The following is a 144,179-nucleotide window of genomic DNA, read 5'->3' as shown; positions in this document are numbered from 1 at the left end:
TTGAGGTCAATCAGACATGATTTGATAGGTTTCGGCATCAAACGTGGAAGTTCGATGTTCTAAAGTTCATTTAGCTCGAATTGGGGGTGCGATTCATGATTTTGATGTTGTTTGATGTGAGTGGAGGCCTCGAGCAAGTTTGTGTTATATTATGGGACTAGTTTGTGTGATTGGACGGGGTCCCGGGGGCCTCGGGTATGTTTCGGGGTGGTTTTAGACCAAATTGGAATGATTTGCTGCAGCTGTTGCTGCTATCTGGTTTCCTTCTTCCCGAAGGCGAAGGGACTCATGCGTTCGCAAAGGAGACTTTTGGGGGCTGATGGATTTTCCCATCGTGAACGCGATTGGAGAGACGCGAACGCGGTGAAGAGCTTGAGGGACCTACATGAACGCGATTGGGCAGTCGCGAACGCGTAGAAGGAAGTGAGGAGCTAGGCCTGAGGCCGTTTGGCCTACACGAACGCGAGGCCGGGTTTGCGAACGCGAAGGTGGTTTTCTGGGCCTAGGCTTGCTGAGCTTCGCGAACATGAGGGGCTTACCGCGTTCGCGAATGAGGGTCGCCTGGGCAGTGTATAAGTTGTAAGAATACGGGTTTTGGCCATTTTATCTCATTTCCTCCATTGGAGCCGACCTAGGAGCGGATTTGGAGCATCATTTTCACCGTCAATCATAAGTTTTGAAGCGATGGGCATCGGTTTGAGTTGTTGGAAATGCTTTGCAGTCGGTTATGGAATTTCAGAGCGAGGTAAGTCTCTTTTCTAACCTTGTAAAAGGGAATTAACCCCATAGGTGAATCAAATTATTATGTTCTTATATTTGTGGGGGCTACATACGCACGAGGTGACGAGAGTCCATGCGTAGCTACTATTATGTCTATGTCCGGTTAGTGTAGGACCCAAATCATATTATACTTGTGATGTTTGCACTCTAATTATTAATTTAATTGCTTAAATCATATTGAAACTTGATAAAGGAATTTTAAATGGATAAACTTCATTTTCTTGATCGTTGATGAAAATTGGCATTTCCTTGAATAATTGCCCTTGATAACTCTTGAATTGGTTGTTTTAAATGTATTTTCTCTTTTGTGGAGTGGGCCGAACGCCTCGGTAGCAGATAGATGCATCTATGGTTCGTGACGTTCGACCCTCGGTAGTGCACAATTTAAATATTATGTTGGATCGGGCCGTATGACCTCAGCATAATTTGCGCATGATAATTCTTTGGAACAAATTATAATTGATATTACTTCTTTGGCTTGAGATATAAATTGCTAAATGACGAGAATAATTTGGAAAAACATTTCCTATTAATAAAAAAATAATTCACTTACTTCATGTTATTGAGTTTACAGCCGTTCTATACAATCCATGCTTAATTATAATATCAGTATTTTATTGTTAGCCCTTAGTAAGTGTCGGAGTCGACCTCTCGTCACTACTTCTTCGAGGTTAGACTGGATACTTACTGGGTACGCGTTGATTTACGTACTCATACTACACTTGCTGCACATTTTTGTGCAGGTGCATATATGTCTAGTGTCCTTGTGGGCGCAGAGGCGTGGATATTGCGTGTATTAAGTGAGTTGCATTCCACGTTACGAGTTCGTAGTACACACAGAGTCTCCATCAGAGTTATCTACTCTCTCCTGTCTAATTGTATTTCCAGACAGATGTTGTATTTTTAATATAGTCGATACTCATGTACTTGTGACACCGGATTTTGGGGGTGATTATGGGCTGTTTAGTATTGTAGTTGTGAAAATACTATCACGTACTTTGTAAGTTCTATCTTTTACTATTTAATTGAAGGAAATTACGATTTGAAAATACTAAAATGAGTAATTGAGTTAATTAATTATCGTTGGCTTGCCTGACATCGGTGTTAGGTGCCATCACAGCCTTTAAAGGATTTTGAGTCGTGACAAATCAAGGGATAAACAAAGTTGTAACCCGCAATGTTTATTAATCTTTATAGTTGTTTATGACTGCAGTTTATTTTTTCTGCACAACTTTATTGTATACAATTTGGTACGCCGAGTGGGACCAGTTCTGCCCTTCATCTCTTCCTCCTACAAATAAAAAACTATAAGTTTCAAAATTTTCTGTTGCGATAATTGAGTACTTCAAGTCTCGTCTTCAAGTTTCGGCAAGCCTATACCCCGACAAACCTTGAGTATGGGGCATTTGTAGATATCGAAATTTTAACGGATCAGCCTAAATCCTAACTTGGAGGCCACTCTACCTCAACCCTAGGTCACTCCTATAAAAAGGGTTACATATTCCCTTAAAGAATATCTCGAAAATGGAGATCATCTCAACAATTCCATAAACTCTCGGAATATGCATAAAGAGATCAAATATATGGTCTCTGAAATTTCATAAAACTCTTGGAATATTCATTAAGAGATCAAAGACATGTCAAATATGTCTTACTCAAAATTCTAGCAACATTCAATATCCAAATAGAGTGTTATTACATGCTTCTTGATCACCAAATATATCAAGAAGATGCATATCATTATACGTTCGAGAAATACGCCGCTAAGGCCCTCGAATTACGGATAACAAATCAGAGGGAAGAATCAAGGGATAAATAGAGTTGTAACCCGCCATGTTTATCAATAAAATCCTTTTTTCTTTATAGTTGTTTGTGATTGCAGATTTATTTTATCTGCACAAATTTATTGCAAACATGCACATTAGATTACGGTAGGATATATTCTTCTCACTCGATATTAGAAAAGGAATCCAAATACTACTGATATCAAAATTCTTTACTTTCCAAATAAAAAATTTTAGTTAGAAAATATTATTACAGTGGCTGAACTTTATTTTTTAAATAAAGAATTCTTATTTCAATTTAATTTCAATAAATGGGATTCCATATATAGTTTTTAAGTGATATTTCCTTATTTGACAATCTCCAACAAACTCTCCTTAAGATTGCTAAGTGACTTTATAGTAGCTTGACACTTGACTTAATCACAATGCAAACTTTATTCTTTTAATATATAAATATATATATAGATATAAACTTTTATCTATGTATAACGAGTCGGATCGGATCGGGTTGCGTCATTCCTGTTTTAATACTGAAAATAAAAAATGAAAAATGTGAAATAAGAAAATACTACTAAAAGTTATACTTTCCGATTATATGATTTTTTTCTGAGTTATTGAAAGTTTTATGGTTTTTTGTGAAAAAATGCCGTTATATAACTGGTGAAAAAAAATCATAATTATATGACCATTTGTGAAATTTACCCGCTATATATTTGATATGGCCGTTATCGATGGAGGTGCAATTTCTCCTCTTTCTCTCATCAGTTCTCCTGAAAACCATGGTATTTAGTTAATGGCTATTTTGGGAGCGAAATAGACCAATAAACTTTCACATCTAACTCTTATAAGGAAACTAGTGAGGGATACCCGTGTTGTGCACGGACCCAAAATCAAATGAAAAAACTAATATAATTCCAGTTAATTAATAATTTTATTAGGAAATAAATATGGTTTTCAGTCACACATTTTCAGTATTGAAGTCAAGTTCATATACCAACATAATGCATAATCTTTTTTCCATTTCAATTTCAAATACTTTTTTTAAATCTTAATCGAATATTATTGAACGCTTACAAAAAATTGAATTTAAACCCTACAAGATTATACATAAACTAACTTGTGTTAGACACTTTTTTCAAGGAAAAAATAATGTATAATAAAATGTGACTAAAACCTATATTAAGCTATAACTATATTATTCTCGTTGTCTTTATAAGAACGACAATGGCATGGTATAATGATCAAAATATCTAATTTTTATTTTATATTTTCAGTATGGTAATAATTCCCTTTCATTCATATCATAATTCAATTCTATTCCCATAATTATAGATAGTTACCTAAGTAGTATTTCGTCATTTTATCTTTTTACCCTCTGGATCCCAATTAAATCCTTCTTTGTCTATTTTATTTTTCTGTAAAAATTCAGTAAGTCCTTGCTCCTTTTTTATAATATTAGCATAATGTATATGATCTTCTTCTACTTTATTAGAGAGTCTATCTTTAATATCATTGTAAAGTAGCTAATACTTCCAACAATATTACAGTAAATTGCGTAAGGTATAATTATGTAGCCTGATAATACTTGTATTTAAACTGTTGAACTTTGCTTGCTTATTGTTTATTTCAGAATTTAATCTTCATATCACTATATGTGCCTAATTCATTTTACTTTTATTACAAATTGTTGAACAAAAAATATTTGCTTCTTTGGAAATGAATATCTTGTATTACTTCTACAATATTAGGTTTGTAGGATGTTATATTTTTGATAGTAATCTATTATTAAGAAAAGTAATTTTCTTTACTACAGTAAATATTTTGTATTATCTCCACTTTATTAGGTTCGAATACTGTTATTTTCTTTACTCCAACAAAATTGATCTTAAATTGGAATGAATAATAACTTTGAAATTTAAAAGTTAACAAGGTGATCCTTTTTACGTGAGAAATAGGTTTGGATAGTAAAAAATTTAAAAGGTTAAATTCAAAAAAAAATAAAAAATGAAGGCATTATTATGAAGAGCTTTTCAAGGAACATAGAAATGAATTTGGATTGTGAGACTTAACAATACATTATTTATAACTACAAATAATATAAATATTTTTACAAAAAATGATACATGTTATAAAATAAATACTATAAGTAGATAAACTGAAGACAAGTATAGAGAGAAACTGATATATTATTCAACTTCAAATTCATGTATAGAAGAAAGGAAGCAACTGCGAGGCTTTTCAGGAACCAACTGCGAGGCTTTTGAGCTGGCTTTTCTTTAGCTGCTTGTAAGCTGTCTGCATGAGCTGCTTGCAACCTGCCTGTTTAATAAGAAGTTGCTGCAAATCATTTCATTGAGCTGCTTGCAACCTGCCTGCATCAGCTGCTTGTAGATAAACTTCAACAGAGTACTAAATGGATAATCTTCTTCAGGAAGATTATCTATAGCAGAGTAATAAATGAACATCCACAATATAATTCATAACACTCCCCCTTAGATGTTTATTAAAAGATAATGTGCCTCATTAAAACCTTACTAGAAAAAAACCCCGTGGAAAAAAATTCTAGTGAAGGAAAAAGAGTACACATATTTAGTAATACGCATTGCTAGCTGCCTCATTAAAAACCTTATAAGGAAAACCCCATGGGAAAAAACCTTAGTAAGGGAAAAAGAGTACATCGCGTATTTTACTCCCCTTGATGAAAACCTTGTTTCAAATATTTAAGTTTTTGCATTCCAATCTTGTATACCATCTTCTCAAAAGTTGAAGTTGGTAAATATTTAGTGAATAAATCTGTCGGATTGTCACTTGAACGGATTTGTTGCATATCAATGTCACCATTTTTCTGAAGATCGTGTGTGTAGAATAATTTTGGTAAAATTTGTTTCGTTCTATTTCCTTTTATAAATCCTCTATTTAATTGGGATATGCATGCATCATTGTCATCGTATAAAATTGTGGGTCTTTTATCACATTTCAAACCACATTTTTCTCGAATGAAATGAATCACTGATCTCAACCATACACATTCCCTACTTGCTTCATGAATAGCTATTATCTCAGCATGATTTAAATAAGTAGTAACAACAATTGACTGCTTTGTGGAGCGTCATGATATGACAGTACCTCCACATGTAAACACGTACCCGATTTGAGATCGAGCTTTATGGGGATCAGATAAATAACCTGCATCTGCATAACCAACAAGATCTGCACTACCTTTGTTAGCATAAAACAAACTCATATCAAGAGTTCCCTTTAAATATCGCAATATATGCTTAATCCCATTCCAATGTCTCCGAGTAAGAGAAGAGCTATATCTTGCTAATAAATTAACAGAAAATGCTATGTCAGGCCTTGTAGCATTAGTAAGATACATAAGTGCACCAATTGCACTGAGATAGGGTATTTCAGGACTAAGAAATTACTCATCCTCTTCTGGAGGTCGTAACGGGTCCTTATTCACTTCAAGTGATCGAACAATCATTGGTGTACTCAATGGGTGCGCTTTGTCCATGTAAAAGCATTTTAAGACCCTTTATGTATAGGCAAATTGATGGATAAAGATCTTGTCTGCTAAATGTTGAATTTGCAGACCAAGACAAAGTTTTGTCTTTCCAAGATCTTTCATCTCAAATTCTTTCTTAATATATTCAATTGCCTTTTGGAGCTCTTCTGGAGTTCCAACAAGATCTATGTCACCAATATAAACAGCAAATATAACAAATTTTGATGCCATTTTCTTTATAAAAATATATGGACAAATAACATCATTTATGTAACCTTCTTTCAACAAATATTCACTAAGACGATTATATCACATGCACCCAGATTGCTTTAAACCGTACAAAGATCTTTGTAATCTGATTGAATACATTTCGCGAAATTTTGAATTTACTTGCATTTTAAATCCTTCAGGGATATTCATATATAATTAATCAAATGAGTCATATTTAAATGGCATGACATCTTCAGGTGTTTGGACTATAGGTCCGATCCTCACAATCTTTTACAATATTGTGCGCTATATTGTATCAAATATATCGTCGACGATCATTTCGTATCAGTTCACAAACGACATAACTTGTTGAGATCTCATCACTTTCTTTATTTTCAGGTACCTGAACTTCTTCCGGAGTTACATGAAATGTTATGTCGTGGAATCTTCCAGAGCTTATTTCCTCCTTATTATGATCATTTTGATCATTTGCTCCTATTCTTTTCCAGGATTGTTACCTTTGGAACCGATTGGTCTACCACGCTTCATGCGTATAGTAAACTCTATCCTTCAGGGACTTTAATTTTAATAGGAATATTTACAGCTGAAATATGATATTTAATTTTGGATCAGCAAATGCTTCTGGTATTTGACTTGAATTATCTTCTAAGCGAGGATCATATTAATGATAATTCGATCCATATAGCATATTTTTCAACTGTTTTATTCCATCCCCCAAATGTTAGAAAAACTAACATATATCCCAAATCTTCTTTGGAAAACATATCTTGTGCATTGTGGTAGAGAAATTAATCATATACCACACATCAAAAGTTATTAGATAGTAAAAATATTTGGTTTCTGATCCTAAACCAATTGTGAGGGGATGACTTATCATATTTTGTTGGTCTGATGCATACAAGTGCTGCTGTATGCAATTTAGAAAATCTTAGACCAACACATGAGGCTTTGTTCTCATAATTAATATTTTAGCCATTAATCGGAGGTATTCAATGCTAAACTTGCTTGGATATAAACCAGCATCATCAAGATGAATTATCTTGATTTCATAATCTGAAAATTATGCTCTTAATTGAGAAAGACAATTTCAAATGTCAAACTGCAGGTTGACAATAAACATACATGTAACCATCTTATATATACATCTATAAATGGTTCACATGATAGGTGAATGGGCTCATATTCACCTTTTATATATTTCAGAATTCGGGAATTTTAGTCCTAACTTTAGTTGGTATAATCAAGTTATTATGAGAACAAGCAACACAAGAGAATTCTTGAAGAATCTTCTAGTTCTTCAGTATATGCTTATCTGAATTCTCAAATAGCTCATTTAAAAATGGCAAATGAAAACTTAAAGTTTATCATGGCATGTGCTATCTCTAAGTAAACTTCTGGTTTACTATGGCATAAACTTTTGCATCAGTAAACTTCTGATTTACTGCGGCTACTTTTGTATCAGTAAATTTTTGATTTACTGTGGCTGCTTTTGTATTATTAAACTTTTGGTATACTGTGATACATGATGTAGTATAAATTTGAAGAATAAGGCGGGTAACTTCTTACATACATATTTACCCCATATGATTGTGGAAACATAAAGATTTTCAATCTTTCAATCATTTGTAGTCTCAATATGATAGCCATTTGTATCAGTAAACTTCGGGTTTACTACATCATATGTTTTGACCATAATCATATAATAAGAATGACATATTTTTATATAAGCTCTCCGAAAGCCTTCGTTTATTATCCACAATCTAATATTTATTGGACATTATTGGTGTCATGTATCTTCTAGACAAACATCTAGCTCTTTAGGAGTTGTTGATACATTTTGTACTATCAAATATTGCTCAGACACTTCTGGTATCATGAGAGAAAATCATAATCAAATAAACAATATAAAGACAATTCTAAATTTATAAATGTAAGAAATCAAGAATTTCAATATTTTTACCACCAACTTTGTGTCTCCTTCAGGGAGAAACGCCATTAACATATGAATATTTTATATCAAAGCGGCAACCACATAGTCATTACATCCTTCGGGAAAATATACATGAGTTGTTATTTTCTTCGGGGTAGTTAATAACAACTAACCATAATATATCAATGTGGTTGTAGTAGAAAGTATTCTATAAGAATGATTTTGCCTTAGAATGATACTTAATAAAATTATCCAAGATGTTTTACGTACAACAGGTACGTGCGACAATGATCTTTATGCCACAAAAATAATATTTATATCATCTGTTATTCTAGCTCTTCCGGAGGTGAGTTATGGTATTTTTTCATTCACTATAGGGAATGAAAATGTGCTTCAAAAATAACTTTGAATAGCTCATTATTTTATTTACGCACAGAAAGACACAGTTTCATAATATTTTCCTGCTTCGGGAGAAAATTTTAATTGTGTTACTTCTTCAGGAGCAAATTGAAATACGAAAATTGAGTATATATTCTCTCAATCATATTACCTCTTCTGGAGGTGAATTGTAATATATTTACATCAAGAGCACGTTCATATTTACGACTTTATTAATATTATCACATTCACTTCAGGGAATGGATTAATATTTATCAGAAATTCTCATCCTTCAGGAAATCGAATATAATTATCTGAACGCGCATTAATCACATCAATTGTGATGCTTCAACCTCTTTTAAAATATTTACTACTTCAGGAGCAAATCGATGTGTGCATGTAATATAGAGAATATTTCTCTAGCTTTCTTTAATTGTAACCATAGAAAGCCTAAATTATCACTTCTGGTGGTTATAGGCATATACCACTTCTGGTGGTTAACAAAATTTAGTTACAATGAGATATACGAAACATAACAACTTCTGGTGGTTGTATAGTTATTGCAAACTTTGCTGGAGTTTAAGTGGATCTAACAATGTTATCCACTTTGTAATCCTTTATTAAGATAATTAGGATGAAAACAAATACCAAAATAGGTACTATATACGTAACATATAACCAAGCAAGCGATGATAATGATATTAAAATATAAGCAAAAGGCTCAAATTAAATTATGCAAATTTAGCCACACCAGATGTAAGTGATATCTATATCACTACTGCCAAGAAGAAAAACTCACCACCTCAAGGATATAATCTGCCTTATGATGCTCGTTATGAACAAGATCTAACCACGGACATAAGAGTGTCGCCTTACATCGGAGACGAACACTGAAATAGAAATTAAATTTGAAGTAAGTGCTCAAAATGGCAGAGTCTCGTGCTGATAACGTGTTATAAAATAAAGACTATAAAAGAAATAAACTGAAGACAAGTATAGAGAGAAACTGATATATTATTCAACTTCAAATTCATGTACATAATGAACTGAAAACTCCTCTATTTATATAAGAAAGGAAGCAGCTGCGAGGCTTTTCAGGAAGCAGTTGCAAGGCTTTTCTTTAGCTGCTTGTAAGCTGTCTGCATGAGCTGCTTGCAACCTGTCTGTTTAATAAGAAGCTGCTGCAAATCATTTCATTGAGCTGCTTGCAACCTGCCTGCATCAGCCGCTTGTAGATAAACTTCAACAGAGTACTAACTGGATAATTTTTTTTAAAAAGATTATTTATAACGGAGTAATAAATAAATATCCACAATATAATTATTTTCATAATGAAATTGTTTTGGTAGCCGGGAGAATACAAGAAAAAAGAGGGTTGGGTATAGGCAGTAAACGTGGCTGCCAAAAAAGATCATAAAAGAGTTGCTATGTACTGTTGAGGGACCCACGTTATTAGGAAATGACCATTTCAAAAAAGCTGGGAAATTCATGTGGGCCCTAAAAATTTATCAGCGTGTACATGTGATAAAGCTAACATGTACAATACCTATAAAGCAGATAAAGTATGAAATTTTGAAAATACCCTTGTAGCGAAACAGATATGTTGACGGGAGCTGCTAAACTCTCACTTATAGAATAAAGAGAATAAAGGGACGTAGAAAGATGATAATAATTCGGTTTTTTTACACATCTTTTAAGAATATATTAATAAGAAGAGTAATTGGCTAATCTAACCTTATTATTTCGTTAATCTTTGACCAGATTAATCTATTTTTAATTAATAACTTAACTCTATGTACGTCTCTCCTTTTAAGTCAGATTTTATGAAAGACTCATGATGCATAATAATAATAATAATAATAATAATAATAATAATAAAAATAAAGTAGTTCTTGCATAGTAAATTCAAATTTAGACCAAGCATTTTTACAAAATGTATATTTCATGATAATTAATCATTTTTTAACTTTCTTGAATAACTAATGCTAAGGATAAAGTTCAAAAAAAATAATTTGTTCTTGATTTTCTATAATTAAGACAAATATTTTTGAATAACTATTTTTATTAAACATTATAACCAAACGAGGACAGAGGGAGTACTAATGTGTGATTAGAAGAATAATAGAAATAATTAAGGGAAACGTGCACCAAACCATATGCTTTTAAGCTAATAAGGTGTGGAAGTCAAAATGGAAGTGGGAGTAATCTTGTCCCTCTCAGCCTTGTCTTGAAAATTAAACAAACTTCTTGAGTTCCGGGGAGGGTTCAGCATTTTCTAACTATTTTTAAGAATATATTTACGGAGTAATTTGGTTTAATATTAATTAACCCGATTGTAACGACCCGACCGGTCGTTTTGAGTTCTAGCACATCATTCGGCGGTTTGAGGTCATGAGTAGCTTCACTTCGGATATTATGACTTGTACGTGTGGTCGGAATTGAAATTCGGGAAGTTCTGAGTTGATTTGGAGAGAAAATTATAAATTCAGAAGCTTTAAGTTGGAGGAATTGACTAAGGGTTGATTTTGAATAAACGACCTCAGAATCGGGATTTGAAGGTTTCAATAGGTTTGTATGATGGTTTTGGACTTGGGCGTATGTCCGGATGACCCTGAAGTATTTCGGCGCTTATTACAGAAGGTTGGCATTTGGAAGAATTTCATAAATTTGGGTTGAAATGCATTTCAATGTTATCGATGTCCGTTTGGAATTTCGAGTTTTGGAATAGCTCCGTATGATGATTCTGGCCTTAGGAGCACGTCCGGAAGTGGATTTAGAGGTGCATAGTTCATTTTAGGGTCATTTGGCGAAAGTTGAAAATTTGGATAATTTTGAGAAGTTTGACCAGGAGTGACTTTTTGATATCGGGGTCGGATTCCGATTTCGGAAGTTGGAGTAGGTCCGTAATGTCAATTATGACTTATATGCAAAATTTGAGGTCAATCGGACGTGATTTGATAGGTTTCGACATCGATTGTAGAAGTTTAAAGTTTTAAAGTTCATTAAGCTTGAATTGGAGGGTGATTCGTGTTTTAGCATTGTTAGATGTGATTTAAATGCTCCACGAAGTTCGTAAGACGTTTTAGGACTTGTTGGTATGTTTGGTTGGGGTCCCGGGACCTCGGGTGAGTTTCGGATGCTTAATGGATCGATTTTTGAACTAAGGGAATGCTGGGATTTTCTGGTTGCTGGTGGAATCGCACCTGCGGAAAAAGGGCCACAGGTGCGACGCCACCAAAAGCGGCAAGGCAAGCGCAGAAGCAGAGGTTGGCCAAAAGGCCTGGGGCCATAGAAGAGGGCACAAACGCGCAAGTGCGCGAGCGGAGATGCGCATGAGGATCGCGGAAGCGGAATGCAACACATCTGCGGGGACTATTGGGCCGAGCTTGAACCGCACCTGCGATGGAATTTCCGCAGGTGCGAAGCCACTAGAGCGGCTATTGGACCGCAGAAGCTGAAATCGTGGCTGGGCAGTGAGGTTTCTTAATAAAACTGGGTTTGGCCATTTTCATTTCATTTCCTCCATGAGAGCCGACCTTGGGTGCGATTTTGAAATGCCATTTTATCATCCTTCAAAGAGGTAAGTGATTCCCGTATATTTTGAGTTAAATACTTGGATTATACATAGATTGTAACATGAAAATTCTTGAAAATTTATAGAAATTTGGGGTTTTGGTGAAAAACCTAGAAATTGGTATTTTTGGATTTTGACCACGAATTTGGGCATGAAATTGATAATAATCTATATATTTGAGTTCATGAGGCTATGGGTAATGTTTATCTTCGAAAATGAATTCAGGCACGTAGGCCCGAGGGTGATTTTTATTGACTTTTCGAGCGGAGTTGGAAATTGTTGTAAATTAAATTATAATGAGCATTAGAGTATATATTTATGGATTTGCACATTTATTGACTAGTTTTGGAGAGATGGTCATCTGTTTGAGTTGTTGGAAAGGCTTTGGAGTTGGTTATGGAATTTCGGAATGAGGTAAGTCTCTTTTCTAACCTTGTAAGAGGGAATTAACCCCATAGGTGAATTGAATTAAAATGTGCTTCTATTTGTGGGGGCTACGTACGCATGAGGTGACGAGAGTTCGTACGTAGCTACTAATTATGCTATTATCCGGGTAGTATAGGACCCATATCATGCTATACTTACAATGTTTGTACCCTACTTGTTAACTTAATTGCTTAAGTCTTTTGAAACCTGATAGAAGAATTAAATTTCACTTACTTGAAGTTGTGAATGGAACACTTGAGTGTTATTGAGAATTTGTGTTTTCCTTAAAATATTTTCTATTTGTGGAGCGGGCCGAACGCCTCGGTAGCAGATAGATGCATCTATAATTCGTGCCGTTCGACCCTCGGCAGTGCACAATTTAAATATTATGTTGGATCGGGTCGTACGACCTCGACATAATTTGCGCATGATAAATCTTTGGAACCAATTATAATTGATATTGCTTCTTTGGTTTGAGATATAAATTGTTAAATGATGAGAATAAATTTGGAAAAAAAATTTCTATTAATAAAAGAATTGTCCACTCACTTCTTGTTATTGAGTTTACAACTGTTTCATACAATTCATGCTTAAGTATAATATCAGTATTTATTGTTAGCCCATAGTAAGTGTCGGAGTTGACCCCTCGTCACTACTTCTTCGAGGTTAGACTAGATACTTACTGGGTACGCATTAATTTACATACTCATACTACACTTGCTGCACATTTTTGTGCATGTACATATATGTCTAGTGACCTTGTGGGCGCAGAGGCGCGATTATTGCAGCGACTTAGGTGAGCTGCATTCTATAATACGATCCGCAGCCAGCAGAGTCTCCTTCAGAGTTATTTATATCTTTCTTGTCTAATTTGTATTTCGGACATATGCTGTATTTTATTTTACTCCCTAGTTAATTCTCATGCACTTATGACACCGGGTTTTGGGAGTGGTTATGGGTTGTTCAGTATTTTAGTTGCGGAAATATTATCATTTACTCCGTAAGTCCTATCTTTTACTATTTAATTGAAGGAAATTATGATTTAAAAATACTAAAATGAATAATTAAGTTAATTAATTATTGTTGGCTTGCTTGACAACGGTGTTAGGTGCCATCACGACCTTGAAAGGATTTTGGGTCGTGAAACTGATTTTCAGGGACCATGCCCTGATGTCTTTCTTCCTCCCTACTAGTGCCAATAAATCGAAAAGATATGAAAGAAGTGTGATGTGAGATGATTGACTGAAAAGGTAACGTCTTGGGTGAGACGGCCTAGCCGATCGGGCCGTGATCGGACGTCATGTCGCACACATGGTGGTGACTGTGCTGAAAATGATAATTGAAATTATGGTTATGGTTGATGTCTCATATGAGACGACCTAGCCGATCGGGTCGTGATCGGACTCTGTATAAGAATACGGTGGTATTGTGAATTGTGGAATATCGGCACTAAAGATCACCTGACCTAATAACATGGAAATTGACTTGAATACTTATGTGATCTTAAACTTGATGTTTTAATGTTATTTGAAGCTCGTATTGAATTCTTGACTATTTCCCTTGTATTATTATTCATTCTATTAAGATGGTGTTTAGCTATACATACTAGTGCTATTCGACAGTACTAACGTCCCTTTTGCTGGGGGCACTGCATCTTTAAATGGATGCAGGTGGTTACACAACAGGCAGTGTTGATCAGCGTTAGTGGCACATCCTCTTCCCAGCAAACTTGGTGAGCCCCATCTCATTCCGGGGTCATGTATTGTACCTTTTATTTATATTGTGGTCACCTTTTTGAGGTATAGCCGGGGCCTTGTTGCCGGCACTATCATAACACTCTTTTGTATCTTTTAGAGGCTCCGTAGACACTATGTGGGTTGTACATGGGTGCTAGAAAAGTCAAACAAGTTATGTTGTATTTTGATCACTTGTTACACTCAAATAATGAAACGGGTTAATGTTATATGTATGAACTTCCTACTATTTAATTAATGAAATCATGTCTTTTCTTGATCATGGGTGAGTTGGGTAGAAAGTATCTAACAAGCTTACTCGACCGGGTTCACTCGGTTGAGCGCTGGTCGCGCTTCTCGAGGTTGGGGCGTGACACTCTAACGCGTCACTCATCGATTTGAGGCCTTGAGTAGCTTCACTTCATGTTTTATGACTTGTACATGTGGTCGGAATTGAATTTTAGGAAGTTCAAGATTGATTTGGAAAGAAAATTCTAATTTCGGAAGCTTTAAGTTGGAAGAATTGACTAAGGTTTGACTTTTAAGTAAACGACCTCAGAATCAGGATTTGAAGGTTCCAATATATTCGTATGATAATTTCGGACTTGGGCGTATATTCGGATTGAGTATTGGATCACCCGGGAGATTTTTGACATTTATTATGGAAAGTTAACATTTTGAAAGTTTAAGAATTTTCTAAGTTTGGTTTGGAGTGGGCTTTGGTGTTATCGATGTCCGTTTTGGATTCTGAGCCTTGGAATAGGTTCGTATCGTGATATATGACATGTGCGTAAGTTTGGCGTCATTCCAAAATGTTTTGATATGAATCGGATGCGTTCATCGAAGTTTGAATGTTTGAAAGTTAAAGAAGGATTTCAATCATCGATTCGTAGTTTTGATGTTTTTTTGCGTGATTTGAGGCCTCGACTAAGTTCATATTGTATTTAGGGATGTGTTGGTATGTTTGGACGGGGTCTCGGGGGGCCTCGGGTGCGAATCAGATTGAAAACGGATAGAGTTTGGGCTTGGGGGAAATGCCGAAGCAGCTGGTATCTGGTGCAATCACACCTGCGTGGAAAGGGCCACATGTGCGAGCCTGCAGAAGTGGCGTCGTGGTCGGAGAAGCGACATTTGGACTGAGTTGGGATGGCCGCAGATGCGAGGTTATTTCCGCATCTACGAGCCCGCAGATGCGGCGAATGCTTCGCATAAGCGAAAGAGGCCAGCTGAGCGAAGGGCCGCAGAAGCGGAGTTTGGGAGCGCAGATGCGCATCCGCAGAAGCGGAGAAGGCACCGCATAAGCGGGGCTGGGCCATTGGTGCTGGACCGCAGGAGCAGTCAGGGCTCCGCACAAGCGAGACCGCTTGAGCGAATTTTGTCCACAGAAGCGGACTTGGCTGGGTTTAGTGGAAATCGCACATGTGATGGGAATATCCGCAGGTGCGGAGCCACAAAATCGGCTAAGGGACTGCAGGTGCGAAAGGTCGTTAGACAATGTGTTCTTTTAAAATGGGATTTTGGCTCAATTCCACTTTATTTTGTCCATGGGAACCGATTTTGGAGAACATTTGGAGTGCCATCTTCATCAACTATTATGGGGTAAGTGATTTCTTCACATTGTGAGTTAAATACATGGTCTATATATGGATTTAAGCATGGGAATTTGTAGAAATTGGGATTTTGGTAGAAAACCTAGAAAATTGGTATTTCTGATTTTGACCACGAAATTGGACATGGAATTAGGAATAAATTATATATTTGAGTTCGTGGTGTTATGGGTAAGGTTTATCTTCAAAAAACTTCAAAATCCGGGCACGTGGGCCTGGGGGTTGTCTTTGTTGGCTTTTTTAGCAGAGTTGGGAATCATTGTAAATTGTTAGATTATATGTATTGGGGTATATTTTGATTGGTTTGCACGTTGTTTGACTAGTTTTGAAGAGACGGGCATCGGGTTGAGGTGTTTGAGTGGTGTTGGAGCCGGTTATGGAAATTCGGAGCGAGGTAAGTCTCGTGCCTAACCTTGAGGGGGAAACTACCCCTAGGTGATATATATTATTATGTGCAACTAGTTGTGGGTGCTATGTACGCATGAGGTGACGAGAGTCCATACGTAGCTATAGCATATTTATGTCCGGGTAGACTTAGGATTTTATCATGTAATAGTTGAATTATTTAAACTCATTCTGCTGGCTTAATTAATTAAAATTGATTTAGAAATAAATATATGTATACTAGGCCAAGCCTTAACACTTTGAGTTGTGGGCGAGTTACTTGAGAAATGGTAAGGATTATATTCATTTTATGCTCATGTGTTGTATTGTAAACACATTTCTCATAATTCAGTAACTTTCTTCCTTTTCTTGTGGAACGGGCTGAACGCCTCGGCAGTATATAGATGCATCTATGGTTCGTGCCGCACGACCCTCGACAGTGTACACATTATTCTGGATCGAGCCGAACAACCTCGGCAGAATCGTGCATTATATTGCTAGTAGTTCGAATATTTACGAGCTAATCTTTCTACTGATCCCCGATATTTTATATGGTATTTCTTATTTATTTGATATCGACCCTTGGCATTTTCTGAGCTATTGAGGTAGAATACGAGATCGAGAAATTCATGCTTTAAAAGAAATAATTGGAAGATTATGTAACTTACAGATTTACCCCATCATTTCTGTATGCCTCATATCTGCTTATGTTTTATTATATTTCTTTATTGGACCTTTAGTAAATGTCTATATGGACCCCTCGTCACTACTTCTCCGGGGTTAGGCTAGATACTTACTGGGTACGCGTTGATTTACATACTCATGATGGACTTCTGCACTAATGTGCAGGATCTGACAGGTTCATTTGATGATCACCTTGGCGCGTAGGCGCACCTGTTGAGGAAACTTTATGTGAGCTGCATTCCAGGCTACGCATCATAGTCCACTGAGTTTCCATTGTACTATTTATTTTATTCTGTCTTATTACATTCGGGATAAATATTGTATTATTATTGTACTCTTTAGAAAATGCTCATGCACTTGCGATACTAGGTTTTGGGGGTTCCTATGGTTGTTCGTTATTGTAGTTGTGTAAATATTATCATTTACTCTGTAAATTATATTTCATACAATTTAATTAAGGAAAATTATAATTTCAAAATACTAAAATGTGTAATTAAGTTGATCAATCACTGTTGACTTGCCTGACGGCAGTGTTAGGTGCCATCACAACCTTTAGTCGATTTTGGGTCGTGACAAGCACTTTTATGACCATGTGCTAATCCAAATTCATGAATATTTACAATATCAACTCCTTCTATATTGTTAGAAGTGGCACCACCTCAATATTCATATAAGTGGAAATAGACTTTATGTCCATGTTACTACAGACATTTGCTAATTCCATTAAGAATTAATTCACCCTAGATTCAGATTAGGCAAAATACATAGTTTACACATCCACCTTGTACCCAAATCCCTGTTACACACCAGTTGACCGCGGGTTTAACGTTACACACTAAACCTTTCAAAAGTGTGTCAATGACACACCACTTTTGACCCATGACAGCCGCGTGTTTTACACCGAAAACAGGCGAGTGAATAATAAAAAAATGTATCTGAAGCCTCATTTTAGCGCCACATATCTAGTTTTTTTTTTCTTCATTTTTTTCTATCATCATCTTCATTGTCATGAACATAAAGAAACAAGTAACAACAATGGTTAAGAAATCACCTGAAAAGAAACCAAAAAAAAAAAACAGAGAAGAAATCGAAGAAAACCCAGCAATGGTTAAAAAACCCATTATCTCGATTTCTTGACTCGCAAATCCAAATCATCCTGAATCGGGTTGGTGAAAATTGATTCAAAATCAACCTAACAAAATCACAGATTCTAGGTGAAACAATAGTTATTTTGGTAATTTTCAACCTGGTTTTCTCAAGCGTCGGAGGAGTTCTCATCTCTGGGATTAAAAGAAGTTAGAGTCGAAATCCATCATCAAAGCTTGTTTGAATGATTGTTTTTGTTTTTTTTTCAGTGCAATTTTGGGTTTAATTGTGTCTTTTTCAGTTTTTTTCTGATCAATCTTTGGTCAAGCTTTCACTGTTCTTGTCCCTTCTCTAGCGATGGAAATAAGTTTTATGGCCACCGGTGGATCTAAATATTATTGGGAAGATAATAGGGATGGAGGGTGGGTTGGAGGAAGTCGGCGTGCAAGTGATACTAGAGGAGGAGCCAGCGTGGAGATAGGATTGGGGAAGATGATATACCCAGGGGGTGGGGGTGTTGAGGAAGACACATAGCTACTTTATATTATTTTTTTAAAGCTTGTAAATTGGGGTTTATTTTAAGCTTGGGCCGAGTTGTCCATTTTAAATTAAAGAATCGTTTATTTTTAATTCAAATAGGCATGTGTATACACATCATTGAGTATTAACTAGGCTGGTCAAAAGTGGTGTGTCATTGATACACTTTTGAAAGGTTTGGTGTGTAACGTTAAACACGTGGTCAACAGGTGTGTAATAGGGATTTGGGTGCAAGGTGGATGGGTAAACTATGTATTTTGCCTTCTTATAACAGTATGCACTTGAAAGTTTGTCATTATGCCCCTGTTATTATAGACATTTTACAACTCCTAAACTCCTCACATAGCAGTAAACAATACATAGGAATCTAGGCTCTAATTGAGAAGATTCGTGCTTAATCAACACAAGAAACTTGTTATTACCCATTGAACTTATATTGTTAGATTGTATACAGACTCAAAGTTGGGTTCCCATCACTTGTATTTAAGAGTTTTAGCCCCATTCCTTCACTAGTTTGTTGTACTGCATCTCTATTTAATGCCTTTGTAAGTGGATCTGCCAAATTCTTATTTGATCTTACATACACTATAGCTATAGTTCCATTTGTAACTCATTCTCTTATATAAGTATCACGATCCAAAATCCAACTAGTCGTGATGGTACTTTACCCAATCCGTCAGGTAAGCCAATTAACAACTATCCAATTTAATGAGATTTATTAAGAAAAGAAATGATAATACAACTACTTTTATACAAGAATTTCTCAAGGACTGGTAGTACAAATCATGAACTTCTAAGATATAGAGTTTACAAAGCCGGTTTAAAATAAAATACACCATCTGTCTGAAATATACATGAAGAGATGTGAAATACTAAAGCTACCAAGATCAAGAGGCAATTATGACTGGAACGCAGGTACATCTTCAGATCCAGCTCCCGTCGTACGCAGCTACATCAGCATCCCACATCTGTTCGCAAGGTGCAGAAATTTAGTATGAGTACAACCGACCCCATGTACTCAATAAGTAACAAACCTAACCTTAGGTTGAAAGTAGTGACGAGCTTGGACAGGGGTCAGAGTCCAACACCAATAGCCAACAATAGCTCATAACAATATAATAAAAGTAGTACAGGAAATAACTCAGAGATATAATATTTAGCTCGTTCACAGTTTCGAAAAATAGGCATGCTTTGCAAGTATAACAGTGAAATCCCAAATCTTTTACCGAAAGCACCAAAATATGAGTAATTTTGTAAAATCGTAATTTTCTTTCCAAAACTTTTCAATAGGTAAATGTTTCATTATCAGATGGCATGAGAAAAAGTACATATCTATGCCTACATGTCAATGTGTTTGAGAAATCATGAATGATGTGATACCGTACAGCATGAGGAAAAATGCATCTCTATGCCTGTATGTTAAGTGTGCCATGTCGAATGTAGTACAACATAGTGAATAACCATATGCATACTTTCAGAGTATCAATCCACTCAGTCCTCCCAGTCACGCAGTCCTCCAAGTCACTAAGTCCTCCCAATCACTCGGCACTCCCACTCGGCTCTCGCACTCACTAGGTATATGCGCTCACTGTGGGTGTGCAGACTCCGGAGGGGCTCATTCAACCCAAGCGCTATAAGGATCCAATCATGGCATGAATCAGCACAGACAACTCACGTGCCATAGTATCAATATCTGAATTTGCACGGACAACTCACATGCTGCACGAATAACTCACGTGCCATAGTATCAATATCTGGATCCACATGGATAACTCACGTGCTACACGTGCAACTCACGTGCTATAGTATCAATAACCTCACAATCAGGTCCTCGACCTTACTTAGTCATCAATCTCTCCAGTCTGTCGGACTCATAATGTCATGAAACTAGCCCAAAATAATGATATGATGTATCAGTAAATAACAACAGAGACTGAGATATGATATGCAATGAATGTATATGACAGAGTACGAAATTACAATTTAAATATATAATTTGACAACAAAAATGACCTCAGTGGGTCCCAATAATACCAACATTTGCGTAAGCATGATTTCTAACAAGAGTCACAGCTCAGTTTCTCTAACACATAAAAATACATGGAAAAATACAAGTTAATTGACTATACAGCTCTACGGAATTGAATGAGTCTCAATTTCTACGGTGCACGCCCATACGCCCGTCACCTAGCATGTGCGTCACCTCCAAACAATTAGGGTTCATACCCTCAGCTCCAAGTTTAGAAGTGTTACTTACCTCGAATAAGTCGAATCCAATACCGAGCAAGACAAACAATACTCCAAAAAATCCATCTCGTGCGTACGGGTCTCCGAACGGCTCGAAACTAGCCAAAAGCAAATCAAATACATCAAATAATACAAAAGGAACAAACCCAATCGATAAAGGTCAAATCTTTAATCAAAAGCTCAAAATCAACCCAAAAGTCAAACCTGAGCCCTTACCTCGGAACCCAACAAACTTATAAAATTCGACATCACATTCAATTACGAGTCCAACCATACTAGTTTCATCCAAATCTGACACCGAATCGATGTTCAAAACTCGAAAATTCACTCTATAAAATTTTAGACAAAAATCCCCAATTTTTCTCTTGAAATCCTCAATCAAATTCCCAAAACGAAGATAGATTCATGAAATATAATTAAAAATGAGTGGAGAACACTTACCCCAATCCATATGGTGAAAATCGCTTCAAAAGTCGTCTCAATCCGAGCTCCATAGCTCCAAATATACAAAAATGTCCAAAACCTTCAAAATAGAGTGCTTTATACACAATGTTCCAGGGGTACCCTTCGCGATCGCGGTCATAAACCTCACGATCGCGATTACAAAATTTTGCAGGACAATGTTTACCCTATGCGATCACGGCCATTTCCTCGCGATCGCGATGAACAAACTTCCATTTAACCCTTCCCAATGCTTCTCAGATAGCCTGTAGTTTATTAGCCATAACCTTTTGTACAAAATTTTAAATGCCAAACGGTTTGATTTTCTGAAAACTAGATACAAAGGCCTATAACTTTCATTTTTAGATCATCTCCAAATTCCTTAACGATTGCAAGTTATAAGCTTTCACAGTTGGGTCAGTGCAACAGAGATTTTCTTCTATGCAATCGCGTGAAGGCTTCCGGGATCGCGACACAACTCCATTTTTCCTATTTTTCTCTTAGCTATCGTGACCAAATCCACCCTATCGCAATGTACATCCCTGTAGCCAAAAACCAGCAACTAAAAATGGCCTAGAAATGGTCAGAACTACCCCGAAACGAGCCCCTCGAAACTCCATCCAAACATACCAGCAGGTTATAACAGGGACCTAGTCGAGGCCTCAAATCACACATAACAACATCGAAACGACGAATCTCACCTCAAATCGAACTTAATAAACTTTGAACTTTTCAACTTCCAAATCTTGTGCCGAAATATATCAAATCAACTCAGAATAAACCCAAATTTTGCACACAAGTCCTGAATGACATAACGAAGCTATTCCAATCCTCGGAACCACAATTTGAATACGATATCATTAAAGTCAACTCTCGGTCAAACTTATGAACTTTCCAAACCTTCAATTTTTTAATTTTCGCCAATTAGTGTCGAATCCTTCTAGAAGTATCCAAATGTAAACCCGGGCATATGCCCAAGTCCAAAATCTCCATATGGGCCTAACGATGCCCTCAAAACTTCGTTTTGGGGTCAAATTTACAAAAGATAAACTTGGTCAACTCTTCCAACTTAAAGCTTCTTAGTTGAGAGTCATTCTTTCAAACTAATTCTGAATCACCCGAAAATCGAAAACGACGATACACACAAGTCATACTACATTATACGGAGCTACTCATGCCCTCAAACTACCGAGCGGAGTGTAAATGCTCAAAACGACCAATTGGGTCGTTACATCCTCCCCCACTTAAGAATACGTTCCTCCTAGAACGTGCCAAGAGTCATTCCAAAGCCGTCAAATTACTGTGTAATCTTACCATGAACGTACCCAGGGGTAATCCCACGTCACCCTAATCCACATAAGCCTGCCGACACAACCTAACTGAAGATCCTTAATTCTATCTTAGCCCATAGACCATAGAATCCAATTTTCCAACATCCAAAATTTTCTATAAGACCCAAATCTTGCATCTATACACTGTATAAGTCTGAACAAGCTACATCAAGCCATAATCGTAACCTAAGACACAATCACATGATATACCACATAACTCAAATACTCATAGCAATAATTTCTAATCGCCGTAGCTGCTTAATATAACTCGGTACTGGTAATAAACCTCATATCAAACAAAACCTCGTTCTAAAACCTTTGTACATTGCAAATGATGAAAGAAACAAACAAAAACTCATAACTATTCGTCAAATCAACCAGGCATGGAGCTTTCTCTCATTCGACAAGAACTATAGCTAATTTCTTTTTTGTAAGCCGATCTGCTACATTAGCCTTCCAAATATACCGCAATCAAATCTGATAGCACCCATTATAGGTTCAATGACCTTACCTTATCCAGCACAACTATTCTATTGACACGCCACACCAATACAACTTATAGAATAACGATTCTAATGGTTTCAAGAATTTAGGTGCAGTGCCTAAGGATTTCGGGTCCGTTGTGTGGTTAAGGATCGAGTTCGTACAGTAGATTATGAAAGGTTCTTGGAGTGTTCTATGTTATCATCGGGTATGCGGTGCAGTATTTGAAAAAAAGAAGAAATAGCTTCGGATTCGAGGAGGGTCTTGCAGAACAGGCATACCAGTTGGAGATGCTATTATGCGCTTGAGGAGGGTGTGAGATAGTTCACGAGAATTGAGGTGATGTAGTCTCGTGATTTGGGTCACTCGGGATGAGTGCAGATTGAGTTTGTTATGTTTTAGAATGTAGCTATTATTATTTTTAAGGCAAATCAAGAGTAAATTGGAAGAAATGGGTTCGGTTAGTAATGGTTGAATCAGCATGATTGTGGCAATGATCAGTTCCTTCGACGTGTAAAGTTATACATGTGGTTTGTGGTTGTACGTGCGGGCTTGACAGCTACCATAACTTGATTTATTGGGGAGGTATTTAAGTCAAATGGACTTGTTGTTTAAATGGATTCCGGAAGAGTTACGATGGTCAAGATCATAACTTGGGATTGTATTTTTGCAGTTTGGGAATTCAGTTGTGTGTTGCAATGATCCTTCTGAAGTAAGTTAAGTGAAAGGAATCTAACCAATAAAGTATTTATTCTATTAGTAGTTCAGGGGTTATGATGAATTCTTGTACTCTAGTGTAGCGGCATGATAGGTGCAGTGAGCGGCATGGGAATTAGAAGTTGAGGATCAAGGTTACGGTTCGATGTTGATAAGAATGTTACGAGCTCGGATGAGCAGAGAAGAATTCAGATATTTAGAGTAAGTTGGCGTTATCTTAGTGTCACCTGAGAATGGTGTTCTTTGGAAGAGGCATTGTGTATTGATTTGCGGATTGTGATTTGCCTTACAGAATTAGTACGCTTGGTGGTATGGAGGTGCATATTTTGCTACCTGGTGCGGAAGGTCACGGGAGCATGCCCCACGAGAAGATTGTATAAGTGTGGCATGTTAGTCATTTGATTGTGAAATATTAAAACCAAGTATGGAGATTATAGTAATATCGGAATGTGATAGTTTATGCCTGAGAGGCATTCTATTCCTTGGGTTGTGGACTGTGTGAGTTTGTTCCGAATTTGACGGTTGTTCTTATGTGTCATGGAAAAGGTTATTGTGGATCCTTGAAAGGTTATTAGCCCAGTATGGTATGATTAGAATCAGATTGAGGTTCGTTGATGGGTCTAATGTCAATGTGTGTTGTACATCAGTCCGGATGTGTTCATTCAGCATAGCGTTGCTTATGGAAGAGCCTTCGGGCATTGGATGTTATTCCCGTCGTCAGTTATTCCATGTAATACTCTATTGTGCCATGTGGGTTGTGAGACGGCTTGATTATCTGCACATGTGTTGTGGTCCCGTGTAGCTTGTGGTGTTATATGAGCAGGATGGATCTCGAGATGCAGGTCATTTATCGCACCTTAGTTGTGCTTGGGTCTTGTAGCGTATGGCGCTATCCGTCTCCCCAGGGTTGTATTTTCGCACTTGGCGTGCTTATGGTCGTTATTCGGGTATTTCATTGGTATAAGCATCATGGCTTGATGGGTACTTCCTTATTTATTGTTATGTGTGGATCGGGTGGTACGCCACCACGGATATGTTGTTTGGATCAGGTTGTACGCCGCAACGGTATCATGTTTGGATCGGGTTGCACGCCGCAATAGTGAGATGTTGTGTACGGTTCCATATATCTCTTCTTGTGTATTTTGTTTCTCATTCTCTTCATAGCGTCTGTTCGACCGTCTTATTTATTACGCGAGCTGGATAGTTCCTTTCCAGAGTTCATTTTTTCTTATGTATCACATTCGAGTTTGTAGCTTGTCGGCGCATTGATGGCGTCAAATGAGATTATTGGTAGTGATTGAGATGGCTTACTGCCTGAGCATCTTATACTGGGTGAGACGAGGTTATTATACCTGAGATCAGTGCGATCAGAGTTATGAAAGGTATATTAAATAGCAAATATCGTTATTCAGTTCAGAATGAGGTAATGGTCCCTGTCAGGAGAAGAGACTCCATGATTTATTGATTTGGTTAGGTGGTTATGAGATTCTACACATCTCTTCCATCGTGGCAGTATCGCGAGAGTTGGAACAGGGCTTATATGCATTATGAGATATACTACGGGCTTCGGGTCAGTGAAATTTTAGTTGTTGTGCTTGGAGGAGGTTGCCTTGGGCAAATAAGTTATACGGCGCGTTGTGTGATGTCAGCATGGGTGCATGATCATGTTTTGGTACAGTATGTAGTGACTGATAAGGTGTTTGTATGTTAGAATCAGGTCTTGTAGAGAAATTCAGAGGTTGGAATTTGGTTCTAAGGCTTATTGACTAAATAAAAAGGGAGGATCTTTAGTATGGCTCGAGCTAATGTGCTCAACTGGGTTGTGGTGGCACGGGCATGTGCACGAGGTGTTAAATAGTGATTTTGGACAACTCCGGAGTAGTTCTCGGCATGTTCGAGGACGAACGCATGTTTAAGTGGGGAAGTGTAACGACCCGACCGGTTGTTTTGCTCTTTAGAACCCCGTCCCCTAAATAAGACTCCCTGTATAAGCTTTTACTGTTTTATGACTTGCGGGGATGGTTAGTTCGAGATTTGGAAGGGTTCGGGTTGAAATCGGAACATTGGTTCCTTAAGTTGGCCTTAAAAGTCTAAGTTTGACTTCGGTCAACATTTTGAGTAAACAACCTCGGAATCGGGATTTGACGGTTCCAATAGGTTTGTATGATGATTTCGGACTTGGGCGTATATTCGGATCGGGTTTTGGATGATCCGGGAGCGTCTTGGTGCCTAATAGTGAAAGTTGGTCCTTTGAAGGTTTTAGAAGTTCTTTAAATTTAGTTTGGAGTGGGTTTTGGTGATATCAAGGTCCAAATGGAATTCCGAGACCAGGAATAGTTCTTTAATGTCATTTAAGACTTGCACGCAAAATTTGGTGTCATTCCGAGAAGTTTAAGTACGTTTTGGTGCATTGGGAGTAAATTGAAGAACTTGAAGTTCATAAGTTTGATTCAATTTATTTTGGGGTGTGATTCTTAGTTTTAAAGTTGTTTCGGGCGTTCCGAGAGTTCGAGCGAGTCCGTTTTATGATTCCAAACTTGTTGGTATGTTCGGGCGAGGCCCCGGGGGCCCCGAGTGTCAATCGGACGAGGCTCAGACCAAGTTGGAAATTGGGAGCAATAGCTGAAGCTCCCAAATGCTGCCATAATCGCACATGCGCTTGGCCAGCCGCAGGTGCGAGCTCGCAGAAGCGAGCCAGAGCTCGCAAAAGCGGTCAAGGAAGGGTAGCCTAGGATCTGCAGGTGCGCCCCAACCTCCGCAGAAGCGGGACCGCTGGAGCGGAACCCCGTCCGTAGAAGCAGAGCCAGCCTGCGTGCCTGGGCACTTCCGCAGAAACGGACTTTTGTCCGCAGAAGCGACAATGCAGGTGCGAGATCGCTGGAGGCAGTGAGTTCTCTTTTAAAACGAGACTTAGTTATTTTGGCTCATTTATTTCTATTGTTGGGCGATATTTGGAGCTCTTAGAGAGGGGATTTCACCTAGCACTTGGAGGTAAGTAATTTCTATATAATGCGTGTTAAATACATAGTTTATGAGTAGATTATAACATGTAAATTAGTAAAAATTATGGGTTTAGGTGAAAACCTAGGTTTTTGATAAAAATAAGATTTAATCATGAAATTTGTTATGGAATCTAATAAAAATCTTATATTTGAGTTCATGAGGTTATGGGTAACAACTTTCTTCAAAACATTTTGGAATCCGGGCAAGTGGGCCCGGGGTGCATTTAAGGAATTTTGCAAATAGGCTTGGGAAATCACTTTGATAGTTGGGATATGAACTTTTAAGCGTGTATTAATTATTTTAAATAATATTTGACTAGTTGCGAGTTGTTTCGCGCCAAATTGAGGGGTTGGGCACAATCTTGGACCGGAAAGTAGGCCTTGAGACGAGATAAGTCTCGCGCCAAATTGAGGGGTTGGGCACAATCTTGGACCGGAAAGTAGGCCTTGAGACGAGATAAGTCTCTTTTCTAACCTTGTAAGAGGGAATTAACCCCATATGTGAACTTAATCATTATGTACTTCTATTTGTGGGGGGTTACGTACGTACGAAGTGACAAGAGTCCGTGTGTAGCTACTATTCATGCTTATGTCCGGGTAGATTTAGGCTTACACCATGTTTTTGTTGATACTGTTGCTTGTTTATGCTTACTAATTGTTTGGATTAAAGGGGAGGTTGAGGATTTCAATATTTTAAAGGTTCAAAGCTGAATTTCTTACCTTGAAAGAGAATTGAGAAATATTATGATAACTTGAGAAAATCTATATTCAACCGCTTCGCAAGTACATTCCGCGAGAGGGGTAAATTTTCACTACTCCCATGGGAGTGGGTCATTCGCCTCGGTAGGTTGATTGATGTATCTAAGGTTCGGGTCGTTCGACCCTCGGCAGTGCACAATATATTTTTATGTATATTTGGATCGGGCCGTACGTCCTCGGCATAATTCGTGCGTAAAGATATTGGAACCCCTTATATTTAATATTGTTCCATGGACTTGAAAGGTGAAAATATTAGACGAGAGAAATGACTTGGTTCTCAATTGAAATGAAAGGACTGTTTACTTACTTTCCTGCTTTGAGTTCTATTATTATTTTATATATCATGTTTAATTACAACTTCATACTATTATATTTTTGGCCCATAGTAAGTGTCGAAGTCGACCCCTCGTCACTACTTCTTTGAGGTTAGGCTAGATACTTATTGGGTACATGTTGTTTATGTACTCACGCAACACTTCTGCACTTGATGTGCAGGATCTGAGGCAGGTGCATCTGGTTATCAGTCCGGCGCGCACGCTTGACTTCTGGCCCGAGACCACACGGTGAGCAGCCCTTCCGAGCCATTCAGCAGCAGCCAGAATCTCTCTTTTGATTTATTTTCTGTCTATTCTATTTCAGACACTCGAGTAGAGATCTTTTGTATATTCTACTAGTAGCTCACACAGTTGTGATACCGGATCATGGCACACGCTAGTAGACTTATGATTTTGGATTTATTTTTATGATTATGATTTGCACTGAGTTGCTTTCATTTAATTATTTTACATCTGTAAATTTCTAAATCTTTTAGCAATGAGGAATGTTATTCACTTAGCAAACTTATTAAAAATGGGAAAAAACTAGATTGATTAGTGTTGGCTTGCCTAACAACGGTATTGGGCGACATCACGACCTATGATAGAATTGGGTCGTGATAGGAAGAATGTAACGACCCGACCAGTCGTTTTGAGCTCTAGCTCGTCGTTCGGCGATTTGAGATCTTGGATAGCTTCACTTCAGGTATTATGACTTGTACGTGTAGTCGGAATTGAATTTCGGGAAGTTCGGAGTTTATTTGAAAAGAAAATTCTAATTCCGGAAGCTTTAAGTTGGAAGAATTGACTAAGGTTTGACTTTTGAGTAAACGATCTCGGAATCAGGATTTGATGGTTCCAATAGGTTCATAAGCATTTCGGCGCTTATTATGGAAAGTTAACATTTTGAAAGTTCAAGAATTTCGTAAGTTTGATTTGAAGTGGACTTTGGTGTTATCGATGTCCGGTTGAGGTTTCGAGCCTTGGAATAGGTTCGTATCGTGATTTGTGACTTGTACGCAAAAGTTTGGCATCATTTCGGAATGTTTTGATATGGTTCGGATGCGTTCCTCGATGTTTAAAAGTTTAAAGAAAGGTTTCGGTCGTCGATTTGCAATTTTGATGTTGTTTTGTCACGCCCCGAACCTGATGGCGAGACCGGCACCCAGTGCCTTGCTTAACATAGCTTACCAACTTGCAACTGAGGGACTCTGAACATACAATGTCATACTTTGGCCACGGGGCCACATTGCAGGATAATTTGCGAAGCAAAATATAAAATAGAAAGGAAACTAGCTTTGACTAAACATCAATATAAAGTTGGGACGACAAGGCCGTCATAACTACTACAACCGACAAACCAACAAAATATACATACAAAGCCTACAAGCCCAACATGTTGCACTAACTGACAGGATATGTCTACACGCTTTACTGGTAGATGTACTGTGATCGGAACAGGGCCCCGACCTACCCATAATATATATACATATATACACAATATGTACATAAAACCCTAGATCCGGCAACTCCGAAAGAAGTGTAGCTTACCGATCAAGCTGAACTCGGGCAACACCTACTGAGGATGTCTACCCGTCTGTCTCTCTGAACCTGCACGCATAAAATGCAGCATCCCTAGAAAAGGGACGTCAGTATGAAATAATATGCCGAGTATGTAAGACAATAGACTAACTTAAAGCTGAAACTGAACTGATAACATAATAACTGAAAGTAACTAGGATTCAAAGATGATCTGGAGATATACTTACCTGCTGATACTGACTCAACTCTCTCAATATAGTAAGTAAAATAAATGTCCGACCCTATAAGGATCGGTACGTGTAACTGCTCGGTCATAGTAGGCCCACTCATAAGTGCTCGGCCATAATAGGCTAGGTATCTCGGCCATTCTGGGCTCGCTCATAGGCGTTCGGCCACAATAGGCTTGGTATATAACTTACCATCTGATCAGAGGTTGCCCAATATGGGCCTGTCCATCGATTATAGCTCGATGGTGGTGAAAGTACTGTAATACTGTGTATATATATATATAGACCCTATGCTCGCTTGACTGAAAGAAAACAATACTTCCCGAAAAGGGAGAATACTGTAACTTATGAGACTAGAATAATGTACATAAGTTTAGGAATACAAACTTCTCTTTATGCCTCGTTATTAAACTCATGTAGTTACGGGATCATGCTAAAATGAAGAAAGGTTTAGCCTTAACATACCTTATCACAATCTTTACATTCACCAAGTTGAACTCGCCTCTTTTCACCTTAATCTACAACAACGTTAATAATACTATCATTAAGTTACGAAAGGTACAACTATCACACAACGAACGACAAGCTTATTTTGTATTAAAACGGGCAGCATCTCCCATATAATCCTTACTTCCTCCAAATTCAAGATAACACTAACAACACAAGAAAACAACAATATCAACATATATACATTATTTTCCAACCTTATATACACCACAAAATACTACAAAACAGCCCAACATACCCCAATCTCTTCATAAACAAAACGACCACCGTAGTAGTGTCAAACAGCCCGAAAATGTTACGACGAACGACCAGCCCACCACCCTGCATTTATGTTGTGTTTATACACACCCTTACTCCTCCAAAACTCCATAAAACAATTGTAAAACACGCAATCCAACAGCAACACAAAATAATCCGCTACAAGTGAATAACTCGAAATCACGGCTTCCTATCACCGTCCCGTGAGTTCTTACAATTATAGAACGACTTTCCATACATCTCGAGCTGACAAAATGAATAAAAGAGAGCAGTAAACTTACCTTATTTGTTGAGTAACTCAGCTCCTATCTTGGTTCTTCAAACTCTAGGTTTTACCTCTAACTAGAACTTCAAAAGGAGAGAAATTCAATTAGGGTTTGTGTGTAATTTTTGGGAGGATGTTTGAAGGGGTTTAGTTATGGTTATTTTGTCCTCTTATCAGTGTATTATATGAATGAAATAGGCCTTTAAAATGTCTCTTGGACGACCCAAGCTGGCCTATTTTTGGACTCTCATTTAAGCAAGTAGGTGACACACCTACTTGTTACCTAGCAGCTTGCGCAGTCTCGCAAAAATGCATATTCTCTCTACTCCAATGTCGTATTGACAAACAGTTTAATGTGTTAGAAAATAAACTCATAGATATTCAATTAAATAGGTGGAACACCCTGTAATTCTAAGTATATTGGGAGAAAATCGCAGTTACATTTGACCCAAATTTCAGTAAAATTTATGAACGTAACTTGTGATGACTTTCATCGACTTTTGTTCCACAACTCGCTTGACTTCAAAACAAAACACACGAATATCATACAACTAACTTAACTCATAACATAACCTCCTTATCATGTTAAGTACCCTAGTCTCACCCCAAAAGTACATGTTATAACATTCACAACTTGTCGATTTTTGACGAAACATTATTTTCTTCAATTCCTTTAGCTTCTAAACCTTCCAACCCTCTTTGTACTTGTTGTTCATGATCTTCAATATTTTTAACCTCCTAGGTAACATGATTAACTTACTATATATACTTTCATATATGATCTCATTTTTGGTCCTACATTAATTTGCTTACGACACAATTTTACGTACAAAAATATAGGGTGTAACATCACGAATGTTTACTCTTAGAGACTTTTGGAAAATTTTGCCAGAGTCTCATCCATACACTAGACTAAAACCAACCTACATGCAGCTAGAAAATATACTATATATGCCATACATGGACAATGTCTATAAATAGAAACACTTGGCCTCACACGGCCGTCAATCATAAATACTGAAAGTCAAAAATAAGAGCATACCTGATGACCTATTGGCCTGAATAGAGTTGTGCTTATGTATCCCATCTCGAGCCATATCTTCAGTTTGAAATAGGTGGGGGTATTTAGACTTCATTTCTTCCTCTGTTTCCCACATCATCTCTTCCACATTCTTGCTTCTCCATAAAACCTTTACGGAGGCTACCTCCTTATTTCGTAATTTGCGGATTTGTCGGTCTAGGATGGAACCTGGAACTTTCTCGTATGACAAGTTATCCATAATCTGTACATTATCAGTAGGCACACTACTAAAAAATCAGGTTTTAGCGACTGACCAATTCTGTAGCTAAAGAGAAAAATTCGTCGCTAATCTCATTTAGCGACGGATTAGCAATGGATTATCAAGAAATTCTACTAGCTACGAATATTTTAGCGACAGATTAGCGACGACGTTCGTAGCTAATTCCAGTTTCTTTTGTAGTGGCACAACTCGGGTAGGATCGCCAATGCACTTCCGTAGCATAGATACGTGAAAAAAATGGATGGACAGACTCCAATTCCGAGGGAAATTCTAACTCATACGCTACTTGGTCCACTCTCCGAATAATCCTATAAGGCCCAATATACTGTGGGCTAAGCTTTCCTTTTTTTCCAAACCTCATCACGCCCTTCATAGGCAACACCTTTAAGAATACCCAATCATCAACCCCGAACTCTAAGTCTCGTCGTCGTACGTCGGAATATGACTTCTGATGACTCTGGGCTGTCAACAGTCGCTCCTGGATAAGCTTTACCTTCTCTACGGCCTACTGAATCAAGTATGGCCCATGTAACCCAGATTCTCCAATATCAAACCACCCTATAGGAGATCTGCACTTACGCCCATACAAAGCCTCGTACGGAGCCATCTGGATACTGGAGTGGTAACTGTTATTATATGCAAACTCGATAAGAGGTAGATGTTCATCCCAACTTATTTTAAAATCCAACACACATACTCGTAACATATCCTCGAGCATTTAAATTGTGCGCTCGGCTTGTCCATCAGTCTGTGGATGAAAAGTTGTGCTGAGATTCACCTGAGTCCCTAGACCTCTCTCAAATGACCTCCAAAAATGTGTTGTAAACTGGGCCCCACAGTCAGATATAATAGATACTGGTACTCCGTGTAGCCGCACTATCTCCTTAATATATAACTTCGCATAATCTTCGATTGTATATATAGATCTGACTGGTAGAAAATGGGCTGATTTCGTGAGCCTATCGACTATCACCCATATAGAATTGAACTTACGATGAGAACGAGGCAAACCTGCGATGAAGTCCATGTTTATCGCCTCCCATTTCCACGTCGGGATTTCTATAGTCTGCATTAGCCCTCCGGGCTTCTGGTGATTTACCTTCACCTGCTGGCAACTAGGACACTAGGCAACAAACTCAACAATGTTCTTCTGCATATCGTTCAACTAGTACACATCCTTAATGTCACGATACAACTTCGTCGATCCAGGATGAATGGAGTACCACGAATAATGTGCCTCTGATATAATCCTGTCTCGTAGCCCTACTACATCTGGAACACATAGACGACCCCTATATCTGAGAACCACATCTCCCTTGAGCTTTAACAATGGCTTCTTTTACTACGGAACTCGCTCTCTCAACTCGACCAACTCCGGGTCCTCGTACTACCTTTCCTTGACTTCAACTATGAGAGATGATTTTGTAGTGTTTTGGAGTACAACTCCACCATCATCAGAATCTACTAACTGAACCCCCAAACAAGCCAATTGATGAATCTCTCTAGCTAATTGTCATTTTTCAGCCTTTACATGTGCTAAGCTACCAATAGATCAGCGACGGCATCTGCTACAATATTAGCTTTCCCTGGATGGTAGAGAATGTTAACATCATAATCTTTCAATAACTCTAGCCATCGCCTATGTCGCAAATTCAACTCTTTTTACTTGAAGATATATTGTAGGCTTTTACGATCTGTCAATATATTAACATGAACACCATATAAATAATGCCGCCATATCTTAAGTGCATGGACAACCGCAGCTAACTCGAGGTCGTGGGTTGGATAATTCCTCTCGTGCTTCCTCAACTGCCTTGAAGCATATGCAATTACCTTCCCATGTTGCATCAGGACACATCCTAACCCGACACCTGATGCATCACAATACACGGCATAACCCTCTAGACCCTCTGGAAGTGTTAGAACTGGAGCTGAGGTCAACCTGTTCTTAAGCTCTTGGAAACTCCGCTCGCAAGCCTCTGTCCATTGAAACTTAGTTTCTTTCTGTGTCAACTTCGTCAATGGTGCCGAAAGGGAAGAAAAACCCTCTACGAACCTCCGATAGTAACCTTTTAAGACTAGAAAGCTACGAACCTCTGTCGGAGTGGTAGGTCTAGGCCAAGATTTCACGGCCTCAATCTTCTGAGTGTCTACCTTTATACCTTCATCGGATACAATATGCCTCAATAATGCTACAGACTTTAACCAGAATTCACATTTAGAAAACTTAGCATACAACTTACGATCACATAGGGTTTGGAGTACCGCTCGTAGGTGGTCTGCATGGTCCTCCTTTAAACATGAATAAACCAGAATATCATCAACAAATACTATCACGAACAGATCAAAAAATGGCCGGAATACGCTATTTATCAAGTCCATAAATATGGCGGGTGCATTCGTCAACCTGAAGGACATGACAAGGAACTTAAAGTGGCCATATCGGGTCCTAAAGGATGTCTTCAGAATATATTTCTACCGAACTCTGACCTGCTGGTACCCCGACCACAAATCTATCTTTGAAAAGCATCTAGCCCCCTGCAACTGATCAAACAAGTCATCGATCCTTGGAAGTGAATACTTATTCTTAATGGTTACCTTGTTCAACTGCCTATAATCGATACACATCCTCAGCGAGCCGTCTTTCTTCCGCACAAACAGTACTAGTGCACCCCAAGGTGAGGTACTGGTTTGATGAAACCTTTCTCCAGCAAATCTTTTAACTGCTCCTTTAACTCCTTCAATTCGGCATGTGTCATTCTATACAGAGGTATGGATATTGGTTGAGTCCCCGGAAGCAAATCGATGCTAAAATCAATCTCTCGCTCTGGAGGAAGACCTGGAAGCTCATCTAAAAACACATCTGCGTACTCTTTGACTACTGGAATAGACTGAAGTGTAGGTATCTCAGCATCTGCATCTCTAACTCGCACAATATGATAAATGCACCCTTTTGCGATCATTTTCCTCGCCTTCAGATAGAAAATAAACCTACCTCTGGGTGTCACTGTATTACCTACCCATTCAAGGACTGGCTCATCCGGAAAATGAAATCTTGCTGCCTTTGCTTGGCAATCAATTGTGGCATAGCAAGCTGCCAACCAGTCCATGCCCATGATAGCATCAAAATCCATCATCTCTCGCTCAACTAAGTCGGCTAAGGTTCGAAGACAAGAAACTATCACCGTACAACCTCGGTAAACCCGTCTAGCAATAATCGATTCTCTAACCAGTGTAGATACCATAAAAGGATCACTTAGTATTTTAGGAACTTGACCAAACATCCCCGCGACAAATGGGGTAATATACAATAAAGTAGATCCTGGGTCTATCAGGGCATAAGCACCGTGAGAGCAAATGGTCAATATACCTGTCACAACGTCTGGTGAAGACTCCTGGTCCTGTCGACCCGCTAAAGCATAGATATGGTTCTAGTTACCACCTGAATTGGAACCTCTACCTCTGCCTCGACCTCTACCAGCCGAAGACTGAGACTCGCGCCCCGAAGGATGCACGAACATAGATGATCCTGTTGCTGAACTCGATGGTTGTGCCATACCCCCAGAATCTCTATTTGGGCCGCATCATATGCCCCGGACGTCCACAAGTATAACAAGCATCAGAACCTGCTCGGCATTGGCCTAAGTGTCCTCTACCACAGATATAACACCACGGCGGAAATGACCATGTCTACCCTGAACCTCGTTGTCGCTGCAAACCCGACGCCCGTGAGCTCTCACCTGGTCCTGACTGAGTATATCGGTCATACCTGTAACCTTGTAACTGAGGTGGCGGAGGCCTAGGTCACCGTCCGAAATACTGGGGCCTATAACTACCTTGAGACTGCTCCTGAGACCTGGCAAATCTCATCATCTTATGTTGCCCTTGCTCAGTCCTCTATGTACCCTGCTGCTGACGCCTACCCCTTTCTATATTCTGGGCGAATGCCTGAATTTGGGAGATATCCATACTATCCTGCAATGCAGTGGTGGTATATGCCTTGGTCAACTCTAGGCCAACCCTGCTATAAACCTGTGGATCCTGTCTCGCATAGTAGCAACTATGGATGGTACATATCTGGCCAATGAGTCAAAACGGAGACTATACTCTCGGACACTCATATTGCCCTGCTTGAGGGCTAGAAATTGATCGACTCGAGCCTGTCGGATGTCCCGCGGTAAGTACTAGTCAAGGAAGGCATCTGAAAAATTCTCCCAAACAGCTAGAGGTGCATCACGTCCCCTGGACCTCTCCCATCCCTCATACGAAAGGATGGCTATATCTCGGAGTCGAAAAGTTGCTAGCTCAACTGGCACTCCTCAACTCAGTGGAGGGGGAATTGGAGGTGCGATATCCCTAGGGATCTCCTCAGGTGGTGGAGGATCCGGTAATGGATGAGTAGGGGTCTCGTCCTGGGCCTCAAACTGGGACCTATCTACTTGGGGTACCCTGCTGGTCCCCTCACCCTTTGCTATGTCTCTCTTCTATTATTGTTGAGAGGAGGATTGTACCACGTATTTATACTTGTTATTTTATTTATTTATTCTGCCTCATATCTGTTTACTTCTTACTGTACATAATTTATTGGACCACTAGTAAGTGTCAATGTCGGCCCCTCGTCACTACCTCTCCGGGGTTAGGCTAGATACTTACTGGGTACACATTGATTTACGTACTCATGCTGCACTTGCTGCACTTATTGTGCATGTACATATATGTCTGGTGGTCTTTTGGGCGCAAAGGCGCGGCTATTGCGGGGACTTTGTCGTGAGCTGCATTTCATGTTACGATCCGCAGCCTGCAGAGCCTCCATCAGAGTTATTTATATTCCCCTGTCTAATTTGTATTCCACACAAATGTTGTATTTAATTATATTTCCTAATTGATGCCCATGCACTAGTGACACCGGGTTTTGGGGGTTCCTACTTGTTGTTAATTATTGTAGTTCATGTAAATATTTTTATTTTACCCTATAAATTCTATTTTATACTATTTAATTAATGGAAATTATGATTTCAAACTAATAAAATGAGTAAACAAGTTGATCAATCACTGTTGGCTTGCCTGACGGCGGTATTAGGCACCATCACGACCTTTAGTGGATTTCGGGTCGTGACAGGCATGGCGTCATTCCCCTCATTGTGGGTGTCACTGATTGAGTCCTCGAAATGAGGTTGATCCCCTCGAACCTCGGGATTGTGCGTGTTGTTAACACCGTTATCTACCATTTTTTATGATTTTTTCTAAGACAAAATAATCAAAACACGTTAGTAAAAAAGGCAATGATCAACTTAATTGCACGACTGTCTAGGCCCCACGGTGGGCGCCAAATTATTTACCCGGAAAACTGTACAGTTGAATTTATACGTGGTTTTTAGACAAGTGAATTAATTTGATCCTAAAATAACAAGATAATTGAAGAAATATATAGCACTTAGCCTTGATAGGAAGACGAAATAACATAAACAAAGACTCTGGTAATGAAGCCTCTGAGGCGCAACAATAATAAGAACAAGAACATAAAATAAAAAGGTAAAATTGTGTAATGACCCAATCGGTCATTTTAACTTTTAGAAACTTGTTCCCTAAAATAAAACTCCCCGAATACGCTTTTATTAATTTATGACTTGCGGGGATGGTTGGTTCGGGATTTGGAAGCGTTTGGGTTGAAATCGAAACACTTGGTTCCTCAAGTTAGCTTTAAATGGACAAGTTTGACTTCGGTCAACATTTTGAGAAAACTACCCCGAAATCGGGATTTGACGGTTCCAATAGGTTCGTATGATGAATTTTGACTTGGGCGTATGTTCGAATCGGGTTTTTGATAACCCGGGAGCGTTTTGACGCTTAATAGTAAAACAAAATCAACTATTTGAAGGTATAAACTTCTTTAAATTTGGTTTGGAGTAGGATTTTGAGTAATTGAAGTCCGTTTGGAATTTCGATTTGGGAATAGTTCCGTATAGTGATTTAAGACTTGCACGCAAATTTTCTTGTCATTCCGAATAGTTTAAGTATATTTCGGCGCATTGGAAGTAAATTGAAGAACTTGAAATTCTTAAGTTTGAATCAATTTGGTTTATGATATGATTCTTAGATTTGATATTGTTTTAGGCGTTCCGATAGTTCGAGTGAGTCCGTTTTATGATTTCAAACCTGTTGGTATGTTCGGGCGGGGTCTCGGGAACCCTGAGTGTCAATCGGACGAGGCTCAGACCAAGTTGGAAGTTGGGAGCCAAAACTGAAGCTCCCAACTACTGTCAGAATCGCACCTGCGCTTGGCCAGTCGCAGGTGCGACATTCGCAGATGTGACAGAAGCTCGCAGGCGCGGCACTCGCATATGCGAGATTTCTTCGCAAAAGCGGAAAAGGGAAGGGGGCAATCGACCGCAGATGCGGAGAAATTGCGCACCTGCGAACGTGTAGGTGCGAAGAAGGATGCGCAGAAGCGACCTTGGCCTAGGCGAGTGAAACTCGCACCTACGAGGATTTTCCGCAGGTGCAAAAGCCGCAGATGCGAATACCTTCCGCAGATGCGAAAAATCTGTCCGGACAGAACCTTAAAGTAGATGAAGCTCAGTCCATTTTTGTTCATTTTTCCTCCATGTTTGCGCGATTTCAGAGCTCTTTGTGAGGAGTTTTCAACTAACAACTTGGAGGTAAGTTAATTCTACACCCTTTGAGTTAAATACATAGATTATGGGTGGATTATAACTAGTAAATCTTAGAAATCAAGGGTTTAGGTGAAAACCCTAGATTTTTATAAAAATGAGATTTTAACCACGAAAATGGTTATGGAATTGGATAGAAATTATATATTTGAGTTCTTGAGATTATGGGTAACGTTTTCATCTGAAAATTTTTGGAATCCAGGCACTTGGGTCCGGGGTAAATTTTAGAAATTTTACCATTTTAGATAGGGTAATTTATTTAATAGATAAATTTTGAATTATTGAACATATATTAATTATTTTATATAACTTTTGGATAGTTTTGGATTTTTCGGCATTGAATCGAGAATTTTACGCGACGCGGTAATCGAAAAGTGGACTTTGAGACGAGGTAAGTCTCTTGTCTAATCTTGTGAGGGGGAAATTACCCCATAGGGATTAAATTAAATAATTGTTGCTAATTGCGGGGGCTACGTACGCACGAGGTGACGAGAGTCCGTGCGTAGCTACTATAAATGCTAAAGTCTGGGTAGTTTAGGACTCAAAGCATGAATTACTTGTGTAAATTGTATTCCCTGATTAATTAATATTAAATTGATATATATGAATATATTGTGAATTGTTAGATAAAGATATTAAAGGATGGAAATCTCATATGCTTGATTTTCTGTTTAAATCAATTAATTGTTAAAAGAAATTGTTCTTCCTCCCGAATTTATCTTATAATAAATATACTCTCCTTCCGGAGGTACATAAAAATGTCCTCCTATCTTGTGGAGCGGGCCGAACGCCTCGACAGGATAGATGCATCTATGGATCGCGTCGCACGTCCCTCGGCAGTGTATACGACACTCTGGATCGGGTCGTACGTCCTCGGCAGAAATCATGCTTAATAATAATAATAATTACACGATACTTTAATAGCTTATTTAAGCTTGCGAAGCTAATTGATAAATTGAAAAATCCTTGAAATTTAATGAATTATTATTATTGCTTGTTAAAGAATTAATTGTTATTCCTGTAAGTGATATTTAATTGATAAATTAGAAATTATTTGAATTGAAAAAATTTAATTAATATATTGAGAATTGTTGCATTTGAAGGAATTTGATTATTTCCGCTGATTAAATAAATTATTTTAAATTCTGTGAATCATGCTGATTTAAATATCCTAGTTGTATTTCAATTATTATTATTGACCCATAATGAGTGTCAAAGTCGGCCATCTCGTCTCTACCACTTCGAGATTAGGCTTGATACTTACTAGGTACACGTTGTTTACGTACTCATACTACACTTGCTGCACTTTTTGTGCAGGAACTGAGGCAAGTACTAGTGGATGACTATCGTCTTACACCCACGTTATCCAGGGGCATAATGGTGAGCTGTTTCTCTGATCCGTTCTGCAGCTACTAGTGTCTCTCTTTGTATTTTTCTTTTTATTATTCTGTCTATTTTTATTTCAGACAGTATTTGAGGTTTTGTATAATCTACTAGATGCTCATACACTTGTGACACCAGGTCTTGGCACATACATTGGTAGAGTTTGGGTTTTATTAATTCTCTTGGTTTTAAATTTTGTCAATGAATGCTTAATTTATTGAGTTGGCTTGCCTAGCCGTAGTGTTGGGCGCCATCACGACCTATAGGTAAAATTGGGTCTTGACAAATTGATTAGAGCTTTGAGTAGATTGTAGTATTAGTTTGCCAGAAAATTTGTGTCCTTACAATGATAACAAAGCTCACTATTTATAGCTACATCTAGGAAATAAGTTCCTAGGATTGTACCCTTCTTTAATGTCAATTATGAGGGCCATTGATGAAGATGTAACGGTGAGCATAAATGCCAAATTCCTTGTAACGGGCAACATACTTAATATTGTGGAATATTCTCTATTAAATGCTACCGGCGAAGAGTATTTATTGCATCCTTATGAGCATTATTCTTTCTGGTGACAGATGGGACCGTTGCCTTCGGTTTTGGCTATCCCCCATCTTAGGTTCCACGTGTCCCTCTTTTGGGCGGCCACGTAGCATAGTATATTTTACCATATACAACAATATCATTATATAAAAACCATTCACTATAAAAATTAAGTTTTTCTTAGAATTATGTTGTATTTTACCTCTCTATAATAGCTTTTTACCTATGATAGTAACATAATCTTTATAGCAACTAATCTTAGGAAACGCGCGATGCGCGTGAATCATGTCTCAATGAGTATAAATTTATTTAAATATAGTATTGAGTTATATAATAAAAGTGTAAGTTTCTAAAGATGGTCATAAATACTGGTTGTGTATAACTAACTTAATAATTGAAGGAATTATCTTGGAAGTCCTCGATCATCAATAACTCAACCTAACATTTGTTCAAGGTTTGTAATTTCATAATTTCAGTTTCACGGCGTGCCTTGAAAATCTAAATAATCTTGAAGGATACAACTTAGAACATATAAGCAGCCAACTAATAATCTACGAACTTTAAATAAATACAAAATAAAAGTACAATAATAAATAAAAAAGACATTAAAAAAATATAGCAAGCTAGTAAGAGAATCTACAATTGAAAGCTAGCTAATGAACCCACACATATTTAGCTAAACGTATCACGGATTAATGACACGACCCCAAATTCCCTCCGTAGGATGTCGTGATGGCACCTAGTCTCTAAGACTAGGTAAGCCTATCAATGCGGAATAATAATAAATATCTGAAATAAATAAACTACAATTCAAACAATTTCAACTCCCAAAACCCGGTAGAAATAAGTCACAAGCTTCTAAGAATTTATTCTCTATGTCTCTATACATCAGAGTCTAAAGCAAATAAGGAAGACAACATAGTAAGATAGAAGGGGACTCCGGAGTCTACGGACGCTGACAGATATACCTTGAAGTCTCCTCGTACAGCTAGTTTACTGATGCGTGGTCTGATAAGATGTACCTGGATCTGCACAAAAAGATGTGCAGAAGCATAGTATGAGTACACCACAGCGGTACCCAGTAAGTGCCAAGCCTAACCTTGGTAGAGTAGTGACGAGGTCAGGTCAGGCCCTACTGGAGAATAAATAATGGCATGGTAAAATGTTTAAACAATATTATAAGATAAAATGACAATAGAAATGAATCAAGTAGTATGTCACATTTAATTACATCAAATAATGGCAAATAAATACCTCGTGGAAACAAAATAAAATTCTTTTCAACTTGAAGAAAATCACAACAATAATCAAAGGCAACTGCAGCCATAAATCAATATCAACAAGGGCACTCCCGAGGTACCGCCTCGTAGTCCCAAATCATAAACAAATTCACAATATCTCATTTCCTTATACCACCGCGGGAGCCTTCACAATTTATTTAAAGAAAGTATTTTTTCCCCCCGAAATAGCATCACGCGTTTTAGTCACCCTTATCACACGGCATGACTTTTAGTAGTCACCCCTACTAGCCATGCCTATCAAGCCACCCTTATCTTACCGCATGCGTTTCAACACCCAGACCTTATACCACCGCATGCATATCAATATCACAATATATCATAATTTGCACCTCAAGTGCCCAATATTTCAATTTTTCACAAAAAAATCAACAACAATATTTTTCAATAATAAAGAGCTCACGGCTCATGCCAGAATAATCCAAAAAAAAAAAACTTACGAAAATATTCAATAATAAATAACTCAGAAAAATAATATTTCAAAATTTTAATACGTTGCTTCAATATCAAATTTAAAAATATCAAATACTTCATATTAATAATAATTCATATTAATAATATTTAATTTAAAGAAAATCAACCTTCAATTAATGCACAGTATAAAAGAAACCAAGTTTCAATTAAACAGGTAAAACAATTAGCAGGAAAAAGGTAAACAAATCTAAAATATATATCACAGATCAATGATGAAGAATATAACAAGATAAAATAATTTAATAATTGCGCAACAATGATCTACACAATTTAAAAATATAATCTTTCATATTTAGCCCGTGTACACACTCGTCACCTCGTGTACACGACTTTCAACACATTTCAATAATCACATTAATATCAATTCTAGGGAAAATTTCCCCCCACACAAGGTTAGACAAGTCACTTACCTCGACTTGCTCCAATTTAATCAAGTATTATGCTCTTTCCTCAATTTTTCAACTCCGATCGACTCGTATCTAGTCATAATTAATTCGATACAATCAGCAAAAATTATAGAATTAATTCTAGACGAAAATACTACATTTGTTTTCAATAAAAATCCGAAATTAACTCAAAAATGGCCCGTGGGGCCCATGTCTCGAAATCCGGCGAAAGTTACGAAATATGAACGCCCATTCAACCACGAGTCTAATCATACCAAAATGACTAAATTCCAATAACGATTCGACCCTTAAGTCCACAAATCTATCCAAGAGGGTTTTCAAATTTTTTCAACTTAAATCACCAATTAAATGTTAAAAATAGTGATGGATTCGGGTAATCTAACCAAGATTGAGTTAAGAACACTTACCCCAATATTTTTCCTTGAAGATATATCAAAAATCGCCTCTGCTCAAGCTCCAAGTTGTTAAAAATGGCGAATGAGACGAACCCCCCCTGTTTTTATAACTTACGGATCTGTCCAGGCTGACCTCGATCGTGGAATCCGATCCTGGACCTCGATCATGAGAGTCCGATCCTGGACCTCGATCATGGCCCTCGACCCTAGGGCTCGATCACAGTCGTCGATCCTGGCTATCGATCATGGCTTCGATCCTTACGGCCTTCAATCACTGGCCTTGGTCATAACCCTCAATCCTGGGCCTTCGATCAGTGGCCTTCGATCATGGATCTCGAGCCTGCCTTCGATCCTCGGCTCGATTTCTGGGGCTCGATTGCACAACAGAAGAGAATTTGCAGCAGCTGTTTAAGTCCCATTTTTGATCCGTTAACCATCCGAAACTCACCCGAGGCCCTTGGGACCTCAACCCAATACACCAACAAGTCCTAAAATATCATACGAACTTATTCGAAACCTCAAATCACAACAAACAACGCTAAAATCACGAGTCACACATAGATTCAAGCCTAATGAACTTTGAAACTTTCAATTTCTACAAACAACACTGGAACCTATCAAATCAAGTCCGATTGACTTCAAATTTTGCACGTAAGTTATAAATGACATAACAGAGCTATGAAAAATTTCAGAATCGGATTTCGACCCCGATATCAAAAAGTCAACCCCTCGGTCAAACTTCCCAAAAATTCAACTTTCGGCATTTCAAGCCTAATTCCACTACGGACTTCCAAATAAAATTTTGATCATGCTCCTAAGTCCAAAATTACCATACGGAGCTGTTGGAATTATCAAAATTCTATTCTGGGGTCATTTGCACATAATTCGATATCCGGTCACTATTTGAACTTAAACTTTAAATTTTTCGTCAAAATTTCATATCTCGGACTAGGGACCTCGGAATTTGATTCTGGGCATACGCCCAAGTCCCAATTTCTGATACGGACCTACCGGAACTGTCAAAATACTGATCCGAGTTCGTTTGCTCAAAATATTGACCAAAGTCAACTCAGTTATGTTTTAAGCATCTAATTCACATTTTAATCCATTTTTCACCTGAAAACTTTTCGAAAATTTTTTTATGGACTGCACACGCAAGTCGAGTAATGGTAAATAGTGCTTAGATCACAAAATTAATTATTAAATTTAAAAATAATATTTTGGATCATCACAATTAAAAATCAAAAGATCTCATAAATTACCTTGTTATTTTTGTGCATATTATTGATTTCTGCTCAACATTCCGCATAATTGTAATTGTGCATTTAAAACTTTTAAAATTTAAAAGTATAATATTGAATAATTTTATTGATGCAGTAGTCTTGTATATTTTTAAAAAGTGAACTATCTATGTTATTGTTCAAGAACATGTACCTTTTCTTTCTTAAATCTTTTTATTTTTTCTTCATCTATCTTTTTATAATTTAAGTGTAAGACTTATACAAAATGAAATTTAATAAGAAAACAAATTAATAAGTAAAACTTTAATTAATTTTAAGCTCCTAAATATTAAAAAATAATTAAATACTATTAAATGAAGTGTTTCTTAAAATTTAACATAAAATTTGAGGGACTTCAAAATATAATTTTTTTTTATGATAAAGATCAAATTTGGAATGAAAAGAAAAAGGTTAGTTTTAAATTCTAGTCTTTCAACCTAGGTAAATATTATTTCATTAATGGTATTCTATTGGATGGTAATGCTCACATTTTTTTACTTAATTAATATGTTGTAATGACTAAAGGCTAAAGATTAGGAGTCCTTACTTAGTTTAATAAGAAAATAATTAATAATCAAAATTTTAGGTGATTTAAATGTCCTAAATATTAGGAAAGTAACTTAAATTACAATTGTGTCCAATATAAAATCTATTTTTAGAGGGTAAAAAAGGCGAACGGCATTTCGTTAAAGGCATTCGTGCTTTTAATATAGTATAGATATACTCTTTGTAAAATTACCCTTATATGATATCTATGTAGAATCTCTAAGATTACGAATAATAAGTCTAAAGATAAAGAATATTATGTTACTTGCATAATTAAAAATTTCACTCATTTCCATTAAAAGATATGTTTGTTTATTTTCATTCAATTGCACAAAAGTTTTTATCATGCAAAACGATTAATATTTGAAATATCTACATACATCTTTCCACTGGATAAAGTTTTTAATGAATTTATTAATAATATATTAGTTTTCTTTAATATGTATATCTTTTGAGATTTTAAATTTAAATAATTTTCTTATCTTTTATCTATAATATTAATTTTGTTTTATTAGTAATTTTCGTCTATAACAGCCAAATAATATCTAAACATCAAATGATATTATATGTGTATAACAATCATTCAGTATAAAGGCCAAAAAAAAAATCAAAAAAAGCGACGCGGTTATAAAAAAGGTTTGACTATATATTTTTATTATTTAGGTGCAATATTTTGATCCCGATAAAATTTCTCCAACACTTCCTTATTGATCTTATATTATTCACTAGTCTGCTATTTACTTGATTACCACTATCTCAAAAGACATTGGCAAAAGAACAACAGAAGTACAAGAAATAACTCAGGGCGCTAGAAATTTAGGAAGTCATATGTCTATTATATTACCCGTAGCTAGGAAACAATCTTATTTTCTCTCAATAACTTAATAAAATTCCAATAAGAGCGTAATTTTAAGTTGCAGAGAAAAGTTAAGGGGTAAATTGAGATACTTTTCTTGAAAAAATTGAACATATGGAAGGGCGGATCCACCCTTTAGCACGATTATAGTATGACACAAGCTAAGTTAGTATAATTATCATATATTTATGTAAAAAAATTCTTAAACTGGGTTAAATATTTGATCCTGTCCCCCCCCCCCCCCAAGTCGCAAACTAGACAGAGGTGCCATGACTGATAGACCTTTTTGAATTTTGAAAGCTTTTCTCGGTCGTATGTAAAATTCAAGTTCAAATTCATTTTGAACCTTATCTAACTTTCTTTTTAGTAATGCTTTTTATGTCCTTTGTCTCACTCATTTCCTTTTTAGCTACCTCCCAATTTTCTATTTGTCATTTATTATTTTTTATATTTTTTTTTCTTCTATTCATATATTTTATCTGTGATCTTTAACAAGAACGCTAAAAAAAGAGCCTCCAAAATTTAAAAATTCCTTAAAATAAGCTTTTCTCTTAATCTCAAAACTTTTATTTTCTTTCTTTCAAAATAAAAAAACATGATTTTGGATTACCTATTTCAAAATAAAATAGTATATGAATTTTGGATTGAGATCAAATTTAATTTTTATAATTTTTTATTATAATATAAAAATTTGTGATATTTTATGATTGTTAAATACAATTTAAATCTCCTTATTATTAAATTATGATGAATATTTCGCAAGCATTGCTTAGGAAAATATGAGATTTATGATTTTAATTTATGGGATCTTGTAGTTTACCTAATTCTGCATTCACTTATGGGGTATAATTTATCTATTGAAGATATATTTTTTATTTTTCTTATTCTAATTGTGGAATCCCCTTATTGGAGATGTTATTTTACTTGTACAAATTTATTTTTAGCATACAAAAAAGATGTAGCCCCCTAGTGAAAATATTGATTTTATTTATATTGTTAATAATAAAGGTTTGATTCCTTCTTTAAAATGATAATTTGCAACTTGATGTCTCATACAATAACAACAACAATATACCCGGTGAAAATCTACAAGTAGAATTCGGGAAGGAGATATAATTTTCATATTTACAAATAAAAAATACTTTTTAAATTGCCTGAATAAACCAAAACAATAAATCGAACAAACGTTTCAAATAAACTATATATTAGTTATTATAAGGTATACGTTAAAGGAAATTGTATCATCCCCACCTTCAAATCCTAGATTGCTCTAGTATGTAGTCCACCCAATTTTACGTAATGAAAAGTATGAGAGAGTTTATTTGTATATTGTATAAGGGTATAAATGGACAAAAAATATATTTTGAATAAACCTTTATTAAAATTAAAAAGAAAAAAAAAACACATGTTTCATGCAAGATTTCGTTTACTGCAAAAGGTACAATTTTGCCCTCAACTTCATGGCTTGGTCCCGGTTCCAGCAGTAAGAAAAAGATTGTAAAAATCTTCTACTGTATTACGTTAGATTTCGCATTGAATGCTTCAATGTCAAATCCTTAAACCCACAATTTTCAATTCCAAGTTGCAGGGTAAACAAGTACTTGAGATTTACGTTTCGGGTTACCAGTCCTCAAATCCAATTTCAACCTCCACAGCTGAATTTTGCAGTTCTCACTGCACTTGGAAGAATCGAACATATCCACAGAGGCAAGATTCTTCTTTTCATTCTCCCATTTCGTTTCTATGCAAATCTTTGATTTTTTTTATTTATTTTTTTTTTTTTGATTTTGACTTTTGAGGAAATAGTTTGTTTGGGTACTGACTGTTGAATTAATATGTGCTATCACTTTTTGACCTAAACCTTCTATTCATCTTAATTTGGCACGTCAAATGAGAGTCTTCATATAGGCTTTGCTGTTGTCTGAGAAGAAGAGTAACTTCGATTTCTCATCTTTCTTTTCCTATGCGGGATTCGAGCTTGCAAATCTAGAGCCCTGATTTTCATGATTGCCCCGACGGGTTTAATGGGTTTATGAGTTTACTTGTTCGAGAGATTATTGATAGGGTACTGTTTTGTGACACTGAATTCACTTATATTTATGTGCTGATAAGGTTCAATTCGCTCCTCCACGATAAAATTTCCTGAAGAAAGGTGCTACACTATATATACCATGTTGCCAGCTTATATATGAATGGATCAGTCGATTGAATTGAACTCCGCTGATAATTTCAGTTATTTTCCCTACTATTGCCTATCATGATTTTAGGAGCTGGTATAGTATGGTATCAATGGCACTCGCTTCAATTCCAATACTCTATATGAATCACCTGCTGGATTCAGCTATATGACTCCTCTATATCCATCTGCTTTTATTCCAATACTAATTGACTTGTCTTTCAAGGCCAATTAGGATTCTTTAGAAATAGTGCAGTATAGATTTTTTTGATAAAGTAATAATTTTTACTAATGATGTTGGGCAAAAGATACTCATATACAAGAAGTATTCCAAAAATTAGAAAACCAAACAATAGAGTTGTTTTCTACCAATAAAAGTAGAAAAAGTAAAAAACACTAGCTGATTTCTTCCTATATTCCCAAAGCCTTGGTAAGCGAGTTACCGGGTACCTGTGTTGGTGGGAGGTAGCAGGTACCCAATGGAATAGCCAAGGTGCACGCAAGTTGGTCTAGACACCACCATCATAAAAAAAAAGTGCAGTATAGTTAGCTGTCATTATTTTCGAGATCGTGCATCCGAAAATCCTCAACCCCTGCAGGTTCCCTTGTATTTCTACCTTTTTGCATGTATTGGAATTAAGGCTGCTATTCCTACTTGGTACTGTTCTAATCAATTATTGATGCTATTGCGGTTATGTGCAGGCTATAGCATCTGCAGGCTGTCTGTGCAGAAGTTCTCATGGCTGACTCTGGAGAGAATAGTGCCTTATTCCCCATTTTTATATTGTCAGTAATTGCCCTACCCTTAGTACCCTATACAATACTTAAATTACTTCGTGCTGCTTCAAAGAGGGATAAGAGTATTCACTGTGAGTGTTCAGTTTGCTCTCGATCTGGAAAACATCACAAATCCATTTTTCGAAGGGTGAGCTATCAACCAAACATCTATATTTAATTTTATGTTGGATGTGTGCATGGAGATTATTATTGGTATTACAACCCAATATCCTGTTTTCTAATCTCTGAATTTCCTCGTGCAGATCTCTAGTTTTTTAACGTGTAGCAACCTGACTGTGCTGCTGCTCTGGGTCATTGTGGCCTTCCTTGTTTATTCCATCAAGCAAAGTAGTCGTGAGGTGAAAGTCAATCACGTTACAGTTACTTCTCCTAATGAGATTAATAGGTCATCCTAGATTTTTCTCCTTGCATATCAATGTTAGGAAAAGCTGCTATCGCGACTCCCCTCCCCCCCCCCCCCCCCAAAAAGAATTGAAAAAAGAGAAAAAGAGCCGAGAGTTGTTGCATGTAAAGTTTAAAATGTTTTTGTCGTGGATCTGGCTGACATAGTAGCCTTTTCTTTTTAATCAGATTGAAGCTTTTGATCCATTCAGTATTCTTGGGCTAGAACCAGGAGTTTCGGAATCTGTAATAAAGAAGGCTTATAGGAGACTTTCAATACAATACCATCCAGACAAAAACCCCGATCCAGGTGAGAGGTGTTACGGGGATGCAGTTAATTGTCTACCTCTTATTGATGAAGATCCGTCTCAGAAACAAAAAGAGTATAGAAAGGAAAAGAATAGAAAGGAACTAAAATTGATAAAGAATCGGGTATTCTTATTATGATCTCTGCTTACCAGTTATTAATCAATTTTCTTCTCCATTTTCAGCTGCTAATAAGTATTTCGTGGAGTATATTTCCAAAGCTTACCAGGCGCTGACAGATCCAGTCTCAAGGGAGAATTTTGAGAAATATGGACATCCAGATGGCAGACAGGTGTTGCGTTTTATCCAGTAACAAAATTATACTAGTACTGTTATCTATGTGGAATGGGAGAAATATGTTCAGTGCCTTGAAATCCTTACATAAGTATTAACTATATTACATCCTGCTGTAGGGTTTTCAAATGGGAATTGCACTTCCTCAGTTTCTGCTTGATTTCAATGGCGCATCTGGTGGGATATTATTAATTTGGATTCTTGGAGGTTTTATACTGCTGCCCATGGCATTTGGCGTTGTTTATCTATCAAGAGCATCAAAATATGGGGGAAATTTTGTCAGGCGTGAAACTCTAGCCACTTATTTTGATCTAGTGAAACCCTCCTTGGCTCCAAGGTAAAAACATTTTTGCCAAACATATGCACGGTAATTGTTTAATACATAAAATACATTAGACACATTGCATGGTGAAACCGCATGTAAAATATGATGGTGCATTAAGTGAAGTAGTAATAGTAGCTCGTTTGAATGTCTTCTTACCTGAACAAATTAACTCCCTTGGAATTTATCTTTAAAAAGAAGGGGAAAAAAAAAACTTCTTATGTAAATTTATATGTCCTCAGAAAAGAAAGAAAAAAAGTAGTTATCTTTGTCGGAGAAAACTCATTCAACCTTTGGTCTATATCTTTAACTAACTGACGCAGTGCACAGATTTTGTCCGTATTAGTTAAATCTCTGTTTCTTTGCTGCCCTCTATGATACATATGCTTAACCAATGTAGATCAGCTATTTTTTAATTGATATTTAGCTTCCATTGTTCTTCTAGATAGATTATGTTCACATCCAGTCAGAGCTATAATTATTTCTTTTATCAATTCTGAGCTAAATTGATATATAGCTGCTTGATTGATTGAGTTTATATACCAAAAGAATCAATTCCAGATGCACATGCCTTGCATATTGTCACCTCTAACATCTTACATGAATGTGCTTGAGGACAATACCCTTACCTCTGCATGCTCGCTATCCTGCTTATTAGGACATTCACTAACCTTATGAAACTTTGAGCCCGTTTGGACATAACAAATTTTTCCCCTTTTTCCAAAAAAATTTCACTTTTTTTCGAAATCAGCGTTTGTTCAAGTGAAAATTTTCGATTTTCACTTGAAGATGCATTTTGGAAATTTTCGAAAATTTGAAAAACTCCAAAAAGCTGTTTTTCAAAATTTTCACTCAAATAATTCACAAAACTTCAAAAACAACCCAAAATTACATTCATGTCCAAATACAACTTTAAATTTCAAATACCATTTTCACTTGAAACTTTTTTTCCCCCTATTTTGGAATTTTACAATTTTTATGTCCAAACGCCCACTTTATTAGAAATTTTACGTTCTTGAGGAAAAAAGTTCCTTTTGCCCTCATGCCCTGAATCCTCAATCTCTGAACATTAAGCCTCTTGCCTTAGTTGATATTAAGTGTACTCAGCTTGTGATATTCCTGCTATAACTTAACAACCAAAAAGCTCTGCGTCGAACTTCAGCCCCTTCGAGTTGGTTTTTAATGTTTTTTAAACTGCTTGTGACACTTGAAATGACAGCAAAGTTCTGGATGTCTTCATTAAGGCAGCTGAATTCATGGATATTCCAGTTCGAAGAGCCGATGAAGAACCTCTTCAGGAACTCTTCAAACTTGTGAAAAGTGAATTGAACCTGGATGGTAAGAATGCCAGGCAGGAACAAGCAAAATTTTGGAAACAACATCCTGCTCTTGTTAAGGTGAAGCTAATAGGAGATATAACAATGATAATTGAAGCATTTTATATTTGCCATGAATCTCTTGTAGCTAAGTTTAATTCCCTTCCTTTTTTCAGGCAGAGATGTTGATTCAAGCCCATTTACTTCGTAAGGCAGACACTTTCTCTAGTAACTTGCAGCAAGATTACAAAAATGTGCTGCAGCTTGCGCCTCGTCTTCTCGAAGGGCTGATCAAGGTAAATTTTTGCGTTACCTCTTAAAGCAAGGTGCATTACTCTTGCAGGGCACTTCTAGCATCATGCAGTGTTTCACTCCCAGAGTTAAGTTTCATGCTATTATTGCCTGTCAGATGACATGTCTTATTCTAGTTTCAAGTTATTCTTTTGCTAGTATGTCGACCCTCAGTACTTTGAGTTGAATTTGATATATTGAGTTTGTTATGGATGTACTGGGATACTGATGGAAACCTCCTAGGCTGTCCAAAGTGGAAGTAATTTGTCTTGTCTTTTCTGCTAGAGAACATACTGCCTTTTATTTTCCAAGCAGAAACAACCACAACAGGCACTCCAAAGTAAATAAAAGGCTAAAACACTAAATGAAAATACAAGATTGCTATGAAAATAGAGTAAGACATGAAATGGCAAAGCTCAAACCTGTAACATTCTCGGGAAACTGACTTGGCTTTGACAACCATGAACAAGTCCAGGTTGACATGCTTTTTAGCAAGTTTTCAAGAATTGTCTGAACCATTTTCCCATTCCTTAGCTTCTCTTTTTTGTTCTTCAACAATCCAGACTCCTTGTCGACATTCTTGTTTGCAACATCATAGTGAAATGTAAATTATGAGGACAAAATGAAGAAACTAGAACAGTATTTCACATTCCTTGACATATTTATGGCGGTTAGATTGTAACGTTGAGAGAGAAAATTTGCATCAGTATTGTGTATTCTACATAGTTGCTTAGACTTAGTTCATTACTTATAGATGTAATTTTTTTTTTTTTGGGCGTGAATATTATTTGCTGCTAGTATGTGTTGGCTAGTATAAATTTGGCTTTGCACTTTACTCTTTGTTTCTCGTCTACCCTCTATTTTCAATTGTGACTTGGAGTTAGTACTCTTGTTTATTGTTGCATGCAGATGGCAACAGTACCACGCACTGCTAAGGGACATGGTTGGCTAAGGCCTGCAATCGGAGTCATCGAGCTCTCCCAGTGCATAATTCAGGTCTTTGATTTACTGCCGTTTAAGCAATCCTGCTCTGATTGTCTCTTTTGGAAAAAATTGCTGGATAAATTCAACCAAATATTGAAACTTGCTAGTGACCTCCTTGTTGTCATAAAACAGGCTGAAGATTTCGCTGAACACCCCCTGCAATTAACTTAAACCTCCATTGTAAGGCAAGCGTATATGACATCCGACAACCACACACTAGATGAACCTCAATACTTTTAAGTTCTAAAATGCCTTTGTTTAATAAATGTGTCAGACATGTCCCGAGTACTTCCTTTTAAAACATCCTTTAAGAGACTTTTTTCTCATAAATTATGCCTTCTTTTTCTGTTTTTGGAATTAATCCATGCACATATTGTTAGTGAGAAAGAAGGTTAATTGTAAGGAATTAGGAAATAGGAGATTTGAAGTCTCATAGGTTAAGTAATGCATACATAGGATTGCCTTCAGACTTGTGCTGAAGAGGGGTGGCTTTGGTGGTTGTTACTGCCTTACTGGTTATTTATATTAACTTGGTTCTGCTACCAAATGAAGAAGATTGGGAATGGAAGCTGAGACGAAGGAGTGAGGAGAATTGGGTTGCTAGTGGCGCTGAGACCGGGTTGTTCTGGTAGCTCTTTTGAGGCTGATAGCATTCTTTATTGCTGCCATCTGGTTTTTGAATAACGTTTACTCTTAAGGAGACAGATCTGATTTACATTTCTGTGGCCTTCCATATTAGAAATAGTACGCAATAGACCAGAACAAGCTAATACTCATTGAACCTTTGGTATATGAGTTTTTAATCCAGATTAGGCGGTCCATGATCCTGCAGTTGCTCACTGCCAAACAGATTAGTCGATTTGATTACATGCCTTGTCAATCCAATATGTAAACATGAAGAAAGAGAGATTTTCTTGACATTACTAAAGGTACTACTTGTCACAGGAAAAATCGAGTTCTAAATTGCCTGAGAGAGAGAGACTTCTCTGCTAGCAAGTTCATGATAGAATAATTATGTTAATAGCCCGACATAGAGTAATGAATTCTGAAATTCTTTGAAAAACAGATATTTGTCACCCAACTGGTAAAGTTGATCTTAGGTTGAATTAGCAGAAAGGGAGTATTTAGAAAAGTTCTTTACACCCCGAGGAGATACTTTGATTATGTTTGATCTTAAGGGAGGTAATGTACAAGTTCCACCTTACACGTCAGAAAATTAGATTTTCCTCAAATGTCAACTAGACCTGGTAACTTGGACAGGTTGGCATAGGAAACTGGCCAAACCGGCCCAGAAAACGAGGTCCATGGTCGTTCCAGATGAAAAGGCAAGGCTGTATCGGTCCCAAATGTAGCCCAAATTCGGCACAGACCCGGGCTTGGCTATAGGAATGACCAGGACCGGATTGGCTCGTAATCGAGAAAAAGTAACTTACATTTTAGTAATACGTGAGGTTTCAATTTGAAGAATTCTTTGAAACAATCATCAAGTTTTCTTTGAAATCTTCCATTAACAATGAGGTTTCAATCTGAGATTTCTAAGTGTTCCATTTGGAATTCATCTCAAAGTTAATAATATGTGAGATATTTCTCTTCAATATTATTAGTTTTCAGTTTTTAATAATATTTTACATTTTACACTGTTATGCTTCACATCCTTCAATATTATGATTATATAATAAGTTACAAAAAAAACGGGCGTCCCCTAGTAAAAGCTAGTACAACTGGTTTGGGGGCCAGAGCCGGTCCCACCCCCCTGGAAATTTTAACTGGCCCAGTTGGTAGCTCAATGTCAAACTCAAGCTTTCTTTCATTATTTTAAAAGCCGTGTGACCTTACTGCGTTAAAAGAAAAGCTTCTTCAGCTTTTCAGAAAATTGAGTAGTCTGTTGTGGATGCAGGCCGTTCCTCTTAGTGCTAGAAAGGCAGGTTCAGGATCCTCTGATGGTGTTGCTTCACTTTTGCAGCTTCCACATTTCAGTGATGCGGTCATCACAAAGATAGGGAAGAAGGTAAGCGTTCTTTTCCTATCCAGACATATTAGAGATGCTCCATAAGAAGATAGCTCTAGACAGTTATTAAGAAGCATAGTTTATTTTGTTATTGTTTTAGTCATCTACTTTATTTTCCTTCTAAATGGATTCAAGATTTTGGTTGAGCTTTTCAAACCATTTGGTCCAAGCGAATGCAATGAAACGGAAAGTTATTTTCTGACATTTCTTGGATACCATTCAATTTCATTTCAATTGTTAGCCTTTTTTTTTTCTAAATAAATTTACTAATAATGACCATTTCTCTTTTTCGCACTTAGATAAACCATCATTTGGATAATGCTAAAAGGTTTCTAGCTCCTGGAAGCTTTAAGTTCTTTCTTATTCAGTTGACGGGTACCCGTAGGTTCTAAGTTTTAGGCATGCTATTAGCATCATTAAATGGTATGGTACAGGCAACATTCTTTCTTCTGTCCTATTTACTAGGCTCCAATTGTTGTTTCATTATTATTCCTGACATGGTTCTTGTCATAGTCATAACGTTTACTTTTTGTTGTCCATGGAAGGTGCGTACGCTACAGGACCTCCAGGACATGACCTTTCAAGAACGTGCCGAACTGCTTTCTGGTGTTGCTGGCCTATCTGCTTCTGTATTACAAGACGTGGAGAAGGTACTGGAATTGATGCCTCGTGCAACAATAGAAGTTACTTGCGAGACTGAGGGGGAGGAAGGCATACAAGAGGGGGACATTGTCACAGTGCAGGCATGGGTGACACTCAGACGTGCTAATGGTTTGATCTCAGCCCTTCCACACGCTCCATACTATCCATTCTCCAAGGGAGAGAATTTCTGGTTTTTACTTGCACATACCAATTCAAATGATGTCTGGTTTTCTGAAAGTGTCAACTTTATGGATGAAGCAGCAGCCATAACAACTGCTTCAACAATAACTGAAGCGAAACTGGAAGCATCGGGGGCAAGTATGGAGGAGATTACTGCTGCTGTTAAAGATGCTGTCACGAAAGTTAAGAGCGGGTGTCGACTGGTGTTGGGCAAGATCCAAGCTCCACAGGCCGGAAATTACAATTTAAACTGTCATTTGATGTGTGACACATGGATTGGGTGCGACACGAAGACAAACTTAAAACTAAAAATATTGAAAAGGAGCAGAGCTGGAAGTCGAGGTGGTCTTGTGGCTGAGGGAGTGCAGGGGGAGAATGGCCTTGAAGATGAAGATGACATTGAAGAAGATGAAGAGGGCGATCAAAGTGAGTATAGTGAGGATGAGGATGAAGATGAAGAGGAAGATGAGGCTGAGGTTGAGAAAAAGAATAATAACAGAAAGGGCTTTGCTAATGGCTCCGCTCGAAGAAAGGGTAGAAAATAAGGTCAAGGCGCATGAGAGACGAAATAGCCTGTCTTTTGATGTATTCTGGAATAGTGCTACATATTTTTTAGAATTGGCTTCTTGGTACTGAATGAACCACAATTTGAGAAAATTAATTTATAACAGTTTCACATAAAATTCTACATGGTTTGGACCAATTTCTACCTTCATTCACATTTCTGATTTCTCCCTCTACACGTGCACCAAATTATTCCCCCCCCCCCCCCCCAATTCCCCTTGGAAAATTTGGTTCCTATAGTTGTTCTCAACCTTCGCCCTTATACAAACTCGTATGCTCTTCCTCTTGGCATACGCATGAGGTTATGGATTCAAAGTGAATTACCTCAGATTAGTGGTGGCAAAATGAATAAAAGAAAATAGTTATCCACTCATATTATCCATTAGAAAATGAGCTGGATAATGAACTTTTTAAAAAGGGAAAATGGCCAAATATATCCCTCTACTTTCGAATATTGTCTATATTTAATCTCCGTTATACTATCCGATCAAATTTACCCCTACCATTATACTATCTGGTTAAATTTACCCCTATCATCAGCAAACATTTAAAAATTATCCCTTGATCTATTAAGTAATCCAAAATCTCTCAAATTCCTTTTATTTAAATCACTTGTTGTTTTTCCTACTCCACTATTTTTAAAAATTACTATTGATGCGAATTCTAAAGTTATTAGACTATACAAAGTATTCATGAATATTTTTAATTACCAATGCACCCACTTCTCTTCTTGTAATAATGGGTTTGGAATTGGTTTAAAATTTTATTATTTTCAACCATATACACACCGTATAATTCAGTGGGTCTATTTATTGTGTATTATATGCAGTTGATCATCATGTATGTGCATGCATATTCAAATATATTTTGTCATTGTCTGGTTAGTATAGAGTTCGATCAACTAACTTAAGAGTGCACAATATGTAGGCATTTGATTAAAGCAAAGTTTAATTCGACAATGTAAAGTCTCCGAGGAACTTCAACTTCAATCACTAATGCGTCCAAAGTCTCCATACATTTGGTGCAACGAATTCATTAAAATTGGGATCTTGTAAATACTTTTAGAATTTAGACAAGCTACCTGATTTAGATTCTTCAATTTATTATACTTTGTTTATTAACGGTTGTATCATTTAATATTTTTCTCTTATTTTTTTTCTCCAATTCAGAAAGTAGGTAAATGCCAATTATTTCAAAAATAGTAGACCAAGAAGAAGAATCAGTGACTTAATTAAAATGATTTGGGAGATTCTGGGTCACCTGACGGACTGAGGGGTAATTTTTAAAAGTTTGCTGATTGTAGGGGTAAATTTCGCCGGATAGTATAACATAGGTTAAATGTAGACAATATCTGAAAGTAGAGGGGTATATTTGGCCATTTTTCCTTTTAAAAACGGATCAAATATGGATAAGAACCATATTATCCACTTAGAAAATGGATAACTAATGAGTTTAACTTTTATATTTGTAAAGAGTCAAATTGGGAGTTCCTCGAGTCTAAAAATTCTCCTAAAGTGATCATACTCAAAAAGCCATGGATAATATGGATATCTGGTTAACCCATTTTTTATCCGTACTAAATATGGTCCGGATCGAACAATTTATCCGTTTTTGCATTGCCCGTTTTCAACCCGTCCCATATCCGAACCGACCCGCGCGTTTGCCACCCCTACCTCAGATTAACTTAAATTACACCTATGGTTTTGGTGTTGTTGCTGGTTCATTTGATGATGAGCAGTTAAGTTCATCTCACACGAGAGGCAATGCAGTAATGAATGTCAAAACAATGAGATCTTTGATAGTATACAAAGCATTAAGTTGACATAGAAGATTCCCTTGATTCGCTAGGTACAGTTGATATTTCACCGGGTTCATACTCGTCAACTTCTTTAAGTTGCTCTACAGAATCTTCATCAACTTCATCTGCTTGATCTTTTGTTTGGTCTCCTAACTCAGACTCATCTACTTCTTCAGACTTACTTACAACATCACTATTATTAGAGTTATAAAGATCTTTTGTTCTTATTTTGACCCTCTTTCCTTTTATGTATCGATATTCCCACTTTGGGGGTGGGTATTTCTTGTTCAATTTCTGGTACTTGTCCAACTTTCCAAGTTTCTGAAAAACATTTCCCACCATTGTGACAATCGGCACAGTGGGCCTAATCCCAAGTTCTTCCATGTCTGCGAATATCTGCAGAAGAACACAAATCCAGATATTCAGCAATAGAACAAGACAGATACATTAATTCAATTAAAGAATACAATACATTGATGGCTCATGTAGAAAAAAAGCTTCCTTCCAAAAATAGTGTTATTCCAATGCAATCTATACCTTCTCATACCAAAAGAGGTTAAGCAAAAGTAGCTATGCTAAAGTCCGTAAATTCGGAGAGAGATTCCCCTGTTACCCGGCTTAGTGACAAAGGTGAGGAACAAGTCACATGTAGCATATAACGTTCATACAGTACCACAATAAGTCTATTCAAACTTAGTATCCCACCAAAATTAACCTTCAAGCTTTCTTTTTGAGTAACTTCAAAATCGTGTTCATTTTTTAAAGAGAATTGCTACATTTTGTATGTTAACAGAAGGTTCACTCGTCTCCGTTTACTCTTCTCAACACAAATTATTATCCTTTTATTCCTGAAAGCCTAACCAAAGGCAACAACTTTCACCAGTAACCTGGCTTGAGGGACAAGTTACATGTACCATATAAGGTTCATAAGAATTTGGAAACCCCGACAAGTTAGACGTACCATATAAGTCCAATCAAAATTGACAGTCAACCTTTCCTTTCCTTTATGCGTTAAAATACCTTTTCCTTCCTGAAAGCCTAGCTAATGGCACAAAAGGTACTCCTCAATTTAGAATCACTAAGGTTAAAAAGTTTCTGCTTCTTAATGCTCATGTCAAGTAAAAAGTGAAAACTCACAAATGGCTTAGTAGTTTAGCAACTAGAAAGGCTGCCTTTTTTGTCAGAATTAGGAGAAAGGCATTACCCATGGTGTAGGCATGTAGCTGGGAGATTTCCACAGGTTAACTTAGCCAATCTAGCTTTAACCTAACAATTGAGATAATGTAATACTTTAACTTACAATTTCAACTTTAAATTTCAGACTATATATATATTATCTTCTTTTTTAGAATGGTAATATTTTCATCTCTCTATCAGTACAAAGGTTGTACTGAGAAAACAAATTACATCCCCAGATTGGCAAAATAAAAGGGATCCCTCTAGACAAAAACTTACAGGGACTGTGATTTCGAGTATTGATTCACAATCATTTACAAGGTTGCTCTTACACCAAAATAAAAACAGTAATATACAATTCAATTTTATTCTCTGGATGGGATTTCTTTTATCCTCAAAACACCTGGAATTTCTTTCATTCCACACTGTTCGCCAAATACACACTGGAATCTTTCTCCACCATATTCTTCTCATTTAAACCCCCAGTTACACCACACCAGCATCTTAGGAGATTACTAGTTAGCTTTGGCACAACCCAACTCATTCAACCATACTTTGGAACATTTGCCACAATTGAGAGGTAACAACACCATGTAAGAACAAGTGGGAATTACCCTCAACCTCCTTTTCACATAGGTAGCATCTGGAACTTAGTATATAACCCCCTCTTCTTTAAATATATTATATCTTCTCTTATAAAACATTTCCACCAGTGTTAATAGGTGTATAATTAGGTCTTCTTTGACTTTGTCAAAACAACAACATCTATGCCTCAGTTCCGAACAAGTTGTCGGCTATATGAATTCCGTCAAAAGCTTAAACTATTTTTCCTATAGAAGCTCTACTGAGATCATCCACTAATCCACATTTATTATACGTGTTATTACTCTCTTCTGGGCTAATTCCAATTTTCATTTATGTACTTTTCTGCTTAAATCCAGAGGCCTAAGGGATCATGGGTAGTGAAAGAAAAGGCACTATTCCATGGAAATAAAAGAGCAAGTACCAAGATATAATTGGGAGAGAAACCAATAAATTGAAGGAAGAGAAAGAGGAAAAAATAAACAAATGCGGGATACCTCAAACATCTTGTCATTCATCTCCTTGTGATAGTATATGGAGATTATTTTCTGAAAGAAAATACGAGGCATGCTTTCCAGATTCTCAGAGAATAGTTTCAGCCAAAGCTCTTCAGCTTCCTCAAGTCTTCCATCCTCAGCCAAGGCGTTTAGCAACGTGAAATAGCTTCCCATTGTTCTCCCTTGACCCTTACTTAACATCCACTTTGTCACCTATAATTACATATGCTTTATTGATATAATTATACTAGGACCTGACAAGTCTGTCAAAGTGAAAAGTTAGAGCACCACATAAGATGCTACCTGAATTATCCTTTTCCACTCCTTTTCATTCTCAAGGATCTTTAACGCTTTCTTCACTGTAATCAAAGGGAACTCCAGTTCCCATGCAATAAAAGAATCAAGAGCTCCATAAACTTCTTCCTTGACATTTGATAACCCCTTTATCTACAAAAAGGAAATTCAAAAGCAAACTAAATTCTCTTAAATATTTTATTATTCAGGATCCATGTGCCTTATTCAGGAGAGGTGCCTGACATGCCACGTGGAAGAGACTGAGGCAAATCTCATGAACGTTGAGACCTTTTGCTTTCAAATCAGAGAGAAAAATTAGAAAAGAGAAAAGCTTACACACTCAACAAGCTTCAGTGACTTAGAAATGGTCCCAAATTTCCTTTTAGTTTTCCACACTCGAGGATACCTTGGTCGTGGACCTTTAGCTTCGCAAACCTGAGAAACATCAAATTATGACGAAAGGGGACTTCAAGGTCAATAAGAGAAGGAAAAAGAAAAGAGCAGTGTGTAGCTAAAAGAGAAAAAGGAAGACAAGGGCAAAAATAATGAATCACAGAAATCCAGATTGAGCATATTTCCATTAGACATCCATGTAGGCAAACAATGATTCCTCCTAGAGGGAAATTGATGTTCTTTACAGTTGCCATAAAGTTCGTCTGATCTTGCACAATTTTTTTCTTTTCCTCAATAGCTTCTCTGAACAGTGAAGGTACTAATTAAATCAAAGGTATAACAAAAATCTTTAAAAAACTACATGAACAGATACCCTTTCTCTAATTACTTTCAAACAAATTGAAATTAACGCTGCAGTTTAGTAGCCTAGCATAGAGCTAATAACATAGCAGTGGGGAACGACGAATTTGCTAGACTTTACAAAAACTGCAGAATCTTACCACAATGTTACGATTATAGTTCTTCTTGGGGAGTTCAATTGTTTCCAGTCGTCTAGTAGTAAAATCTACCGGAGAATACCTCAAACAAAGCATTCTCAGCGGGGAAGATAAAGCATCAGTTGAAACTCCTGCACCATACAAGATAAAATGTTACTCAATTTGGGTTAAAAAAAAAGTCCACAGTCCACACCAAAGAGAAAATTCTTTTTTCTTTTTCTTTGGGTCAACAACTGCAACATGAGTGAGAGCAGAATTGGAAGAGAGAAAGATTTACCAGACAATGTTCACAACTAATTGAGAGTCGAAAGTGAGAGACTGCGGTTTAGTAGCTTCCCTTTTCCCGCATATGAATAACTAAAGATATTTTCTCAGTTAGAGGGTTACAACTCCTAAACCAAAATATCAAATGACTGCCAAGGGTACTATTGTAATTTCATAAGGTTAGTTTGGAAGGTGGACTCGGTTGTGGGGACGGTATGGGAGAGAGAAAGCACAGAATCTTTTATCGCATAATGTAATGAGCAAAGAAGAAGACACAAAGCGAAGAGCTTTCAAAAGGATAATAAGAGAACCACACGGCCCAATCACGAAGAGAGATGGACGAAAAAGATCATTGAAAACCCAGCACTTTTTGCTTCTATTTCACTGATCTCTCTCCCTAATTCAATTCCGAAAATGCTGATGGTAGAACCCGCCGTCGCCGCCGTCCGTTTCTCCGCCGGTAACTTCAACTCCACCTACCGCCGGTTTTCTCACTCCGCCAGCTTCTCCATCCCTCGGTACTACTACTACTTCTCCTATTACTACTAATTACAGCTAATTATCTTCTAATAACAGAAAAAGCACAGCTCAAATAAGAAGTTTGCTTGTGGGAATAAATTTAGGAGATTAGCGACGGAGCATGGCGGTGGAAGAATAAGAAAGGGTAAGGGAAAATGTGGAATTAAAGCAAGTACGAAAGATCAGTCAAATGCGGGTACTGGACCAGTGAAACAGAATGCGAAGCCGTCCAGGTATCATCCGTTTGAAGACATTTCGGATTCAGAAATTGGGGAGAATGAGGAAGCTCAACTTACGCCTGCTGAAACTTCTAAAACAATCATTGAGGTAATGATCGTACCCTTTCCTTTTATTTTGCGAAAAAATTGATGGATTCATCTTTGCTTCGAATTACTTATAAAAAGAATATCTTTGTTCGGAATGGCATATTGGAAGAATTTAGTGTTTTTAATGCTAATGTAAAGAGATTCTTAGTGATTAGCTGTTGGAAAATTATAAATAAAGAACAGAAAGTTTGGAATCACCTAAGACTTTGTTTCCTTGCTGAACTGTGGCTTCTCAATGCCCTTGGATATCAACTTCTAAATTTAAACAACTTTACTGGCAGTTGAATTTAGTGCTGATTTTGCACAATGCTATAATGCTTTTACAAACTTTCGGTGGCTCGGTGCCAGGACATTACTCCCAGGCTCTCAATATCTTATTGCTTTCCCTTCACCCCCGTCACGAGCAAATATGATATTTCTTATACTACTTGATCTTTAACACTCATGTTTTCAGGTTTTTCTGGCCAGATGTGCGTTACATAACTGATGAACTCGGAAAGCTACTTATCATTGTAGCTAGTTGTGTGGTAAAGCTAATATTGCTTTTACCACTTGATCTATAGGTAAACAGCAAAGCAACACTCATGTTTTCAGGTGTGGTCAACAATGAAGTGCATGAGAACATTTTCTGGCCAGACTTGCCTTACATAACTGATGAACTTGGAAGTAAGCTGTTCAATTCTTATTATTTAGCATGTTTTCCTGCTGCTAGTACCTTTTGGTCATGGTTAGTGGCATATTCTCACTCCTTTATGAAGGTTTATGTGCTTTGCCTTTTTGTCAGACATCTACTTTCAAGTAAAGAATGATGAAGACATCCTGCAAACTTTGACAGCTGAAGAAAATGTTGTGGTAAGGACATTGAAGTTAAAAAGTTCTGTTATTCCTGTTTACATAATGGTTAATTGCTACATTTTCTTTTTCACATTTTTGGTGATTGTTGACTCACACAGAGCATACTGCCGTCTCCGAGTATTTCCAATGACTTTGCTATGCTTGATATATGTTTCTTGATTAGTCAACTATCGTCCAGTGTGATACTTACCTTTTTGCAAAATCATGTCATAATGTATAATGATGAAAGTTGTGATATGCTAGTTTATGTATCATACTGGATAAGTTTGTTTGAGTAAAGCAACTTCTTGGTAGCTGTTTCTATAATTATTTTCCCGTGGAAAGACTGTTCTATCACATAATTACTCGCCTGTTTTCAGGTATCAAATGTTTATTGACAACTTCAGAGATAAACTGGAGTTTGCCTTTACACATTCTTGTCTGTTCCAACTATCTTGGAGCTCTTTTAGCCTTCCAGAAAAGGAAAAAGGAAAGGCTTTTGAATAGTGAGAGGCAGCTATGTGCATGCATAATACTAATAACTACGATGAAGCTCACACAAGTCTGCTTTTTTGTTATCTTCCTAGGTAGTTACTAACAAAAAGTTGATAAGAAAAGAGTTCTGAATGCTTGCTTAAATTTCGAATACGATGCAGCAAGTAATTATTGGCCTAGATACCGCTGAAATGCTAAGTGAGCTAGAGTCATTTGGTCAATCTGAAGTTGATTATGGCATAGATGAATTTGACGATGAGGACAGTGATATTGATGACGAAGATGACCTCGATGAAGATGACGACGACGATGGTGATGAAGATGACAATGACTATGACAAGGTATTTACTTATTTCAACTTTTTACTTTTTAGAATGTGAGTAACTGCACTTTCCATTTATAAACATCAGTTAAAATGCTTGTTCACAGGATTGGGTTGCCATTCTTGATGATGAAGATCAGGATGGGGATTCTGATGGGTCATTGGGAGACTGGGCTAAATTAGAAACCATGCGCTCTTCTCATCCAATGTATTTTGCCAAAAAGATTGCCGAGGTGATTTTCCACATCATTGATTTCATGCCATGAAAAGTCAAAGTTAAATTTAAGAGAGTCATCAAATTGGCTTCCTATTAAGTGAAATTAGCACATCATTACATTCAATTTTCGGCACATGCACATGCCGTGCTGACATTATATCTTTTGACTCTGCCCTAGGGAAGGGGTAAGGTCTGCGTACATACTACCCTCCCCAGACCCCACTAGTGGGATTATACTGGGTTGTTGTTGTTGTTGTTGTACTCTGCTATTTAATTGGTAATTTAACCCATTTCTTTTGTGGTCTACTTTGCTGCTCAGGTTGTGACAGATGATCCTATAGATTTTATGGACCAGCCTCCTGCAGGTCTTGCTATACAAGGCGTTCTAAGGCCGTCCTTCCTTGAAGAGCACACTACTATTCAAAAGCAGATATCTGAACATAGGCTGAGTGATGCTGACTTAAACCAGATGGAAAAAGATGAAGACCACAAAGAAAAGGGCGGTATTCAAATAAATGGCCACAAACATGAGAGTGGATCATCACAAGATAGCCCAAGCTGGGCAGAATTGGAGAAGGATGAGAACCTAGGAAATGGAACTTCATTTTACAAGCTAGAGATGATCAAAATTCAGTTAATTTCTTCCAACGGGAATCAGGTAATGTGTGTAGGTTTTATGAGGCTCAACCTTGAACGCTGTTGGTTAACATTCCATTCTTCACTCTGCGCGTATCTCAGTTTATATAGTGCTAGTTCTGTGTCCACAATAATTATTTTGGTCATCTTGAAACTCATTGTAGACAAGATCCATGGAATATTATTTTATTATTTATCTGAATTCTTTGACCATTTTGTGCTTGTGGGATTCCGGTTAACATATTTATCATTATTCAGGGATTACCAAGTTTATGTTTTCTATTTTGGTGCTCACAGATCTTTGTTGAGTTAGATGATTTTAGGAGAGCTAGGCCTGATGCAATAGCACATTCAGCTGCCAAAATAATATCTCGGCTTAAAGCTGCTGGAGAGAAGACTACACAGGCTCTTAGATCTCTCTGTTGGAGATGCAAGGGAATTCAGGTGGAGGTATGGCCCTTCACCTGTAATAAGAGATTCCAAGATTTCCCTGAGATCAGTAGATTTACTTGTTTTTCTGTCCTCAGAATTCATTGCTATACAACCCACGAACCCAGGGATTGGTTTACCTGTTTCATTCTAGATAATAGAACAAACCATGCAACTCAACCTCCCTTTCTCCTGCGCTGGAGAAAATTTTGATAAGATAAGATAAAAACAGAAACATGAACATGTTACTGGAAGATAAAACGTCCTCAGATAATCCTTTTCTCCTGATAACAATGTCTAATATTGTAGTCAGCATTTGGAATTGAAACAGACGAATTTCAGTTCTGTTATGTATTCACATTTTGGAAATACGAGTGCTCAGCACTTGGCTGAGATTATGATGGGAAAGGTGTCTTATACATCGAACCTAGTTCTTCCATTTCGTATGACGCTCACTGGGGAATTCATCTCGAGTTTCTTGTTGTGATTTGTGGCAGGAGGTGTCTCTGATTGGTGTGGACAGCCTTGGTTTTGACTTGAGAGTTTGCTCTGGGACACAAGTCCAAACACTGCGGTTTTCATTTAGAAAGCGGGTAAGACATTTTGGTACTTTTGCTTCTTAAGATTTTCAGGACCCCATCTTTAATTTCTAGTCTTGTTACATGCCAACTGTTTTGTAAATGAATTCCTTGGTGGATCAAAGTCTTTGACATGAACCTGACAAACAGGCTCTGTATAGTGGGTGCCAGAAATTAGTCGCCATAAAAGTTTTGGCTTAGGCTGTTAAAGAGGCACACTTATGTCTTAACGGTGTACCCTCACGAGCATGCCTGATACTTTATTATTGGCCAAACACGTACGATTTTCTTTTCAGCGAAGGGTGGCGGTGAGAAACATGGTCAGTGAGAATTGGTATAGCCGATCTCAACTTGTTTGCGACTGAAGCGTAGTAATTGTTGTTGTTGAAAGTGGTGGTGAGACTTGGATGTAAGACTTCTGCATTGCTCTAATACGAATGTGAATTGTGAAGTATGCCACCACTTTATTTTAAAACCTTAAATTATTAGAGAAAGCACATTTTTGTTTACTTAACTATGTCTTCAACATCTAAACTATCAACTATCGTGGTTTTAGCTTTTAGGGAATCATATGTTCTACTACCAAAGGTAGTCCTTTTTTGTTCTTAGTTCTTCAGCAAGAGAAAAGTTAGAAACCTTGAAGACAAACTGTATTCTTTAGTGCCAGCATTTCTTCTTTACCCGATATCCGAGAAAAGGTAATAGAATGTTGTATTTGCAGGCCTCGTCAGAGTATAGTGCTGAAAGACAACTCAATGATCTACTGTTTCCCCGGATCCACCACAAGTCGCGCCAAAAGAAAGAAAGTCACCAAGCTGAATCATGAAAAGCTAAGAGACAAAGGTCTAGTTATTCTCTAGATCTTGTTGTACTTCTGACTCAGAATTGTGTATAGCATGTAGTCATTGTTTGATTGATCCCATCGTATTTTTTTCAGTTAAGGGTCATAATTACTTGGTGGTTACATTAATTTTAATATGTACTCGGCTTTGTACAGCTTAATTGCCATGCAGAAGAATTTTGGTAATAATTATTTCCTTTTATCTTTGTATTGTGTGAGACTTCGGAACATTTTTCTTATGTTCATTCGAACAAAAGGTCATCGGTTGTATACTTAAATATTCATAAGAACAAAAGGTGCGGTTTGTTGTACTGGTATATTTGTTTCGCTTACAAGCACAGGAATAATCTTAAATTAAAATTTACATGCAGACACAATGGAATATTGAAAAACAAAAAGCTGTCAAGAGACACATCTTTGACAGCTTGTTTGGATGGTTCATGTATCGTACTGTATTGTATTATACTGTATCGTTTGATAAATACAATATTTGGATATATTGTGTCGTTTGTTATCGTTTCATGATATTACGCACCAGCAATATGAAGAATAAACTTGCAATATTATAAAGAAAAATTATGATACAGGGTAAAATTATTATATAAAAAGGTAGGGTAAATGATAAAATAAAATTATTTAATAATAATGAAGGGTGAGATTGAGAGAAAAAGACAAGGTAATGACACGTCCACACCAAATCAGTCGTTACATAACATGGCACATTTCGTCGTTATGTAACGACGGATTTAACGATATGATACAATAAAATTTAAGTAACAATCAAAACAAATATCGTATTTAAAGTAACAATACGATACAATACAATGGGTAACAACCGTCCAAACAAGCTGTGAGGTCCCTCTGATTTTGTTTTTGTAGAAATTAGTCTTTAGTGTAATTTACTATATGCACATTGTGAAAAGTCACTATTCAAGCAATGGTTAATAATTTTTTAACATCAATAAGTTATATCTTTAAATTTGGTAAGCCTATATTTTCTTCTTACAGAAAACTGTTTCTAAGAATTTAACTTTAATATGCATAGACCTTCAATTCAGATATTTGGTAAACAGTACGTTTATTATTTCATGAAACAGTTAATGAAATATTTATCTAATTTGTCTATTCCATTTCCCCCGCTTAATTTGGTTTACAAATACCAGTTTTTAAAAGGTTAGGCATTTCACCTAGTAGAGTGAGGGTAAGCCACGAGATATAGAGCATGAGCCCCGTCATCTTTAATTTTATTATTTTATAAATTAATAAAATTGCATAACGCTGTAAAAATTCAAGAATTTCAAATGCAGGAAAAAGTAGAAAAATATCTAAACATGCTCATTCATATGCCCTCGAACACTACAGTAATAATAACTCCTTGAATTTCTTTTCTTTTTTTGTTAATTAATAAGTCCTTGAAATTTAATGACCTTTCAGTGTGACCAATAATAATGTGAAGTGGAGAAAAAAGATAACGTGAAATTACTGATGAAGTATTTTTAAAATAATAAGGTATGTAAACCAATTTAAAAGTCGTTAAACACAAGGACCTATCAGGAGACAAGAAAGGAAAAGTTTAAGAAAACTTACTTTGAGAAATAATGGAAAGGACATCTATATCCAATTATAAAGTTAAAAAAAACGAATGAAAAAACTTACTTTGAAATAATTATAAAATATTTGTTCAAAAAAAAAAAAGATAATTACAAATATAGTGCTAGTATTACTTGCAAGTTCCTTGCAGTAGCATATGAAGAAGGGATTAATCAATATTCAAGTTGAACATTCCTAATCCAATTCCCATTCTTCAAGATAATAAATGGAAAAATTTTCATTCGTAGAGCACGAAGTATAAAGGGTCGGCGGGTCGCTAGTGCCATAAATTAGGTGCATAAATTTACTATTATTAGAGTGTATATTCAATCGCACATGTAAATTGTAATGTAAACTAAGATAAATGTCTCCTGGTAAATACACACTAACCAAGTTTTGGTAATTAAATTAAGTTCAAAGTAATTGTGACTTGGAATTAAGGAGTCTTTTTAAAATTCAAGTTCCAACACTTCCACATTTATGAAAGTGGATTGACTGGATTCCAATCGTCACATAAGACTAGCCAGTCTTTACCTATAAAATCAGAGCACCTGCTATTGTTTTTTTTATCAAGCCTCATCAGAAATCCTTAGTCGATCATTCTATTGTAATATTGGCTTATTGTACTTTGCAAAAGTGATAATGGCATCCACTGACAAACGTGAAATCAAAATGATCAATGGCACTGTTCTGCTCATGAAAAAGACACCTTTGGACCTTGGTTCTTCTCAAGTGTTAGCTCCACATGAAACTTATGAAATTCTTGGGCATAAGGTCATCCTGCAGCTTGTTAGCTCTGTCCATGGAGATCAAGGTATGATATGTTATATAGTTTCAACAAAAAATTCACTTCAGTTTCTATGTTACTATGTAGCTAGTGTGTCACTATATTGAATGTGTGGATTAACAATCATATGTTTATACACTTGAAGGAAAAACTTTGAAAGGGAAGCTTGGGAATCCTTCACATTTAAGAGATGAGAACAAATCAGGCAGCGAATCGAAGTTTTGTGTCACATTTGAGTGGGATCATGAAGTTCTTGGAGCTCCAGGTGCATTCATCATCAAGAACTTTAATACAAGTGAATTCTATCTCAAGTCACTCACTCTTGAAGCTAGTGATCCAAGTCAAGACACTGTGCAATTTGTATGCAACTCTTGGGTTTATCCTGCTGAGAAATATAAGTCAGGCCGCATTTTCTTTGTGAATCAGGTACAAGCAAAATGATTCAAATTTAGTGTTATAGATCACATCATTTACTCATTTTCCGTTTGATGATTTCTTTGTATGATTTGCAACAGGCTTGGCTTCCTAGTGAAACTCCTGCAGCATTGCGCGTGTATAGAGAAGAAGAGTTGCTAATGTTGAGAGGAAATGGAACTGGAAAGCTTCAAGAATGGGACAGGGTTTATGACTATGATTGTTACAATGATCTTGGAGATCCAGACAATGGTCCACTTTATGCCAGACCAGTCCTTGGAGGATCTGTAGAGCATCCTTATCTGCGAAGAGGAAGAACAGGCCGACCACCATCTAAGGCTGTTAAGTCTTTCAATAAAACCATTTTTACTTTTTGTAAAACCTCTATACAGATATGTACCCCTAGTTGTTTATTTTTACACTTGCTTGTACAGACCTACCACTGAAAGCCGGCTTCCACAAATAGCTAGCTTTGCAATTTATGTCCCGAGGGATGAAAAGTTTTCGCCTTTAAAGATGACAGATGTCCTTAGTAATGCACAGAAAGCCATTGCGCAAGTCTTTGCTCCTCAGCTTGCTTCTTTAGGAAATCTCACTCTCAATGAATTCAACAGCTTTGAAGATGTACTGAAAGTGTATGAACCTGGATCTCCAGGATTTCTTAAGTATCCAACGCCACATGTTATTAGAGGTAATTTTGGATGACTTTCGGTTGATTCATTTCTGTAATAATTCAATTTTTGTTGTGTTCTCTAAAATTTTAAATTGGTGAAACAGAGGATAAGTCGGCTTGGATGTCTGATGAAGAATTTGGAAGAGACGTTAGCTGGATTGAACCCTGTGTGCATAACTGGCCTAAAAGTAAAAACTTTCAATTCTTTGTCCAATTCTTCTATCTTGTCTATTATCTGAAGAATGGAGTAGATTACATTCTTTGCATTTTTGGTACAGGAGTTCCCCCCCACGAGCAAACTGGATCCAAAAACTTTTGGTGACCAAACAAGCAAAATAACCAGAGAACAAATACAGAATCAGCTAGATGGAATGACCATTGAAGAGGTAAGTGACTAACTGTTTGTTGTTTTTTGCAAATCCTTCCAAGTTGACTAATCTGGTCAGTGCTGACTCAAATGTATATTTTCTTCTTCTTAGGCCATGGAGGTGAACCGACTTTTCATACTGAACTACCATGACATTGTGATGCCATATGCGAGGAAAGTTAACACATCGCATTCAAAGATTTACGCCTCAAGAAGTGTGCTCTTTCTGCAAAAAGACGGTACTTTGAATCCCCTGGCGATTGAACTAAGCTTGCCTCATCCAGATGGAGAACAACTTGGTGCTATTAGCAAAGTATTCACTCCAGCTGAAGACGGTGTTGAGGGTGCTTTGTGGCGAACTGCAAAGGCATTTGTAGCAATTAATGATTCTGGAGTTCATCAGCTTCTCAGTCACTGGTATTTCAAACTAGCTGAAGTCCATGTAGTGTAATCTGTTACTGAATATTCGTTTGATCACAAGTCTAATGTTCTTCACAGGTTACGTACTCATGCATCAGTTGAGCCTTTTGTGATTGCGGCAAATAGGCAGCTAAGCTTTTGCATCCTCACTTCCGTGATACTATGCATATCAATGCCTTGGCTCGACAGGCTGTGCTTAATGCTGGAGGTATTGTTGAGAAGACTGTTTTCCCTGGACCATTGTCGATGGAGTTGACATCTATTGCTTACCGGGACTGGGTTTTCCCTGATCAAGCACTCCCTGCTGAACTTGTTAAGAGGTAAGTCACAACTTCTTGTGCTAGTTTATCTTCTTTGCAATGATTTCCTAATGTAATACTGCTTTTTTTGTGTACTGTTTTTCTTCAGAGGAGTGGCAGTTGAAGATCCTTCATCCAAACATGGTGTCCGCTTACTAATTGAAGACTAGATGGACTTGAAATCTGGTCAGCAATCAAAAGCTGGGTACAGGAATATATCAGTTTGTATTACAAATCAGATGACATGCTTCAGAAGGACACTGAACTCCAAGCCTGGTGGAAGGAACTCCGCGAAGTAGGACATGGTGACAAGAAAGATGAGCCTTGGTGGCCTAAAATGCAGACACGCCAAGAACTGATCGACTCAGTGACTATCATTATCTGGATGGCATCTGCTCTTCATGCAGCTGTTAATTTAGGGAAGTATCCAAATGGAGACTATGCACCAAATCGCCCTGGTATGAGCCGAAGGCTTATTCCTGAGCCTGGGACCCCTGAGTATGAGGAGCTGAAGGTGAACCCTGTAAAAGGATATCTGAAGACAATAACACCCCAGTTCCAGACTCTTATTGGAATATCTGCTCTCGAGGTTTTGTCAACACATACTTCAGATGAAATTTATCTTGGTCAGAGGGATTCTGATGAATGGACTAAGGACAAAGAAGCTCTGCAAGCTTTTGAAAGGTTTGGAAAGAAGCTGGCTCAAATTGAGGAAAATATTACAAAGATGAACAATTATAAGAAGTGGAAGAACAGGACAGGCCCTGTTAAGATGCCATACACATTGCTTTATCCGACAAGCGAACCAGGACTTACTGCCAAAGGAATTCCCAATAGTATCTCTATTTAAGTTACTTGCTAAAATGATCCAGTGATATCATCACTGGATTTGTGACAGGCCTCTGAGCTAAAGAGCGTCTGTCTATCTATTTCCTAGCTTTGTAATGTTAAACCAGCTTCTATTTTGTTTATATAATTATAATATGAGATATTATCTCTCTTATTAGTTACATCTGTGGCTTATCTGTTTACTTGTTCTCCTTGTGAACTTGAATGTAGCACCAACTCTTAACTTCAATTGCAAATTAAGGATGATATAAAGACTCTCATTTGCCATAAATTGAAACATTTCTAGGTGTTAAATTAAAAACAGGAAGGACATGCTAACTTATAGATGACACAAGTTCTTAACTATTTCATAGAAATTGTTTGGAATGCCCCTTTAATTGGAACTAATTCCTTACCCTGTTTGGATGCCCCTTTAATTGGAACTAATTCCTTACCCTGCAACCTATTCTCATTGCTTGAAATAGAAAGACCTTAAAAGGTGTATGTATAGTTAAGTTGCATAAATTTATTGAACGATAAGTAAAGAAAACATTCATGACTGAAAAACTATTGCTACTTGTATGAGTACTATTTACCGTTCAATTCTAGTATCACCTTGTTCTTGTTTAGAGTCTCAATTTTATTTTCTGTACTCAGTGGAAAGTATCTAAGATAAGCAAGAGGAGCTAACAAGTAAGAAAGGAATCAAGAAGATTTTCTAACATGCTATTTAAATAAACAATGGTAAAGTGAAAGCACTTGTTGTTTATCCAAGTCACACTCCGTAATTCTCTAATAATAAATCGTATCCTATGAGTGATTTTGTTGTTGGTAATTTCTCTCCGATGAACGTTTCTGATGGTTTCAAGGTCAAGGACAAAGAAGTAGCTAGGGTTTGATGTTTTTGATGTTGTTGTCTGAAAGTGTACACATACACACTTATGTCATTGGGTCTCATTATTGGACTGAGTTGGGAGGAGCTATTGGGCCTAATTTCTTGGGTCGTTTTTCCTTGTGAGTGTTTGAGATTTATTTTGTGTAGAGCATTGTTGAGCCCAGTACTAGAAGATTCTTTACAGCTGTTTATACATTGTAAATAATTATTTCATGTATTTATCCGTTAGGTGGTTAGACTTGAGCAATAGAATAATGCCACTTGGCGACAGTTCTGCATCTGAAAAAATTCGAAGTGATTCCGATTTGCCTTTGATGTCGGATCTTTGCAACAAATTACCCTATCTCCACACTCACTTCTAATATTAGTTCAAATATATGTAGCAAGCTATAATATGGTTAACAGTGCCCTAATCGCAACAGTGCTTCCTATGGCCGAGCCTCTTCCATCTCTTCTTCTTTCTAATTTTTCACCACACCCATCAAGAGCCAAGCTCCGCGCGTCCAAACCCCAGTAAATTTCTCCGGCAACTGTGCTCTCACGCGCCGCCAACACGCCTGTCTTTCCGGCGAGATTTCAGCCACGCGCCGGCGCGTGTGGCCTTTTCCGGCGACTTTTCAAATTTTTTTCTTCAGACAGCCTCTTCTCGAGGCATTTCCGAGCCATCCCGTGCCAGTTTCACCAAATTCCGACGACTTTATTTTTCCGGCCTTTAAACCCCAGTTTCTGACGATTGTTTCCTTTGTTCAGTACGAGAAAACCTTCCTCCCTTCATATATACTGTTTTCACCCACTGTGAATACTGTTATCCCGACTATTGAGGCTTTTTCCGGCTAGTTTTTTCGGGACAGCCGCATTTAGAATATGATGGATTGTACAGAGAGAAGCTCTTTTTTCTCTCTAGAATCTAGAAAACTGGAAAACATGTCTTTTATGAAAGCTGTCTCTTGGCCAGCCCTAGAACTTGGGGGAAGATGCCATCGAAAGCTCGACGTAGGACAAGAGCCGCACTTCACGCTGTCCGAGGAGCACACTCTCAGGCGCAAGGGTTTCTTGGAATCTAGTCTCGTTGGGTCTTTCTCCAAATGGGTTGGTTCTCCGGAGGCTGTTAGGAACTGGGCAGCAGAGGCATGAAACGTCAAGGACGGGCTGAAAATATCGCAATTGGGGGACACTCAATATCTCTTTCGTTTTGTTGACAAGTCTCAAGCTTCGGAAATTCTTGTCAGAGGAAACAGGTGGTTCGATGGGAACTTTTTAAATCTAGACAGATGGGTAGAGCATGATGGGTGTCTTGACCCTCGCTTCACTGGCGAAACATTGGTGGTCAACATGGTGGGTCTCCCGGTGCATCTTTGGTGTCTTGACCTATTCAAGAAGATAGGGAAATCTATGGGGTTTTTATTGATGTCATTTGCAGTTTACACGATCTCTCGTGAGTGAGGATTGTGGCGAGGAAAGGGGGCAGAATCCCTGTCTCCACTGTGGTGGAAGATGGCTACTTGAGTTATAGGGTTTGGTTAAGCCCTGAATTTCGCCCCATCTTTATGCCTGTGATAGCGACGGAAGAAAAGGGAAGGTCAGATAGGGGGGGGGGGGAATCAGTCTCTGAGGGGAGGGGAGGGTTCGCCGGATCACTGGATTAAGCCGGAATCAAACGTTAGATCGAGAAGAGACGGGAGGTTTGAAATTGGAGGAGGAATACAAAATTTTAACAGGAGAAGAAGACGTGAATGGGTCAGTGAGGCGGGCTGGAAAGGCTGAATGGGACGGTCCTTTTCTACTTATCACAGGGCCGGGCATATTTTCAGCAAGTATAGGCCTGGGCCTCCTCACATGGGCCCAGCAACTTTTCCCAATTCCATTAGAATTGACCCTAAGGGGCCCAGTTTATTTCAAGCTACGCATGATAAGGCTCCTAAGCATATGGGAACAGTCGTTCCTTCTTCCTCTGGACAAGGTGCTTCACACAGTGGCACTCCTTCACCGAGCTCTAGTGACATGTGCCCCTCTACGATGGCCGCTGCTGCAGGGGCAGAACCGGCTAAGGATGGTGCTGTTAATCCACGGCCCCCCGCCTCTGATGGACCCGGTTCCATCAACCCCTCACCTGCTCCTTGGCTTAGTTGTGCTGAGACCACACTTAAAGCTTCTTCTTCTTCTAGGGAGATTGTTGAGCATGCCCCAATTGATATTAGTGTCGGACCAGTATTTTCAGTTAATATGCTGCCAAGGGTTCCGTGCTCTCTTCCGCCATGCTACCCTACTTATGGTTCTGGACATTCCTATAGCAACGGGGTGTTAATTTTAGAGGTTGCTAACCCCCAAGGAAACGGTGAGACCCTTTCGGAGGTTAAAACTCCTAGTGCTAGAAATGCTATGGTCTTGTATTCCTCTGGTAGTAGCAAGGAAAGGGCATATATAGAAGAAGCCTGCCCAATTTCGTCAAAGATCGGAGGAGGGGATATGTCTTTTTGGATGGAGGATAAACTATTAAACTTTGGGAAGTTTTTAGGTGTTTCTGTTGAAGGGAAGGAAGATAGGGTGTTAGAACTGTTGAGGGAGATTGAGCAACAATCTCTTTACGATGGTGCAGGGAGGGAGTTGGGTAAAGGTGTTAAGCAAAATAACTTAGGGGATGTAGTGGTGTATCAGAGAAGGGGGCGAGTGTGTGACAAAGAGAAATGGACCTCGGCTAAGGGGGGTGGGGAAATGGGGGCTATTGTTGCTTTTGGAAGTTAAGATCCTTTCATGGAATGTGAGGGGGATGAATGACCCAAACAAAAGGGCCATCATCAAAGTGGGAGTTAGGGAGTGGGGTGCCAACCTAGTTTGTTTTCAGGAGACCAAAATGGAAGTTTTGTCGGATGCGATCGTGAGAAGTGTCTGGGGAGGTAGCTGGGTGAAATATGACTGGGTCCCAGCAGTGGGAAGTGTCGGGGGCATCCTACTTATGTGGGATGATAGAAGCTTGGAGGTAAATGAGATTAGGAAGGGAGTTTTCTCTTTGGCAGCTCTCGTCAAAGATAGAGTGAGTGGGTGGAGTGGGGATTTGGGGGAGTGTATGGGCCGGTAGGGGAAGGGTCCAAGGTGTCTTTCTAGAAGGAACTGGCCAATATTATGGGGGAATGGGACATTCCATGGGTTCTAGGGGGAGACTTTAACACTATTAGATTCCCGGAGGAGAGATTAGGGGGTAGTGTGATTTCGAGGGCCATGGAGGAGTTTTATGACTTCATCAATGATAACTTTCTCATTGACCTTCCTCTGTCAGGGGAAAGGTTTACTTGGGCCAGGGCGGAGGATTCCAACTCAAGGTCTAGAATTGATAGATTCCTGACATCTCCCGCATGGGATGAGCTGGTGCCGAATGTGCTGCAGATTCCTTTACCTAGGTTGACTTCAGATCATTTGCCTATTTTGCTAGATGGATGCAGAGGGAGGGGGGTGCGTGCTCCCTTCCGATTCGAAAACATGTGGTTGAAAGTGCCAGGATTCTGTGACAAGGTGAAAGAATGGTGGACAAGCTATGGGGTATCAGGGACACCTTCATACCGTCTTTCGAAGAAACTCAAATTGCTCAAGGGAGATATTATTAGGTGGAATAAGGAGGTTTTTGGGAGGATAGAGGTTAAAATGAGGGAGCTTATGCATGAATTGGGGGATTTAGAAAAAGGGGAAGGGGCGGGGGAGTTAGACGAATCTGAGAAAGAGAGATTGGGGAAGGTTAAGAGGGAAATAGTCGAGTTAGCAATAGCGGCAAAAATCGAGGGCGCTCTGGCTAAAGGAGGGGGATTCGAATACCAAGTATTTCCATAGGATGGCGGTCGCAAATCGAAGGAGAAACTTCATAGAGTCCTTAGTTGTGGATGGGGTGAGGATTGAGGGAGAGGAGGAGGTAAAAGGGGCGACAACGGGGTTTTATGAGAACTTATATAAAGAGGAAGTTCAACCATATAGGGGAGGGAGACAGCGAGAGGCTAGAAAAGGGTTTTCGAGGAGGAGGAGGTGCACGAGGCTGTGTCGTGTTGTGCTGGTGATAAGGCCCCCGGGCCTGATGGTTTCTCCTTGACTTTCTTTCAGCTCTTTTGGGATACCATCAAGGGGGAGTTGATGGAAGCCATTGAATACTTCCATGCGAATGGTGTTTTCGAGAGAAGTATCAATGCTTCCTTTATTACTATTGTGCCTAAGAAAGAAGGTGCATCTTGTATCAGAGACTACAGGCCTATTAGTCTAGTGGGGAGCATTTACAAGATTATTTCTAAAGTGCTTTCCAACAGACTTAAGAAGGTTCTTGACATGACTGTTTCGTCCTCCCAGAATGCATTTGTGGAAGGTAGGCAGATCCTGGATGCTACCTTGGTGGCAAATGAACTTGTAGACAGCAGAAGGAAAAATAGAGAACCCGGCTTACTATGCAAGTTAGATCTTGAGAAGGCTTTCGACCATGTCAATTGGAAGTTCCTGGACTTCATTATGATGCGGATGGGGTTTGGGGAAAGATGGAGGGGATGGATAAAGTTCTGCATTTCCTCAGTCAGATTCTCTGTCCTGGTTAATGGTAACCCGTGTGGTTTCTTTGGCAGCCCCAGGGGTCTCAGGCAAGGTGACCCTTATCCCCCATGTTATTCATTCTAGTGATGGATGCTCTGAGCAAAATGATGGATCGTGCGGCGGGCGGAGGTTTCTTGAGAGGATTCTCAGCTCCGATTGGGGTGCTCAGTGCCCGAAGAGTCTCATATTTGATTTTTGCGGATGACACACTGGTTTTCTGTGATGCCGATATGGATCAGTGGACCTACCTGAAGCAGGTCCTGCAGTGGTTTCAGTTAGTATCAGGACTCAAAATCAATATCGGCAAGTGTGAGATTTTCCCGGTAGGTGAGATTACTAATATTGATGCTTTGTCTGGTGTTCTCAGATGCAAGGTGGGATCCCTTCCCACTACTTACCTGGGCCCCTTTGGGCGCTTCATATAAGGATACTACGGTTTGGAATTCAGTGATCGAGCGGGTTGAAAAAAGATTAGCAGGGTGGCAGAAACGGTATTTGTCAAAAGGAGGTAAGGAAGTGCTTATCAAAAGCACTTTATCGAGTATGCCCACCTATTACTTATCCCTGTTGCAAGCACCGGTGAGCATCACAGAAAAACTGGAGCGACTTCAAAGGAACTTTCTGTGGGATGCGGCGGATGGAACTAGAAAGTTTCATCTAGTGAATTGGCAGACAGTCACTTCCCCAAAGAAGTGGGGTGGACTTGGAGTGAAAGATCTTAGGGTATTTAACAGAGCTTTAATGAAAAAATGGCTGTGGAGATTCGGGGTAGAAGAGCATGCTATATGGAGGGAGGTCATAGTAGAAAAGTACGATTCAACGGGAGGGGGTTGGAGGACCAAGGCGATCACAACACTTTTCGGGTGTGGCATGTGGAGGAGTATCATGAAGAATTGGGAAGAATTCAGTGGCAACATCACTTACGGGGTGGGAGATGGAAGGAGAATCAGCTTTTGGAATCATATGCGGTGTGGAGAGGATACTCTGAGGATCTCCTTCCACCACGTCTTCAGAGTTTCAAACCAGAAGGAACTGATGGTCCAACAGATTCGCAAGGAGCATGAAGGGGGGTAGTATGGGACCTCTCATTCAGGAGGAACATGCAAGATTGGGAGATTGCAGATCTTCAAGTCTTGTTGGCACTGCTATACGGGCAAGACATACTCCAGCCGTCCTGCGACTCTTGGAGATGGGGCTTGCGTGGCGATGGTTTGTTCACCGTAAAGTCCTTTTACCAGAGTATGTTGGTGAGAGAGGAGATCACTTTTCCATACTCCTCGATCTGGATTCCTAGGGCGCCCACGAAGGTGTGCTTTTTTGCATGGCTAGCGGCAAGGGGAGTGATATTGACTGCTGAAAATCTCCGAAAGAGGGGAATTACACTTGTTAGTTGGTGCTACATGTGTAAAAGCTCTGGGGAAGAGGTTGATCACCTTATGTTGCATTGCCCTGTGTCCTCTGCATTGTGGAGGTCAATCCTGAATCTTTTTGGTGTTCAATGGGTGATGCCAAGCACTGTAAAGGAATTGTTATATAGCTGGGGCGATTTTCGTAGAAGAAGAAAGCAAAAGGCGTGGAAATTTGCCCTGTTAGCTCTCATGTGGGTAGTATGAGGGGAGAGAAATAGGAGAGCTTTTGAGGAGATTGAGTCTCCTTTTTCACATCTTAAGAATAGTCTTTTATCTTTGATCGCTTTTTGGTGCACTCATTTAGCCTCTACTTGTATAGAAGATTGGGCGTCTTTTGTAGAGAATCATGTTCTGATATAAATTCTCTACGTCTTTGGTATACTTTGTATACACGGGAGTTCTCTCCCTTTTGATTAATATAATTTACCTTATCAAAAAAAATAATTCCACTTGGCTCAAGTCAGTTATAGGCTAGATTCCTTTTTCCTTTATAAATTCATGCTCTTGTACAGTGTCCAACACATGAAATATTGAAGAAAGATTTTCTGGAATTCAGTATTCCTTCATGGTATCAGAGCTTAATTCCGAGGTTAAAATCATTAGATCAGACAATGCTTTTGAATTAGGAACTGGAAATATTCAGTCAGATTTCCTTTCTTCACAAGGAATTATTCATCAGACCAATTGTGTGTACACCCCACAACAAAATGGTATAGTGGAGAAGAAGCACAAACATTTATTAGAAACATCTAAGGCACTACTGTACCAGTCACATTTACCTGTTTCTTTTGGGGAGATTGTTTATGCAACCTACCTAATCAACAGATACCCTTCCAGAGTCTTACATTTAAAGACCCCTTATGAGGTCTTGTTTAAGGTCAAGCCTGATTACTCTAACATTAGGTGTTTTGGTTGTTTATGCTTTGCTTCCACTATTACCAATCACATAACAAAACTTGATCCTAGGGCAGTACCTTGTGTTTTCCTTGGGTATCCACATGGCAAGAAAGGTTATAAAGTGCTTAACCTTAAAGCTCTTAAGACTACCATTTCTAGATATGTTGTGTTCCATAAGGAATTCTTTCCCTTTGCTTCTATAAACTCCCCTACTACAAGTCATCATGTTTTGCCCCTTGCTCAACCAAGTCACTCACCTAGTCCAGTTCCTGATTTTTTTACCTAAAACTTTACCTATCAGTTCACATTTCATTCCTAATTCTCCAAGTCCTACACCTCAATCCATTCCTACTCATCTGTCTACTCCTAGATCATCCCCTATTCCATCATCTTCTAGATCCCATATCTCAGGGACTAATACTCCTATTTTCCACCTCTAGATTCTGAACCTATGATGTATGCTCTCATTAGAAAATCTTCAAGGCCTCATAATCCACCTTGCTATCTTAAAGATTATACATGCAATGCACTCCAGCTCACAGATGTAAGTAGTTCTTGTTTCCTCACTCCTGTCACACCAGATTCACTATCCTTTAGTAGACTTTCCTCTTCAAATCAACATATGCTTAATTATCTACCTAATGTTCAAGAAGCAACTGGTTATAGTTAGGTTGCACATCACCCAGGATGGCAGGAGGCTATGGCAAGGGAAATTGAGGCTCTTGAGCTCAACAAAACTTGGGAGGTAGTTGAACTACCCCTGGTAGGAAAGCCTTGCCATGCAAATGGATGTACAAAGTTAAACAACATTCGGATGAAAGTGAAGAACAATTGAAAGCAAGGCTAGTCATTATAGAGTACATACAAAAGGAAGGAGTGGACTTTACTAAAACATTTTCACCAGTGGTCAAGATGACCACCATCAGGTGTATACTTGCTACAACAGTAAAAAGAGTTTGGGGTTTGTATCAATTAGATGTGGACAATGCGTTTCTACATGGAGACTTGCACGAGGAAGTCTATATGAAATTCCCAGTAGGAGTTATCCCACCATCTCCTACACATGTCTGCAAATTGAAAAAGTCACTTTATGGACTTCGTCAAACTTCGGGACAATGGTATGCTAAGCTCACCAATGCCCTAAATTTTAAGGGTTTCACTCACTCGTTAAATGACTACTCCTTGTTCTTTAAAAGGTCAAATTCCTCTATCTCTATTGTAGTTGTCTATGTCGATGATATCTTACTAACATGTAATGATACAACAGAATTACAAGCACTAAAAGATTTTCTTCATCAAGAATTTAGAATCAAGGATCTTGGGGACTTACATTTTTTTTTCTGGGTATGAAGATGATCCGCGGAACACAGGGATTGATCCTTTCACAAAGGAAGTTTACCCTTGATCTCCTCAAGGAATTTGATGCAATGCAACTGGTTTCTGTTTCTTCTCCGCTTGATCCAACAACTAGACTTCTTGCTAAGACAGGGGATCCTGTAAAGGACCCTACTTTGTATCGTCATTTGCTTGGAAAATTGAATTACCTGACACATACCAGACCAGATTTATCTTTCACGGTCCAGCACTTGAGCCAATACACGCAGGACCCCAGGAAGCCCTATCTTGATGCTGCTTATCGCGTGCTTCGATATTTGTTGAAGGATCCTGGCCTTGGTCTTTTTATGTCATCTTCATCCTCTTTTCAGCTCTTGGCATTTTGTGATTCGGTTTGGGCGACTTGTCCAGATTCGCGCAAATTAGTTAGTGGCTTTTATATATCGCTTGGAGCTTTGTCATACCTCAATTTCTCTTAGTTCTGCTGAGGCCGAATATCGCTCAATGCGACAAGTGATTGCAAAACTTACTTGGCTGGTCCGTCTCTTTGAGGATCTTTCTATTCCCATAACACTTCCGGTTCCCTTACACTCAGATAGCTAAGCAGCGATACATATAGCGAAAAACCCCGTGTTTCACGAACGGACAAAACACGTTGAGTTAGACTGCCACTTTGTCTGGCAACAGTTCTTGTCCGGTTTGATTTCCCTCTCTTTTGTTCGATCTTCGTCTCAAATGGCGGATCTCTTCACAAAATCGCTCCCACGACCTCATCATCATAATCTCTCGGGCAAGTTGGGGGTGTTTTCTCCCCCCTCCAACTTGAGGGGGGTGTTGGTGGTAATTTCTCTCCGATGAACGTTTCTGATGGTTTCAAGGTCAAGGACAAAGAAGTAGCTAGGGTTTGATGTTGTTGTCTGAAAATGTACACATACACACTTGTCCGTTGAATTCAGAATGGGTCTCGTTATTGGACTGAGTTGGGATGAGCTATTGGGCCTAATTTCTTGGGCCGTTTTTCCTTGTGAGTGTTTGAGATTTGTTTTCTGCAGAGCATTGTTGAGCCCAGTACTAGAAGATTTTTTACAGCTGTTTATATATTGTAAATAATTATTTCATGTATTTATCCGTTAGGTGGTTAGATTTAAGCAATAGAATAATGCCACTTGGCTCAAGTTAGTTATAGGCTAGATTACTTTTCCCTGTATAAATTCATGCTCTTGTACAGTGACCAACACACGAAATATAGAAGAAAGATTTTCTGAAATTTAGCATTCCTTCAGATTTATCATTTTTAAATAAATTTCACAAAAGAGTAAACAACAACAACAACAACCCAATATAATCTGAGACTCGAACTCACAACCTCTTAATTGAAAGTGGAAGGTGCTCACAACTAGAGCAACCGACTCATATCAACCTCTGATTTAACTCCGATAAAGCTTTTACTTCTTTTTTTTACTGCATTGAATATTTAACTCTTTCTACCTATTTGCCAACCAAACAAGAGAAGGTAAAGTTTGAAACTCTCTCTTCTTTCCTCCTCCCTTCTTTGTGAGGAAAGGATTAGACTATCTTCTCATAAATGACCGGTCTATTACTAATTATCATCCAAATATTTAAATCATATAAACTATACATGAGCCTATACTTTTCTCGTTCAGTGAACACCCCACGTTTGTTTATGTTATTCCAGATTACTTATCTTGATTAACTTCACATCCTCATGAAAAACAGATCGACATTTAGCTCTCCGCTGCAGTAATGGTTGCTTGTTGGGCGTACATAGCAGTTGCAACTACATGGGTAGTATGTGTCAGGCCAAAGAAGATATTGCAAACATGCAGTTATCTTCAATGAGTTCCGCGGATTGATAATGAGACCAATACTCCTTCACAAGTTGCCCGAAGAGCGAACCTTCTTGTTTCATCAGCTTCATTGGTTCATCATACTCCACTAATTTCCCTGTATTCACAACCAAAGTTAAAGTCACTACAGCTAAAACATTCTGGGATTAGCATGTTTGAAAGTCTTAACGTAGTCGTGTGTAAAAGAAAACAAACAAGTCTTACCATCACTAATGGCCATAACCATTGTACAATCCATTACTGTAGGTATCCTGTGGGCAACTGTAATTACAGTACTGTTAGAAAATTCTGTCCTGATAGTTTTCTGCAATATCATATCAGTGGCATTATCGATCGATGCAGTTGCTTCGTCAAGTACCAAAATCTTGCTTTTCCTCAAAAGAGCACGTCCCAAACAGAACAACTGCCGCTGCCCCATGCTCCAGTTTGATCCATCTTCCACAACTGAAATAACTCTTCAATGGTTAACAGAAACCTACTTGGATAAAATAATCATACCTGCTGCTGGAAAACTTACCCAATGAGTTAAGCCCCTTTGCTTTTTCTTCAACTGCCTCTTTTAGCTGACATTTTGCAAGAACCTTTCCAGTGGAGATGACATGAATGAACGCAATAAATCAGAAGATCGCTTTGGTACAATGCACATTCTCCGTCTAGTGCAAAAAAAAAAAAGAAGGCCAAATACATATTAAGTTAACTTACGTCCCATATTTCCTCATCAGTACGCTGATATAAGGGATCCAAGTTGTATCTTACTGTTCCATTGAAGAGTGTAGGGTCCTGAGGTATAATCCCGAATTGGGACCTTAAATCATGAAGACCGATTTTAGAAATGTCAATTTCATCTACCAATATCCTTCCACCTGCTGGTTCCACTAATCGAAATAGGGCCCCGATGAGTGTAGTCTTGCCACTCCCAGTTCGGCCAACAATACCAATCTTATGACCTTCTTCAAATGTACAAGTGATCCCCCTTAGAACAAGAGGGGAATCTTCCCTATATCTGATCTGTTTTGGAGTATACTTATCAGCATCTTGATCAGTTCTAAATACAAGAAAATTAGGGTGGTGAGAAAAAATTTACCTGCAAATCTTGAATTTCAACTTTACCCCTCGTTGGCCAATTGACTGGTGGACGGTTCTCTTTAACAATTTCAGGAGCTTCACTTGGAATGTGCATATACTGGTTAAATCTTTCTACAGAAATTATGTAATTTGCTAGCCTGCACTGGATTTGAATGGAAGCAACAAGAGACATGTTTAAGGAAAGACCATAGGACAAAGCCATTCCAATAAATCCTGCAAAAGAATAATAGCCTGTTATTAGAAATCTCCTGTTTAACATTAGGCAAAAGGTTAAGGAACAATAATATAGAATTCTTTATTCGAGTCCCAAGATTAATATTTATCATGGCATACCTGAACTGAAAGTCCCTGGAGGAAGCAAAACCATGCAAAGTGCCGAGGATGCAAGAAAAGTTGCACTAATAGTTTCCAATCGTTGAATCAACCACTCATTTGCTGCAAAATTGTGGAAAAACGGACTGGCATTTATATCAATTAGCTCAAAAGTCTTCATAAAAAATCTGTCTTCCTCTTTGAATGCCCTTATAGTCACAGCTCCGGCAATAGATTCAGCAAGATGGTTAGCCACAAATGATTTGGTAGTACCATTTATCCGCATCAACACTTTGGCAGATGCATAGTAGTATTTCTGCCATGAGTAAGAGAGAGTTTTAAGTCTCAATTTACCAGTTACTGTTGGCACAAGAATAGTGTTGCAGAGAATTAAAGCTTTAAAATCCTACAACCCTTGCCAGAGAATCATATTTCCGGACTATTCAGTTTGGAGGCATAGAGCGTAAAAGAAATGAAAAGTTAAAAATTTGTTTAACAGTAACAAATCCTGTCCTACTTTCATACAGTGGGCAGAGCCATGCAACTCAAATACAGGATGTTGAGATAAATAAAACAGTCAACTCTTACCTGCAACTGAATGGCAAGAAAAACCATTGGGATTGAGAAAACCAGAACTTGCCAAGTGACAGCAGTTAGCACTGTAAGATTAGCATAGAAGTTTGTGGTAGATCCAAAAGCGAAAATCAAGTTGAAAGGAACATCAAGATCAACTATACTCAAATCTGATGAGACCTGCATACACGGGTTTGGGGTAGTGGAGAGATAGCAAAAATGGTTAGGTCCATAAACATAGTATCAATGTTATAGCTTGTATTTCAATGTTCATGTTTGAGATATTTACCCTGCTAAATATCCTTCCCAAAGGTGTAGAGTCATAAAATGACATAGGAGCACGGAAAAGAGAATTTAATAGCTGCGAGAACAAGGAATTTGATGATTGCAAACTCAAAAAGACCGTCAATAGAGATCGAGATAGCAAAAACAATGTTGATACAACACCAATTAGCAAGTAAACTACAATAAGCCTCAAAGTGCTAACTTGGGGATTATCAACATTTGCAGCCATCCAGGAGTTCTGTGATATCTGACCAACCACATATGTTATGAAGGAGAGTACAGCCATGACAAAGAAGAAGTACCCTTTGTTCTGATTTAGATACTGAACATAAGGCTTAAATCCAGTATCTCCGACTTCTCTCTCTTCTTGCTTAATCAGCTGATCACCTACAGAGGCTATAGAATTTTTGTCAGTATCAGTTTTTTGAATTTCTCTTGAACGAGATTCCCTCCTTGATGATGGATTAACCTCTGCAACTCTTTCTGAACCAGCGGTCTCTTTGTGTGCATCGACCAAGTCCTGGAATTCTTTGCTCAATGCCAATAACTGATGATATGCAGCTGCATGTAGAATTTCTCCATCTGACATTAACTGCGAATAAATTAACATATGTAAGGCCATTTCTTGTGAATATAACCATTCAATTTCAAATATCAATGTAATTTTACAGAGAATATATCAGGGATTCAAGAGTTCACTTTCTTTTTCTTCTTTAGAAAAACAAGCCATCAATAAGAAGTCATATTAGAAAGAGAAGTTCATCAAGAAAAACTAACCAGAACTACATCAAAAGCAGGAAGAAAATCAACTTGTTGAGTCACAAGTAAGATGGTCTTCCCCGAGAGAGCTCTCATGACATAATCCTGCAAATGACCGGTTCAAATTTGAGCTTGCACGTCAGAAGAAACGATATGAAGCACAATACTATTTCTCACATTGAATAGACTACTAGCAGTATGGGCATCTACAGCACTGAATGGATCATCCAGGAGATATATATCAGCATTATGATACAGTGCGCGAGCAAGTTGAATGCGCTGCTTTTGACCACCACTAAGATTAACTCCTCTTTCACCTATTTCAGTGAGATCACCATAAGGTAGCAACTCAAGGTCTTTTAAAAGTGAACATTTTTCCAATGTTTGCTGGTATCTCTGGTTATCCAGTGGAGAACCAAACAAAATATTTTCTCGTATTGACCCCGTCTGAATCCATGCAGACTGAGAGACATAGGCAATTCTTCCATTAACTTGAACCTGCAGAACACAGAGAATATATATATCAGTTGGGGGGATATGGAATTATTTTCTTGTGCAGGACGTGAAGTAAATTATGTATGTGCTTACAATAATAAACTTTGAGAACCTACTTATCATTTTCCTACCTAGCAAGGAAAACAGTAACTAACCAGTACAACTTACAGTTCCTTGGATACTTGGAACTTCTCCAAGAAGTGCTCCCAGAAGAGTTGACTTTCCTGAGCCCACCTCCCCACATATTGCAATCTTCTCACCGGGTCTAACCTCCAAATTAATATTTCTCAGTGTAGGTCGAGATGAATTCTCTTCCCATGAGAGATTAGCTGATTTGATAAGTATAGCATTATGTGTACTTGCAAAGTTGTGATCCTGCCTAACGTTTGCATTTTCTAGCTCATGGGCCTCAAGGAACTTGACAATCCTTGCAAATGAAACTTTGGCTTGAATCACCACACCAATAACGTCAGGAATGGTTCTTATTGGATCCTGAACAATACGTAAAGTTGCTACAAAGGTGAAAACGTTGCTTGCATGCAGTGGAACACGTAGGAAATAACAAGACCCAAATGTTGCAGCAGAGACCAAAACAGGTGATGACCACAAAAGGAAGACATTATATCCCTTACTCAACTGAACGGCTGATAACCATTTCTCTTCTACTCTCCTCAAACTTTCAATTACACTCTTAAAATGAGTTTCCCATGCATATAATTTCAGAACTTTCATATTCACAAGAGCCTCTGAGATAGCCTTGAGCCTATCATCTTGTGCTACCATTAGCTTGGTCTGGAATTTATGTTGCAACTTTGCTAGCGGAGCGTTGCACAGCACAGTGAGTATAATCACTACCAAGGATGCAAAAGTTGCAAGTCCAACTGCGCGGAAGAGAATGATAAGAGCAAAGCAGAGCTGGACACTTGTTGTCCACGTTTGATGCAACCAAAAAGGAAACTCTCCAATTCGATAAGCATCCACAGTTACATAGTTCATGATTTTGCCGCTAGAATGCATCAGCTTAGCAGCATTGGATAATCTTATTTGCTTCTTATAAATGGCTGCTGTAAGTAAAGACCTTACTTTTAGACCAATTAGTCTGCTCCTGAAGTACCACTGCCTTTGTGACAAGGATTCCAAGTTCTTTGATATAAAAAGCAGAATAGCCAATAAAAATCCCTCATTTTTAAAAGCTACGTCTCCTTCAGCAACCTTAATGAACGCATTAAGAAGCAGAGGACCAGCAGAAAGAGTAGTTATTTTCAGTAGCGCAAAGAATCCTGAGACAATGAGCTCCTTCCAGTGACATAATACAATTGTCTTCAAAATGGACGGCTGGGAAGAGGGATCAACTTGTGTCTGTTTGTTCAGTAGATCCACATACATTAAGTAACAAGATTCAGCACGATCCGCCTCACGCAATGTGGGCATGTCTTCATCCTCAAGAATTTTGTGCTTCCCCTTCTTCATCAGTGGATTCAACCACCAAAATGACATTTGATTAAGAATCCCAGCCTTAGCAAACAGAGTGACAGAGCTAACAGAATCACTTTTACCGATTCCATTGGCAGCACCATTTAAGGGAGTATAAAGATCATTTTTATCTCTCTCTTCATGCTGCAGCCCCTTGTAGGTGCATAACAACAATAAACATGCTCCTACAAAGGACAAAACATCTAGAGCTATCTTCATTGTTACCTCTTTACCAATAATAGCTGCAAAGAGTGACACACTCGCAAAAATTCCAGCAAAGACAAAGGCAAGAATTGACAAGAGCTTCAGAGGGGTTCTTGAAATATGGTTCCCTCGAAGGCTTGCGGTTAAACTTACCGATAACCATGTAATTCCATGAAACAAGATTAGTAACCACCAACGCAGTGGTAATGTACTATGGGTTTTCTTCACCTGGTCAACATAGAGCCAAATGAATAAGGACAAATATATTATCCCCAGGAAACCATTAAAAATAGCAGAAGCCAACTGCAAACGCGAGAACCCAGAAAAACGAGCAGGAATGTTGGTAGATTTTAAATATGACTTGAAAAATAGAGTGAATAGGAAGAACAACAGGAGTATAACATCAAAACAAATGATCAACACATGATTGATACAGGATGAAGGTTGTGCCACGGACATCCAATCAGTACTGCAATCGCAATCCATGCAATGGGCAAATTCAACTCCTGGTATCAAGAAAGTATTAACAAGATCAGACTTCTGAAGAGACATTCCTGTGGAAAAAAAAGAAGTAAAAGAAATTGTATGGTTAAGAATTATTGAAAGGCACAACTTTAGAATCAATTATTTCGACAAACTAGGTTGCAAGCAGTTGTGAAGATGCTCAAAATTAACTCGATGCACCTTAATATATTTCCTTTTTTATGACGTTGGTGTACGGTCAAGCTTGCGCGCTTTAATATGTTGTATATGTCGTCATAAATGTGTATACAGATAAATAGATAAATATGAGCACTACTACATCCACAGACTTCACTACTCAGCTAATCTTTCACCAATGCTAGACAGTGAAATATAACAAAACTAAAAGGCGGAATACATCGACAACCCCTTAAGCTTGCCAGTATATTTCCTTTAGACACTCGAACTAAGGCCTGTTTCAATTGAGCACCGAACCCATTACAAAATGTGCCTATTAGACAATTCCCACTCATACATTACAAAGTGCAGCAAAAATTTCTGGATTAATTTATGTAATTTGGTTTCTTGGTCTGTTGGAACCAATTAAGGTTGGTAGTAATTTATGGAATATCTATATAATGTTGGACAAACTGTTTGTTGGGTGTGCAAACAAAGTCACACATAGATAGCTGAAAAGATTGGAAATATACATATAAGGTGCATTTATCTCTTAATAGTGTGAGGTCTTTTTGGAAATTCATACGAGCTTGGCTCATAACGGACAATATCACATTATGTTAAGAGTATCATTGGGCTGACTTAGCCCAACAACCGGTATCAAAGTCCAGGTTTGGCGGGACGAGTATGACGATGATTGTAGAGTGATGGCGTGGGGCTCGGTTTTCTTCCCCTCACGAGCTTAGAGATGCACGCAGACAAGAAGAAGCTAGTAGCGGGCTTTGGTTGTAATGGGTTCAGGTGCTTAATTGAACCAGGCTTTAGTTCGAGTGTCTGAATGAAATATACCGGCAAATATAAGGGGCTTTAATGTATTCTGCCAAAATATAACTGAAAGAAAGAATGGTTCCAAGAGACCAATCGTTACTTGGTGCTCTGCTCAGCATAAGATAATAAGAAATTCACATGCGAGATTCCAAAATGCATCTAAGAAACAGTAATAAAAGGTCAGACCAAGCCAAAGAAAAAAAAAATGAAAGAACCAAAAACCGGCAAACCAGAGTAAACAAAAAGTTGAAGACAGTAAAAAGGACTAACCAAAATAGCAGAAGGTGGATGACAAAAACGCTGCGAGTCATGGAAATGCCACCAACAGAAAACAATATAATCCTTAAAACCCAGAAGTAATGGTGATTATGTCGTTCATCTTTAAAACTCAGAGCTAGTAATAAGACAGAGGAAAAGATGAAAGGGCGGGTGATTATTTTGGATGGCACAGTACTATACTTTTGGTTGGCTTTATTAACTAAGCTTCTATTACCCAAAAAAACTAAGCTTTAAAAAATCCCTTTTTTTTTTGTCTTATAATCATCACTTAGGTGTTACGTCAAGCACCTAGGAGGTAATAAAAACAATCACTATGTTTCACAAACCGAAGTCAAAAATGAATTGTATAGTGGATCATAATTTGCGGTTTACTCAACATGCAACAACACAAACGCCTTGGCGTATAGGGACAAACTCCATTCCATTGAATGAGTTGACCAAAGAATACATATTTTATGTTATCTTCACAGATGCTCTGTTATCCTAATATCTTTATTTCCTTTGCGCGAACTTATCCACTAATCCAGTTTTTGCAAAGACTGTTCACGTTAATTTAGCGGTGTGATGAACAACGCAAGGCCTTATATACGGTCATTTAATTCAAGAAGACTTATGGAGAAAATTAGTTACTTTGTTTTGTGAACACCCCTTTTTGGGATGCTCGTGATATTTATGTCCGATCTCTAAAAATAATTTAGCTTTTAAAAAGATTAAATAAAAGAACCAAACGATGTAACACCTAAAGTTGTGATCAAACCCATTAGTTACTTTTAGAAAAATCCATTTATTTTGAGAAGTTTATTTTTTCAGCATTTCTTTTTACAAAAGGTATTTTTGGTGAAAAACAGTTTGTGTTTGACTAATTAATTTAAAAAACACTTCTAAGTAAGTAGCAGTTTGTGTTTGACCAAACTTTTAAAAAGTATTTCTAAGTATATTTTTCTCAAAAGTGATTCTCAAAAAAGTATTTCTAGGAAGAAACTACTTTTTTCTGCTTCTACTTCTACTCAAAAATACTTTTTTTTTCTTCTAAAAGTTTGGCCAAACAGTTCAACTTTAAACTTTAAAAAATAAGTGTTTTTCGGTTTGGAGAAGCTCGGCCAAAAAGACTATTTGTTTTGAAAATACACCATTTTGGGATGCTCTGAGTAGTGTTTCTCTTTTCTTTTTTAAGACCCTCATTATATCTAGTAGCTTAAAAAAACAAGGGAAAGAAAAATTTAGTTTATTTTTCCCTCTTTCCACTTTAGCTTTACTCCCGAAACTGAGAAAGAAAACAAGAACCAATTCTAATACTAAGAACAGAGTGATTGTTTTCAACTCTGATGGCACAGACATCAATACTTGTACATTGTAATTCATGATTCATGAGCTAAGTAATGAAGTTAAGCACTAGAGTTATTCAAGCAACTCTAACGAGTAATGTTGCGGAAGTCAAATATATAGAGAGTAATTAAATCACAATTACTATATCTAAAGGTAGCTAATAAATAGTAAATGAGACAATAATAAAAGGAACACCAGAAATTAACGAGGTTCGACAAAATTTAATTTTTGCTTAGTCATCGGACACAATCAACTCAAACTTTATTTCACTCCAAAAAATACAAGTGAAATACTACAAGTGAGGAAAAAGATTCAAATGCCTTAGGAGATAAGAAGGCAAGTAAGAGATGTTTTCAAATGAACAAAACCCTTGCTATTTATAGAAGGGAAATGACTTTAATAATGTCATGCATGACATCATATTAAGTGTGAACATGCAATGTAAATGCATGAAAAATGCATCTACCAATTTCTTCCTAAAAGGAGGCTTCAAATGTTCACACTAGTTCACATTAATCTTGTCAAATTCAACAAATCTCCACCTTGGCAAGATTCCCCTTTTTTCAATTTTCTCTCACTGATAAATTTTGATTGTGTCTTCAACTTCAATCTTCAAAGTTCAACAATGTTGATCAAGTTCAAACAATGTTAAAACTTGATCGCAGTCACTACTTTTGTTAGCATATCGGCAGGATTGTCTGTAGTTCGAATTTTCTGCACCATGACTCCACCTTCTTCTATAATATCTCGTACAAAGTGATATCGAACATCAATGTGCTTCGTCCTTGCATGATAAACTTGGTTCTTTGCTAATTGGATAGCACTTTGGCTATCACAAAATAGTGTGATGCTTTCTTGACCAATACCAAGCTCTCTAAGCAACCCTTGAAGCCAAATTGCCTCTTTTACAGCCTCCGTAATTGCCATGTACTCTGCCTCAGTAGTAGACAAAGCAACCATTGACTGCAAAGTAGACTTCCAACTAACTGGTGCATTTGCAAAAGTGAAAACATAACCAGTAGTTAATCTACGCTTTTCCAAATCACATGCATAATCCGAGTCACAATATCCAACCAGATACTGACTATCTTCCTGCTCAAAAATCAATCCAAAATCTACAGTATTACGAATATACCGTAGAATTCATTTCATAGCTTGCTAATGCTCCTTTCCTGGATCATGCATATACCTGCTTACAACTACGATAGCATGTGAAATATCAGATCTTGTGCAAACCATTGCATACATCAAACTACCAACGACATTCGCATATGGAACTCTTGACATATACTCTCGTTCAGCTTTATTCTTCGGCGATATAGCAGCACTAAGCTTAAAGTGAGGAGCAAGAGGAGTTCTAACCGATTTCATGTTCTCATTCATGCCAAATCGATCTATTACTCTCTTCAAGTATTCTTTCTGAGATAGATAGAGTTTCTTTGAATGTCTATCTCTTTTTATCTCCATGTCAAGAATTTTCTTCGCCTCACCTAAATCTTTCATCTCAAATTTCTTTCTTAGTTGAATCTTCAACTTCTCAATTTCCTCTTGACTTTTGGAAGCTATCAACATATCATCTACGTATAGGAGAAGATATATGAAGGATCCATCGTCAAGCTTGCGCAAATACACACAATGATCGTATTTGCTTCTTTTGTACTTCTGCCGCAACATAAACTTGTCAAATCATTTATACCATTGTTTAGAAGATTGTTTCAATCCGTACAACGATTTTTTAAGTTTGCACACCATATTTTTCTTTTCAGCAACTTTGAATCCTTCTGGCTGAGTCATATAGATTTCCTCTTCCAAGTCTCCATGTAAAAATACAGTTTTTACATCTAACTAAACTAGTTCCAAATTTAACTGTGCTATCAAAACCAACAAAACTCTAATAGAGGAGTGTTTCACGATTGGAGAAAACACCTCATTGTAATCAATTCCCTCCTTTTGAGCGTACCCTTTGGCCACCAATCTTGCTTTATAGCGAACATCTTCTTGGTTAGGAAATCCTTCTTTCTTTGCAAAGTCATTTGCACCTAATTGCTTTCTTGCCCTTCGGGAGATTGACCAATTTTCATGTGCAATTCTGATGAAGGGACTGCATTTCTTCATTCATGGCAATCCTACACTTATCTTCTTCTGAACTTTAGACTGTGTCTTTATAAGTGGTAGGAACATCATCAACTACAATTGAGGCTGCACAAGCCACCGTCTCTATGAGACGAACAGGTTTCTTTATTGTTCTTTTTGGCTTGTTGGTTGCTATTGATTCAAGTTGTTATTGGGATTCCTGAGTTGGAATCTCCCCTTCCACTGACTCTTCTTCCAGGGGATAATCTTCTATCGTTTCCTCGTTTTCTCCCTGTGTTGGGAAAATTAATTTTCCCTCAAACTCCACCTGCTTTGAAGCACCATCAGTTTGTTTGACATTTTCAACTGTCACCTTATCTGTTATGGCAGATTCATCAAAGGTAACATCTCTACTGAATATAATTTTTCTTGTCTCTGGACACCATAATCGATATCCTTTAACTCCAGAAGTAATCCCCATAAATATATCTTTCTTTGCCCTCGGATCCAATTTTGACTCTTTCACATGATAGTATGCAATTGAGCTAAACACATGCAAAAAATTATAATCTTCAGCAGGTTTTCCATACCATTTTTCAAATAGTGTCTTTCCTCCAATAGCGGCAGATGGTAGACGATTAATAATGTGGCATGCATATGTTATTGCCTCAGCCCAAAATTCTTTACCCAAGCCAGCACTGGACAACATACACCGAACCTTCTCCAGCAAAGTCCGGTTTATGCGTTCTGCCACTCCATTCTGTTGTGGTGTATTTCTGATGGTGAAATGTCTCAAAATGCATCATCTTCACAAATTTTATTGTAAAGATCATTTTTGTATTCTCCACAATTATCTGTACGAAGATACTTTATCTTTCTGCCTGTTTGAGTCTCTATCATCGCCTTTTATTTGAGAAAAATTTCCAGCACCTCATCTTTGGTTTTCATAGTATACACCCACACTCTCCGGGAAAAGTCATCAATAAAGGTTACAAAATAGTGTTTCCCATCTAATGAAGGTGTTTTGGAAGCACCCCAAACATCAGAGTGAACATAATCCAAAATACCTTTAGTATTATGGATAACTGTTCCAAACTTAATCCTTGTCTGTTTCCCCTTGACACAATGCTCATAAAACTCCAAATTGCAAGTCTTTACTCCTTTTAACAATCCTTGATCTGATAAAATCTTCAAGGATTTTCCTCCAGCATGTCCCCAAGCGCATGTGCCATAGCTTAGTTGCTTCTGCCTCCTTGTCATCATTGGATGTCACCGTTGCTGTCCCAATAACTGTACTACCGTGATAGTGGTACATGTTATTATTTCGTCTAATTCCTTTCATTACCACTAGTGCACCGGAGCATATTCTCATTATCCCATTTTCTGCAATGACTTTGGGCCCCTTTGACTCTAAGGCTCCTACAGAAATGAGATTTTTCTTTAATTCCGGTACGTATCGAACATCTGTAAGGTTCTGATCAATCCATTATGGTTCCTTAATCGGATTGAACCAATACCATATGTGGTAAGAGGATCGTTATTCGCGGCGTGAATAACTCCACATTACCCTTCTTGAAAACCAATGAACCAGTCCCTGTTAGGATACATATGATAGCTACAAGCTGAATCCATCAGCCATATATCAGATGGTTTGAATGGCTCAGTTGTAAACTAGTGAGAAATCAAAGTCGTCACAATTAGCTACATTTGAATCCATGACAGCCTTCCCATTGTTAGGTTTGGCCTTGTTTTTCAACTTTGGACAGTCTTTCTTCCAATACCCCTTTTCTCGGCAAAAGGCGCATTCATCTTTGCTGGGTCTGGATCTTGACTTGGATCTTCCTTTCTTCGTTCTCATATGATTTTGAGAACTATCTCTCACGACCAGTGCTTCTCCTTCTCCACTCTTTTGTTTTTCTCTCTTTCTTTGTTCATAGCTGTACAAGGCAGAACAAACTTCCTTGAGAGACACTTCATCATTCCCATGAAGTAAAGTAGTTTCGAGGTGCTCGTACTAATCGGGAAGTGAACTTAATAACATTAAGGCCATATCTCCATCACTAAAAGTTACGTCCATATTCTGCAAATCTCTCGCCAACTTATTAAAGCTGGTGATATGATCATTCATTGTAGTACCAGGAACATATGTGAAGCGTAACAATCTTTTTTTCATGTAAAGTTTATTTTGACTGTTTTTCTTCAAGAATTTATCCTCCAACGCATTCCACAATTTACTTGCAGAAGTTTTTTTTGTGTATGGATACTTCTGTTCTCTTGCGAGGTAAGATTGAATGGTACCACAAGTAACGCGGTTGATAATCTTCCAATCTCCTTCTCCAATATTATCTGGTTTCTTTTCTTCTATGACAATATCTAGCCCTTGTTGAAAAAGGACATCAAGAACCTCAGCTCGCCACATCCCGAAATGTCCTGACCCGTCAAAAATTTTAACTGTAAATTTCGCATTTGACATAATTCTTGTCATAAGCGAAGATGCTAACGACGTATTACTGACACCCGATATGGACTCTTCATTTTTATTATCTCTCATTTTTGCTACAAATACTATTTATTTGCTGACAGTACAGAACACCAAAGTAATTCTTTTCTGATGTGGAAGTTCAGACTATGCTGCAACCACAGAGCATATTAAGATAGAACCTTGGCTCTGATATCAATTGTTGCGAAAACCGAATATATAGAGAGTGATTAAATCATAACTATTATATCTAAAGGTAGCTAATAAATAGTAAATGAGACAATAATAAAAGGAACACCAGAAATCAACGAGGTTCGGCAAAATTTGATTTTTGCCTAGTCCTCGGACACAATCAACTCAAACTATATTTCACTCCAAAAAATACAAGTGAAATACTACAAGAAAGAAAGAAGATTCAAATGCCTTAGGAGATAAGAAGGCAAGTAAGAGATGTTTTCAAATAAACAAAACCCTTGCTATTTATGGAATGGAAAATGGCCTTAATAATGTCATGCATAACATCATATTAAGTGTGAACATGCAATGTAAATGCATGAAAAATGCATCTACCAATTTCTTCCTAAAAGGAGGCTTCAAATGTTCACACTAGTTCACATTAATCTTGTCAAATTCAACAAGTAATGTGTCGCAAGAATTCATACAGATACACATTAAGTGGAATCTGAGTAATTTTTGAAGGGATCTGTTGAGAGAAATGTCAAGTTTAAGTTTCATAGTCATTTATAGGAAACATTGTTCACTTTCATAAGTTCCCCGGCTGATTCTCTTCCGCTTGTATTGTTTTTTTGTCATACAGTTACAAAATTGATAAGAGCAAGAATTTAGGCTAGTTTTCATACTGTTTGTAGACAATTATTCATATGGTCAGATGTCTATGGTTCTTTCTTTTGCTCGTTTAAGCTTTTCTGGAGAAGTCATGTTTGATATTTTGCACTACACAGGTTTGCCGATGCAGCATTGAAGTTTTCTTCTGCCAAGTTTAGGCAATCATATGCAGAATTCATTTTCGGGAAACTCATTCAAATTGGTTGACAGTAAAAGTGGTTCTATATAGGGTGTAGTAAAGATCAGGAGGGCTTTGGATTTGCCTCCATCTGAGGATAAAGAAAAAGCTTCTACCGAACGTAAATGTTTCTTTATGTTGCGGAAGCCAAATGTATATAGTATGAATGAGTCACAACTACTATACCAAAAATTATGACAACCACTAAATAATAAACAAGACAATAAGACAACAATAAAAGAACACCAGAATTTACGAGGTTCGGCCAATTTTGCCTACTTCCTCGGACACAATCAATATTTTATTCCACTATAATTTTACAAGTGAATTAATACTAAAGAGAGAAGATACAAATGCCTCAAGAAGATAAAAAAGGCAAATGAGAGGTGTGTTTAAATCCTAAACATTAGGCCTCTTTTTATAGGGTGAAATTCTCATTTAAAATTGTCATCCACCGATGTGGGACTTTTGACAATTTCAACAAATTTTCACCTTGGCAAAATTCCACATCTTCAATTTTCTCTCAATAATAAATTTTGGTTGTGTCTTCATCTTCAATCTTTAGTGTTCAACAATGTTGATCAAATCCAAACAATGTTGAAACTTGACCGCAGTCACCTCTTTTGTCAGCATATCAGCAGGGTTCTCCGTAGTATGAATTTTCTTCACCGTGACTCCACCTTCTTCTATGATTTCTCGTACGAAATGATACCGAACATCAATATGCTTTGTCATTGCATGATAAACTTGGTTCTTCGCTAATTGAATAGCACTTTGACTATCACAAAAAAATGTAATTTTTTTTGTTCAATACCAAGCTCCTTTAGCAATCCCTGAAGCCAAATTGCCTCCTTCACAGCCTCTGTAATAGCCATGTACTCTGCCTCCGTTGTAGACAAAGCAACTGTTGACTGCAAAGTAGACTTCCAACTAACTGGTGCCTTTGCAAAAGTAAACACATAACCAGTAGTTGACCTTCGTTTGTCCAGATCACTTGCAAAATCTGAGTCACAATATCCAACTACAAACCGATTGCCTTCCTGCTCAAAAACTAACCCAACATCTACAGTACTATGAATATACCGTAGAATCCATTTCACAGCTTGCCAATGCTCCTTTCCTGGATTATGCATATATCTGCTAATAACTTCAACGGCTTGTGAAATGTCAGGTCTCGTACAAACCATTGCATACATCAAGCTACCAACAACATTTGCGTATGGTACCCTTGACATATACTCCTGTTCAGTTTCATCCTTTGGCGACATAGTAGTACTTAGCTTAAAATGGGGAGCAAGTGGCGTACTAATTGGCTTAGTCTTCTTATCTATGCCAAAACGCTGTAGTACTCTCTTCAAATATTTTTTCTGAGATAAACAGAGTTTCTTTGAACGTCTATCTCTTATTATCTCCATGCCAAGAATTTTCTTTGCCTCTCCCAGAACCTTCATCTCGAACTCCTCCTTTAGTTGAATCTTCAACTTATCAATTTCTTCCGAATTCTTGGAAGTTATCAACATATCATCAACATATAGGAGAAGATATACAAAGGAACCATCATTAAGTTTGCGCAAATACACACAATGATCGTATTTGCTTCTCTTGTACCCTTGCCGCAACATAAACTTGTCAAATCGCTTGTACCATTGTCTAGAAGATTGTTTCAATCCGTACAACGATTTTTCAAGTTTGCATACCATATTTTCTTTTCCAGCAACTTTGAATCCTTCTGGCTGATTCATGTAGATTTCCTCCTCCAAGTTTCCATGTAAAAATGCAGTTTTTACATCTATCTGAACTAGTTCCAAATCCAACTGTGCTACCAAAGCCAACATAATTCTAATGGAGGAATGTTTTACAACTGGAGAAAATACTTCATTGTAATCAATTCCCTCCTTCTGAGCATATCCTTTGGCCACCAATCTTGCTTTGTAGCGAACATCTTCTTGGTTAGGAAATCCTTCTTTCTTTGCAAATACCCATTTGCACCCAATTGTTTTCTTTCCCTTCGGGAGATTGGCCAATTTCCATGTATGATTCTAATGAAGGGACTGTATTTCTTCATTCATGGCAATCCTCCACTTATCTTCTTCTGAACTTTGGATTGCGTCTTTATAAGTGGTAGGAACACTATCAGCTACAATTGAGGTTGCACAAGCAACCGTCTCTATGAGATGAACATGTTTCGTTATTGTTCTTTTTGGCCTGCTGGTTGCTATTGATTCAAGTTGTTGTCGAGGTTCCTGAGTTGGAATCTCCCTCTCTACTGGCTCTTCTTCCAGAGGGTAATCTTCATGAGTTTCCTCCTCTGCTTCTTGTGTAGGAAAAATAAATTTTCCCTCAAACTCCACCTACTTTGATGCACCACCAGTTTGTTTGACATCTTCAACTGTCACATTATCTGTTATGGCAGATTCATCAAAGGTAACATCTCTGCTGAATATAATATTCCTTGTCTCTGGACACCATAAGCGGTATCCTTTGACTCCAGAAGTAATCCCCATAAATATAGCCTTCTTTGCTCTCGGATCCAATTTTGACTCTTTCACATGATAGTATGCAATTGAGCCAAACACGTGCAAAGAGTCATAATCTACAGCAGGTTTTCCATACCATTTTTCAAATGGTGTCTTGCCATCAATAGCAGCAGATGGTAGACGATTAATGAGGTGGCATGCATATGTAATTGCCTCAGCCCAAAATTCTTTGCCCAAGCCAGCATTGGACAACATACACCGTACTTTCTCCAGTAAAGTCCGGTTCATACGTTCTGCCACTCCATTCTGTTGCAGTGTATGTCTGACAGTGAAGTGTCGGACGATGCCATCATTTTCACAGACCTTATTGAAATGATCATTTTTGTATTTACCTCCATTGTCTGTGCGAATACACTTGATCCTCCTGCCTGTTTGATTCTCCACCACCGTCTTCCATCTGAGAAAAATTCCCAACACTTCATCTTTCCTCTTCATTGTATACACCCACACTCTTCGGGAAAAATCATCAACAAAGGTTACAAAATAGTGCTTCCCACCCAATGAAGGTGTTTTGGAAGAACCCCAAAAAACAGAGTGTACATAATCCAAAATGCCTTTAGTATTATGGATCGTTGTACCAAATTTAACCCTTGTCTGTTTTCCTTTGACACAATGCTCGCAAAACTCCAAGTTGCAACTCTTTACACCTTTTAACAATCCTTGATTAGATAGAGCTTTCAAGGATTTCCCTCCAGCATGTCCCAAGCGCATGTGCCATAGCCTGGTTGCTTCTGCCTCTTTGTCATCACTGGATATCACTGTTGTTGTCCCAATAACTGTACTACCACGATAGCGGTACATGTTATTATTCTTCCGATTGGCCTTCATTACCACTAGTGCACCGGAGCATATTCTCATCACTCCATTTTTTGCAATGATTTTGAACCCTTTTGATTCTAGGGCTCCCACAGAGATGAGATTCTTCCAAACCCGGTACATATCAAACATCTGTTAATGTTCTGATCATTCCATCATGGCTCCTTAATCTTATTGAACCAATGCCATATGAGGTAAGAGGGTTGTTATCCGCTGTGTGGATGACTCCATATTCTCCTTCTTGAAAATTTACGAACCAGTCCTTGTTGGGACACATATGATAGCTACAAGCCGAGTCCATCAACCATATGTCTGATGATGTTGATAACTCTGTTGTAACTAATGAGAAGTCTGAATCATCACAATCAGCTACATTTGAATCCATAATAGCCTTTCCATTGTTATGTCTGGCCTTATTCTTCAACTTCGGACAGTCTTTTTTCCAGTGCCCCTTTTTCTCGACAAAAAGGCACATTCATCTTTGCTAGGTCTAGATCTCGACTTGGATCTTCCCTTCTTAGTCCTCCTTTGATTTTGAGGACGATCCCTCACAATTAGGGCTTCTCCTTCTCCGCCAATCTGTTTTTCTCCCTTTCTTTGTTCATAGCTGTACAAAGCCGAACAAACTTCTCTAAGAGAAATTTCGTCATTTCCATGGAGTAGAGTAGTTTCAAGGTGCTCGTACTCATTAGAAAGTGACCCCAACAACATCAAGGCCAAGTCACCATCATCAAAAGTTGCATCCATATTTTGCAGATCTGTGACCAACTTATTGAAACTGGTGATATGTTCATTCATTGTGGTACCAGGAACATAGGTGAAGCGAAACAGTCTCTTCTTCATGTACAATTTATTTTGACTGTTTTTCTTCAAAAATTTATCCTCCAGTGCTTTCCCTAATTTACTTGCAGAAGTTTCCTTTGTGTATGGATATTTCTGCTCTCTAGCAAGGTAGGATCGAATGGTACCGCAAGAAACACGATTGATAATTTTCCAATCTTCTTCTCCAATAACATCTGGCTTCTTTTCTTCAATGGCAAGATCTAGCCCTTGTTGGAAAAGAACATCTAGAACCTCGCCTTGCCACATCCTAAAATATCCTGACCCGTCAAAAATTTCTATCGCAAATTTCGCATTTGACACAATTCTTGTCATAAGCAAAGATGCCAACGATGACGTATTATTGACACTTGATGTAGATTCTTCTTGTTTATTGTCTGCCATTTTGACACAAATATTATTTAGTAGCTGACGACACAAATTAAGATTATTTCCTTTCTGGTGTGGAAGATCAGACTAAGTTGCAACCACAGAGCATACCAGACAGAACCTTGACTCAGTTAACAAGATAGATCTTTTCTGATGTGGAAGATCAGACTATGCTGCAACCACAGAGCATACTTAGACAGTACCTTGGCTCTGATACCAATTGTTGCGGAAGCCAAATGTATATAGTGTGAATGAGTCACAACTACTATACCAAAAATTATGACAACCACTAAATAATAAACAAGACAATAAGACAACAATAAAAGAACACCAGAATTTACGAGGTTCGGCCAATTTTGCCTACTTCCTCGGACACAATCAATATTTTATTCCACTCCAATTTTACAAGTGAAATAATACTAAAGAAAGAAGATACAAATGCCTTAAGAAGATAAAAAAGGCAAATGAGAGGTGTGTTTAAATCCTAAACATTAGGCCTCCTTTTATAGGGTAAAATTCCCATTCAAAATTGCCATCCACCGATGTGGGACTTTTGACAATTTCAACACTTTATTTGTTAGATTCCACCTTCTTGACCCAGTATTACTAGTTAAGGAAGTGCTTGCTTCTTTAATAGCGACTGAAAAAATTACTATGGCTGATTAGTTATTAATTGTAGCATAACTGTATAATGACATCCTGAAAATTATTTATTTGGGAAAGAAGGAATAACAAGAATCTTAGTGGAAAATATACATCTGGTGACCAATGCATACAGAATCAAAAAGATTGGCACAAGGTACAGTTGATTCGAGCACTACCTCCCAAGTTGCTCAGCAACTTATATAATAGAACTTGTGGCACTAACTCCTTTACTTTTCTTGCTCATACGAATGCCCCACGTTGGTTTATGTTATCCCGGAATTCCTTATCTTGCTCATGAAAAACAGATTGACATCAAGCTCTCCACTGCCCTAATGGTGGCTTGTTGGGGCATCTATAGCAGTTCAATGTACATGGACAATATAGGCCAGGGAAAAGAAGATGGTGCAAACATGCATTTAGCTTCAATGAGATTCCGCTAAGTGATAATGAGACCAATACTCCTTGACAAGTTGCCTGAATAGCAAACCATCTTGCTTCATCATACTCCACTAGTTTCCCTGTATTCTCAACCAAAGTTAAAGTCATTAGAACTAATACATACTGGGATTAACAAGTCTGAAAGTCTTAACATAGTCGTGTTTAAAAGTAAACAAACAGGTCCTGCCATCACTAATGACCAGAACCATCACACAATCCATTGCTGTGGATATCCTGTGGGCAACTGTAATTACAGTACTGTTAGCAAATTCTGTCCTGATTTTTTTCTGCAGTATCATATCAGTTGCATTGTCAATCGATGCAGTTGCTTCATCAAGCGACAAAATCTTGATTTTCCTCAAAAGAGCACGTCCCAAACAGAACAATTGTCGCTGCCCCATGCTCCAGTTTGATCCATCTTCCACAACTGAAACGACTTTACAATGGTTAAACAGAAACCCAAGTACAATTGTTCTCCCTCGCATTAGGGCGGACAATTTTCAAATCACAAATGTCATGCTCATATTGCTTGAGCAAAGAGGGTACTTCACAGGGGCACCTCATCAAAACGCTTACAAGCACTTGAAGGAATTTGTGGATGCTTGATGGGGAAGTAAGCAAACCAATGTGTCCGAAGATTCTATGAGGTTGAGGTTGTTCCCTTTTTTACTAAGGGGGAAAATCTTCTTATTTGGAGCGTTTACCAAATCACTCTATCCACACTTGGGATAAGTTAGCAGTGGAATTCATCACCAAGTTCTTTTACCCCAGAACAATGTTGAGGGATGAGAATTTGGCTTTCAAGCAAGAACCAAACGAGCCACTACATGAGATTTGGGATCGTTATAGAACCATGGTGAAGGAATGTCCTAACAATGACATGACCGAGAATATGTTACAACAAATCTTCTATTGTGGCATCAATATAACCAATCAATGTGTGGTGGACCAGTTGGCCGGGGGAACTCATGACTACATCATGTCCGGAAGCTTGTGCAATACTTGATGAAATGGCAGAAACATCATCCGCTTGGCAATCCCGAGCAAATGTGCCTTAAGGAGATTCTAATATGATTCATCTTCACAAGGGGTTACAAGATCGTGGTCAAGCCATTGCCGAGTTGACTACCACTATGACTCAACTTGCCAAAGCTCCACTCAACAAACTCAAGCTCCGAAACAAGTTCATGCATCAACTTCAAGATGAGATATATTCACAAGATGATGGATGCTACAATCAAGCGGGTCCTGATTAAAAGCAAAATGAGTAAGTGCAATTTGTGAGCAACTATCAAGGTCAAAGAGGTACTTTCCAAGAGTCTAATCAAGGACAATGGAGGCCTAATAATAATCAGGGCAGTTGGAACAACAACAATCAAGGCAATTGCGAGAACAACATTGGCCCTTTGTTTAGATCCCAAAAGATGAACGCCCTCTATTGCATGACTTGATTCGGAGCTTGAGTTTGTTGGAGCTGAGCTTTGGAAAGTTGAGTTATAATGGTAGTCAACTCTTGCAACTCCTTGTGAAGATGAATCAAATTAGGATCTCCTTGAGGAACATTTGCTCGGTATTGCCAAGCAGATGATATTTCCCCCCATTTTATGAAGTATTGCACAAGCTTCTGAATAGGGTGTAGTCATGAAGCTTTCCCCTGCCAATTGGTTCACCATACATTGATTGGTTGTATTGATGCCACGATAGAAGGTGTGCTGCAACATATTCTCGGTCATGTCATTGCTAGGACATTCCTTCACCATAGTTCTATAACGCTCCCAAATCTCATGTAGTGGCTCGTTTGGTTCTTGCTTGAAAGCCAAAATCTCATCCCTCAACATTGCTATATGTCCGGGTGAAAAGAACTTGGCAATGAATTTTGCCGCTAACTTATCTCAAGTGTGGATTGTTAGGACATTCCTTCACAATAGTTCTATAACGCTCCCAAATCTTATGTAGTGGCTCATTTTGGTTCTTGCTTGAAAGCCAAAATCTCATCCCTCAACATTGCTATATGTCCGGGTGAAAAGAACTTGGCAATGAATTTCGCTGCTAACTTATCTCAAGTGTGGATAGAGTGATTTGGTAAACGCTCCAGCGAATCAAAGACCTTTCAGCTTAGTGAAAAGGGGAAGAACCTCAACCTCAAAGCATCTTGGACACATTGGTTTGCTTACTTCCCCAACAAGCATCCACAAATCCCTTCAAGTACTTGTAAGCATTTTGATGAGATGCCCCAATGAAGCTCAAGCAATGTGAGCATGACATTTGTGATTTAAAAAGTGATCGGCTTAATACGAGGAGGAACAATTTCACTTGCATATCCTTCATTTTGTACGACATGTTGTTGATATGGTTGTGGTGGTAGTGGAGTAGGTGATGGTAGTGGAGGAGGTACTGTAGGTAGGTTTTGGGCTTTCCCTCTACCACGTCAGTTTCCTTGAACCGGCACCGCTTCATCACCTACACATCTTCCTCAATAGCTCTAAAAGGCAAATCACCAAGTTCATGGTTACCTGCCATTAGTAACCTACAACAAGCACACACAAATTAAAGTATTACAAAGGAAAGATAAAAACTCAAGAAAACACACAATAACAAAGTAGTACAAGAATGTCGTACTTCCCGGCAACTGCCAAAATTGATAACATCCAATCCTATACTTCTAACTGAAGCGTAGACGGTCGTTAGCAAAATAAACGCAACTAGATTGGGATCGAATCCCACAAGGAATAGGTGTGCTAAGGTGTTCAAATGTGTGTAAACTAGATAATTCTTAAAGTAATCTTCAAACAAAAAAGTGGATGATCAATTACATCTAAAATTACTACTAAAACTAAGCTAGGAATTTTATCGAACACATAAAATGCAAGTAAAAATGATTTTGTTTTCTAGTAAGAGAAGGACCGGGTTGTAACCTCAATATGATATAATTAGTTCATGGGTATACTTAACTTGCCTAAATACTTTGGATTAGTGATTATGGTTAGGGGTGTTCATAAAAATCCGAAAAACCTAACCAAACCGACTAAAAACACTGATACTTTTTTGGTTTGGTCTGGTTTTGGTTTTAATCAAAAAATAACCGAACAAAACTGAACCAAATAGAATATAGAAGTAGCTATTTAAAATTTATTATATTACACTTATATATATGTATATTTTTACACAAATTTTCTAAATTTTTATGTTACATTCTAATAGTTTGCATTTTTAGTCTAGTTCTTTGCTATTATAATAATCTAGTTCTTTGCCTTTACATTCTAGTTTGATTGATAGTTTTCTTTTGCTAAATACAAGAATTTATGTCATGTTAAAAATAATCTATTTTTAATTGAATCCTAAAATTATTCATCACTATTTGGTTCAATTATCATCAATATATCTTGGTAAATGATAGATATCATCAATTATCATCAATTGGTTTGATAGTGTTAAGTTGAAAATGTAGTCGCCGGAATATGTGTTTGATAGTTTATGTCTCATATTTAAGATAAAAAGATAAATAATCGAAAAAAACGAAAAACCGACATTCACCGAATCCATAAAAACTGACTTAATTAGTTTGGTTCCAATATTTGAAAAACCGACTTACTTAGTTTGGTTTCTTTTTGGGGGAAAACCGATCCAAACCGAACCCTGAACACTTTATGATCCGTTGCTAGCTACTCACTAGAATTTTCTAACTCTAGCAAGCTTATCCCTAAAGAGTTCTTCCAAACCAAAGGAATGCATTAAACCCCAATTTATAATGACCCAAGTAGAAATCTCCTTATTCCTAGTTTGATTTCATTAATCAAGCTTCATTAATTCCTTAATAAGCTCAAATCCTTGCTACTTGTTAAATACCCAATCCAACTTCCACCTTTCCAAGCAAGAAATAGATAATAAAGGACTCAATCTAGTATTTACAACCACCAAATTAGTATTAAAGCATGCAAACAATTGGATAATCACAACCCAAGTAATAATAACCAAGATAATCAAACACCCATTCACATTAATGCCATAAGAGTTTACAACCCTAGCTATAAAGATTAGCTACTCATGCTAAAGATAAAAACTATAGGTTCAAATGAATAGATAAACATGATTCGAAACTAAATGAGTAAGAAAATTCAAACACAATGATGGAGATCCTCAAATCATTCCATAAAAACTATAGGTTCAAATGAATAGATAAACATGATTCGAAACTAAATGAGTAAGAAAATTCAAACACAATGATGGAGATCCTCAAATCATTCCAAAAGAGCTAAAGGCTGCGGTAGAATATTAGAATATTCAAAGGAATGAAAGATGACCTACGAGAATTAGCTAAGAATCTATCGTCTAAAACCTGTGACAAAATCGCCCTGTGGTCACAAATCGTGGAGCCGATTGATGATCATCTCCACGTTTTGCTTTAATACTTTAGTTGTAGGCTAAGTTTCAGGTGACTTCGTGGCCTTGTTCGTGGAGCCAATGATGTTTGTGGCCTTGTTCGTGGGCTGAAATGGCTCCACGACTGAGATCGTTTGCACAATTTTTTCCAAACTTAGTCATTTTCTCCACACCTTTTGAACTCCATGATTGCCTTCGTGGAGCCAATTTCTCTGCACTTTTCAACCTTCAAATTCTTCACCAAATTCCATCTCTTTTCATCATTTTTGATCAAATCCTTCATCAACTATTTCATTTAAGCTCAAATACCCGAGACAAACCAAATTAAGTTAGTTCAAGCTATTAAATCTTACTTAAAGAACCTTAAAGCCCAAGAAAAAGGTATGAATAAGTTGGCAAAATGCCAACTTATCAATTGTCACCTCTTTATCAAGAATAGCCGCAACAAGTGACATAGCATCAAAAATTCCAGCAAAGACTAAGGCAAGAATTGACAAGAGGCTCAAAGGGGTTTACGAAATATGGTTTCCCCGAAGGCTTGCGGTTAAACTTACTGATAACCATGTAATCCATGAAACAAGGTCAGTAACAACCAATGCAGTGGTAATGTACTATGGGTTTTTTTCACCTGGTCTCCAAGCACCCAAATGAATAAGGACAAATACAGTATTCCCAGGAAACCATTGAAAATAGCAGAAGTCAACTGCAAACGTGAGAACCCAGAAAAGTAAACAGGAATATTGGTGTATTTCGAGGATGTCTAAGAAACCAGTGTACATAGGAACAGCAGCAGGAGTATAACATCAAATCAAATGATCAACGCATGATTGATGTAGGATGAAGGTTGAGCTGTGGATACCCAATCAATACTGCAAGGTTTTCCATTTTCGTTCGAGCAATCTAATGCCCCACAAAATGCAGCCCAAACGTCCTCCATCTCCTTCTCCAATTTCTAAGCCCTGAAATGAAATTTCAGTCGAAAGATTTAGACTTCATTTATATGCAATGGTAATCCATGCAATGGGCAAATTCAACTCCTTGTATCAAGAATGTATTAACAAGGTCAGCCTTGTGAAGAGACATTCCAGTGAAAAAGAAAAAGAAAATAATGGGAAAGAAATTGTATGGACAAGAATTATTGAAATGCACAGCTTTAGAATGTTTCAGAAACTAGGTTGCTAGCAGTAATCAAAATGTTCAAAATGAACTTGATGCACCTTATTATGTTATTTATGTAGTCAAAAATGTGAATGCAGATAAAGATGACCACTACAACATCCACAGTCCACATCACGCAACTATCTTCATGCTAGACAGTGAAATATCTTTTCTTTTCGTCAATGCTAGACAGTAAAAGATAACGAAAATAAAACTGGAAGAGAAAACAGTTCCAAGAGACCAGGGAACTGTTACTAGGTGCTTTTTCACTTCATTAATAAGCTAGCAGTTACGGCGGCCAAGACTGTAGCTTTTAGTCGTTTGTATGAGGAACTCGAGGGCCGAGGTGGGGATAATAGGTTGTTCAGGTTAGCCAAGGCGCGAGAAAGGAAGGCGCGTGACTTGGACAAAGTGAAGTGCATCAAGGACGAAGAAGATAGAGTTTTGTTGGATGAGGGGCTTATCCGTCGGAGATGGCATACCTATTTCCATAGTCTCTTGAACGAGGAGGGGGACATAAGCATTGTACTGGGTGATTTGGTATTCTCCGGGAGTTGTTGTGACTTTGGGTATTGTAGGCGGATTAGAGTTGATGAAGTTGAGGGGGTTATGCGTAAGATGAGCAGGGGCAAACCGACCGGACCAGATGAAATCCCGGTGGAGTTTTGGAAGAGTGCGGGCAAGGCAGGCTTGGAGTGGCTCACTAGGTTATTTAATGTCATGTTTAGAACGAAGAAAATGCCCGAAGAGTGGAGGTGGAGCACGATGGTTCCTGTATACAAGAACAAGGGTGATATCCAAAATTGCAACAACTATCGGGTTATCAAGCTGCTTAGCCTAACTATGAAAGTATGGGAGAAAGTGGTAGAGCTAAGGGTAAGGAGAAGTGTGTCTATTTCCGAGAATCAGTTTGGGTTTATGCCGGGACGTTCGACTACATAAGCCATCCACCTTCTTAGGAGATTGATGGAGCAGTATAGGGAGAGAAAGAAGGACTTGCATATGGTGTTCATCGACTTAGAAAATGCGTACGATAAAGTACCGAGGGAGGTTTTGTGGAGATGTTTGTGGGCTAGAGGTGTACCTGTTGCCTACATTAGGTTGATTAAGGACATATATGATGGAGTAAAGACTCGAGTGAGGAGGGTGGTTGAGGACTCGGACCATTTTCCGGTTATGAAGGGGTTGCATCAGGGGTTGGCACTCAGCCCTTTTTTGTTTGCTCTGGTGATGGACGTACTGACAGCACATCCAAGAGGAGGTGCCGTGGTGCATGCTATTTGCAGATGATATTGTACTGATTGACGAGACGCGAGACGGTGTGAACGCGCAATTAGAGGTATGGAGGCAGATCCTGGAATCTAAAGGCTTCAAATTGAGCAGGACCAAGACAGAACACTTGGAGTGTAAGTTCAGTGGCGAGACTCAAGGAGGAGAAGGGGAAGTGAGGCTGGACTCGCAGGTCATCTCTAGGAGAGAGAGTTTTAAGTACCTTTGATCTATTATTCAGGGGATGAGGAGATTGATAAAGATGTCACACATCGTATTGGGGCGGGATGGATGAAATGGAGACTCGCTTCTGGTGTTGTGTGATAAGAAGGTACCACCGAAACTTAAGGGTAAGTTCTACAGAGTGGTGGTTAGACCAACGATGTTGTATGGGGCTAAGTGTCGGCCAGTCAAGATCGCTCATGTCTAGAATATGAAGGTAGCAGAGATGAGGATGTTGAGATGGATCTGCGGTCACACCAGGTTAGCTAAGATCAGAAATGAGGTTATTCGCAACAAGGTGGGTGTGGCCCCTATTGAGAACAAGATGCGGGAAGCGCGACTTAGGTGGTTTGGTCATGTGAGGAGGAGGAGCACAGACGCCCCGGTGAGCAGGTGTGAGAGGTTGACATTGAAGGGCCTACAGAGAGATAGAGGTAGGCCAAAGAAGAGGTCGGGAGAGGTGATTAGGCAAGACATGGCGCAACTTTAACTGACCGAGGACATGACCCTTGATAGGAAGGTATGGAGGTCGAGGATTAAGGTAGTAGAGTAGGTGACTAGAGTGTTCATAACAGTAGTATTGGCACGCAGTCTTACTTTTTGTTGGCAGTGGGTTTTTATGACTAACCGTTGTTTCTTTAATTGTTGATCACATTACTGTACGTCTTGTTATTTTTATTCTGCTTTTATATGGCTTTTTGGTACTGCCCCTCCTTGTCTATATTTTCATTAATGTGGTGCTTATGCTTTCCTGAGCCGAGGGTCTATTGGAAACAACCTCTCTATCCTCACAAGGTAGGGGTAAGGTCTGCGTACACACTACCCTCCCCAGACCCTACAGTGTGGGATAATACTGGGTATATTATTGTTGTTGTTGTAATAAGATACTCGGAAATTCACCATACATGAACAACTGAAATACACATACACCTATGTACCTCCAGGCAGAGTCACCACTAATCGCTACATGAGCAAACTCCATTCTGAAAGTGATGATAGCGATTTGTATCCCTAACAACAATCAGACGTTGCATGATCTTGGAGATAAGTTTCGCAGCAATGTGGCAATCTCCACATACACATAGACTCTTAGTAATTCTAATAGATGTACCTGGGGCGGAATTCATAATTGCAAAGACAATAGCAAGCTACTAGATGATTTTCTTTATCTTCCTCCTCAACGTCGTGAAGGGCAGCATCTATTTCTGGAACATATCCTTCCTCTTTCATCTTGCCTATTAGTATGTCTAACTCTTCATAGATCTCCTTCGATTGTGGATGAGACGTGTCACCAGCAAGAAAGGTGTGTACCAAGTGATTGAGCTCAACATTGCTGACACAGGGCATTTTCTTAATCCCTCTACCGTTCATGATTGACCTAATAGTCGTCATATCTTGCCATCTTCCAGCCTTCACATAAATATTTGATAGCAACACATAATAACCAGACTGCTTTGGGGACAATCCAAAAAGATTGTCTGCAGCTACAAGACCAATGTCCATATCATTGTGCAACCGACAGGCACCCCCCAGATTCTCTCATTAGCTTCCATAGGCATCTGCTAGAGGAAATTGTAGGCCTCATTTATGCGTCCAGCACGTCCTTTTAAATCAACCATGCAGGCATAATGTTCTAACCTCGGCACAATCTTGTACTTGTCTGTCATTAGCCTGTAATAGTACTCTCCTTCTTATAGCAATCCTACATGGCTGCAAGCGGAAAGAACGGAAACAAAAGCAATAGAATCAGGTTGAAGACCAGACTCCAACATTTTTGAAAACAAAGCAACTCCATCCCGGCCTTGGCCACTCTTACCATAAGCAGATATCAAGGAAGTCCATGACACAACATCCTGAAACTTCATCCCCTCAGACATTTTCCTTGCCTCTGTCAAGCATCCACACCAGACATATGTTGGAAACAATATTGGATATGGAGAATAAGATTTAGCTTGAGGCGTGTCAAGGACAGTGTCCTTAAGGATATTTCGCCCACACCGTGATAAATATTATTAAGCGTATTCCCCAGGATTCAACAAGCTCTTCTAGTATAACTAGGAGCAGAAACAACAAAGATTGTATAAAAGAAAAGTCAGCACAAAAAATATATATAGAGAGAGAGCAAAAGGTTTTACTCTTAGTTTTTTTTCCTTTCAAAGCAAAAGGAACTTGGGATTTTATAGATAAGAAAATAACCATCCTTGCTGAAATGCTCCAACGTCTATAGCATAGAAAGATTAAAGAATTAATGAGAATGACTGTTACAAAACAAAGCTTACGGTTTTGTAACTTTCAAAGCAACGGAAAATGATAATTTGAACAAACAAATTCAAAACCATTAATAGCTAATCATAGATGATTTGGTATGAATGCTACTAAAAAGTCAGTTATAATATTATAATAATGGCTATTAATCATGGGTAGTAAAGGATAATGTATTTGTTGCAATTTATTTTTGAGATAAAAGAATTATTTTCTAACAATCCCCCATATATCTCAAAAATAATTTTAATGAATAGAACGAAATAAGAAGTTTCGCTGGGTTTTCACAAAATGAGCATAATGCGTCGAATCTGGTGTCACTTGGACTATGAACCAGACCTAGATAAAATAAAATTAAACTTATAGAACAAATGGTGAAGTTTAGAACTTCTATGAACCAAGAATTCTTTTGTAAGTTTAGTGTCTTATCTATCACATTATACCCGCACACACTTTGTTGTTTGTCACGGTTTTGCGCTAATAGGCCATGCGCGCACCTGGTTTTCATGAGTGCTCTAGAAATATTTTGCCATAAATTGCATAGGAGCGGCCCCACTCCATACTCATATAGGTCCATCCATCAAGTGTACTCTGCAGCACAATACACCACCTATAAAAGGCTATGGATTAGATTAAGACTTTAATAACTCAGCCTCTCATTCCTTGCAGTCTAGCACTATATACACACACCATAGGAAGGGACAAAATTTAATATTGCATATTTAATCAACTTATTACTTGTTATTACCCATATGAACCTAATTCATGGGATCTCGAATCACATAGGTTGGGTTACCATCACTGTTGATATAACTCAAATTGGCAATAGTTACATTCCCTTCGATGTTTCAGATATTAATTTTCTTCCCAAAGGTTTAGTCAGAGGATCGGCCAAATTCACTTCTGACTTCACATAATCTATGGATATAATTCCATCTCTCAGCAGCTGCTTTATCATATTATGTCTCAATCGGATGTCTACTCTTCCCATTGAAGGATTTATTTTTAGCAATGGCTATTGCAGCTTGGCAATCACAATGCATCGACACAGAAGGTGTCGGTTTTATTCCTAGTGGAATACTTCCCAAAAGGTTCTTTAACCACTCGGCTTCATTGCCAGCCAATTCCAATGCCACAAACTCAGATTCCATGGTAGATCTAGCTATTATTGTTTGTTTAGTTGATTTCCATGCCACAACACCCCCACCAAGGGTGAACACATAACCACTAGTGGATTTTGTCTCATCTGAATCAGAGATCCAGTTAGCATTACTGTATCCTTCTAGTACAGTGGGAAATCCACTATATTAATACCATAGTTCATGGTACCTCTCAAATATTTCATTACTCTTACTAATGCATTCCAATGATCATGACCCGGGTTTTGTGTATATCTACTTAATCTACACACAGCATAAGCAATATCAGGTCTAGTAAATTCATCAAATGCATTAGACTACCAATAACTTGAGCATATTTATTTTGATCTACAACATCTCCTTTATTCTTTTTTAATTGACTACTAGCATCATAAGGAGTGCTTACAGGTACCACATCAAAACAATCAATTTTTTTAAGAATTCTTTCAACATAATGTTCTTGAGTCAACATCAAGCTATTGCCTCTTATAATTTTCATGTCTAAAATAACACTAGCTTCTCCCATGTCTTTCATCTCAAAATTAGAACACAAGGTTTTATGTACCAAATCAAGACTGGAACTAAAAATAAGCATGTCATCCACATAAAGACAAATAATAACACATGTACCATCTACATATTTTGTATAAACACATTTATCTACTTCAATTGATGAAAAAACCATCATTAATCAATACTTGATCAAATTTTTCATGCCACTGTTTAGGTGCTTGCTTTAGACCATACAAAGATTTTAGCAATTTACATACTTTGTTTTCTTGGCCAGACACTATACAACCCTCAAGTTGCTCCATGTAAATTTTCTCTTCTAAATCACCATTTAAAAATGCAGTTTTAACATCCATTTGGTGAATAAAAAGTTTATAAATAGAAGTCAAGGCAAGTAAAACACGAATTGAGGAAATTCTAGTTACATGAGCATAAGTATTAAAATAATCAATATTTTGCTTTTGAGTAAAACCTTTTGCAACAAGTCTAGCTTTGTATTTATCAATAGAACCATCTGGATTGAGTTTCTTCTTAAAAACATTTTCCAATGGATGCTTGAAAACAAAGCAACTCCATCTCGGCCTTGGCCACTCTTACCATAAGCAGATATCAAGGAAGTCCATGACACAACATCCCGAAACTTCATCCCCTCAAACATTTTCCTTGCCTCTGTCAAGCATCCGCACCAGACATATGTTGGAAAAAATATTGGATATGGAGAATAAGATTTAGCTTGAGGCGTGTCAAGGATACTGTCCTTAAGGATATTTTGCCCATACCGTGATAAATATTATTAGGCGTATCCCCATGATTCAACAAGCTCTTCTAGTATAACTCGGAGCAGAAACAACAAATATCGTATAAAAAAAAATCCAACACAAAAAATATATAGAGAGAGAGTAGAAGTTTTTACTCTTAGTTTTTTTTTCCTTTCAAAGCAAAAGGAACTTGGGATTTTATAGATAAGAAAATAACCATCCTTGCTGAAATGCTCCAAAGTCTATAGCATTGAAAGATTAAAGAATTAATGCGAATGACTGTTACAAAACAAAGCTTACGGGTTTGTAACTTTCAAAGCAACGGATAATGATAATTTGAACAAACAAATTCAAAACCATTAATAGCTTATCATAGATGATTTGGTATGGATGCTAATAAAAAGTCAGTTATAATATTATAATAATGGCTATTAATCATGGGTAGTAAAGTATAATGTATCTGTTGCAATTTATTTTTGAGATAAAAGAATTATTTTCTAACATACATATCAACGAAGGAGTTCTCAAGAGATAAATTTGGCCTAAGACCTTCTCTCTCAACAGATTCATGAATCCTCCTTCCCAACGATGCAGCTGAAAGGTCCCCCACAAGCAGGAAGAATGCTAGCAAAAGTTATAACGTCAGGCTCTATTCCACAAGTTTCCATTTGGAGATAGAGCTCAACCACCTCATTAGGCATAGAATTCTTGACATAATAGCTATCATCACATTCCATTGAACCAAATCCTTTTTATCCATATTCATCATTCATGAAAATATATTTGTCGAACGAGACATTCTCAATGATGGTATTGCTAACAGCAGGTAAAAGGCTAGACATGGTTCCCACGTTTGGTTCCATACCTAGAAAGTTCATTTCCTTACAAACCTCTAAAGCATCATCAAACCTTCCATTTTGAGCATATCCAGCAACCATTGAGTTCCAAGAAACAACGTCCTGTTTGGGCATTTCATTAAGAACCTGACGAGCCTCCACTAGATATCCACATTTCCTATACATGACCACAAGGCAATTCCCAATAAATAGGTTAGAATCGAGACCCCTCTTGCTAATAGTATCGTGAATCTGCAGCCCGGCCCTCAAATTATTGGAGCCAAAACAAGCTTTAAGAACACAGGGAAATGTATAGTGATCAGGGCTAACATCTCGTTTAGTCATATCATTATAAATAAAAATAGCATCTTGATAGAACTTGTTATTCACGTAGCTCCTGATCATGACATTATAAACTGCCACGTCCCTGTCAGGTATTTTGTCGAACAGTTGGCGAATCACATCAGGTTGGCCACAAGTGGCAAAAGCACGCATCAATTTGATGGCAAGAGACGTGTTGCAACATAGACCCGGATCGAGAATGATCTTGGAATGTAGTTTTTTCAGTGTTTTGATATCTGGGGGTCGGTCCAATATATGACTGGAGGAAACTTCGTCTAAATGGAAAGTGTAGCACTGCTGGGGGGGTTTTAGTGTGTGTATATATGGATTGGCAGTTTAATAAGGGAGGAAAAGGCAAAGGGGGCTTGCAATCGGTGACATGAAATATCAGAGTACAACTTTCTTGAAGATTGTTCACGTTCACATAGCTCAGTCATGGGGAATCCATGAATCCTGCATAGAATTGCCTTCTAGTTTAAAGTGGACGACTAAGGAAGAGAGGGAAACAGTTCCATTTGGGCCCTATAAACATTTCTCCCTCCACGGGAAGAAATATTGAGGGAAATTTTGAAAGAAGAAACTAATTTATATTCCACCTGTATGCACTCCATGTCCTGAATAGAATGCCGGTTATCTCTTATCAATGTTTAGCTTGACCAGTATTGGAAATGAATTTAGAAGGGGAAAAAATGTAAATTCTTTTTCCAAAATTAATTTTAAAATGTTTAAAAAGATTAAATAAAATAAAAGTACAATAGGATGCAAGACTTTGACGAAATAAGCACTTGCCACTTGACAAAATAGTGGGGTATTAAAAAGATACATAAGGTGTTTACAAAGTTGTTGTGTATTTAGGGGTATGTAAAAGGAAAATCAAAGGAAAGTATGTATTAAGCTTTTTGAAATTAAACTATTTCTGGATGCTCTGAGTAATCTCTCTCTAACGATGGATTTGTTTTCCAGAACCCCTATTATTCTAGTAACTTAAACAAATAAGAGAATCATTTTACCTTGTTTTTCCTATTTCTACTTTAGCTTCTCTACTTTCCAAACAAAGCAAGGAAAAATTATCACTTCTTTTGTGGGTTTACCACATCAGAGTATTATTACATGTTGAGTGAAAACATGCTTATCGACATCTTGCTGTGTACATATGGTTTATGTGCCCTATCCTCACCGTATGAAAGGAAATCAGTGATATCAGTTGCATTTTAGTTGGCTGTCAGTTATGACAACTAACCCTGCTCAATTTCTACATTAATTGAGGAAAACCAGTTTTTGTTATTAACATTTTCCTGTCAGTGCAGGAAATGTTTTCTATATCTACAAAATAATTCAACAAAGTAAATAACATGCTTCGCTTTTCTCTCTAATTAGAGACAACATGCTTCACTCGCTACAACAGTATTCCTCTAATGAGAGTCATAGCTACAATACTGGTGCAACTTGTCATCATCAATCCTGAAAGAGAGCCTTGGAAACAGAAGAAGAGCTCTGTTTTAGCTTTTCATCCTCATCACCAGCATTTTGAGAGAATGACCAGTTCTTTCCACTCATTGGTGTCTCATATACTACACTTCCGTAACCTCTTTTCCGCTCTTTCCTCTTCAGTTCCTTCTGCTCTTCACACTTTGTTTTTACAACATTAAGCTGCTTCGGGGCCCAAACTCTTTGCAGATCTGGCATCCTTGTGAAAGATCCAAATCGTCGAGCCTTCTCTCTCCTATCACGAGCTTCACTTAACTTGCGGGCATGATCCCCCACTTTAATCCCTTGGGAGCTCTCACCAACATCTTCTGGTGGTTGGCAAGACTCATTCTCTGCTGATCGCGTGTAGTTGGCTTCAGCCGTTTCATATCTATCTTGTTTATCCCTCCAAGACTGATTACTGTCCTCACTGTTGAATAGAAGGGACTGTTTTTCATCTTCATCACCAAATGGAAGTAGATCCATTTGTGTGTAGATTCTATTCACAACATCTTCGAGAATGTCCTTGTACCTGAATCATGTGGGGATTTCTATGTTATATTTCAGGTAACAGTACTGCCAGGGCGCTGCATGAGTTTCTTATCTATGAAGAGCAAACAAGAGCCAGTTCTAATAATAACAGCGCGATTGGTTTAAACTCTGATGGCAAAGTCAATGAAACTTGTACACTGTAATTCATGAACTAGGTACTGATGTTAAGCAATGGAGTTACCTGAGAAGTTCAGTGTAACAGACTTTCGTTTTATAGTAAATGAAAAGCTGATCATCCTGTAGTAAATTTACACTTAACATGGTTTTGCTTAAAACCAGACAGGAAAATCCCTAATAGGTAAAGTAGGATTACAAAGTAGAAGACTAATTAAAGTTTCTTAAGAAGAATGAAAGTTCTAAAAATGAGAAAAGTTCATGAAACAGAATGGTAATGTAGTCAAATAACAGCTAGAGCACGATGATGATATCAAAATAGTACTTTGATGGTCTATAGAGCTATAGTAGGTTTAATCTTGAAAATTATCAACTTATCTTGATAGGATAAAGCAAGGAAACAAGGGGAAAAAATTATTGGGGTTGGTGAAATAAGAGGATCGAGAGGACAAAAGTGACCTACTTCTCATCCTGAATTCTAGTCAGGACAAATACCAAAAAGGGAATACAGAAATGAAACTTGCCGTGAGACATGAATCAGATCGTCATAACTATAGAGAAAAACAACCTCTTTATTTCAAAGCAAAATATTTACCGTGTCCTAATATTGCGTTCAACATAATCATAGAGACTAACACGACCATGAATCCCTCCTTCAACAAGGTATTGAATGATCTCTAAAAAGGAGCAGATCTCTTTAACAAGCCTCTGCTTCGATGACTCCTTAATACTCTCCGAAAAGGTTGATCGAAGGATTTCCATCCGAAGCAATATCTGCAATTCAAATCTTATGCACATTAAGGAAAATGCACTAAAGTACAATATTAATTCCTTTACTTGATAAAGCTGAATTTAAGATGTAATAATTCAAAAACTAGTGCTAAAAGAAACTAATGAAAGGATACTCTCGAACAATACTTTCCGAGGTTGAACTGAAATCAGATACTTCAGAGGAGGGATCCTCATGTTTCAGCTTCTCTTTCATTTCTTTGGGCTTTCTTAGCAGGAACTTCATAAGTTCAGGAAGGGCACTTTTGGCACATGAATCACTTGCTTTCGGAATTCGAGATTGGCCTCCTATAGTGTCATCTGTCTCATACTTCTTAGATAATGCATGTACTGATGACTTCACTAGTCGCTCTGCTAAAGTGTGCAAGTCTCTTCCAGATTGTAGACCATGCTGGATTTTCTTTCGTAGATTAGTGAAGAAGGCTTCTGCAGTTTCTGAGTATACCAGAGGTGCATCTCCCTCCAGCATGAGGGTTGAATCAGAGGGAAAATATATAGACGGTGGCTGTTCCAGTTGTATTTTACATGAATCTGCAGCTGTTAGCAAGCAGGTGCTGGTCTTCTTGATCTGTTTCATCCAGCACTTCAAGAATTTCAGCTTCTTTGATTTCTCAATTTGTCTGGCAAAACAAAGCTCTACCAACTCAAAATCATTACACTCAAATGCTGCCTTGAGGAATGAACTCAAAGTCAAATCCCGGGTTGAAGACTTCTTATTCTTTTCTCTTTTCCCGACCCCTAGTGATTCACAATTAGCAGATGTTGAAGACTCGGTTTGGGAGCCAATCAACCCGTGAGAGTCGTTGATTTCATTAGAGCTTCCACAGATCCTGTCATTCATCTGTTTTGAGTTTGATCCACAATTAGCTTCTTCTATGCTTGAAAGAAGAGCCAATTGCGCTGTCAAAGGCCTGAGGACACCCGTTATTGTATTTCCGTTGCTACTAGATAGAGTTACTAAAACCCAATAGCTTTCTTTATACAAAAAACTGAGAAGAATTTTCCACATGACTGTGGAATTTCCTGGGGCATGCTGACCCTTCACTCCAAATAGTACATCAAGGACTCCATCAACGAAAGTATCGCTACAGTATTTAGTTTTGCATCTGGTTGACTCCTGCACTAAAACATAACTAGACGAGCATCCTTCAATTTTTTCCCCTACATTGTACTTCTTCACAGCCTTGAGATGCATCTTTACTGAACCTTCACCAAGACAAGACCAAAACAATTCTTCTCGATCACACCCTTCATTTCGCTTGTCTCCAAAACCTAGTGTATTCAGAATATCTTCAGATCTAAGCCTGGGTAACGTCGTGAAATTGAGCAATTCGAGATCACAAAACTTGCATTCCAAAGGCTTCCCATTGACATCAAGGATCTCAAGATTCAGTTGCGCAGAACTTCTATCAGATGAACCAATGCTTTTCATAAAATCAAATGAGGCCCCAATTTCAGGATATATCAATCCAAATGGAATCAGAGCGGAACCTAAAACAACGGAATTAGTTGAACTAATCCCCCAGCCCAAATTTCTAATTCCACTCTCCAACATGGACGACCATTCACCTTCATCAACAAATTCAACCTTCTCTCCCTCCTTTTTTAAATCATTCACGCCGATCCAACTAAAATGAATACTTCTATTATAGAAAGAGTTCCTCACAAGACCAAAAATTTCATTGAATTTGACCATAAAACCTTCGAAATCCTTAAAAATTTCAGAATTCACATTCACATTCATATACTCAGCTAAATTACTCAAGGATCTACAAATAGGCGAAAACAAAATAACCAAATTTCGATATATCTTAGGAATCTCACCAGTTAACTTACCTGGAGGACTCTCAATTTCAGACTCCCAAGCATAATCATTTACTAGCTGGAGAAGAGAACCGGAAGTGTGACAAGCCCTACGATAATTTGCCTCTAATTCGATTGGCAGCAGCGAGAGGGAATTTAGGATTTCAGTGATGGAATTTAGGGTTTGAGACGGGTGGTTGAAAGCGAGGGAAGCGACGGAGAGGTTCGGGAACAAGCGATTAACGGCGGAGGAGGAACGGAGAGGGGAAAGTGAGGAGAAGAAAAGTTTGAAAGCGAAAAGCGAGTTGGAGAGAGATGGGAAAGTGAGGAGGCGCGTGGAGGTCACGAGAATGGAGGTGAGGTAGTGGTTGCTAGGGTTTTGAAGAGTGAGAAGTGGGTGCAGATCTATGAGGAGCACTATCCTTTGGGTTTTCGAGTAGTCTACAGGTTCCGCCATTGATGCAAATGCAGAGTACTAACTTGCGCCGTGTGTGTAACGGAGGGGCGTATCTCTATACCAATGGTTACAGTTTTAATTCTCCGGCGGAGTTAACATGTGCCGGCAAATTTTTCTGGCTCCACCGCCGATCTCTCTCTCCGTTGGGTTTTTGATTGCAGAGACGACAGTAGTCTAACATGCGCGGCAGGTGTTCGAATGTTCGAGAGGACTGTGGAGTTAGAACTTGGTCGAGACTGTTCTGGCGGGAAATGGAAGTGGCGGGAATTATTTGGTTTTCAAAGAAAAGAAATGATTGCTAAATTGCGCAGCGACCTCAACCACGTGATGAGAATATACCCATGTGACAGCCCCATTACAGTATATTGATAATCAACGTAAAAATACGCAAAATCTTCATAAATTCTTAGAATGTAATGATTGAAGTGTGAGCATATTACTGATTTAAAATCAAATATTGTTAAGAAATAAATTTTACTCTTAATTTAGCTTATAAGGTTAGTTAATAAGATGAATATTGTTCAAAGTCATATAACGAGGCAATAGTTTATTAATTCAATAAATTTTAGGATTCTAACACCTCCCATTGACTAGAATTTGAAGCATAAATAATATAACATGAGCTGTAATATTACGTAAAAAAAATTAAAAATATTAATAAATAAAATTTATGCCGAACTCAACCTAAAAATTAGGTCAATAGATGACAATTGCTCAAAATCGTAAAAGAAGGCAATTGTTTATTCTATCAATTAATGTAAAATTTTAACAAATGAGAAATTATTTTTAAACTTAACAAAACATAATATACAAAGAATCAATAATTTGTATACCAAACTAATTTGAATTAAATCAGTTTCTCACTTTGGTTCAAGTTTAATGGTTAGCTAACCGTTATTTATCGTTTAGTATTTAAATGAAATCAACTTAAATAGTACGAAATGAATATAAAATAGACTTAAAAATTGCAGCAATTTCAATTCTTGAAGTTTTAAAAATTGTATCGAAATAGAACGTAGCAAATGATATCAAATATTTTATAATGATAACGTAGAATAATTCCATGGTATAGTGTCAGTGTGGGTTGAAATGCACAAATACGACGTCGTTGAATCCTATCTTCATCTCCGGAACATTGAGATGATTCTGAAACGTAAAATTCAACACCTTAACCACATAGGCGGAAGCAGTGTAATAGAGGAATAGAACACAAATGGCGACCATTTCTACTGCATCGCTTAGCACGGACAGATTATTATCATTATCTATAGTTTCTCCACCACCTTCAAATTTTTCAAGATTCTTTCTTCCAAGTCCTTTACTTTTCTCCAAATTCCGTTCACGTCCCTCTCCTCTTACTTCATCTTCACCGTCAAGGACAACGGTGGCATGTTCCAAGTCTTCCGAAGAAGCAGAAGTGTCACAGACAGTGGACGAATGGCTTCAGAAACTGCCCGATAAGAAGAAGGCTTTGTACTCTCATAGTTTGCCCTGCATAGAAGCTTGGTTGAGGAGTTTGGGGTTTTATCAGAGTAGAGATGATAGAGCACTTTGGTTTGTTGAAAAGCCAGATTGGCATGCTCACTTGTCACTTGATATCACTGACCTCTATATAAGGTTAGTGTTTAGTACACCCTCCATTCCACCTTGTTTGACACTATTTCCTTATCATTAGTCTCTTCTTTCCAAAAAGAATGACACATTTTAAAATTTCCTTAATGAGAAGTTGTTATAGCCACACGACTGTTATGGCATATTTAGATCACAATTTCAAAAGTCTTTATTTATTTTTTAAGCTTCGTGCCGAGTCACCAAACAAATTGAAACGGACGGAGTATCATTTGATGAACAGTTTAGGATTAAAGGTCTTATTCTTAATATGTTTACATTAGTTTAAAGTTAGCTATTTTATGTGTTTCTTGTATTAGAATGAAATGGACCTAATTGGAGCAGAATGTGTATGGAGGATTAGTATGGTTGAATTCAACTATGGTTTAGTTGATTGAGTGATTGATAGGATGTTTCTCTGTTTTTAGGGTACTGGAACAAGATTACAGTTTATGGTGTGAAATTCATGATCAAGAGGTTAACTTGAAAAGGGCTTATTTATTAATAAGACAGTTTATGACAAAGATCATATTTTTAATGTCTTGTTTGGTTAAATTTAGCTACTTTACGCATGTCATGTGGAATGAAATGGGCCTAATGGGAGAAGAATGTGAATGGAGGATTCATGTAGCCGAACCCATCTAAGGCTTAGTTAATTGAGTGATGTATACTAATGTTTTGTGATTCTAGGGTACTGGAACACGAAAGAGATTACGGTGTGAAATTCTTGATGGAGAGGTTAACTTGAAAAAGGTCCATTTAATAATAGGATTGGGTCTTATTAATGTGGGTCAGTTGCTTTCTTATCCGTCAGCTTGTGCTGTTTATAACTAAAAGTTGGAGTTTGAAGAGGTTAAGTCTGCTTAGATTTGGTTTTACCAAAAAGGGTTGTTTGGTTGATTAGTCATAGCTCATAAGGAAATTCCATATATAGGCTATACATTTCGAATTGCAATCCATTGTTAAGCGTAAAGTATATACATTCGGGTTATATTTCAGAAAAGAATTGTACATATACTGAATAATGAACCCACTTTTGATAAGCAAGTCCATTTTAGGTTCATTGGGAACCAAATGTAATGCGTTTGATTCTCTCTAAGAGCATTCTTGATCCAAGTCAAGCAGGTTCCCACTTTGGAGCCTACTTTTTAAGGAAAATCAAGGGGGTTCATTGAGAATGAGAAGGGACGGTTCAGCGTTTGATTCCTCCTAAAAGCATCTTAACTCCGTTTTACTCTTCTTTTTCCGTATCTTAAGTAGAGCTCTGAAACATATCTTTTTAATATTCAACGTGTTTTAGTAACCTAGAGTTTACTCAAGTATATTTGGTTTGGATTAAGTTGAAATCGTTGCCTTTAAGCTTTTAATTTGGAAGTTATATTAGCTGTGTAGTTAATAGATTATAAGTGAAATTGTTACTACCCTAGAGTTTATTTAAGAAGATTTTTTTCAGATCCAAAATGCAATTGTTTCGTAACTAGAGTTAATTTACATTATTTATTTGGTTAAAATAATTGCTTTTAAGTACTTTAGATATTTATGTTATGATGTAGGTTTAGATTATTTATGTAGTTTTAGAATAACTGATATTACTACTTACCTAGAGTTGATGTAAGTATTTTTCATTTAGATAATTAAGGAAAATTTTGACTTACCAACACGGAGTTGATCTAACTTATGTATAAAGTGATTTTACTATCAGATTAAAATACATTGTTAGAGACAGAACTTTTAAGCTGAAAAAAAAAGTGCTACCACTAGATGATGTTATCTTGAGGCTTTTTCATGAAAAGGGAAAAAATACAATATATACCCATTTAATGTTCAACTAATTGATAACTTTCTTTTATTTTTTTAATATGGTTTTTGGTCAAAATCCCTGTTCTTACCCTAATCTAGACACATGAGTTAGTTTCTCTTTTGCCACTGTTTAATAAGTAATCATGTTGTTCATGATGCACAATTTTGGAGAATTTGATTGGTTGTTGTTTCTGCTTCTGTGTTTAGAAAGAGAATTTTTTTGATATGTTATCTATTGCTATGTGTTATGCCTTGCTTGTGGTGAGACCCTGAGGGGAATAGATATGTCCTTTTGATGTTACAAGTGTGACGCCATCTTAGAAAGGAAAAAAAACTCCCGATTGTGGCCTTTCAGTTGTTAAGTTCATGAAAAAAAAGTCTGGCAGATATCTCTTTGAGTTGCCCCAGGCCTTTGGTCTGGTTGTAAGAGCTCATTGATGTGTGGGGTAAGGCGCATGTTATGAGTTTTTGATTGCATAGTTCAAAGAATATTGCATCACCAGTTTGAACTTCGATCCAATACAGGCTGAATGTTTCTTGAAACACAGGTATCTAAAGAGTGGACCCGGTAATCTTGAGAAAGATGTAGAGAGAAGATTCAGCTATGCACTGAGTAGGGAAGATATTGAAAATGCCATACTTGGAGGTCCATAAGGATAAAGATTTCACGTGCGGATGTCAGTTACCTGCGGTGCTGTCCGTCTCAATTCCAAGCAACTCTAATGATTAATTTTTCCCAATAACTCATATAGATACAGATACAGTGGGATCTTAAAATTTTTTAGGAGGGACTTTTTAGAGAGAGATTGTGGGGTTGGATTAAGTTTGTGTCATGATAATTTATAGAAACATTATTCACTTTCATAAATTACCTGGCTGATGCTCATCCACTTCTTTTGATGTTTGTCGTTCAGAATATAATTGATTAGAACAGGATTTTAGGCTAGTTCGCATACTGTTGGTAGACAACTATTCATATGGTTGGAACTCAGGGGTTCTTTTCTTCCTCTTTCTTATGGTTTTATAAGTTGGTTCTCCCACTTAATTGTAGAGTTCCTCTATGCTATTTTAACGAACCAGTGAAAGCTTTGCCAGAAAGTGTTTTTCTTTTTTTCACTTCAAAGTTCGAAGATCAAAGTTGGTCTACTGATACAAGTGGTAAGACCGATAAATCAGCATCCAAGACCTGGCTGATGACTACTTCCAATTCAGGTTGCATCTATAGTAGCTTATGAAGTTGTTTGGATCACCATTCCTATTCTCGTTACTAAAGCAGGTTTTAGTATGAATAGCATTGTTACAGAGAACCAAAGACTTTTTTTCCAAGTGCTGAGAAATTTACCGTTCCATTGTTTTTCGGTACTGTCGTTTTCTGATGCAGCACTGAAGTTTTACTGCCAAGTTTAGGCAATCATATGCAGAATCTTATTAAATATTTTCATTTTGCCAAACTCCGTTCAAACTGGTTGACAGCAAAACTGGTCCTATAGAGGATGTAGTACAGATTTTACCAATAAAATGTTTCTCGTCACCTAGTATTACTAGTTCACTCACGAGGAATCTCCTTCCTTTCAACCAATTGACTATGACATTGCTAGCCCTTCATCCTTAATGATGATGGAGAAATGCTACGGCTTATTAGTTGACAATAGTAGCATAACTGTGTCATGTCATTTTGAGAATTCTTTATCTGGAAATAAGGAAGAGAAACAAGACCATTTTGTGTGCCTATAACACAAAGTCTGAAGTTTGCTGAGGTAGCAAAGAACTTCATTTATACTGGTGGAAGATATACATCTGTGAACATAGACATAAATTACAGTTATACGGGCTCACTACCTCCCAAGCTGCACTGGCATGTTAAACAATAGAATTCGGAGCACTAGCTCTTTTACTTCTTTAATACCCCACATTCCTATGTATTCCAGATTCCTAATCTTCACATGCTCATGAAAAACAGATGGCGGCTTGTTGGGACATCCATAGCATTTGCAACTACATGGGCTGTATGTGTTAGGCCAAAAAAGATTATTGCAAATACGCAGTTATCTTCAATGAGATTCCGCTGACTGATAATGAGACCAATACTCCTTCACAAGCTGCCCGAAGAGCGAACCTTCGTTCTTCATTAGCTTCATTGGTTCATCATACTCAACTAGCTTCCCTGTATTCACCACCAAAGTTAAAAGTCATTACAGCTAAAACATACTCATAGTAGTGTTTCAAAGTAAACAAACAGGTCTTACCATCGCTAATGGCCAGAACCATTGTACAATCCATTACTGTGGGTATCCTATGGGCAACAGTAATAACAGTACTATTAGCAAATTCTGTCCTGATAGTTTTCTGCAATATCATATCAGTGGCATTGTCGATTGATGCAGTTGCTTCGTCAAGCACCAAAATCTTGGCTTTCCTCAAAAGAGCACGTCCCAAACAGAACAATTGTCGCTGCCCCATGCTCCAGTTTGATCCATCTTCCACAACTGAAAAGACTAACACAGTTAAAAGAACCCCACTTGGATAACACAATCAGACATGTTCTTAGAAAAGCTTACCCAATGAGTCAAGCCCCTTCTCTTTTTCCTCAACTGCCTCTTTTAGCTGACACTTCCCAAGAACCTGTATCAATGAAGATGAGAATGAAATCAAGAAATTAGATCACCTTTGGTACAATGCACATTCACCATAAAATTCGAAAAAGATAATGACCCAATACATAATAAGTAAACGCAAATTACCTCCCATATTTCCTCATCAGTATGCTGACATAAGGGATCTAAGTTGTATCTTACTGTTCCATTGAAGAGTGTAGGGTCCTGAGGTATAATCCCAAATCGGGACCTTAGATCATGAAGACCGATTTTAGAAATGTCAATTCCGTCTACCAAAATCCTTCCACCTGCTGGCTCCACTAATCGAAATAGGGCACCGATGAGAGTAGTCTTGCCACTGCCAGTCCGGCCAACAATACCAATTTTATGACCTCCTTCAAATGTACAAGTGATCCCCCTAAGAACAAGCGGGGAATCTTCCCTATATCTGATCTGTTTTGGAGCACACTGATCAGCATCTTGATCAGTTCTAAATACAAGAAAATTAGGTGATGAGAAGAAATTTACCTGTAAATCTTGAATTTCAACTTTACCCCTAGTTGGCCAATTGACCGGTGGACGGTTTTCTTTAACAATTTCAGGCGCTTCACTTGGAATGTGCATATACTGGTTAAGTCTTTCTACAGAAATAATGTAGTTTGCTAGAGTGCACTGGTTTTGAATGGAAAAAACAAGAGACATGTTTAAGGAAAGACCATAAGACAAAGCCATCCCAATAAATCCTGCAAAAGAATAAGAGGCTGTTATCAGAAAAGCTCTTCTGTTTAAGCGAAAGGTTAAGAAACAATAATGTAGAGTTCTTTATCAAATCCCAAGAGTAATATTAGTTAATGGCTTACCTGAGCTGAAAGTCCCCGGAGGAAGCAAAACCATGCAAAGTGCCGAGGATGCTAGAACAATTGCACTAATAGTTTCGAGTCGTTGTATCAACCACTCATTTGCTGCAAAATTGTGGAAGAAAGGACTGGCATTAATATCGATTAGCTCAAAAGTCTTCATGAAAAATCTGTCTTCCTCTTTGAATGCCCTTATAGTCACAGATCCGGCAATAGATTCAGCAAGATGGTTGGCCACAAATGATTTGGTTGTACCGTTTATCCGCATCAACTCTTTGGCAGACGCATAGTAGTATTTCTGCCAAGAGTAAGAGAAAGTCAAGAATCCAATTTATCAGCTACTGCTGGCACATAAGAGAATAGTGCTGCAGAGAATTGAACTTTCATAATCCTCCAATCCTTTTCAGAGAATCTCTAATTTATTTGAATTCCAGACTATCATATATTCAGACTATGAGCGTATATGGAAAACGTTTAATTATAAATCCTGTACTATTTCCATACAGGAAGCCGATGGGCAAAGACATGAAATTCAAAATTTAATATATTGAAGGATCTATTGCCTGGATGTTCTACATAATGATTGAGTGTGTGTGTGTGTATGTGCACGGGATGTATAAAGGTGCCGAGATAAATAAAACACCCATCTCTTACCTGCAACTGAATGGCAAGACAAACCATTGGGATGGAGATAACCAGAACTTGCCAAGTGACAACGGCTAGCACTGTAAGATTAGAATAGAAGTTTGTGGTAGCTCCAAAGGCAAAAACCAAGTTGAATGGAATATCAAGATCAACTATACTCAAATCTGATGAGACCTGCATACATGGGAGGTAGTGGAGAGATGGCAAATATGGTTAGGTCCATAAACATCCTTAATATCAACGTTATAGCTTATTTTTCAATGATCACATTTGATGTATTTACCCTGCTTAAAATCCTTCCCAAAGGTGTAGAGTCATAAAATGACATAGGAGCATGGAAAAGAGAATTTAATAGCTGTGAGAACAAGGACTTTGATGATTGCAAACCCAAAAAAACCGTTGATAGAGATCTAGAGAGCAGAAACAGCGTTGATACACCTCCAATTAGCAAGTAAACTGTAATCAGTCTCAAAGTGCTAACTTGTGGATTATCAACGTTTGCTGCCATCCAGGAGTTCTGGGTTATCTGACCAACCACAAACGTTATGTGCGAGATTACAGCCACAGCAAAGAAGAAGTACCCTTTGTTCTGATTTAGATACTGAACGTAAGGCTTAAATCCAGTGTCTCCCACTTCTCTCTCTTCTTGCTTAATCAACTGATCACCTACAGAGGCTATAGATTTTTTGCCAGTATCAGTTTTACGAATTTCTCTTGTATGAGATTCTCGCCTTGATGAAGAATTAACCTCTGCAACCCTTTCTGAACCAGCTGTCTCTTTGTGTGCATCAACCAAGTCCTGAAACTCTTTGCTCGAGGCCAATAACTGATGATATGGCGCTGCATGTAAAATTTCTCCATCTGACATTAACTGTGTATAAAAGTAGACATATATAAGGACACTTCTTGTAAATATTACCAAAGACTACTGTGATTTTACAGAAAATATATCAGGAGTTTGAGAGTTTACTTCCTTTTTTTTCTTTAAAAAATAAATGATAAGAAGTCGATTAGAAAGAGAAGTTCATCAAGAAAAACTAACCAGAACCACATCAAATGCAGGAAGAAAATCAACTTGGTGGGTCACAAGCAAGACGGTTTTCCCTGAGAGAGCTCCCATGACATATTCCTGCAAAAGACCAGTTCAGACTTGAGCTTGCAAATCATAATAAATTATATGAAGCACAATACTGTCAACAAAATTTCTCACATTGAACAGGCTACTAGCAGTATGGGCATCTACAGCACTGAATGGATCATCCAACAGATATATATCAGCATTTTGATATAATGCACGAGCAAGTTGAATGCGCTGCTTTTGACCACCACTAAGATTAACTCCTCTTTCACCTATTTCAGTGAGATCACCATAAGGAAGCAACTCAAGGTCTTTTAACAGTGAACACTTCTCCAAAGTTTGCTGGTATCTCTGGCTATTCAGTGGAGAACCAAACAAAATATTTTCTCGTATTGACCCTGTCTGAATCCACGCCGACTGAGAGACATAAGCAATTGTTCCAAAAACTTGAACCTGCAGAACACAGAGAATCTATAATCAGTTGGGAGTACGGAATTATTTTCTTAGATATGCATGAAGTGAAGTAAGCTATGAATGTGCCTGCAATAAAAACTTCGAGAACCTACTTGTCATTTCCTTCCAAGTAGGTTCCTTGGAAGGAAAACAGTAACTAACCAATACAACTTACAGTTCCTTGGATACTTGGAACCTCTCCAAGAATTGCTGCCAAAAGAGTTGACTTTCCTGAGCCCACCTCCCCACATATAGCAATCTTCTGACCTGGTCTAACCTCCAAATTAATATTTCTCAGAGTAGGTCGAGATGGATTCTCTTCCCATGAGAGATTAGCTGATTTCATAAGTATGGCATGATCAGGACTTCCAAAGTTGTGCTTCTGCCGAACATTTGCATTTTCCAGCTCTGGGGCCTCAAGGAACTTTACAATCCTTGCAAATGAGACCTTGGCTTGAATCACCACGCCAATAACATCTGGAATGGTTCTCACTGGATCCTGAACCAGACGTAAAGTTGCTACAAAGGTGAAAACGTTGCTTGCGTACAGTGGAACACCTAGGAAATAACAAGCCCCAAATGTTGCAGCAGAGACCAAAACAGGTGATGACCAGAAAAGGAAACTATTATATGCCTTGCGCAACTGAACAGCTGATAACCATTTCTCTTCAACTCTCCTCATACTTTCAATGACACTTTTAAAATGAGTTTCCCATGCATATAATTTCAGAACTTTCATATTTACAAGAGCCTCTGAGATAGCCTTGAGCCTATCATCTTGTGCTACCATTAGCTTGGTCTGGAATTTATGTTGCAACTTTGCAAGAGGGGTATTGCACAGCACAGTGAGTACAATCACTACCAAGGATGCAAAAGTTGCAAGTCCAACTGCGTGGAAGAGAATGATAAGTGCAAAGCAGAGCTGGACACTCGTTGTCCAGGTCTGATGCAACCAAAAAGGAAACTCTCCAATTCGATAAGCATCCACAGTTACATAGTTCATGATTTCGCCACTAGAATGCATCAGCTTAGCAGCATTGGATAATCTTATCTGCTTCTTATAAATGGCTGCTGTAAGTAAAGACCTTACTTTTAGACCAATTAGTCTGCTCCTGAAGTACCACTGCCTTTGTGACAAGGATTCCAAGTTCTTTGATATAAAAAGCAGAATGGCCAATAAAAATCCCTCATTTTTAAAAGCTACATCTCCTTCAGCAACCTTAATGAATGCATTAAGAAGCAGCGGACCAGCAGAAAGAGTAGTTATTTTCAGCAGCGCGAAGAATCCTGACACAATTAGCTCCTTCCGGTGACATAACACAATTGTCTTCAAAATGGATGGTTGGGAAGAGGGATCAAGTTGTTTCTGTTTGTTCAGTATATCCATAAACATTAAGTAACATGATTCAGCACGATCGGCCTCACGCAATTTGGGTATGTCTTTATCCTCAAGAGTTTTCTGCCTCCCTTTCTTCATCAGTGAATTCAACCACCAAAATGACATTTTATTAAGAATCCCAGCCTTAGCAAAGGAAGTGACAGAGCTAATCGAATCAATTTTACTGATTTCATTGGCAGCACCATTTAAGGGAGCATAAAGATCAGTTTCATCACTCTTTTCATGCCGCAGCCCCTTGTAGGTGCATAACAACAATAAACATGCTCCTACAAAGGACAAAACATCTAGAGCTATCTTCATTGTTACGTCTTTATTAAGAATAGCCGCAACAAGTGACATACCAGCAAAAATTCCAGCAAAGACAAAGGCGAGAATTGACAAGAGCCTCAGAGGGGTTCTTGAAATATGCTTTCCCCGAAGGCTTGCGGTTAAACTTATGGATAACCATGTAATTCCATGAAAGAAGATTAGTAACCACCAATGCAGTGGTAATGTACTATGGGTTTTCTTCACCTGGTCTTCAAACACCCAAATGAATAAGGACAAATACAGTATGCCCAGTAAACCATTGAAAATAGCAGAAGCCAACTGCAAACGCGAGAACACAGAAAAGCGAGCAGGAATATTGAAGGATGTCTTAGAAAACAGTGTCAATAGGAAGAAGAGCAGGAGTATAACATCAAAAGAAATGATCAACGCATGATTGATACAAGATGAAGGGTGTGCCACTGACACCCAATCAGCAGTACAAGTCTTTCCATTCTTATTCGAGCAATCTGATGCTCCACAAAATACAGCCCAAATGTCCTCCATCTCCTCCTCCAATTTCTAAGCCCTGAAATGAAATTTCAGTCCAAAGATTTAAACTTTAATTTGTACTCAATAATCCATGCAATGGGCAAATTCAACATTTCAACTCCTGGTATCACGAATGTATTAACTTGATCAGACTAGTGAAGGGACATTCTATTTGAGGGGGAACAGGAAAAAGGAAAATTATTGCAATCCACAACTTTAGGATCAATTATTGCAAAAAGTAAGTTGCAAACAGTAGCCAAAAGGTCCCCCCAAAAAATGTCAAAATGAACTTGATGTACCTTAATATGTAATTTACAACATAAATGTGATCACTACTATACATCCACAGTCCACACTACTCAACTGCTTTCATGCTAGACAGTGAGAGAACACAAAATAAAACTGAAAGCAAGAGCGGTTCCAAGAGAACAGGGAGCGGTTAATAGGTGCTTATACATGAATGTATTCTCACTTCATTAACAAACAGAGAGAATCTACTCAGCATAATATGATAAGAAATTCAGATGCGAGATCCAAAAAGCATTTAAACAACCGTACACCGAGCCAATGACCCAAAAAAATAAAATAGAGAATATAAACTGGCCAACAGCTTAAATGTAGGAAGTGAAAAAACAAATACGCTGCGTGCGCTTAGGATACCCAGGAATGTCACAGAGTAATAAATTTGAAAACATTAAACATGACTAACCAGAAGAGCAGAAGGTGGACGACAAAAATGCTTCGACTCTCGGAAATTATCACCAATTTAATCCTTAAATAAAAGACAGAAGTTCCTACTGAATAAATTTGTAATTTCTTTCATGTTAGACAAAGCGGCATACAAACAGTATAGTATTATTAAATTCGCCGTGTGTAGTTGACAATTGATGTCTTTTGAGTCATAGGGAGGTATGTATAATTTGATGGCTTTGAGGTGTGTTCTTGTTATATAGTAGTCCTATGTGATAGGGTGATCAGAGGCGGAGTTGCATTTGTATAGCGTCAGCGCTCACGTATCTGTTGTCTAACAAGTGTGGTCTTTTCCCTCTCACTAATTTTCCCCACCCTCCGGCCTCTTAATAAAGACGTATCCGATTCAACATCATATACATCGTCAAAACAGGGTAGTCATTTTTCGGGTCGATAATTAAAAAACAGTCGGTATTTGTAAAATCATTAAAATATAGACATTATTTTATGCAGAGATAAAATTTGGACAAAAGTACCCTATTTGAAACACGGAAAATTTCAGCATCATATGTTAGCTTATAAAACTCCTCGATATAAACTTCCAGCATATAATATTAGAATTGCAGTACATTATGAAATTCTAGCACATTATGCTGGAATCTTATATGTAAAAAATTCGAACTCCAATATATTACGCTAGAATTTTTTCGAATTTTTAGGGGTTTTTTGTTTATATTTTATTTTTATATAAATGGCTAAAATTCAATTATTAGATGACTATTAGATGCTAATGTCCCTCTCCACTTGGCTGACACTTTTCTCGTTACTTGCTTCTTCTTTATTTCTCCTTTCAGAGTTTAAAGCTTTTTTAGCATACAAAATATTTATGTGATTGGATTACTTATAACATAATTAATTTTTAATGATAAATATTAGTTATTGGTAATTTAATAACAATGATAACTTATATGTTATCATAATGACATCCCAATTTTGTGGTAATTTATACTCTATAGAATATATTAATGACTTTAACATAAATGTTCAAATTGTTGTCCAATTTTGAAATGGATTTAATTCATGCACTTGTACATATAAAGTTTTTCAGAACAGCATGATGCTTAAAAGTTAATGATATAAAATATACTTTAGATCCTACCGAAATTTTCAAAAAGTTAGATTCACTTCTTTTTTCCATGGAAGAAGGGGGGCGTGCTTGGTTTTCTTGAAAGGTAGAAATAACACTGAGTTATATAGGGTGTAACTAACTAAATAAGACATTCCAAACGTGTAAGTATGATATTCTCATTTAATATTAGCTGGAGTATTGGTCCAATAGTTCTGATGACTCACAAAGATAATTAATCACATATTTAAAAAAATGATAAAAATGCAAAACTTCACCTAACTAGGAAAGGATTAAAAGTGTTTTTGTTTTTGTTTTTTGGAGGTAGCTATCAACTTTCATTAATAACCAAAGTATAAACTGTTCAAAAAAAACTTTTTTCCCCAGAGGTTGTCCAAAAGGCACTTTCCAAAGGCTGTCAAAAAACTTGGAACTTGTGACCTTTTAGTAAATTATTTGTCCAAAAGGCACTTTTCATTTGTATTTATCATTTTCTTAGTTTCTAAAATCATCAAACTAAATAATCCGTTGTCTAGAAATGTCATATCCGAAAATATAAGTTTAAATAAAAAGTTCATCCAATTAATAAAAATGTTATATTTATACAATCAAGGAAAATATATATATTCGTGTGTTTATACCAAACTAAACAATATACATGAATTAGAGAAAATATTATATAAGCGAAATATTCATATGCATGACACTATTTTGTATTTATTTGCTTAAAATAAAGATTGAACAAGTTTTTTTTTTATCTATTATGGTGATATAAATGATCTCAAAAGAGAACATGATGATGGTAGGCTAGAATTCCGTGTTAGTCATGGTTTGCACCCTAATTATTGTATTTTACTTGTGTTTGAGCTTAAATGGTAGTGAATTGCACTCATTATGTGTTTGAGCTTAAATGATAGTGAATTGCACTCATTATGTGTTTTATGCCTTGCAGGAAGTGATTCCGAGCTATTAATATAATGTGGAGCTAAATCGAACAAGTTGGAGCTTTGAAGTCTGAGTAGAAGCCCAAGAAATTAAGCCAGGATCACGTTCGGGGGTTGAGGATTAAGTTTGGATGTCAAAAAGTTGATGAAATAATTTACTCTGAGAAAAAGATGCAGTCGTGCCGCATGGGGCGCGGCGCGGCGCGGCGCGACAGTGCAAAATGGCATGTCTGACAAAAATCTGCTCTCTAAATATTTGCACTAGCGTGGCGCGAGGCACAATGTATTTTTGCGGTCCAATTTTCTCACTTCGGCTTGGAAAAGATAGTTTCGTCCGGACCCATTCCTATATGGTACAAATACATCAAAAATATAAATTTTAGGGGACTTTTGACCTCGGAAGCTTCGGGAGAGCATTGGAGGCTACAAGACACTGGATTTCATCATCTTTTCATCAATTTAATACGAGAGTTTGGATTATAACGTTAGATTGATGTTTTCTTACTCTTCAATTATATTTGTGATGGCTTTCTCCATGATTATGGAGTAGTTTACTGTAACGACTCGACCAGTTATTTTACTTTTTAGAACCTCATTCCCCTAAATAAGACTCCCCGTATGTGCTTTTACTGTTTTATGACTTGCGGGGATGGTTAGTTCGAGATTTGACTGAAATCGGAACACTTGGTTTCATGGTTTGGCTTTAAAAGGCTAAGTTTGACCTCGAGTACATATTTATGCTTGCATTCAGTTGTCTTCATTTTAACCATTTGAATCTCTATTTCTCCAAATTCTAAACAAATGGGATTTAATTACTTGAAAATTTGGTAAAAGAATAATTCACATAGTAACTTCATCGTAGGCTTGCCTAGCGACGACGTTAGGCGCCATCACGGCCTATAGGAGAAATTAGGTCGTGACATTTACCTTAGGGTTTGACAGACATGGTGTTTTGATAAATATTTGTGGATTTTAACTCTAGTTCGTGCTTAAATTCATTTATGGAGTTTTGAATTGTTGCAACTTTATTCATCAGTTTATTTAATCGAAAGAGGAATATCTTGGTGATTATATTTGCATTATTTTGTTTGATTTAATTCATTGATTCTCTTAAGTAATTGAAAGAGCTTGTTGAATTGTTGATTGAATCAAGTTAGTAGAATATTCGAGAGACGTTTTCCTAAGGACCAATCCATTAACGCATGCTTGCATACTTCACAGTGCTTATATTAGTTCACCTCGTAGAGTTAAGATTTAATCTAAAGAGGAGTCTTGATTGCACGTTTGAACTAATCATCGAGTGAATTCGTGAGAATCATTAAAATATTAGAGTGCATTAAACTAGAGTTAAATCCCAAATAGCTATCTTGCACCTATCCTATCAAACTCTTATCCCTCACATTGATAAGAAACCACTATGCGAATCTCCAATTCCTTGTTGTCAATTATAAAATGTGTTATTTTAGTAGTTAAACTTAGTGCATAATCATTTAACTCTAGTGTTGATCCTCCTGAATAGCAATTAAACCAGGAATTACTCGAACATTGTTTAACATCAAAGGAAGTGCTTTCTCAATATAAGCACATTCCTTTTACTTTCCACCACCAATGAGGGATAATTGATCTTTCCAAAGCATAAGGGAGCTCACTTTCCCTTCACATTTCTTCCCTCCATTTTCCATTCACCAACCTTCAATTTCAACAACCCCCCCACATGAATAGGGAATGGCTATGTAACGACCTGGCCGGTTGTTTTGAGTATTATAATCTCGTTCTCCCATTTACTGCTTATCCTGTGTTCAATTATAATTATGTGACTCGTCGGAGAGGGTTCAGAATGAATTGAAACACTTAGTTCTAAGATTTAAAGCTTAAGTTGAAATAGTTGACCGGATGCTGACTATGTGTAAACGACCCCGGAATAGAGTTTTGATGATTCCAATAGCTCCGTATGGTGATTTTGGATTTGAGAGCGTGTCCGAAAAATTATTTGGAAGTCCGTAGTTAAATTAGGCTTGAATTGATTAAAATGGAAATTTAAGTTTGGAGGTTTGACCGGGGAGTTGACTTTTTGATATTGGGATCAGAATCCCATTCTGGAAACATGGAATACGTCTGTTATGTCATTTATGTCTTATGTGTAAAATTTGAGGTCAATCGGACTTGATTTGATAGGTTCCAGCATCGAATGTAGAAGTTAAAAATTCTTAGTTTCATTAATCTTGAATTGGGGTATGATTTGTGATTTTAGCATTTTTTTTTTATATGATTTAGAGGTTCGACTAAGTTTGTATGATGTTTTAGGACTTGTTGGTGTATTTGGTTGAGGTTTCCGATGGCCTCGGGTGAGTTTCGGATGGTTAACGGATCAAATTTGGACTTAGAACAATTAAAAAGGTTTTGTTGTCTATTGATGCGATCGCACCTGCGGTAATTGGCTCGCAGAAGCAAGCTTGGTTGCGCAGAAGCGGAATTGGCTTGGCAAGGGCAAGGGTCACAGGTGCGCACTCAGGATCGCAGAAGCGTACTCGCACCTGCGACGAGTTGATCGCAGAATCGGAAGTGAGAGGGGAGGGGCCTCATCGCAGAAGCGGCTTGGGTTCCGCAAATGCGAGGCCGTAGAAGCGGACCTCTTGTCCATAGAAGCAAAAGAAGCCGCAGGAGCGGGGAGTACCTCACATCTGCGAGACCACAGATGCAGTTAAGTACTCCGTAGAAGCGGAAACATTGGGCAGGCTACAAAAACAGAAGGGTCCGACATTTTTGTCATTTTGGATATTCCAAACACGGTTTTGGGGCGATTTTCAGAGAGAATTCACAGGAAAACTTGAGGTAAGTCACTTATGATCATTGTTAGTCGATAATATTGAATTATCATTGAGTATTCCAACTAGATTACATGTTTTTGAGGTGTAATTAGAGGATTTGGGCTTAGGGATTTGAAAATAAAATTAAGGGGATTTGAAGGTCGAGTTGTTGTCGGAATTTGGTAAATTTGGTATGGTTGGACTCGTGGTTGAATGAGCGTTTGTATTTTGTAACTTTTGTCTGGTTTTGACTCATGGGCCCCACTCTTGATTTTTGATCAGAGTTAGAAATTTTTATAAATTGTTAATTGCAAGCATTGGAGTATAGTTTTGATTAATTTTCACGTTGTTTGACTAGTTTCGAATCATTTGGCTTGGAATTGAGGAGATGGGAAGGCGTTCAGAGCTTGATACATGTGGAATAGAATTTTCGGAGTATTGTTTAGCTTGCTCGACAGCGGATTCGTCTTGTTTGAGGTAAGTAACACTTCTAAACTTAGTACTGAGAGTATCAAACCTGAATTTCATGTTATGTATTTGTTGTTAAGGCGACGCACATGCTAGGTTACGAGCGTGTGGGTGTGCACCGTGTGAATTATAAATCCATTATTTCTGTGGTGTTGTGTAGTTACTGGAACATATCTGTAATCATGAAATCTCTACGTACTAGAGTTATTGAACTGTGATCCATGTTAGAAACCATATCTAGGCTACATGCTTATTCTGTTGGGACCCACTGAGGTCATTACTGTTGTTGAGTTATTTGCTTATATTGAAATTTCATAATCAGTCATGTTCATTCATTTCATATCATATCTCAGTCTCTGTTGCTATATATTGACACATCATATCATTATTTTTGGGCTAGTTTTATGGCATCGTGGGCCCGAGAGACTGGAGAGATTGATGATAGAGTGAGGTCGAGGGCCTGATTGTGAAGTTATTGATACTATAACACGTGAGTTGTACGTGCAACACGTGAGTTATCTGTGCGGATCCAGATATTGACACTATAGCACGTGAGTTGTCCGTGCGGATCCAAATATTTATATTATAGCACGTGAGTTGTCCGTGCGGATTATAGGGCTTGGGCTGAAGGAGCCTTTCTGGAGTCTGCACACACACCCAGTGAGCGCAGGTACCTATTGAGTGCGAGTGAGAGTGCCGAGTGATTGGGAGGACTGAGTGGATTGATACTTTGAGAGTATGTATATGGTTGTTCACTATGTTGCACTGCATTGACATACACACTTGACATACAGTCATATAGATGTATTTTCCTTCTGTTGTACGATATTGCGTCATTTATGACTTCTCATACACATTGACATGTAGGCATAGAGATATATTGTTCCTCATGTCATTTGATAATGAAACATTTACCTATTGAAATATTTTGGAAGGAAAATCACGATTTTGCAAACTTACTCATATTTTGGTGTTTTCGATAAAAGATTTGGGTTTTCACTGTTAGACTTGAAAAACATGCATATTTTCTGGAACTGTGAATGAGTTGAACATTTTATTTCTGAATTATTTCCTGTGCCATTTTTTTTATTATATTGGTATGAGGCGTTGTTGGCTATCAGTGTTGGACTTTGACATGTGTTCCAGCTCGTCACTACTTTCAACCTAAGGTTAGGTTTGTTACTTATTGAGTACATGTGGTCGGTTGTACTCATACTACACTTCTGCACCTTGCGTACAGATATTGGATGTTGATATTGCTGTGATCGACGGGAGCGGGATTTGAAAACGTACATGCGTTCCATTTGTTGGTTGCCTCTTATTCATGGTAGCTTTAGAATTTTTAATCTGTTTCTATACATTTCGAACAGATGATGTATTTCTTTCATACCAGCTTTGTAAATTCTAATCTTAGAAGCTCATTATTTGTACTACCAGTCCTTGAGAAGTTCTTGTATAAAAGCAGTTGTATTTTCTTTTCTTGGGATCTCCAATCTCCTATGTAGAGTTACAGCCATGATGATTTGTCCTAGGCCTTAACTATATTCCTTTTGATGATCTTTCAACTGCCTCTCTAGATATGCCTTTTGTGAGTGGATCTGACACGTTATCTCTTGACTTCAGGTTGTCAATTGTGATAACACCACTAGAGAGTAGTTGTCTAACGGTATTATGTCTTCGTCGTATGTGACGAGATTTTTCATTATACATAACTCTCCCTGCCCTACCTATTACCGCTTGACTATCACAATGAATACATATGTGGCAAAGGTTTGGGCCAAAATGAATATCTTCCATGAAATTCCGGAGCCATTCAGCTTTTTTACCGGCCTTGTCTAAAGCTATGAATTCAGATTCCATCGTACAACGGGCGATGCACGTTTGTTTGGATGATTTCTAAGACACTTATCCACCCCCAATTCTGAAAACATATCCACTTGTGGATTTAATTTCAGATGACCGGTGATCAAATTTGCATTACTATATCCCTCAATTACAGAGGGATATTTATTCTAATGCAGAGCATAGTCTTGGGTATGTTTCAGATATCCTAAAACTCATTTAATTTCCATCCAATGTATTTGATTGGGATTACTTGTAATCCGACTCAGTTTTCTAATAGCACATGCTATATCTGGTCGCGTACAATTCATGATATACATCAAACTTCCCAATACTCTTGCATAGACCAGTTGTGAATCACTTTCACTTTCATTCTTTTAAAGTGCATAAATCATGTCAATTGGAGTCTTGGCAATCTTGAAATCCAAATACTTGAACTTGTCAAGTACTTTTTCAATGTAGTGACACTGTGATAATGCTAGGCCTTGTGAAGTCTTGTGAATTCTGATTCCTAAGATCACATAAACAACTCCTAAGTCTTTCATGCCGAATTGTCTAGCCAGCATGCGCTTAGTAGAATTTATATCTGCCATATCTTTGCTCATTACCAATATGTCATCAACATATAAACAAACAATGACTTCATGACTGTAATGACCCGACCGGTCGTTTTGAGAGTATTAGCCTTAAATCTCTAATTATTGCTCCCTTTATTTCATTTTGTGATTACGTAACTTGCTGGGAGGATTTATTTTTGGTTTCAGAGTGAAATGGGACACATAGTCCCTAATGTGGGAGTTTAAGTCCTAGGAATCGTCATAGTTTGAATTGTATGAAGACGACTCCGGAATAAAGTTTAGACGGTTCCAATAGCTCCGTAAGGTAATTTTGGTCTTAGGAGCGTGTTCGGATGTTGAATTGGAGGTTCGTAGGTCATTTTAGAGTCAATTGGCGGAAGTTGGAAAATTGGATGATTTTTGAAAAGTTTGACCAGGAGTGGACTTTTTGATATCGGGGTCGGATTCCGATTTCGGAAGTTGCAGTAGGTTTGTAATGTCAATTATGACTTGTGTGCAAAATTTGAGGTCAATCAGACGTGATTTGATAGGTTTCGACGTCATAGGTAGAAGTTTGAAGTTTTAAAGTTTATTAACCTTGAATCGATGTGCAATTCGTATTTTTAGCGTTGTTTGATGTGATCTAAAGGCTCGACTAAGTTCGTATGATATTTTAGGACTGGTTGGTATATTTGGTCGAGGTCCCGGGGGCTTCAGGTGGATTCCGGATAGTTAACAGATCAAAATTGGACTTGTGAGAATGGCTGAAGGTACCAGTTCTGGTGTAATCGCACCTGCGCAAGATTGACCGCAGGTGCGAGCCTGCAGAAGCAAGCAAGTGGGCACAAATGCGGGGCTGGGGGAAATGGTTAGTGGTCGCAGATGCGAGCTGAAGGCCACATAAGGGGAGTCGCCTCTGCGGAAGAGTGATCGCAGAAGCGGACGAGTGCATGGGAGGCCTTTCCGTGGAAGCAGACGAGTTTGCGCAGATGCACACATGTAGAAGTAGTCTATGAACCGTAGAAGAGGAAATAGGTGAGGAAGCTGGGACCGCAGAAGCGGCTAGGATCCCGCAGAAGCGTCTAGGATCCCGCAGAAGCGAGTCCGCATGAGCGGATGAGGAGACCGTAGGTGCGAGGGTAACCATAAAAGCGGATAAGTTATCACTTCTGCGACGCCGCATATGCGGCTATGTTTCCGCAGAAGCGGAAGTGCTGGGCAAAATACTCAAATACAAGGGCTCACAATTTTCTTCATCTTTAACATTTTGAGCTCAGGTCTTGGCGATTTTTGAGAGCAATTACGAGGGATTTCTTGAGGTAAGTCTCTTGTACTCATTTTTTATAAATAATCTCGTTTCCCCATTGATTTTCCCACCTAGATGGCATGTGTTTAAGGTGGAAATTGGGAGTTTGAGTCTAGGAATTTGGAGAGTTTAATTTAGGGATTTGAGTGGCGACTTGGTGTCGGATTTTGGTAATTTTGGTATGGGTGAACTAGATATCGAATGGGTGTTCTTATTTTGTGACTTTTACCCGATTCCGAGATGTGGGCTCGGGTCAACTCTTTCGGGCGATATTTTGATTCTTTGCTAAAGTCATAGATTTATGACTTAAATTAGTTTCTTGTAGTTGTATTCATTATATGTAATTGCCTTTGGCTGTATTTGGGCCATTCAGAGTCGCAAAATCGAGGGGAAGACATCCTTATCGATGGATTGAGTGAGATTCGAGGTAAGTGCCTTGTCTAACTTTGTGTGGGGGAAATCCCCTTAGGATTTGGTACTGTTGTAACAATTTATGATATTTGAGCGCCGTGTACGCGAGATGACGTGTGCGTACACGGGCTAAATTTGGAATTCCGGTTCTTGCCGAGTTGTCTTCTTTTAAATTCCTTAACTGGGTTTGCCTTAGAATATGTAGTGATCATGTTTAGCCTATTATCGCAAGCCTACATGCCTTAACTCTTACTTGCAATTTGTGCAACATGATTAGTTGAATTACCTGCTTCCCTTAATTTGAAATAAATCTTTAACTGTAAGATTTCTTGCTGTAAATTCGTCGTTCCTTCAGTTATCTTCTGCATATTTAATTTGGGACTACGAGGCGATTCCTCGGGAGATCCCCATGTCTTTCATATTTACTTTGGGACTACGAGGCGGTTCCTCGGGAGATCCCCCTTGTCTTGCATATTTACTTTGGGACTACGAGGCAGTACCTCGTGAGTTCCCTATGTCGTGCATATTTACATTTGGGACTATGAGGCGGTACCTCGGGAGTGCCCCTGTTGTTTACTTCTATTTGTTGTGCTGTTATTTTCTGAAACCTCTCGTTGATTAAATTCTCAGTCATTTCAAAATATTATTATATATTCTACCTTTCTTATATTTTAAAACAGTAGGGACCTGACCTGACCTCGTCACTACTCTACCAAGGTTAGGCTTGGCACTTACTGGGTACCGTTGTGGTGTACTCATACTACACTTCTACACATCTTTTTTGTGCAGATCCAGGTTCTTCCTACCGGGCCAAATACCAGTGAGTTGGACCGTACGTGGAGACTTCAAGGTATATCTGCCAGCGTCCGCATACCTCGGAGTCCCCCTCTATCCTTATTATGTTGTTTCCCTCATTCTCTTTAGACTTTGATGTATAGAGATACTTGCTACTTTCTCTTAGAATCTTGTGACTTATTTCTACCGGGGTTTGGGAGTGTAATTATTAAATCACAGTTTTTTTAATTTATATATCATGTGTTGAGATTGGAGTTCGATTTATTAATCAGTTATTCCGCAAATTGTTAGGCTTACCTAGTCTTAGAGATTAGGTGTCATCGTGACATCCTATGGAGGGAAATTGGGGTCGTGACAATGACCTGAAGTGTTTTTAATGTAAACACATTAGTCACATTCATTGATTTTAAACCCATTTGCCAACATTGTTTGGTCAAATTTAGCATGCCATTGTTTGGGTGCTTGTTTATGTCCATAAGGTGACTTAACAAGTTTGCACACTTTCTTTTCTTTACCAAGAACCACAAACCTCTCACGTTGTTCCATATAAATTTCTTCCTCCAATTCTCTTTTTAGAAAGCCGTTTTAACATCCATTTGATGGATTTTAAGACCGTACACGACCGCAGTGCCACTAACACCCTAATAGATATTATCCTTATTACTGGCGAGTAAGTGTCAAAGTAATCAAGGGCTTCCTTTTGTCTATAACCTTTGACAATAAGTTTTGCCTTATATTTGTCAATAGTGCCATCAACTTTCATTTTCCTCTTAAAGATCCATTTCACCTAGAGGCTTATTTCCTGGAGGAAGATCAACCAATTCTCATGTATGATTATCCAAAATTGATTGAATCTCACTATTGACTACCTCTTTCCAAAATGCTGAATCAGAAGATGACATAGCGGTTTTGAAAGTTTGAGGCTCATTTTCAAGCAAGAATATTACAAAATCTGGTCCAAAGGAAGTGGATGTTCTTTGACATTTGCTACGCCTTCTATCCTCTTCACTTGGAGTATTTTCCTTTGACTCTTCCTGTGGTCATTTAGGTATTTCACTTGACGACTCACATTCAATTTTATACGGATAGATATTTTCAAAGAATTCAGCACTATCTGATCCAATTACCGTATTAACATGAGTTTCGGTATTATCAGATTTATGAACCAAAAACTAACATGCTTTACAGTTTGTACCATATCCAATAAAAACACAATCCACAGTTTTTGATTTGATTTTTACACTTTTTGGTAAAGGTACTTGTACCTTTGCTAAACA

At 37.8% G+C, this 144,179-nt stretch overlaps 8 protein-coding genes and 1 pseudogene across 12 annotated transcripts; 4 read left to right on the top strand and 5 right to left on the bottom strand.

The window, feature by feature from the left end:
• Nucleotides 1-47,353: 47,353 nt before the first annotated feature.
• LOC107765055 (dnaJ protein ERDJ2A) lies at nucleotides 47,354-56,288 on the top strand. 5 transcript variants are annotated; one of them, XM_075251951.1, is made up of 12 exons: nucleotides 47,354-47,384; nucleotides 47,476-47,594; nucleotides 48,766-48,988; nucleotides 49,104-49,199; nucleotides 49,432-49,552; nucleotides 49,734-49,840; nucleotides 49,962-50,179; nucleotides 51,384-51,561; nucleotides 51,657-51,776; nucleotides 52,681-52,767; nucleotides 54,653-54,763; nucleotides 55,309-56,288. In XM_075251951.1, the coding sequence occupies exons 3-12, from the start codon at nucleotides 48,803-48,805 to the stop codon at nucleotides 56,128-56,130; spliced, it is 2,046 nt and encodes a 681-aa protein (XP_075108052.1). In that variant the 5' UTR covers nucleotides 47,354-47,384; nucleotides 47,476-47,594; nucleotides 48,766-48,802; the 3' UTR covers nucleotides 56,131-56,288. The 5 variants fall into 5 exon arrangements, with proteins under 5 accessions (XP_075108052.1, XP_016439136.1, XP_016439134.1 ...); XM_016583650.2 differs by lacking the exon at nucleotides 47,354-47,384 and having other exon boundaries at nucleotides 47,401-47,594; nucleotides 55,309-55,534; nucleotides 55,667-56,288; XM_016583648.2 differs by lacking the exon at nucleotides 47,354-47,384 and having other exon boundaries at nucleotides 47,401-47,594.
• Nucleotides 56,289-57,921: 1,633 nt separating this feature from the next.
• LOC107765056 (pentatricopeptide repeat-containing protein At4g21190-like) lies at nucleotides 57,922-61,792 on the bottom strand. The gene is made up of 6 exons (XM_016583651.2): nucleotides 61,664-61,792; nucleotides 61,390-61,517; nucleotides 60,833-60,931; nucleotides 60,506-60,649; nucleotides 60,203-60,415; nucleotides 57,922-58,343 (listed from the first exon to the last, which is right to left on the bottom strand). Exons 2-6 carry the CDS (start codon nucleotides 61,480-61,482, stop codon nucleotides 57,963-57,965), a joined length of 930 nt encoding a protein of 309 aa, XP_016439137.1. The 5' UTR covers nucleotides 61,483-61,517; nucleotides 61,664-61,792; the 3' UTR covers nucleotides 57,922-57,962.
• A 100-nt stretch (nucleotides 61,793-61,892) lies between these two features.
• Nucleotides 61,893-67,055, top strand: LOC107765057 (uncharacterized protein At3g49140). Its single transcript, XM_016583652.2, has 10 exons — nucleotides 61,893-62,168; nucleotides 62,274-62,496; nucleotides 63,059-63,161; nucleotides 63,280-63,347; nucleotides 63,986-64,165; nucleotides 64,254-64,379; nucleotides 64,683-65,021; nucleotides 65,297-65,449; nucleotides 65,926-66,021; nucleotides 66,728-67,055. The coding sequence occupies exons 1-10, from the start codon at nucleotides 62,065-62,067 to the stop codon at nucleotides 66,830-66,832; spliced, it is 1,497 nt and encodes a 498-aa protein (XP_016439138.1). The 5' UTR covers nucleotides 61,893-62,064; the 3' UTR covers nucleotides 66,833-67,055.
• Nucleotides 67,056-71,641: 4,586 nt separating this feature from the next.
• LOC142180316 (putative linoleate 9S-lipoxygenase 5) lies at nucleotides 71,642-81,724 on the top strand. The gene has a single exon (XM_075251950.1). It carries the CDS (start codon nucleotides 71,642-71,644, stop codon nucleotides 72,245-72,247), a length of 606 nt encoding a protein of 201 aa, XP_075108051.1. The 3' UTR covers nucleotides 72,248-81,724.
• A 1,031-nt stretch (nucleotides 81,725-82,755) lies between these two features.
• LOC107765058 (ABC transporter C family member 10-like) lies at nucleotides 82,756-89,035 on the bottom strand. Its single transcript, XM_016583654.2, has 11 exons — nucleotides 86,865-89,035; nucleotides 86,379-86,699; nucleotides 86,220-86,306; nucleotides 85,447-86,034; nucleotides 85,173-85,337; nucleotides 84,606-84,900; nucleotides 84,271-84,485; nucleotides 83,889-84,194; nucleotides 83,704-83,767; nucleotides 83,391-83,630; nucleotides 82,756-83,283 (listed from the first exon to the last, which is right to left on the bottom strand). The coding sequence occupies exons 1-11, from the start codon at nucleotides 88,923-88,925 to the stop codon at nucleotides 83,135-83,137; spliced, it is 4,491 nt and encodes a 1,496-aa protein (XP_016439140.2). The 5' UTR covers nucleotides 88,926-89,035; the 3' UTR covers nucleotides 82,756-83,134.
• Nucleotides 89,036-108,011: 18,976 nt separating this feature from the next.
• On the bottom strand, nucleotides 108,012-116,393 carry LOC142180315 (putative pentatricopeptide repeat-containing protein At3g49142; annotated as a pseudogene).
• A 410-nt stretch (nucleotides 116,394-116,803) lies between these two features.
• On the bottom strand, nucleotides 116,804-121,080 carry LOC107760626 (uncharacterized). Its single transcript, XM_016578710.2, has 3 exons — nucleotides 118,581-121,080; nucleotides 118,271-118,462; nucleotides 116,804-117,541 (listed from the first exon to the last, which is right to left on the bottom strand). The coding sequence occupies exons 1-3, from the start codon at nucleotides 120,722-120,724 to the stop codon at nucleotides 116,998-117,000; spliced, it is 2,880 nt and encodes a 959-aa protein (XP_016434196.1). The 5' UTR covers nucleotides 120,725-121,080; the 3' UTR covers nucleotides 116,804-116,997.
• Nucleotides 121,081-121,839: 759 nt separating this feature from the next.
• Nucleotides 121,840-125,205, top strand: LOC107760635 (uncharacterized). Its single transcript, XM_016578720.2, has 2 exons — nucleotides 121,840-122,341; nucleotides 124,681-125,205. The coding sequence occupies exons 1-2, from the start codon at nucleotides 121,938-121,940 to the stop codon at nucleotides 124,784-124,786; spliced, it is 510 nt and encodes a 169-aa protein (XP_016434206.1). The 5' UTR covers nucleotides 121,840-121,937; the 3' UTR covers nucleotides 124,787-125,205.
• Nucleotides 125,206-125,875: 670 nt separating this feature from the next.
• LOC107760644 (ABC transporter C family member 10) lies at nucleotides 125,876-133,034 on the bottom strand. Its single transcript, XM_016578733.2, has 12 exons — nucleotides 132,666-133,034; nucleotides 129,935-131,993; nucleotides 129,439-129,759; nucleotides 129,271-129,357; nucleotides 128,512-129,099; nucleotides 128,238-128,402; nucleotides 127,587-127,881; nucleotides 127,255-127,469; nucleotides 126,874-127,179; nucleotides 126,691-126,754; nucleotides 126,379-126,618; nucleotides 125,876-126,296 (listed from the first exon to the last, which is right to left on the bottom strand). The coding sequence occupies exons 2-12, from the start codon at nucleotides 131,969-131,971 to the stop codon at nucleotides 126,184-126,186; spliced, it is 4,431 nt and encodes a 1,476-aa protein (XP_016434219.2). The 5' UTR covers nucleotides 131,972-131,993; nucleotides 132,666-133,034; the 3' UTR covers nucleotides 125,876-126,183.
• Nucleotides 133,035-144,179: the final 11,145 nt, after the last annotated feature.

This window comes from Nicotiana tabacum, chromosome 4 (assembly GCF_000715075.1).
Source record: "Nicotiana tabacum cultivar K326 chromosome 4, ASM71507v2, whole genome shotgun sequence".
Taxonomy (NCBI): domain Eukaryota; kingdom Viridiplantae; phylum Streptophyta; class Magnoliopsida; order Solanales; family Solanaceae; genus Nicotiana; species Nicotiana tabacum.
The sequence above is the reverse complement of the archived record's forward strand: the minus strand, read 5'-3'. Positions and strand labels throughout refer to the sequence as shown.

What these genes read in the sequence shown, in the direction of transcription:
- LOC107765055 (XM_075251951.1), top strand. Translation starts at nt 48,803, where the DNA reads ATGGCTGACTCTGGAGAGAATAGTGCCTTATTCCCCATTTTTATATTG. An exon ending in GACATCCAGATGGCAGACAG is followed by an intron (nt 49,841 to 49,961) that starts GTGTTGCGTTTT and finishes ATCCTGCTGTAG; the next exon opens with GGTTTTCAAATGGGAATTGC. An exon ending in AACATCCTGCTCTTGTTAAG is followed by an intron (nt 51,562 to 51,656) that starts GTGAAGCTAATA and finishes TCCTTTTTTCAG; the next exon opens with GCAGAGATGTTGATTCAAGC.
- LOC107765057 (XM_016583652.2), top strand. Translation starts at nt 62,065, where the DNA reads ATGCTGATGGTAGAACCCGCCGTCGCCGCCGTCCGTTTCTCCGCCGGT. An exon ending in CTTCTAAAACAATCATTGAG is followed by an intron (nt 62,497 to 63,058) that starts GTAATGATCGTA and finishes CTTGATCTATAG; the next exon opens with GTAAACAGCAAAGCAACACT. An exon ending in GCAAGGGAATTCAGGTGGAG is followed by an intron (nt 65,450 to 65,925) that starts GTATGGCCCTTC and finishes GATTTGTGGCAG; the next exon opens with GAGGTGTCTCTGATTGGTGT.
- LOC107760635 (XM_016578720.2), top strand. Translation starts at nt 121,938, where the DNA reads ATGGCGACCATTTCTACTGCATCGCTTAGCACGGACAGATTATTATCA. An exon ending in ATCACTGACCTCTATATAAG is followed by an intron (nt 122,342 to 124,680) that starts GTTAGTGTTTAG and finishes CTTGAAACACAG; the next exon opens with GTATCTAAAGAGTGGACCCG.
- LOC142180316 (XM_075251950.1), top strand. Translation starts at nt 71,642, where the DNA reads ATGCTTCAGAAGGACACTGAACTCCAAGCCTGGTGGAAGGAACTCCGC.
- LOC107760644 (XM_016578733.2), bottom strand. Translation starts at nt 131,971, where the DNA reads ATGGAGGACATTTGGGCTGTATTTTGTGGAGCATCAGATTGCTCGAAT. An exon ending in CTGCTAGTAGCCTGTTCAAT is followed by an intron (nt 129,358 to 129,438) that starts GTGAGAAATTTT and finishes GGTCTTTTGCAG; the next exon opens with GAATATGTCATGGGAGCTCT. An exon ending in TGGGAAGGATTTTAAGCAGG is followed by an intron (nt 128,403 to 128,511) that starts GTAAATACATCA and finishes CCATGTATGCAG; the next exon opens with GTCTCATCAGATTTGAGTAT.
- LOC107765058 (XM_016583654.2), bottom strand. Translation starts at nt 88,925, where the DNA reads ATGTCTCTTCAGAAGTCTGATCTTGTTAATACTTTCTTGATACCAGGA. An exon ending in CTGCTTTTGATGTAGTTCTG is followed by an intron (nt 86,035 to 86,219) that starts GTTAGTTTTTCT and finishes ATTTATTCGCAG; the next exon opens with TTAATGTCAGATGGAGAAAT. An exon ending in TTGAAATTCAAGATTTGCAG is followed by an intron (nt 84,195 to 84,270) that starts GTAAATTTTTTC and finishes ACTCCAAAACAG; the next exon opens with ATCAGATATAGGGAAGATTC.
- LOC107765056 (XM_016583651.2), bottom strand. Translation starts at nt 61,482, where the DNA reads ATGCTTTGTTTGAGGTATTCTCCGGTAGATTTTACTACTAGACGACTG. An exon ending in CACTGAAGCTTGTTGAGTGT is followed by an intron (nt 60,650 to 60,832) that starts GTAAGCTTTTCT and finishes TCCTTTTTGTAG; the next exon opens with ATAAAGGGGTTATCAAATGT. An exon ending in TGAATGACAAGATGTTTGAG is followed by an intron (nt 58,344 to 60,202) that starts GTATCCCGCATT and finishes GTTCTTCTGCAG; the next exon opens with ATATTCGCAGACATGGAAGA.
- LOC107760626 (XM_016578710.2), bottom strand. Translation starts at nt 120,724, where the DNA reads ATGGCGGAACCTGTAGACTACTCGAAAACCCAAAGGATAGTGCTCCTC. An exon ending in TCGGAAAGTATTGTTCGAGA is followed by an intron (nt 118,463 to 118,580) that starts GTATCCTTTCAT and finishes AATGTGCATAAG; the next exon opens with ATTTGAATTGCAGATATTGC. An exon ending in GAACGCAATATTAGGACACG is followed by an intron (nt 117,542 to 118,270) that starts GTAAATATTTTG and finishes CACATGATTCAG; the next exon opens with GTACAAGGACATTCTCGAAG.